Here is a 121,896-nt window from a genome sequence, read left to right as displayed (position 1 = left end):
GACACCCCATCTTTGGATGGAAATGGGCCCACTGCACTGGCATGTGCACACCCACACCCATGCAATTGGGGAAGCAGGGACGAGGCGTAAAGTCTGAGCGTCAGCCCTAGAAGACCTGTCCTGCAGGAGAAAGGGCTGCCCAGGAGGTCCTGTGAGCAGCAGTCTGGTGGCTTCTGGCCAGGGAAGCTGTGGAGGGATTTCTAGTTCATGCTCTGGCTTCTGGGGACCCTCCACCTCTGAGACTTTGCCCCTGTCTGCTGGCTCCTTCTTTCTTGGTGTCTATGGAGCTAGACTCTAAGCATCTCTGGCTTCCCCTAGTCCCAGGGCATAGGGGGTTAGGAGACCCAGCATAACCTTGGCCCCAGGCCTCGACAGGCACTTGGGTCATTCTCAAGTCCTGAGCTGGGGCCCGATGAACTCCATGTGATTTTGAGGGTTGAGGCTCGGGGGTCCAGAGCCCCAGATTGGACCTTGACACCTGAGGGTGTCCTTCCTTTGTCCTCCACAGCCCAGCTGTGTTCCCCTACTCGTCTCCCTGAGATGGGTGCAAGTGGGCCAGACGTATGTGGAGAGACTTCTGACCAAGCCCAGATCTTGTTCCAGGGAAGCTCCACCCAGATCCCAGGAACCACATCTGGGGCCAAGAGGAAGAGCTGAACTGAGCCAGGTCAGCGGGGCTGGGTAGAGAAGCTGGGGCCTGGGAACCTCAGGCCCTCTGTCGTGACCCCCATGGGAGAGGGTGGATTTAGAGAGCTACTGTGCAGCACCGGGCAGGCATAGAGGGACAGAAGCCAGGACTGTGACTCAGGACTGTGTCCCAGGACTGGGTCTGGGCTGAGTAGGGACAGGTGAGAGGAGAACAGGAAATAGGCCAGGCTCTGCGGGAGGGGTAGCTTTGACCTTTCCCTGGCCTCTGGGGTTTACCCCACTCTCCCCCAGCCAACCAGCAAATTTCTCAATCCTCCTGTCTGCCTTCCAAAGGGCCCCACCCAATGGGCTCATTCAGGGCAGAAGCAATAATGTGTCACTCTCTTCCCAGAGCCCAGCCTTCCTGCCAGGAAGGGGGAGTCGATGTAAAAACTCTGGGGAGGCCTTGGGCTTGGAGGTGAGGTCCCAACTCTCCCCACATCCCCTGGTCTGTAGACCCACTTCCTTAGCCAGACTCTGAAAGGTGACCTCACATGCCAGCTCCCATGGGCTGGGCACCCGCCAGGGAGGCCAGGCCTGGCAGCTCATTACCATGGGAGGGAGGGCAGTTTCTCTGCACTTCCCTCCTCCTCCCACTTCGTCTTCTTCCTTACCAGCTCCTCTCGGGGCCAGACTGTGGGGCTACGCTCTGGCTGATCTCAGCACACACCCACAGACCTCACAGATTCCAAGAGCCCAGGGGAGGCCTAGGAGCTGCCTGCAGCCATGTCAGCCCTCAGCCTGCTCATTCTGGGCCTGCTCTCCGCAGTGCCACCTGCCAGCTGTCAACAAGGTGAGCACAGGACTGGCCCGCGGTGGCTGTGGTGCGGAGGGCTGGGCTGGGTGCTGGTACCCAGGTGTGGATGAGGGGTGTCTTCTGGCCTCTGTCACCACCCTTGACACCTGCCGCTTGGGCAGGGGAGCAGAGACTGGAGTCGTGGAGGAACCTCCAAAGGCCGAGAACTTGGAGCCAGATTTCTGCCTGAGACTCTTTTCCATGAGTGAGAAGTGCAGGCAACAGGGGAAATGTCGGGTCTAGGATGGGGGAGAGGAGTTGAGACACAAGCTCTAGGAGCAGGAATGTCCCCAGAGATGGCTGGGTCCTGGGAGCAGGGTTTGGGCTGAGCCACTTGTGCCAGGGGAGGGGCCAAGCTGTCACTTGTGCCCATGGCTTTGGCATAAGCCCTCATTTTAGTTTCCTGGACTTTGGTAGGGGACAGTGCTCCAGTGTGGCCCCCACCACCTACCTGAGTTCTTTGTCCAGCTCTGCCTCTGTCTTGCTGTGTGGCCTTGAGCAAATCACTACCCCTCTCTGAGACTCAGCTTTCTCATCCATAATATGAGGACAATAAAGCCGCCCTGCCTACCTCCCACTGTGGCTGCCGTGTCAGGGGCGTGGAAGAGCTTGGCACCAGTGAGGTACCACACTCCAAGATCTGGTGTCTGCCCTGCACTGTGAGGCTACATCTGCAGCCTAAGTCTGGACTCTTCTCTCCTAACCCAGACTCTGCCCCTTGCTCTGCGTCTCACCCCAGAGCCATATGGTGTGTCTGGAGGGAGTTGGCTGCAGAGTTCAGAGGAAGCAAGGAGGGCCCCCCCAAAGGCTTGAGCCCTAACTCCCAATCCTTGAGCAACCACTAACCTGAGGAAACAATGTGTCTAAACCATTGCTTCTAGGGGAAACAAAGACTCCAAAACATTGCTTTGTGGCAAGTATGGAACTCAGGGTAACCACACTGTGAATCTTCTGTTACCCAAGAAGAGAAGCAAGATTTGTCCTGGCCATAGGCCAGAGTTCCAAAACTCCGCCTCCTTCCCAGTACCTGCCGGCTCAGAGGGAGCTGAGAAGAGGCAGGGCCTTCACTCCTGCAGGAGGCTTTAGGGTAGACTTAAGGAAGGACTTTCTAGTGAGAGTGAGTCAGAGTGAGCTTTCTGATGCCCGGCCTGGTGCCTCAAAATAGAGGATGGCACTAGGATGCTGGTGTTTTGGGCTGGAGGCAGGACCCCTCTGAAGCCTCCTGCTAGCCTCTGTCCCCTCCTGAGACCTCTCCCTGCTGATGTGTGCATGTCCTCTGTGGGGCCAGGCTCCTCAGGCTCACGGGGCACAGTGATGCCCAGGCAGTTAAGAGCCCTTTGGGGCTGCCAGTGGCTGAGGACAGAGACTTCTGAGAAATCCTGAGGGATAGAGGTGGTTTCAAGTGTTAAACATAACCCTTAAGGGTCAGAAGGCAGAGATGTGCATGGGCAGGGCCTCACCCCCTGAGCACGGAGCTGGAGGAGCTGAAAGGGGTCAGGTTCTGAAGCTTCCTTCCTGGCCCCGAAGACCCAGAGGAGAGCCCCTCTGTCTCGCGTTCTGTCCCACCCCCCACTCTCTCTGGGCACCTGGGCACCCATAGCTGAGCAGCAAGCCTGTCTCTCATTCCCATGCCCCACCCAGCACTAGGAACCCTCCTGCTACAGAACAGGATTTTCCAGATGCCAGCCCTGTCTGTCAGCGCTGGGCTGCCCAGCCTGCTGGGAGCCAGGGAGGAGGGTGGCCACCCCTGGGTGGCAGGCCTAAGCTGGCTGTCCAGGGGGCTGCCCTTTGGTCCCTGTGGCCCAGACACTCCCTATGGGGCCCTGCAGGTGACCCATGATGATGGGGCTCTGGGCCGCCTGGACCTCAGACACAGTGTTATGAGGCCTGTTCCCTCCTCAGTTCCTCATTCCTCCTTTGAACTCCTGTCTTCCTTCCTCCAAACCTTCATTTCTTTCTTCAGCTCAGTGGAGTGACAGATGGGTCCTCCTTCCCACCCCTGCCACCCAGAAGGTCTCCTCTGGCCCTGGCAGCTGGCTGATGACCTCTAGCACAGGCCCCAGCCCTTGGGGTGGGAGGCCCTTCCCCCTACTCTGTACTCACAGCCCCACTGTGGCCAGATCACTGTAGCACCCCCACTCCCCTCCTCCAGGCCTGGGGAACCTGCAGCCCTGGATGCAGGGCCTGATCGCCATGGCCGTGTTCCTGGTTCTTGTTGCAATCGCCTTTGCTGTCAACCACTTCTGGTGCCAAGAAGAGCCGTGAGTGCTTCCTGGGGACCCTGGGGACCCTGGGGGCTGGACCACCACGGGCAGGGTGGCCCCAGGACCATGGCTACTGCTCCAGTAGAAACCCAGGGTCCAGTCCTCTCATGGTGTAAAAGGGACACTGAGGCCCGACGTCTTGGGCTACAGCACCAGCTCACTGGCTCCCAGACCTGCCTGTGAGGCCCCACTGCTCGGTGCTCACTCACTGGGAGGGTGGGGAAATGGCTCCTCTTCTCAGAGTCTATCTGTATAGTTGATACAGCTGTCCAGCCCACGATGGGGGCTGTGAAACCTCTGGAAAGGAAGGCTCTGTCTTTCCCTGGGGTCAGCTGCCGTGCCACACGCGGGGGTACAGAGGGGCAGTGGGACAGGTACCCCTGTGCTCACAGGCTCTCCATTGGCAGGGGAGGCAGATCTGAAAGCAGCCTGCAGAAGTGCAAGTACTGCCCCTAAGGGGAGAGCAGAGTGCGGTGCAGGCCTGACCCATCTGGAGAGCAGGGGTGGTCCAAGAAGGCCTCCGCTGCACCTTTACCCCAAAGCCAGTCTCAGGATAGGGTGGCCTGGAATGGAGACTGGAGTCAGAGAAGAGTGCCCTGGGGTCCTGAGTTAAGGGCAGGGCACCGAGGTAGAGGGGCTGGGCTGAAACCTGGCCCACTCAGCATTTGCCAACCCCGGGGCAAGGCTGCAGCTGCCCCAGCTCTCACCCACATGGTCTGGGGCCGCAGTGCAAGGAGTAGCCCTGCACAGCCCACTGAGAAACACAACATCTCATGGGTGGAGAGAGGGATAGAGAGGTCCAAGATAGGCCAGTGATGAAGGCACGGCCCAGGCCAAGCAGACCCCTGCACAGCAATATGCGGAACCATGGGCTTCTCCCTAGTGTGGTGGGGATCTAGTGCAAGTTTGCAAGTGCAAGTTCTGGTTGCCCTCAGTGGGCATGTGCAAGGAGAGCAATTCGGAGGCTGGGCATGAGGTCAGGAGAGAGTCTGGATGATGGAGGTGACAAGGGAATGCAGAGAGGTGACATGTCTAGTCTGTCTGCTGCCTAGGAATCAGACCCCCTGGGATGGAGGGATGGAGACAGCAGCAGGCAAGAGGGAGGAAGGACAGGGAAACATTTAGCCTTCTGACAAGACCACTCCTGAGACACAGAACACAAAAGCAGAGCTGGGGCAACTGCTGAGTTTAATTTGGGACACAGTAAGTCTGAGCAGCCTGTGGAATGTCCAAGGCAAGATGAGCAGTAGTAAGGCTCCCTGGGGTCCTCAGGAAAGCAGTTTCCAGGGAGGTGGGACACAGACCACACTCAAGGGGTTTAATCCTATATAATAAAAGGCTAATATGCAAATCGACCAAATGGCGGAACGACCAGTTGCCATGATGCACACTGACCACCAGGGGGCAGGCATTCAATGCAGGAGCTACCCCTGGTGGTCAGTGCACTCCCACAGGGGGAGCACCGCTCAGCCAGAAGTTGGGCTTATGGCTGGTGAGTGCAGAGGCAGTGGCAGGAGACTCTCCCACCTCCGCGACAGCGCTAAGGATGTCCAACTGCTGGCTTAGGGGAGCAGACCTAAGCCATCAGTTGGACATCCCCCAGGGGCTCTCAGACTTCGAGAGGGCGCAGAACAGGCTGAGGGATCCCCCACCCCTGAGTGCATGAATTTTATGCACCAGGCCTCTAGTCTTAAATAAGGGGCCAGGAGCTTTGCCCTTTCTCCACTGATCCCAGCTCTGTCTTCAGTGGCTGGTGACCACGGTGCTCCTGCTGCCTGGGAAAGCCCTGTGGACATCTTGAGCAGACCCTGAGTCCTGCGGGGTCTGGTCTGGGGCTAAGCTGAGCCAGAAGAACAGCAAAGGGAGGCTGCCAGTCTTGGGCTGCGACCTGTGGCTCCCACCGTAGAGCAGGCAGAAAGGTGTGAGGGTCTATGGAGTGGGGCCAGAATCAGGTGCTGCCAGGGACCCCACAGGAGAGAGGGGCTTCTGCTAAGGGGCAGCAGCCTCTGCCCTTGGACTTGTGAGTACCAGAGCCCAGACAAGGCCTTACTGGACGTGGGGAGAAAGGGGTACAAGAAGGGAGGGGCTCCAGAGAGCTCTCCTGATGAATCCTGTCCCCAGGGAGCCCGTGAACATGGTCGTGACCGTTGGCAACAAGGAAGATGGGATCCTGGCAGGAACGGAAGGAAAGTACTCCTCGATGGCGGCCAGCTTCAGGTGAGGGGCTCCAGGGGCTGGGACATCAGGACCAGGTGCTTCTGCCGGAGCTGGAGGGGAGGATGGGACTCCTGCGGGGCAGGGCTCAGTGAGGAGAGAGGGTGCACGAGGGGACTGGTGAGCGCCGGGGGCTTGATGAGGACCGCAGGTCCATGGGGACAGGAAGCTTTAGTTTGGGGAGAGGAAGGGGATAGGGACTTGGTGTGGGAAGGGGCTCAGTGAGTGGATTGGGGCTCAGGAAGGATGCAGTGGGGAAAGGGACTCTAAAGAGAGGAGAGGGGGGGACTCTGTGGGAAGAGTGCTCAGTGGGGAGGTGGTCTCATTAGGGGGCTCAGTGGGGCCTGTGTGGAGGGGCTCAGTGGAGGGGTTCAGGGAGGTGGTAATGAGAGACCTCCAGTGTCAGGTGCACAAGACCAGATGTGGTCAGGGGAACCCCTTCTGGGACTCAAAAGTCTCCACTGAAAGATGCTGTTCTCACAAGTGCAGGATGGGGCAGGGAGAAGGCGATGGGAGGGAAGATGTAATGACCCCTGTCACCCTCTTTCAGGTCCAACGAGCATGAGAACGCCTATGAGAATGTCCGGGAGGAGGAGGGCAAGGTCCGGAGCACCCCCATGTGACCCCACTTGCCGGTGGCCCCCAGCGCTGATCCTGGGCGCCTGGAATCAATGTCATGCCTCTGAGCAGGAATCTACAGCAACAGGCCGACTTCTCCACCACACCCCACCCCACCCCACCCCACCCTCCTATGAATCCTCCTTCGGAACTCAGACTGTGCCTGGGATGGGGCTCCGCTGTGGCTCTGAGGTCTCCTGGGGGGGGTCTCCCACTCAATTCAATTCAGGAGACCCTTCTGAAGGAGACAGTCAGCTCAGCACCTCCCATCCTGCCTACATTTCCTCCCCTCACTGTGGAAATGGCCTTATTTCTGTGAATAAAATCTTTTTGTACTTCGGAGGCTCCCAGGGCTCAGAAACAGCCCCTCAGGCAGCCCCTACCTTGTGTTCTGAATCGAGACAATCAGTACCAACGCTGCTCTCCAGGAGGCATTGGAGGGTTACCCAGGAAGCCCTCTCTAGGAGGCCCCGTGGGTCCAGGGAGCTCACCACTCCACCCTTATTCCAGGCAGCACAACCCCCTCCCGCCATGCTGCCTGGCACTGTGGTGGGTTCACTTATATCTCACCCATTCAGCTCCACCCCCCTCCACAAGCTTCTCTGGGTGGGCTTCCTGCATGGGAAAGAGTCTTGGACTAGGGACTTAGGAAGCGCAGATTTGAGTGCCCGCTGCTCCACCAACTTGCTGTGTGACTTTGGGAAGAGTCACCATCCTCTCTGAACTCAGCTTCCCTTCTGTGGCTGGTTTGGCCAGTCTCACCACAGAACCAGTCCTGGGGTGGGGATGGGGGTGGGGTGGGGGTGGAGTCAAGCTCCCTGTGAGAGTGAAGCAGGAAGGAGAGAGAGGAGGCATGACTTAGCTGCTGGCTGACTTTGCAGGCCCCTCACTTCTGTGACTGTCATTCTTATGGGAACAGCCTCTGTCTCTCTGTCTGGGGTGACAACCAGAGTCAGACTCACCCCGGAGCACCCCCAGATGCAGAGGAGTGGGGCTGCAAGGTAGGAGGCAGACCACTTGTCCCCAGGATCTCCCTCTGCCGACTGTCCCAACCTGTCACAGCGTCTTCACGTCACCGTTTGTAGCCATGCCTCTGCTGTTCTAAGGCTTCACTCAGATGCCCTGGGCGACCCATCTGAAGTCCGGACTATCCCTTCTCTCCTCACTGGGGTTTGCAGCCTGCAGCAATGGGGAGACCCGGACAGAAGGGTGGTAGGGTCGTTGCCCCAGGCTTACCCTTTCTCTGCTGTGTGGACTTGGGCAAATCTCCTCTCCTCTCTGAGCTTCAGCTCAGTGAATTGTGGCGGTAGCTCTTGTGATCCCCCCTCTAGGCTTTTGCTCAAGTGATGATTAAGATGATTTTCAAGATCACTTCCCTCATGCTCAGAGTATCATGAGCAGAAATACTGCCTGGGAGTTGTACTTCAAGCAGCCACCCCCTGGGCCGATGCCTCCTCACCCACCTCTGCTAGTTTTCAACTCTGCATATTCCTTTTTTTCTTGGCCCAAACAAGGTTCCTCTTCCGTTAGGAAGTCTTCCTTGATTAGACCAGAGGGCAGAGCTGGGGGACTGAAGGATAGAGGGAACTTCCTAGCGGCAGATTACCTCTTCCTCCTCTCCAGCCTCAGGTCTGAGCTTTGGCTGCCTGGATCCGATTCTCCTTGCCACTGTGGGGTGGGTTTGAGTCCGCCCCGAGGCCTGCTAGGGCCCAGAGGCAGAACCATCCCCCCTCTGCAGCAAGTGAAGCCTGTGCCTCTCACCTGTTAGGTTCTACCAGGTGGGATGGGCTCGCAGGGGCCTGCCCAGGTTCCGGGGCCTCTTCAGCCCCGCCCCATGCTGGCAGGACCGGGATGGTGGGAACTCCGGGGGTCCTTGCAGGTGCTGGGCTGGCACTGACCTTTCTACTCCCCCCCTCCCCCCTTGTTCCTGCCCTGACAGGGGGCAGGGGGCAAGGGGCTGTGGGCCCCAGAACTGCTGGAGCCCCCAATCCTTATCGCTGGTTCCCACCTGTCCGACTGGCCAGATGAGGGAGGGAAAGGAGGCTGGGCTCGGGCCAGGGCGGCGCTTAATGACCCTCCGGGGGCCTAATCTCCGACAGGCAGCCGCTGAGCGGCTCAGGCTGGCTCCTGGAGGAGGCTGATAACGTACCAGCTGGGCCCCCCACCATCTATCCGGGCGGCACAGCCCGTCCCGAGGGGGCGGCGCTCACGGGTCTGGGGAGGGAGCCCGTGGGCTGGGGCGGAGGGGATTCCAAGCTCCGGGAGTGACAGATGAGGGGGCGGGCCCGAGCCGCGCGGGGCGGTGGGGTGGGCGCGCAGGAAACCCCACATGGCCGGTGCTGCTTTGCGCCTTCCCGCCTCCTTCCCACTCCTTTCTCCCGGTTTAGGACCTCTCCACCCCGACCGGCTCTCCCAGCCTTTATCGATCTCCGATCTCCATCACGGTTTGTCTCTTTCTGGGGGCGTCTCTTGGCCTTTGTTCTTATCTTCATCTCCTTGCCGCCGCCGGTCTCCCTTGCTCCCTCCACCTGAGCTCGGCGCTCACCGTCCCCTCTCCCATTGCATCCTTTCTCTATTTCCAGCTGGTTCTCCCTGTTGCTCCCCTCTACCCCCACCCTCCGCACAGGCCCAAGCTGCCCTGATGTGACCCGTGGAGGGGAAAGTCCCTCATGGAGTCTCCCTTCCTTGTGCCGCATCATCGCCCCCCACCCCGCCCCCCCTCCACTTGCTCTCCGGGCAGAACGCTCAAATTGCGCACATCCTGGCTCTAGGGCCAGCTGGGTCTCTCTCTCATTCTTGCTCCTCCTACTTCCTGGAATAGGATTTGCACCTTTCTTTTTCTTCCTCTACCTAACACGTGTGGATTTCACAGGGTTACAGAGTAGATTACGCCCAAATTCAGGCCCTGCAGGCTCCACCCAGGAACTGCAGATCTAAGGTAGATTGCAGCACAGCTTACTTCAATTAGACGTGAGGAGGAACTTCCAGCCTGGAGTTCTATCTTGAGTGTCCCCTGTTACATACAGGCCAGAGCGCCAGGCCATCGAGATGATTTCCAAGATTACTTCACTCATGCTCAGGGTATAATGAGCAGAAGTACTACTTGCGTATTGTGCTTCCAGGAGCCATCAGATCTGGACTACTGCTGGGTAGAGGTGAGGTGTGGGGTGCGGAGTGTCACTGGGAGGGGATGTGACCCAAGTCACACACACTCTGCCCTGTCCCCTTGGACCAACCCCACAGGTGAGTCAGATGGCTGGAGCTGTCAGACTTGCTCTGGGACCAGGGCAGGAAGCACCTGCCCCCCCCCCCCCCCTCACCCCCCTCCAGATCTGACCAGGGGCCTGGACCCCCTGCCCCCATCCCCACCCCCACCTCTCCTTCCAGTTTTCAGTCCCTGGAAGAACACACAGTGGCCAAGGCTTTGAGCGTGAGAGTCTTGCAGACTTGGGTTCAGATTCCAGCTGTGGTCTCACTGCTGGTGGGACCATTCAGGTGCTCCACCCACTTGCCAGCAAACTGGTTCTGTCAAGTCTTCCCTCAGGGCTGCTGAGGGAGGAAGGAGATAATGCATGTTACTGTGGCACCCAGGACTTGCCAGAAGACCATCTAGGCCAGCCGTGGGCAAACTATACGGCCCGAGGGCCGGATCCGGCCCGTTTGAAATGAATAAAACTAAAAAAAAAAGACTGTACCCTTTTATGTAATGATGTTTACTTTGAATTTATATTAGTTCACACAAACACTCCATCCATGCTTTTGTTCCGGCCCTCCGGTCCAGTTTAAGAACCCATTGTGGCCCTCGAGTCAAAAAGTTTGCCCACCCCTGATCTAGGCCCTGCTTAGATGTCACTCCTCTGGGAAGCTCCTCCCACCACCCCTGAGTTAGGTGCTTGCTCTGGACTCCCCCAGCCTCCCCGAAACTTGCTGTCTGTTTACTTGCCTTTGTCCAGCTCCAGCCTGATTGCTCTTCAAGGGCAAGAATGGGGTCACTTCCCTCTGTGTGTCACTAGCACCCAGGACAGGGTTGAACTCAGGGGAAGGGAAGCCCTGGGCTTGGTGAAGAGACTCAAAGGAAGGAAGGAACTAAACCGCAGCTATCTGTCCAGCTGTAAATCTGTCCATACCCCTCAATCCCACACAGGTGCATACAGACATGGGCACACCCACACACATGTTCTCTCTCTCTCTCTCTCTCTCTCTCTCTCTCTCTCTCTCGTTGAAGGTCCTGGGATCGGTGACAAGCTCTTCTGAACATCATTGTTCCTTCTGGCCTTCAGATTTTTGTTTGTTTGTTTTATTTTGTGTGTGTGTGTGTGGGGGGGGTGGTTTTGGTCTGCCTGTAACCTTGGCTGCCATCTGGTGGCTGCACACTTCACAGGAAGAGCAGATTCAGTGTAGCCTTTGAACTTGAGCTTCAGGTGGGGCTCTTCCCCCTTAGGCACTGGGACCAGAGACCCTCCCATGGCTTGTCCCTAGGAACCCCTACAGCAATGGTTCTCAACCTTCTGGCCCTTTAAATACAGTTCCTCATGTTGTGACCCCCAACCATAAAATTATTTTCATTGCTACTTCATAACTGTAATGTTGCTACTATTATGAATTGTAATGTAAATATCTGGTATGCAGGATGGTCTTAGGCGACCCCTGTGAAAGGGTCGTTCGGCCGCCAAAGGGGTCGCGACCCACAGGTTGAGAACCACTGCCCTACAGGTTGTGCCAGCTCCTTTCTCCATCTTCCCATGGACTTCAAGGGCAGCTAGGCCTCCAGGGCTCCTCTTGTGACCCTTCCAGAAATTGTCTGGATGCCCAGTGGCTTCTGCCCTGGGGGATTATTTCAGAGGACACCATGTTTGCTGCAGACCTTAGCCCCCTGGAGAGGCAGGAGAGAGAGAGAGAGTTATGTCAAAGGGGATGAGTCCCAGTACGGTCCTGAGCAAAGTGGAAGATGATAGAGCCGGGACACTGCTCTAGGTTGTGCAGCCTGTGCCTCCACTCCCCAGGCCTTGCAAGCTGGCTCGGGCCTGGGTCAGCCTGCAGGGGAGGGCGCCTTTTTCTGATTCTCACAAAGGCCCAATATAGGCTAGGGAATAGCACCCAGAATGGCAGGTGCCAGAGGACAAGCAGGAATGTGTGCGGGTGACTGCATTTATGGACACATGGCATTTAGGAGCGGTGTGGCATCTACAGGCGACGGAGGAGGACAATGGGTTCTCAGTTCAGGTCTGAAGCTCAGGTGAGCAGTTAGTAATTGAGCCAGGGATTTTGCCCTCAAGTGGGAGGTTTAGAGCCCAGGTCTGGGTCAGACAGCCCGATTCAGCCGCCTTGACACTTAGTATCTGTGACCTTGGGTAAGTCAACTCCACCCCAGAGCTCTGGCTTACTCATCTGTAAATTGGGGCAGTAAATGGGGGCTATCTAATAAGAGATGTCGTGACAATGAAAAGAAACTGCACATAAAATACATAGAATAGTGCACTGGCAGGGTGGCTCAGTTGGAGCTTTGTCCTGTACACCAAAAGGTTGTGGGTTTGATTCCTAGTTAGGGAACATACCTAGGTTGCAGGTTTGTTCCCTGGTTGGAGCACATATAGGAAGCAACCAATCTCTCTCTCACTCTCTCTCTCTGTCCCCCCCCCTAAAAACAACAACAACAACAAACAAAAAACAAACACACACACACAATAAAAAAACGTCCTTTGGTGAGGATTAAAAAAAATACATAGAATAGTGTCTAGCACAGTTATCGCACAATAAATATTAGTGATTTATTTCTATTTTTATTATTATTACATGGATGCAAGACCACAGTGTGTAAGAGCTAGCAAAATCCTTAAGCCCAGCCCATTTTGCACCATGGAACCTGAAGACTTGGATGGGATGGCACTTGCCCAATTCATGTAGCAAGTCAGGGTGAGAGGCAGGCTAGAGCAGGGGTGGGCAAACTTTTTGACTCGAGGGCCACAATGGGTTCTTAAACTGGACCGGAGGGCCGGAACAAAAGCATGGATGGAGTGTTTGTGTGAACTAATATAAATTCAAAGTAAACATCATTACATAAAAGGGTACGGTCTTTTTTTCTTTTAAAGTTTTATTCATTTCAAACGGGCCGGATTCGGCCCGCGGGCTGTACTTTGCCCACAGCTGGTCTAGAGGCTCTGCATGGCTGGAGGGTACAGAATATGCTGGGCCCAGCTGCTCTCTTGGACCTTTGGAGGCAACACCACAATGGGGCTGGTTGCACAGGCTCGTTCTGCACTGCTGAGGCCGGTACAGTCTGTACACGGACTTTGCAAATGAATAACTGGGCTGTAAACCAGTTCCAGCTGTAAACTTGGGGGTGTGGGATGAGGGTGGTGAAGACAGGTACTGGAAAAGTGGGGAAAGGGTCAGGGAGGAGAGGGAACTCCAGTGGGCAGAGAAAGCTGATGGAAGCCTCTTCCATGCCCTAAGAGCTAATGTCCCGAAACAAAGGACTTCCCCCACACCCGAGCACAGTGATGGTGATTTCCACACGAAGCTGAAGGCTTCCGTATGGCTTGTAGGATGCTTTTTGACCGAAGCCCCATTCTGATCCGATCAGGTTGTGTAACTGGACCCATTGTCTTGAGGAGAAAATAAGGGGAGAGAGAGAGAGAGAGAGAGAGAGAGAGAGAGAGAGAGAGAGAAAGAGAGAGAGAAATGGGAGCTGAAGAAGAAAACAGAATGCTTACCATCACAGCCCTTACAGTCCCCTTGGAAAGCTGCATCTGGGAAAGCGGAGAGAGGCCCCTTCAAGAGTCTAAGAGAAGTGGTGGGCATTTGCTGTTTCTGACTCCATCCTTCCCACTCACTCCATGTCTTTCACACCCAACACTCTGCAGAGACTGCTCTCACCACGGGCACTACTGGTATAGTCCCATCTTCTTGTTACAAGATACAATGTCTTATTTGATCCCCTGCTCCTAACACAATAGGCTAGGAGCCATTTTTCTTGAGGAGCTGCTCCTGACCACCTGCCCTCAGCCCCCCAGGCTCCCACGTTGGTCATGGCGCTGCTCTCTGGACAACACTGTGAACTCTGGATTCGGTGAGACACAGACCTCATCTGCCCTGTGTGTCCAGCACAAGCTGGAAAAAACAGGAGGTCCCCAGTCAATACTTGTTCAAAGAATGACCTGGGGACCTCATCCACTCCATTATTTATAGTACTTCCTTTGAAGTATCAACTTCCAAATTCTCGCCTTCAGCCCCATCCCCTCCAGGACACTGTTGCCTTGTTCTCAACTCCTCAAGCACCTCGGGTCCAAAATAGAATTCCTGGACTTTCACCAACCTAAGCCCTTGTTCCTGTTAGTGGCATCTGCACCCATCCACCCAGGCCAGGGATGGATTCACACTGAAGGTCCCTCCCTTACCCCTACCACCAGCTCCCCTGCTTCCGGTTTCCATCTTGCCGGGGTTATTTTGTTTTCACTCTTGTTGAACCCTCACACCACCCCCCATCCTTCCACTAGAGAGACCTTTCCCAAACACAGCCAACCAGGGTCAGCCCTTCACACCTCCAGGCCAGTGCAGCTTAGTGGCTGTGGACATGGGCCTGAAACCAGACTGTCCTGGGCAAATCGCACTCTGCCAATTTTTCAGTGCTTGAATATGAAAACAAAGGGTGAAATTATAGCAACCGTATAGGTTTGTGGTGACGAGTAAATGAGTTAAATACGTATAGAAAGCATTTGGTAAATGTTCAGTGAGGGTTAAAAACAGCCATCATTATCTTCCTTTCAGCTTTGCCTGCACTATCTAGAATAGCCACTAGATGGCCACACTGGAGGCTTTCTGTGACTCCGCACACTTTAATCTCCCACCCGCCCCGCCCCTCCAAGGCTGTTTCACATCTCAGTGTTCACGTTCAGGGCTCATGCTTTTTCCTTCTGCGTCCTCACCTCCTTCAGGATGATTCTCTGACACCTCTTTCCCTACCACACTCACAGGGTGGACTCTGCTCTGTCTGTGAGCTCCTGGAGGACAGGGCATCCCCAGGCATCTGGCATAGTCCCAGCATAAAACAAGTGCTTGGTGTTTTTGGATGAATTAATATGCATCAACCAATTAACCTCTCTGGGTCTCAGTTTTCTTTTCCTTAAGTGAACATTTAAAAGAGAATCTACTTCATATTTTCGGTGAGAGTCCAATGTAAAGACCTGGCATCCTGTAGACCCAGGGCCACCACGCACAGCCCCCTGTCTGCCAACCACAGCCCATTACCATTGCCCACCAGCTATTGCCTTCCCTAGGCGCACTCCTGCCACCTGGCCCAGCTGAGAATATCAAAAATGTTTACTTCTTCCCAAAGCTCCTTCTTTACCAAGTAAGGTCTGGAATTAGTGTGCAAGTCGGCCAGCTGCGCTGGGTGGTTGACAGATCAGCTGAGCCCAATGGGCTCCCATTTACCTGGAAAGCACAACCGCAGCCTCTTGCCCTGAAGCCCCACCATCTCCTGAATGACCGGTCCTCCTTTTCCCCATCCACCTCAGTTCCTGTCTGGGGTCGGGTTGAAGGGCTGATTCCTGGCCACTCCCCATGGATCTCTGTATTCCGACACTGCCTCTATCTGAATGGCCCCAGTTCCTGACCCTTTCCATTAAACCTCTCAAGTAATGGCTCTTCCTTAGGACAGACTCTCAGGAGTGTAATGTCTCCATCAAAGAAGATAAGCCTTTCTGAGGGTCATGTAATGTACATGCTCACTATTGGTTTCCTAAGGGTTGAATACTTTTACATTTACTCCGTTACACCACAGTGTAAGTAGCGAGGGGGGCAGTGGATTCCAATTTGCTTTAAGGCCAAACGCTTTCTAAAAGTTTGCTTACGAAATGTATGGCTCTATTTTTTTTTTTTTTTTTGCCACAAGTTTGTTCCTATTCTTTATCTCCGCCCCCGCCCCCTCCCCTCCCCTCCCCTCCCTATTGCTTGCAATATCTTGAATAGCAACCAGGTGGCAGAGTTTACACAGTCCCTGGGAAGATGGATGCTGGTCAGGCAACCTGCCTTTTCCTGTGCAGAGGGGGGATTCTGTCCAGGTTGGGGGTCTGAGTGGAGTGGCTATTGATGGAATCCCTGGGGAGGTGTGGGTGTGGCCTTAGTAGAGAGAGCCCTGGCTGGAAGTTAGTTTTTTTGGGATTCTAAAAGCCCTGCCCTGCATCACGTTTAACTTCCATTTACTTCTTGAGGATTTCCTGTATGCTACATATTATCCAACCACCACAGAGGAAGCCTCCATCACCAGGGTTTGTGTCTTAGGGAACCGGTCGGTTTATGGAGGTCTCAAGCAGCGCAAAGCCCAAGAAAAATCTGTGTGCTCATGGGCCACCGGACAATAGTTATTAAAATGGAAGTTCGGATGGCTGATTTGTAAACCAGGTCATTGTGATGCAGGAAAGTGTGTTGACCAAGGTGGATGAGTTTGGTCTTGTTAAATTTTGCCTCCAGGAGGGATCTGGAGATGTTGGAAGAGAAGAGGTGGAACAGCATGCTCATGGATGAAATAGCTCCTGGTGAATGAGTTTACTGTTTGTCTTTTAGTCACCTGAGCACTGCCCTGGTGACTGAAGACACACTTCATAATGGTGTCCAGAGTGATTAGGAAAGGTGTTTGAAGAATTTCAGTCGTACCATGAGTGGAAAAAATATTTGGGGGCATTTGATTCAATGACAACATAAACACATAAAATGGCTGGACTCTTAATTTTCCCCAAGGTAATTAATTATTTGATGAACATATTTTTCGTGTTCAGAGGAGGAGGGTAAGTTTGACCTGTCTTGGTAGCCCAGAGAAGTCTAACTTGTATTTTCACATTCTTATATTGAAGATTCAATGGGGGGCCCTCATAAACTCGAATCCAGAAATTCTACTTCTAAGATTTATCTTACAAAACATTAAGCAAGTTTACAAAGATATTTGTTAAAAATATTCATAGCAGCATCGAGTGTGGCATTATAACGTGGCTTGGTAATAGCTTCCCCAGCTCAGGGCTTTTTCATGGGTTTTCATTGCCTCCTGGGCCCTTCAGGACCTCCCATTCAATGTGTACAAAACAACTCACCATTAACCTCCCGCTTCCCAGTCCATTTCTCCCTCTTAGACGTGTGGCAGGGACACATGGCCTCACTCATGCTCTTTCAAAGTGCCATCATTTTGCTGCTAGGAGGCCCATGAGAAAAAGTAGGGGTAGCTTCCATGATCGTCTTTCAGGTTTCAACTTATATGTCACCTTCTTAAAGAGAATTTTCTAGATAAACCAATTCAAAGTAAGTTCCCCTTGATTACTGTGTAGCTCAGCCCACTCATTTCCTCAGGGCACTTAATATAATTTGTAACTATCTGTCATTCATCTTCCATTTCGGAATACCAGCTCCATGAGGGCAGGGACCGTGTCTATTAACCCATTGAATCTCTAATGCTTATCAAAAGATCTGATATGTAGTAAGCACTTAAACATCAAATGAGTGATGAATCTGAAAATCATTAAGAAATTGCTGCCGGCTGTGGTGGCTCAGTGGTTGAGCATAGACCTATGAACCAGGAGGTCATGGTTCAATTCCCAGTCAGGGTACATGCCGGTTGCAGGCTCAATCCCCAGTAGGGGGCATGTAGGAAGCAGCCAATCAATGATTCTCTCTCATCATTGATGTTTCTACCTCTCTCTCCTTCTCCCTTCCTCTCTGAAATCATACAAATATATTTTAAAAAGAAAAAGAAAAAAAAGAAATTCATGTTCAGGCTTCACAAGAGTTGTTAGCACCAGGAAAATATGTAAGGTTATCGTGACAATATTCCAAATGAAGGCTTTGTTAGCTAATACTCAAAGCCCAGAAACCATGCAGAAAAGTTTATGTTACTTCACGAAAATGTAGAAGTTCTATATGGTAACTGACAACATAAGTATTGTTTAAAAAGGAAAATGAGAAAAATTACAAAGAACAGTTACAATCAAGGATTATTATCCATAACATATGAAGAACTGATATGAATCAATAAGGAAAAGACAACTTCATAGAAAAAGAAACATAGAAGATGCACAAATCATAGAGAACAAAACAAAAATAAACACAAATGGTCAATAAGCATGTTTTTAAAACTACAAATAAGTTAAATATCTATTAATAGGAAAATAGTTAAATAAATAATGGTACATCATGAGCCAGGATTGGGAATGAGATGTATTTTTATTAAGTGATAAAAAGCAAGAACAATATGGATATGATCCCATCTATAAGAATACGTACATACAAATGTACATATGAAATGTATAAGAAAATGTTTGAAAGGATGCATACCAAACTATTCTGTTTTTAGAAAAAGCAGCAGGATTTGCCAGGGCAGGGAGGGGTTTGCTATGTGAAATGGATTTTTAGTTTTTATTCTACATGCTTTTTCTAGTGTTGGAAATCTCTTATAGTGAGAATACATTCACGTGTTACTATGTCATTCTGAAAGCTATTTTAAAAAACAACAGAACATGAATGGAAGTCTCTTATCAAACTTCTTGGTATATAGCATTAATAGTAGCCAAAATCAAACAGAAAAGATGGGAAAATCTCTCAAAATCATATAGAAACAGACCTAGGTGACACCCTATGTCTCCTAGGAATGTTTTTGGATAACATGCAGCTCCACAGAGACCTCTATCACACCTACCCATGACCTTCCCACCATACTTTGATTCCTTTCCATGTTCTTGAATCATTAGTAGCAATTTAATTTTATAATCATTCTAGCCTGGGCTCTAACATTAGGAAATTTTTTTCAAGAACAAGTAAAGCCCATTCTTGGGTTTGAGGAGAATCTTAGGTACAACGGTAAGTGGCCTGGTGGGGTCGGGCGTAATCTTGAAGCGGAGCAGAATCATGGCAATGGCCACCTTTAACTCAGTCATGGCGAAGTGCTGCCCGATGCAGTTCCTGCAGACACCGAGAGAAAAGCAGAGATACCCGAACAAACGTTTTTCCCTCCTGACTCTGCAATACAATACTAGAAGAGCAAGTCTGATGCTCCCAGTAAAGCAACATGTTCATTCTAAATGCCATACAAACTTTTGTACTTTGGGTTTACATGGTCTCCTGAGAGAATGTGAGCCGGGAGGCCCCAATGCAAGGGTCTCCCTAACCAAGGTGGCACTTGGCATTGCTCAGAGTTATTTCTGCTGTGAGGATCTGATGGAAAACATGGCGACTGTCGTTCATATCACTGCATTTTATAATTGTGATGGGCTAAGAATGTAAGTTACAATTACACAGTGGTGTGTATTTCACACACACACACACACACACACACACACACAGATAAATACATGAGGTGAAGGATGGGGAGGAATTTTTTCACAATGAAGATGTATATGAAATCATCATGATGTCCACTTTAAAGATCTTAGAATTTTATATGTCAGGCATACATCAATAAGGCTAAAATAAAAAAAACCTTTTTCTATTATTAGAAAAAAATAAATGCAGCCCATTTGCATTGGGGGTGGACTACATTGAGCCTCTGAGCAGCTGCTTGTCTCATGGGATAGCTTTCTGAGGCATGACTACCTAGGACAGTGATGGCGAACCTATGACATGCGTGTCAGAGGTGACATGTGAACTCATTTTTTTGGTTGAGTTTTCTTTGTTAAATGGCATTTAAATATATAAAATAAATATCAAAAATATAAGTCTTTGTTTTACTATGGTTGCAAATATAAAAAAATTTTCTATATGTGACACGGCACCAGAGTTAAGTTAGGGTTTTTCAAAATGCTGACACACCGAGCTCAAAAGGTTCGCCATCACTGACCTAGGATGTGATAGAGAGGGCATTGTCCTTTGTGAAACTAACTGGCCCTCTCAGAGGTTCAACTAGGCACCAAGCTGTCCTCATGGTCAGGTGAGAAGATAGGGCTCCATGGAAGAATTTACAGAGCTGAGGGACTAAAGGAAAAATGCTGTCTCCAAGTAAACATTTTTGTATATTTTCAACAGCTTCAACTTGTCCTCACCTTGGTCCAGTTGAGAATGGTAGGAAGGAGTGGCTGTGTCTCTTATCATAATTATCCGGAGAGAACCTCAAGGGGTCAAAGACCTGAAATGAGAGGTCACCCCCAACACTATTAACACATTCTTAAGCTACTACTTTAGTACTAGTCAACCAAAATATACTGTGAACCACATATATAATTTCAAATGTTCTAGTAGTCACATTTTTAAAGGATGAAATGAATTTTAATCATGGAATTTATTTAACAGAAAATATCATTCCAATATCTACCCAATATACATAGCTATTAAGGAAATAGCTCACATTTTTGGGTACATGTTCAAAATCCAGTGTGAATTTTTTCCAGCACATCAGTTTTGACCAACCACATTTCAAGTGCTCAATAGCCTCATGTGCTAATAGCTACCACGCTGGACAGTGCAACTCTAGACCTCTGACCATGTCTGACTTTCCAAATGACTAATCTGCTACCCAGACTAAGTAAGGGGAAAGCAGAAATGCTATGGCCAGTGGTATGGTTTTCACTTTGGAGGTAAGAGAGCACCTACTTAGAAGTCAAGTCAAAATGATTGCATGATCATTGTTACTGGGATATGCAGTCCAACTTCCCCTTACATGGAACCGATCTTTAACCCTAGCAGCTTTTGTAAAAGGAAGCATCAAACATGTGTTTAAAGTTTTGAGAATATGGAATGAAGGAACTCAGGTATGCTACACCTCTTTTTTTTTGCCTCTCTAGATCCTTTTTCCTCCCTGCTTCGGGCTCTAAGAAGCTGACCCACATGTTGTTCTGTTGGGTTTGGCCAAGAAAATATATTGATAGGAGGCCTGAGGGGTGGGAGGAGAGAGAGCATTCAGGGTATTTACTTCCTGGGCCCCTACCTGCCAGGTTGTCTAAGGTGGGCTGCATGCTTGACTGACAGCCACGGCTCCTGTCTGATGGCCTTTTCCAGAAGCTCTCTCTCTCCAGGTTCGTTACCCTCTCTCCCGTGTCTCACCAGGCCAGGAAGTGGTAAGCCCTTTGGCAGTTATTTGCTCCATTTTGCTTTTTTTAAACCCTAATCCATACCTTTATCAAAAGTTCCTTCATAAAACTCTTCTCAAATTGCCCAGCATGAAGGGATACTTGATTTCCTTCCAGAACCCTGATTGTGAAATCCAGGAAAAGGGGGCTTTAGTGACCTGTATTACTACTGACCATTGGCACTCGTGCAGATATCTAGGTAAGTGCGTGGCAGAGCTTGCGGAGTAAATGGCGGCAGCAATTAGAGCAGCCCGTGTGACGTTAGGCCAATTTGTTCATTCAAAACAAAGATAAGGTAGGAATAGAGGGAAAGGACCGTTTTCCTTTAGCGGGAAAGTTCGACATTTTTGGTTTTTATGTTTATTTTTGTTTGCTGTATCATTTTCCACTTCCATGCAGCGCTAACAGGAAGTGAATTGCATGGCATTGGTTCTCTGAAGTATTTATGTGGAAGACAGTCATACCTGGGGGTTTTCCCAGACGGCAGGGTTGTGGTGAAGAGCCCAAATATTGAGAGACACGGTCACTCCTGAGAAAGGGGAGAGATAACAGAGATTGCAGGAGAAAGACTAAGCAGTGGGCTACTCCTCTACCATCTTTAGTAAGACTTTTCTTCTACAAGGACAAGAGCTAGCTCCTGGCAGAGCTCTGGGCACTGCAGCTGATGCCAGGAGTGAAGGTCCTGTGGGAAGATGACGCTTGGTGGCACCTGAGTTTTCAAAGCAATGATCTACTTAACACATGACTCTATCTTAAAGAGCGATTGGTATCACATCAAAACATGCTTATGCTTTCTGCTGCCTCTGGAAATCACTTATGCAATGATCCCTCCTTCTCCATGGGGGCACGTTCTAAGACCCCAAGTGAAACCCTGAAACTGGGGATGGTACAAAACCCTATGATGAAGTTTAATTTATAAATTAAGCCCAGTAAGATATTAACAATAATTAATTATAAAATAAGACAATTATAATAATATACTGTAATCGAAGTTATGTGAATGCCATCTCTCTTTCAAAAATCTTATTGTACTGCACTCACACTTCTTGTGATGATGTGAGATGACAAAATGCTAAACCTATTCCTGAATCTGTGTAAACATCCCTTAGTGGCAGTAAATGGCTGGGTGTCACTCATTTTAGTGGACCCTTTGCTGAAGTCTTCTTAAAACTCAATGCTCTGGCGCAACACATTGCCATCAAGCAGGACATGATTTCTGTTCATGTCTTCCACCCACAAATTTAATGCCTTTTCTATCTTAACCAAGCACTCATCACACACTGTGGCCATAAGTTTTGCAGTTTGAGGTGCGACAACAAAACTAGCACATATTTCTTTTCCTTCTTTATAATTTCACAAATAGAAAGTTCGTTTTTATGGTAGGATCGTAGCAAACTCAGCTTACAAGAACTTTCACCTTTTCTCTTTAAAAAAGCACTTATAGCTGCTCCTTGGAATATCTGAGTTGCTGGCACCACTATTCTTGTGCTTTGGGGCCATTATTAAGTAAAATAAGGGTTTCAGACCCCAGACGACTATGGGTATCTGGACCAGGGGAAATGAAAGCATGGATAAGCAGGGACTACTGTACATCTATTAATGGACGATAAAGCACCAATTGGGGACAGTTTGAGGACATAAGAACAGAGCTGTAATTCTATCATGCAAATCCAATGTCAAGTTTCTGTTGGTGCTGTTCCTATACAGAGGGTGAAGAATTTTGACAAATACTCATGTAGTTTGGAAATTCTAAAAAAAGCCACACAGGAGAGAAAATTTAGGATTATTTGGTTACCAGAATTAATTCTTGATCTATCAACAATGTCACAGTAACTGATAGGTTGTTGGCTTGTTTCCAAGGGCAAGAATAAATAGAACAATGAAGCAGATACGTGAAGGATGCCTCATGTGAGCCCACAACCTCCCAGCCACCCTGCTCAGAAACCTGTGTTGTTCTGAAGAGCCCTGGGCTCTAGGCACTGGACAGTTGCATGAACTCTAGCTCTTCTGGCTGCACACTGGGGTCCCCCAGCGGGTTTTTGGTGACACCAAAAGTATTTGAAAGGGCTTTTAAACTGCAAAACACTATAGGATTGTTTGCTAAGATCATGTTCCAAGGGAAAAATGAGATAAAATGTTTGAAGGCTCTATGTAAAATATTAAGTGCTGATCACTTATTAGGGTGATATTGTGATGACGAAGAAGCTGAAAGCTTTCCTTGGGTCTTCTAGAGAAAGATAATGGTGTTCATTTCCCATGAAGTCTCGCCTGGGTCTCAAACTCAGCCAAACAAGGATTATCTCTAAAACAATGTTCCACAATGGAAGAAAGCCTGGGTTCGGATTCTGATGACACAGGTTCTGGGCATAGTTTTGCTGCAAATGGTTATGTGCCTTTGGGAAAATCGCTGAAACCCACATCTGACCAAGACAATTGCCGGGAGCTGGTCCATCCTTGCTGCTTGACACAGTCGCTGCAGAGAAGAAACATCTGCACAGCATATGTTTCAAGGGACCTGGCGTATATGGCATACTGTTCTTAATATGTTTGCTCCCCTTCTTGGCGCTATGTGTTTTAACCAAGGTCACCTCTCCGAGAAAGGTTGTTTCCCCAGGTAGGGATTTTTCCCTGAAGTTAAGGAGGGGATAAAACCTCTTAACTAAGTGCCAGGCGGGTAGTTAATCACTTGGTGATCAACTGAACGCTGACCCCGTGCCATTCCTTCTTCGCCGACCCCACAACTGGCGCCAATCCCAGCAGGTCCAGGGGTCCCCAAAGGTGTGGACGGAAGGTTCTCCCTCCAGGATCTCAAGCCAGGAACTCCAGCCGAGTTCTGGTCAGGATCTCCAGCAAAGTTCTGGTCTCCAGCGAAGTTCTGGTTAGGATCCAGCCAAGTTCTGGTCAGGATCTCCAGCCAGGTTCTGTAGCCATGTTCTCTTGCTAGGTTCTCAATCCAGCTTCTCCAGCCAGGCTCTCCAGCCAGGTTCTAGCCAGGTTCGGTCGCCATGTTCTGTCTAGGTTCTCCAGCCAAGATCTGTAGCCAGGTTCTGTCCAGGATCTTTTGCCATGTTCTCTCGCTAGGTTCTGTCTCTAGGTTCTGTCATGGATCTCCTGCCAAGTCCTATCTCTTGGTTCTCTCTCTAGGTTCTCTGTCTCTGGGTTCTGTGTCTTGTTGTCTTGTTACATCTGTATTTATACCAGTTGATTTTAATCCTGTCAATTTCTATTCCAAAGGTTAGGGCATTTCTTTTTTTTTTTTTTTTTTTTTTTTTTTTAAATCTTTATTGTTCAGATTATTACATTTGTTCCTCTTTTTTCCCCCCATAACTCCCCTCCTTCCAGCTCCCACCCCACCCTCCACCCTCACTCCCCACCCACTGTGTTCATCCATAGGTGCATGATTTTTGTCCAGTCACTTCCCGCATCTCCCACACCCCTTTTCCCCCCAAGAATAGTTAGTCCATTCCCTTTCTATGTCCCTGATTCTATTATAATCACCAGTTCATTCTGTACATCAGGTTATTTATTCACTTGATTCTTAGATTCATTTGTTGATAGATGCATATTTGTTGTTCATAATTTGTATCTTTACCTTTTTCTTCTTCTTCCTCTTCTTAAAGGATACCTTTCAGCATTTCATATAATACTGGTTTGGTGGTGGTGAACTCCTTTAGCTTTTCCTTATCTGTGAAGCTCTTTATCTGACCTTCAATTCTGAATGATAGCTTTGCTGGATAAAGTAATCTTGGTTGTAGGTTCTTGGTATTCAGCACTTTGAATATTTCTTGCCATTCCCTTCTGGCCTGCAAAGTTTCTGTTGAGAAATCAGCTGACAGTCGTATGGGTATTCCCTTGTAGGTAATTGAGCCTCTTTCTCTTGCTGCTTTTAAGATTTTCTCTTTGTCTTTTGCTCTTGGCATTTTAATGATGATGTGTCTTGGTGTGGTCCTCTTTGGATTCCTTTTGTTTGGGGTTCTCTGCGCTTCTTGAACCTGTAAGTCCATTTCTTTCTCCAGGTGGGGGAAGTTTTCTGCCATTATTTCTTGAAATAGGTTTTCAATATCTTGCTGTCTCTGATCTTCTGGCACTCCAATAATTCTGATATTAGACTGCTTAAAGCTGTCCCAGAGGCTCCTTACACTATCTTCACACTTTCGGATTCTTTTTTCATTTTGTTTTTCCAATTGGGTGTTTTTTGACGAATCTTTGGTTTGATTCTTGAGCTCCTCTGGTCTGCTATTGGGTATAATATTCTTTATTTCAGTCCGTGTATGCTTACTTTCTAATTTCTTTATCGTAGCATCGAGGGTCTCATTAGTTTTCGTGAGGCTCTGCACAAATTTATGGCAAGGGTTAGGGCATTTCTTATCTCCATTCCAGGGAGTAAAGATTATGTAGCTTAAGTGTGATTGTTTGTAGTTAACTAAGTGCCTGGCACTTAGTTAAGGGGTTGTATCCCCTCCCTAACCTCAGGGAAAAATCCCTACCTGGGGAAACAACCTTTCTCGGAGAGGTGACCTTGGTTAAAACACATAGCGCTAAAGGGAGCAAACATATTAAGAACAGTATGCCATATACGCCAGGTCCCTTGAAACATATGCTGTACAGATGTTTCTTCTCTGCAGCGACTGTGTCAAGCAGCAAGGATGGACCGCCCCCCCGCAGACAATGCCTCCTGTGCCCCACCTTAAGCCCAGTGTCTTTTAGGATTGTCTTTTGACTTCTCCAAGAGTTGAGAAACCTACTGGTCTTTTACTGTGATCCCTAGGATCCCACAATCTCTAGCTACTTAAGAAAAGAGTGCAAAGACCTGCAGGCAAGGAGCGTCCATCTGGGAAGGTAATGGGCTGGCTGAGTTGTCTGGCCAAGCTGAAGACTGTAGGGAACAATCGGAGAGACTCCTTGATACACATTGTAGTGTATGTCATCTCGCCTAGATGGTCCCTGTGAATACAAGGGAAGAAGGGAAAGGAACTCAGACTCCACATCCAGTTTGTAAATACGGATTTCTCTTCCTACTTGATGTTTGTTCCTGGTAAATATCATCCTCATGTTAAAGTTATTTTTCCAATTGTGTATGCAACAGAATTTTAAAATGGAACTCCTTCCCAGAGGATGAAGAACCAAACAGATGCCAAATATCCTCATTACAAAGTGAGGTGCTAAAGTCCTGGAAAAGGATTTGCTAAGTAGATTTCTGAAAACCAGTTTTACAAACCTTAGCTCATTATACAAATCCAGAATGTATAAGGAATGGCTAAGGATTGAAGAGAAGAGGCTTGAGAGTTTTGATAGAAAATAAAATGCTTTCAAGAGAAGTGTTGGAATGCTGGAGCACCATGGAGAAATGGGGAGGTTCCCTCCCATGTTAAGTCAAAGGGGCTTCAAGAGGATCGGTTAGGTGATCTGATGTGTGCTCCCTGGAGTTTGGGGAGCACAGGATGGATAGAAAAAGCCATGACTGAACAGACAGAGAGAGGCAATGGAGAGCTACAGGAACGAAGCAAGAATGCTCCCATGTGTCCTGTGGGCCAATGAACTGGTCAGAGGGAGAGCTCTGGAACCAGCTTGAGGGGAACTCTAAGGACAAGAATTCCCTTGCTCCACCCTTGCAAAGTCCCTGTGAGGGAATCTCCAAGAAACCCACAGGGGCAACTATTGAGAATAAAAGGAAGCATTCGAATATTCACCAAGCTCAGAGGGCAAGATCACAACAGTACCAGCAGCTTTCTCCTTACGCTCTCTCTCTCCTGGGCCCATTTCTGGAAGGGTCAGAAACAGCAGGGGGTGCCGAAACCGGTTTGGCTCAGTGGATAGAGCGTCAGCCTGCGGACTGAAAGGTCCCAGGTTCGATTCCGGTCAAGGGCATGTACCTGGGTTGCGGGCACATCCCCAGTGGGAGATGTGCAGGAGGCAGCTGATCGATGTTACTCACTCATCGATGTTTCTAACTCTCTATCTCTCTCCCTTCCTCTCTGTAAAAAATCAATAAAATATATTAAAAAAAAAAAAAAAAAAAGAAACAGCAGGGCAGGGGAAGAGCTGGTGAATAAGAGGAAGCCAACCTTATGCCCCTTACACACCACTGGCTCCCAGACCCAAAGAAGTACTGAGCTAGGTAGAGAGAGGGTGATGCTCCAAGTGGACAGGAAATTTAAGTTTTTAATATTCCACTGGATCAGACAGCTTAATTACTGGAATAAGACTGCTCTTTTGATTTAAATCAATCAGAATATGTGAGGTTCACTCCTGATTTCACACCGGAAGAACCTACCCCACCCAGCAAATTTGAAGTGTTGGCAGGAGAAGAACAAAGTTTTTGTTATTGTTATTTTGTTTTTTAAATATATTTTTTATTGATTTCAGAGAAGAAGGGAGAAGGGGGGAGAGAGAGAGAGAGAGAGAGAGAGAGAGAGAGAGAGAGAGAGAGAGAAACATCAATTGAGAAAGAATCATTGATTGGCTGCCTCCTGCATGCCCCCCACCAGGGATGGACCCTGCAACCTAGCATGTGCCCTGACCAGGAATTGAACCGTGACGTCGTGTTTCATAAGTCGACGCTCAACCACTTAGCCACGCTGGTCGGGCAAGAACAAAGTTTTTCATTTGCACCCTCGCTAGTCAGGTTGGCTTAATAAAATGATTGCATATAGTATTTAGTCTATTTGCTCTATTGTATTTCTATTTGCTTTTCTGATTACTTATTTTGAATGCAGGCTTCGATCATTCTGTAATGTGAAATCTAAATTTTGAACACTTTCTTCCTTGAGCCCAGAATAAAAAGATTCATGTGCTCAGTCTGGAACTTGGCATACTTAAGAAAACAATGCTGTCCATCATAGCCCTGGTGTAAAAAAGAAGAGAGAAATTTTAACCCAAAGCAGAAATGGGCTAAGAAGCCAGATAAAAACACTGAACACATTTTCAGCTTTCCAGAAACTTCTTTTTGTAGTATGATTTTATTATCTGTCTAAAGGAATTATCAATTCTCAGAATGCTATGTACAAATTTCATTAAGCATAACTATAAGGCCATATCTATGCTAATAAAAGGGTAATATGTTAATTAGACCAGGAGACCTTCCGGGAGACCTTCGGACGTCCTTCTGGACAAAGCCATGGTGGCGGGGCCGAGACAGAGGCAGTTAGGAGTGATCAGGCCAGGAGGGGAGAGCAGTTGGGGGTAATCAGGCTGGCAGGGAAGGGCAGTTGGGGGCGAGCAGGCTGGAAGGGGGGGTAGTTGGGGGAGAGCAGGCCGGCAGTGGGGGGCAGTGGAGGTGATCAGGCCAGTGGGGGGGGGGGCAGTTGGGGATGAGCAGGCCAGCAGGGGGGGCAGTTGGGGACGAGCAGGCCAGCAGGCAGAGTAGTTAAGGATAATCAGGCAGGCAGACAGGTGAGCAGTTAGGAGCCAGTGATCCCGGGTTGTGAGAGGGATATCCGACTGCCAGTTTAGGCTCGATCCCTGTGAAATTGGGCCTAAACCAGCAGTCAGACATCCCCCAAGGGGTCCCAGATTGGAGAGGGTGCAGGCCGAGCTAAGGGACACCCCCCCTCCCCGTGCATGAATTTCATGTACCGGGCCACTAGTTATAGAATAAAAACATATTTATTCCCTATACTATAATTGCCATTACTCTCATTAAAACAAATGATAGTAAAAAGATCCTCTGTACTTTGTTTTCTCACCTGGGAAATATTTTTTGTTGCTTTCACATTTTACATAAACCCAATGAGAACAAGAAAGATCACTAGTTGACTTGTATATATATCTACCATAATCAAGGTTAAAACATCTAATTACTGTTGGGAGATGGTATACAGTGTTTTCAATTTCAATGAATGAATAAAAATGGCTAATCAACACTGCATTTTGTGCTATATTGATTAGACCTTTAATTTACAGTAGGAAATGACTATTATTTTTTTTATAAAAAGTGAGATCACTACTATACCCATATACATGCAAATTTTCATTTACAAATGTTCTAGTTGAGGTGACCTTTGTATTTGAAATATGTTGATTTCCCTCTAACCATGGGGCCACATTACCCTTATCATTTCTGTTTTTCTGCCTCTCTGACCAGCAAAACAATGATATGTGAAATATCTAGCTAAAATGAAGAGAGTGTTTTTTGTAAACAGCATGTTTAAGGGGAAAATTCATAACCTGGGCTTCATTAACAGCAAGATATGCTCAAGGTCTAGCGAAATGAAGTTTCCACCTGACTAACTCCTGCCCATCCTATAAGAGGTACCTTAAGCATCAGATCTTCCAGGAAGTATCCTTGAGACCCCCATGCCAGCTTAGGCACCTGTCTTCTAAGTGGTTGCTAGCACATATCTCTCACCCTTATCATGCCATTCTGCAATTATCTGTATGGGGGGTGAGCTCATTGAGGGTAGGACCCACCCCAAATCTTGCATGTAGTTTTAGTGCCTCAGTATTTGAAATGTCCTCAGTCCATATTTGCTAAACTCAACTTCAGTGTGCATCATTTAGTACTATGTTCAAAGTCCAAAGCCAATCCTGAGGAGTAAACAAGGAGACAGGAGAGACTTAAATGACACAGATGCTCATTCAGGTCTCTCAGAAGAGGAGCCCCACTTGAGCCCCACCACTCAAGCTCTAAATGCAAGTTTACAGATCAACTCCGCATTTCCAATGCACCAGAAATTGGGTGAAAGAAAGAAATAAGATGTTTCACACACTATTGCTTAGAAAAACAATGAAACATGTAACTTATGGATACATGAACCTCTTTTGCAAAAGGCAAAGGGATAGCTTTGGGCCCTCTAGAGAAAGAGAAGAATGGTAGCCTCCCTCTTCGGTTTCTACATATACATCTTTTGAAGCATTAGTCACCAAGGCGCTAGAAGAAGAAAAAAGAAAGAAAAATCCCAGGGGGAAAACAGGATGAATTGTTTAGGGATGCAGAATCTTACCAGGTGATGGAAGACCCATCCCCCACGATGTCCATGATCTCCTCCCGGCATCTCTCCTGATGCTCAGGGTTCTGAGCCAGGAGGTGGAGGAGCCAGGCAAGGCTCCCTCCTACGGTGTCTTGCCCTGCAACCATGAACGTGTTCACTTCAGCATACAGGTCAGCATCTGAGAAGCTGTTGCCATGTTCATCCTAGAAAGTACAATAGAGGTATGCAATTTCAGTTTATAGATGCTTGGAGCTCCCATCAAAATAATGGATTTAAGGAAAAAATGATCATTTCCAATACAAGTTTCAATTTTATTTTATTTTTTAAAATTTCTTTATTGACTAAGTTGTTACATATCTGTCCTTATCCCCGCATTACCCTTCATCCTCCCCACTCATGCCCTCACCCCCCTGTTGTCTGTGTCCATTGGTTAGGCCTATATGCTTGCATATAAGTCCTTTGGTTGATCTCTCCCCTTACCCTCACCCTCCCCTACTTTCCCTCTGAGGTTTGACGGTCTAATCAACGCTTCAATTTTAACTCAGTTCAACAAATACATACTTCGAGTCACACTTTGCCTAGAGCATAAAGGAGGACCAAAGCTAGAAAAGGACAGTAGACCTTGCAAAGAGTTCTTCCAATCATCCTGTCAGACTTATCCAGCACCTCATCATCAACATTTTATCAGCTTATCTGTGACCCATTTCCTTGTTTTCCTGAACTATCAGGTATCTTTATGATAGTAACCAAATCCTGTCAGATCAGTAAAAAATGTAGTCCAACCCGACTTTCTCTAATGACAAAGCTGAAGAATTCTATCTTTACCTCAGATTGTATAAAGCCAGCCCATCAATTCAAAAATATTGTTAAATTTAGTTGATCAATTTTGCATTTGTCTCCTCTTCTCCCACTCATCCACCTACCCACACAGTTAATTAGATATATGAGCAGGCTCAGAAATTTGAAAGATTTACCTGGGCAGAAAGTAAAATATCCAGAAAATCCCGAAACTTCCTATTGCCAGTTTTGCCATGCTCCGTCTCGTCCTTGAGGGCTTTCCTTCTCTCCTGGATTATCTGGTCTGTGGTATAATAATTCCCCATTATCAAAGTGACAATAAAGTAAATAAAATAAAATAAATTTTAGAGCAAGCCATGGCCCATAAATAACTTCAAATCTTGCCCAATTTCCTGAGGTCAGAGTGGGTATATCTATTAAACAGATTTAATTTTGCAGATATTTATTTTCCTATCAAATGACAATTTTTTAAAAATATATTTTATTGATTTTTTACAGAGAAGAAAGGAGAGGGATAGAGAGTTAGAAACATCGATGAGAGATAAGCATTGATCAGCTGCCTCTTGCAAACCCCCTACTGGGTATGTGCCCACAACCACGGTATATGTCCTTGACCGGAATCAAACCTGGGACCCTTTGGTCTGCAGGCCGATGCTCTATCCACTGAGCCAAACCAGTTAGGGCTCGAATGACATTTTTTGATCAAAGCTCCAAAAACCGAGGCTTTGAGTCAAGATGGCAGAATAAGTAAATGTTGTGCTTGCCTCCTTCCATTGTTACCTCAAAATAGCAATTAGTTGTAGAAAAACCACCTTTGAGAACCACCTGAACATTAGCTGACTAGAACTCCTATAATCAAGCATATGAAGAAGAAGCCATGTTGAGACTGCTAAGAGGGGTGGAGATGCAAAACGAGCTTGTCCCATATCCACATGTTGTAGTTAACAATTGGGAGGGACATGAATGGGCCAACAGCACCAAAGACTCAATTACAACAGAAGGGCTCACATAACCCATACAAGAGAACATAGCTCTCAAGTACTTAGAACACAGGTCACAAGTACTTAGCTCTTGGAGCACCTAGCACAGGTGATCAGGAAGAGTGCACTACTGAGCCCCACAGACACCTACTACAAAAGATCACAATAACAAGGAGAATCGAAGATGGCGGCATAGGTAAACACCGGAGACTGCCGCCGTGGACAACCACTTCAAAAATACAACTAAAAGTCGGAGCGGACATCAACCAGAACCACGGGAAGGCTGGCTGAGGAGAGTCTCTTCAACTAGAAGCAAAAACAACAGCATTCCGACGCTCAGCCTCAGCGGAGGCGCAGTGTGGAAAATTTAAAGGTACGGCGGTGCGGTGGTGAGGGTGCGTGCGCAAAGCGGGCTGGCGGCTGAGGGCGCGATTGTCGTTTTCAATCAGGAGCGAGTCTCAGACTCTGGGCTACAGATCCGGGCGAGTCTCTAGGGACCCAGACTCAAACGGGAGAAGCGGGACTGTCTGGCTACGGCCCCTCCGAGGTTTGCAGCGATTGCTGGGACAGAGAGGCAGAGCCCCTGGGGACGGACTGAGAGCGGCCATAGCTGCTCCCTCCCCCCGCCCTGTTGAGCCCGCCCCGCCCAAACCCTGCGCACAGCCATTTGCCGATCGCCTCAGGCAAGGGCTGGACTAGCGCCTCCCCTGAGGACTGAAGTTTTCCCACAGCTGATTTCCACAGCCAGTCGGCCTGGTGGTCAAATCCCTCTAGTGTTAACTACAACAATTAAGGCTTGGCTAGAACAAGACTGCACACAGAGACCACAAGGGGGTGCACCAAGAAAGCATAAAAGATGCGGAGACAAAAAAACATGACAGAAATGGAGGATATGGAGCTAAGAATCGCAATTTTGAGGGCTTGCCATAAATTTGTGCAGAGCCTCACGAAAACTAATGAGACCCTCGATGCTACGATAAAGAAATTAGAAAGTAAGCATACACGGACTGAAATAAAGAATATTATACCCAATAGCAGACCAGAGGAGCACAAGAATCAAAACAAAGATTCGACAAAAAACACCCAATTGGAAAAGCAAAATGAAAAAAGAATCCGAAAGTGTGAAGATAGTGTAAGGAGCCTCTGGGACAGCTTTAAGCAGACTAATATCAGAGTCATTGGAGTGCCAGAAGATGAGAGACAGCAAGATATTGAAAACCTATTTCAAGAAATAATGGCAGAAAACTTCCCCCACCTGGAGAAAGAAATGGACTTACAGGTCCAAGAAGCGCAGAGAACCCCAAACAAAAGGAACCCAAAGAGGACCACACCAAGACACATCATCATTAAAATGCCAAGAGCAAAAGACAAAGAGAAAATCTTAAAAGCAGCAAGAGAAAGAGGCTCAATTACCTACAAGGGAATACCCATACGACTGTCAGCTGATTTCTCAACAGAAACTTTGCAGGCCAGAAGGGAATGGCAAGAAATATTCAAAGTGCTGAATACCAAGAACCTACAACCAAGATTACTTTATCCAGCAAAGCTATCATTCAGAATTGAAGGTCAGATAAAGAGCTTCACAGATAAGGAAAAACTAAAGGAGTTCATCACCGCCAAACCAGTATTATATGAAATGCTGAAAGGTATCCTTTAAGAAGAGGAAGAAGAAGAAAAAGGTAAAGATACAAATTATGAACAACAAATATGCATCTATCAACAAATGAATCTAAGAATCAAGTGAATAAATAACCTGATGTACAGAATGAACTGGTGACTATAATGAATCAGGGACATAGAAAGGGAATGGACTGACTATTCTTGGGGGAAAAGGGGTGTGGGAGATGCGGGAAGTGACTGGACAAAAATCATGCACCTATGGATGAACTCAGAGGGTGGAGGGTGGGGTGGGAGCTGGAAGGAGGGGAGTTATGGGGGGAAAAAAGAGGAACAAATGTAATAATCTGAACAATAAAGATTTAAAAAAAAAAAAAAGATCACAATAACAAGGTAGGGAGACTTAGCAGATCTACCTAATACACAGAGACAAACACATACAGGCAGACAAAATGGGGAGACAAACAAATGTACCCCAAATGAAAGAACAAAAGAAATCCCCAGAAAAACAACTAAGTGAAATGGAGGCAATTATGTTCAAAACAAAGGTTATAAGGATGCTTAAGGAATTTAGGAAGAACAAGGGAGGATCTTAGTGAGACCTTAAAGAGATAGTAAGCATTAAAAAGGACATTGAAACCATAAAAAATAACTAGTCAGAAATGAAGAATACAATATCTTAAATGAAGAATATACTAGAAGGAATCAACAGCAGGTTAGATGAAGCAGAGGATAATAGTGTCAACAATAAAAATGAAGTAAAAAAGAAAAACAACTCCGAGATTTAGAGGACAAGATAATATCTAAGCACAGCAATAAAGTGCTGGCCAGTAGATGAGTGAATAAAAAAGCTGTGGTACATTTACACAATGGAATACCAGTAGGCCATAAAATAAAAATTAAAAAAAAGGAAATTTTACCCTTTGCATCAGCATGGATGGACCTGGAGAACATTATGCTAAGTGGAATAAGCCAGTCAGAGAAAGATAAATACTATATGATTTCAGTCATATGTGGAATCTAATGAACAAAAGAAACTAACAAACAAAAAAGAGAAAGACTTATAAAGGGCAAGCTGACAGCTGTTGGGGGTGAGAGAGGGTTGAGTGAGGAAAGTGGGGAAAAAATTGAGAGAGAGAGACAGAGAGAGAGAGAGAGAGAGAGAGAGAGAAAGAGAAATCCCTTCATTGATACAGACAACAGTGTGGTGATTTCTGGGGACAGGATTGCTGGGGGTAGAGAAGGTGGGTGGAAGTGGAGGAGGGAATAGGGGTGGGGGATAAATGGTGGTGGAAAAAAAACATCTTCAAGAGAGTAGATAGAGAGAAACCAAGATGGTGGCATAGGTAAACACCGGAAATTGCTGCCTCACACAACCACTTCAAAAATACAACTACAAGACAAAACAGACATCATCCAGAACCATGGGAAGGCTGGCTGAGTGGAAATTCTACAACTAGAAAAAAAGAGAAAAGCACACTGAGACTCAGAGGAGGTGTGGAAGTAAAGTGCAGAGGTACGGAGGTGCTCGAGAAAAGGGCTGACAACTGAGGACACGGTTGTCTTTTTCAATTGGGAAGGAGTCATAAGCTCCTGACTGCTCTGAACTCCAGTTCCGGGCTAGTCTCTGGGGACCCAAACTCATACGGGGAGAAACTGGACTGTCTGGCATCGGGCAGAACTCAAAGGCAGCTTTCTCTCAGAGGTGTTTGCAGCAATTACTGAGGAACACTGAGACCTGGGGCCTCTTAGGGAAGGGCTGAGGATCAGCCATAGCTGTTTGCTCTGCCCTGTTGATTCACTGAGACCCCGCCACACCCAAGCTGTGTGCAGAGGCTTTTGCATGTGAATGACTTGGGCCTTTGCATCTAAAACTACCTAACAAACTGCAGCTGGGTCAGAGAGACCCAGAACATCCAAAAGAAGGCCCAAGGCCCCACAGCAGCTTGCATTGCTTCACAGCTGGGCCTCATCTAGGCACCTCCAAACCCCAAACAAAGAAGAGGAATCTGCAGATCTCTCCATAGCTCCTGCTGGGTAACCTCAGGCAGAGGCTAAATTAGCACCTCCTTAGAAATCCAAGAGCCAGTGTACCCAGTGGTCAGAGTGGGACCATCCAGATTACAACTCCTCAGATCCATAAGGGTCACACTCAGGGGGCAGTCTCAGTGAGCACCAAAGCCCCACTGAAGCACGTCTTGCCCCATAAGGGTGTCTCCAGCACAGAAGTTCTCCCACTGTAGACATAGCTGATTCTCACAGCCAATTGGCCTGGAGGTCAATTCCTCCCAGTGATACCTACAACAATCAAGGCGTATCAACAACAAGACTGTGCACACAGCCCTCAAAGGGGTGCACCAAGAGTGTCCACCTCAAGTAATTGGGGAGGCTGAGTCACTGGGTCCTATAGGACACCTAGCACAGAAAGCCACTCTATCAACACAGGGAAGCAGCCAAAATGAGGAGACAAAGAAACAGGTCACAAATGACAGAAATGAAGGAAAGCAAACTACTGGATATAGAGTTCAAAACCACGGTTATAAGGTTACTCAAGAATCTTCTAGAAACCACCAATAAATTTAGTGAGACTCCCCATAAATCTAGTGAGACCCTCGAGGATATGAAAAAGGACCAACTAGAAATTAAGCATACACTGACTGAAATAAAGAATATTATACAGAGATCCAACAGCAGACTAGAGGATCCCAAGAATCAAGTCAAAGATTTGAAATATGAAGAAGCAAAAAACAACCAACTGGAAAAACAAAAAGAAAAAGAATCCAAAAATATGAACATAGTGTAAGGAACCTCTGGGACAACTTCAAGCGTACCAACATCCAAATTATGGGGGTGCCAGAAAAAGAGAGAGAGCAAGATATTGAAAACCTATTTGAAGAAATAATGACAGAAAACTTCCCCTACCTGGTGAAAGAAATAGACTTCCAAGTCCAGGAAGCTCAGAGAACCCCAAATAAAAGGAATCCAAAGAGGACCACACCAAGACACATCATAATTAAAATGCCAAGAGCAAAAGACAAAGAGAGAATCTTAAAAGCAGCAAGAGAAAGAGACTCAATTACCTACAAGGGAATACCCATACGACTGTCAGCTGATTTCTCAACAGAAACTTTGCAGGCCAGAAGGGAATGGCAAGAAATATTCAAAGTGATGAACACCAAGAACCTACAACCAAGATTACTTTACCCAGCAAAGCTATCATTCAGAATTGAAGGTCAGATAAAGAGCTTCACAGATAAGAAAAAGCTAAAGGAGTTCATCACCACCAAATCAGTATTATATGAAATGCTGAAAGGTATCCTTTAAGAAGAGGAAGAAGAAGAAAAAGGTAAAGATACAAATTATGAACAACAAATACATATCTATCAACAAGTGAATCTAAAAATGAAGTGAATAAATAATCTGATGAACAGAATAAACTGGTGAATATAATAGAATCAGGGGCATAGAAAGAGAGTGGACTGACAATTCTGGGTGGAAAAGGGGTGTGGGGGGTGCGGGAAGAGACTGGACAAAAATTGTACACCTATGGATGAGGATAGTGAGGGCGGTGGGGGGGGCGGTAAGGGCAGAGGGTGGGGTGGGAACCAGGTGGAGGGGAGCTATGGGGGGAAAAAAAGAGGAACAACTGAAATAATCTGAACAATAAAGATTTAATTTTAAAAAAGAGAGTAGATAGATGATAAATAGATACATAGATAGATAAAGAGATAGATAGACAGCTCTATCCTTAAAAAATAAAGTTATAGGCCTCCACCCCAAGACACATTACAATTAAAATGACAAAGGCTAGAGACAAAGAGAATCTTAAGAGTGGCAAGAGAAAGATAGTTCCATACAAAGGAGCTCCCATAGGCTGTCAGCTGATATTTCAACAGAAACACTTCAGGCCAGAAGGAATTGGCATGAAATATTCAAAGTAATGAAAAGCAAGTACCTAAAACCAACACTACTCTATCCAGTAAGGCTATACAATTAAAGGCGAAATAAAGAGTTTCTCAGACAAGAAAAAGCTAAAGGAGTTCATTGCCACCAAACCAGTATTATAAGAAATATTAAAGGGTCTTCTTTAAGAAGAAGAAAAAAAGAGGAACATAGTTATAAAGACTAACAGGGCAATAAATATGTACCTATCAATCACTACTTTAAATGTAAATGGATTCAATGCTCCAATCGAAAGACATAGGGTAGTTGAATGGATAAGCAACAAGACCCATATATATGCTGCCTACAAGAGATGCACTTCAGATAGAAAGATATATACAGTCTGAAAGTAAAGGATGGAAAAAGATATTTCATGCAAATGAAAACAACAAAAAAAGCTGAGTTAGCAATACTTATATCAGACAAAATAGATTTCTTTTTAAAAATCCTCACCAGAGGATATGCTCAGAGACAGGAAGGGAGATAGATAGATAGATAGATAGATAGATAGATAGATAGATAGATAAACATTGATGTGAGAAAGAAACATTGATCGGTTGACTTCCATACATGTCCTAACCAGGGATTGAACCCACAACCCAGGTATGTGCCCAGACTTGGAATCAAACCAGAAACGTTTTGGTGTATAAGACAACACTCAACCAACTGAGCCACTCCAGCTGGGCCAGACAAAATAGACTTTAAAACAAAGGCTATAATAAGAGACAAAGAAGGACATTTCATAATAATAAAGGATCAATCAAACAAGAGTATATAACACTTGTAAACATTTGTGCACCCAACGCAGGATCAAGTAAATAGAAAGGTAATAATGACAGATATAAAGGGACAGATCAGTTATAGTAGGAGACTTTAACACCCATTGAAATCAATGGATAGATCATCCAGACAGAAAAACAGTGGCTGTAAATGGTACATTATACCAGATGGATTTAACTTAATATTTTCAGAACATTTCATACCAAAGCAGCAGAATGTACATGGAATATTTTCTAGGATAGACCACATGTTAGGCTACAAAACAAGTCCCAATGCATTTAAGAAGGTTGAAATCATATTGAACATTTTCTCTATGCAACTAGAGCACAGTGGTATGAAACTAGAAATCAATTACAAGAAGAAAAATAAAAAACACACAAACACATGGAGGCTAAATAACATGCTACTAAACAATGAATAGGTTAACAATGAGATCAAGGAAGAACTCAAAAGATACCTGAGATAAATGATAATGAAAACACAATGACCCCAAATCTATGGGACACAGCCAATGCAGTTCTAAGAAGGAAATTCATAGCAATATAGACTTTCCTCAAGAAACAAGCAAAATCTCAAATAAACAATCTACCTTATACTCAAAGGAACTAGGAAAAGAACAACAAACCCCAAAGTAAGTAGAAGGAACAAATTATAAAGGGCAGATTGGGAATAATGAAATAGAATCCAAGAAACAATATAAAGGATAAATGAAACCAAGAGCTGACTCCTTGAAAACACGAACAAAATTTATAAATATTTAAGCAGTCTTACCAATAAAAAGAAGAGAGAACCCAAATAAATAAAATCAGAAATGAAAGATGACAACTGACACCATAAAAATATAAAAGGTTATAAGAAAATACTATGAACAATTATATGCCAACAAATTGGACAACCTGAAGAAATGGATAACTTCCCAGAAACACAATCTTCCAAGACTGAAGCAAAAAGAAACTCTGACCAGATTGATTACAACTAATGAAATCAAAGCAGTAATCAAAAATCTCCCAACAAACATAAGTCCTGGACCAAATGGTTTCATGGGTGAATTTTACCAAATATTCAAAGAAGAACTAACACCTATTTTTCTCAAAGTATTTCAAAAAATTGAAGAGGAGGAGGGAAGACTCCCAAGCTCCTTTTATAAAGCCAGCATTACCCTGATTCAAAAACCAGACAAATACTTTACAAAAGAGGAAATTATAGACCAATATCCCTCATGACCATAGATAAAAAATTAACAAAATATTAGCAAACCGAATTCAGCAATACATTAAATAGATTATACACCATGATCAAGTGGGATTTATTCCTGGGATGCAAGGTCAATTCAGTATCCACAAATTAATTAATGTGATACACTATATAAACAAAATGAAGGATAAAAATCATATGATCATATTAATAGATGCAGAAGAAGCATTTGACAAAATCCAACATCCATTTATAATAACTCTCAGCAAAGTGGGAATAGAGGAAACATACTTTAACATAATAAAGGCTATATATGACAGACCCATAGCCAACATCATACTCAACAGTGAAAAGCTAAAAGTGTTTCCTTAAAATAAAGAACAAGACAAGGATGTCCACTTTCATCACTTCTATTCAACATAGTATTGGAAGGCCTAGCTACAGCAATCAGATAAGAAAAAGAAAGAAAAGGCATCCAAATTGGAAAGGAAAAAATAAAACTGTCATTATTTGCAGATGACATGATACCATACATAAAAAAATCCAAAAGAGTCCACAAAAATAATATTAGAACTGATAAATTAATTCAGTAAAGTAATAAGACAAAAATTAATATACAGAAATTGGTTGCATTTTTATATGTCAACAATGAACTATCAGAGAATTGAAGCAAACAATCCCATTTAAAATTGCATCAGAAAAAAGAAATAAAATACCTAGCGATAAATTTAACCAAGGAGATAAAATACCTGTAATCAGAAAATTAAAAATCTTAAAGAGCCAAAACTGGTTTGGCTCAGTGGATAGAGCGTCGGCCTGCGGACTGAAAGGTCCCAGGTTCGATTCCGGTCAAAGGCATGTACCTGGGTTGCGGGCACATCCCCAGTAGGAGATGTGCAGGAGGCAGCTGATCGATGTTTCTCTCTCATAGATGTTTCTAATCCTCTATCTCTCTCCCTTCCTCTCTGTAAAAAATCAATAAAATATATTTTAAAAAATCTTGAAGAAAGAAATTAAGAAGATACAAATAAATGCAAGTATACATTGTTCTCATGGAAGAATTAGCATTGTTAAAATGTCCATACTACCCAAAGCAATCTGTAGATTTAATGCAATCCCTATTAAAATACCAGTAGCATTTTTTTTTTGCAAAACCAGAATAAATAATCCAAAAATTTATATTGAATCACAAAAAAAGACCCCAAATAGTTACAGCAACTTAGCAAAAGGACAAAATTGGAGGTATCACATTACCTGATATCAAGTTATACTGCCAGGTTATAGTTATCTTACTGCCTTGGAGAAAACATAGGCAGTAAACTCTCTGACATTGTTCTTAGTAATATTTTTTTCTGATTATTCTCCTTAGGCAAAAGAAACAAAAGAGACCCCAACCAGCATAGCTCAGCGTTGACCTATGAACCAAGAAGTCATGGTTTGACTCCCAGTTGGGGCACATGCCCAGGTTTTGGGCTCAGCCCCTAGTGTGAGGTATGCAGGAGGCAGCTGATCAATGATTCTCTCTCATCATTGATGCATCTCTCTCTCTCTCTCTCCTCTCCCTTTCTTGTTATTTAATCCACCCATCTGCTGATGGGCACTTAGGCTGTTTCCAAATCTTAACTATTGTAAATTGTGCTGCTATGAACATAGTGGTGCATGTATCCCTTCTAGTTGGTGTTTTTGGTTTCTTGGGATATATTCCCAGAAGTGGGATTAGTGGGCCAAATGGGAGTTCCATTTTTAACTTTTTAGGAAACTCCATACTGTCTTCCACAGTGGCTGCACCAGTTTGCATTCCCACCAGCAGTGCATGACGGTTCCTTTTTCTCCACATTCTTGCCAGCACTTGTCATTTGTTGATTTATTGATGATAGCCATTCTGACAGGTGTGACGTGGTACCTCATTGTTATTTTGTTTTGCATCTCTTGGATGATTCATGATCTTGAGCATGTTTTCATATGTCTCTTGGACTTCTGTATGCCCTCTTTCAAAAAGTGTCTACTTAGGTCCTTTGCTCATTTTTTGATTAGATCATTTATCTTCCTTTTGTTAAGTTGTATGAATTCTCTGTAAATTTTGGAGATTAAATCCTTATCTAAAATAGCATTGGTAAATATGTTCTTCCATGCAGTGGGCTTTCTTGTTGTTTTGTTGATGGTTTCTTTTGCTGTGTAGACGCTTTTTATTTTGATATAGTCCCATTTGTTTATTTTCTCCTTAGTCTCCATTGTCCTAAAAGCTGTGTTGGTAAAGATATTGCTATGACATATGTCTGATATTTTGCTGCCTATGGAGTCTTGTAGGATTTTTATGGTTTCTCGTCTTATATTTAAGTCCTTTAGCCATTTTGAGTTTGTTTTGTGTATGTTATAAGTTGGTGATCCTGTTTCATTTTTTTTTTTTTTGCCTGTATCTGACCAAATTTCCCAGCACCATTTATTGAAGAGACTTTCTTGACTCCATTGTATGTTCTTGCCTCCTTTGTAAAATATTAATTGAGCATAATGGCTTGAGTCAATTTATGGGTTCTCTGATCTGTTCCATTGGTCTATATGTCTGTTCTTGTGCCCATACTAGGCAGTTTTGAGAACCATGACTTGGTAATATAGCTTGATATCTGATATTGTGATCCCTCCATCTTTGTTCTTCTGTCTCAGGATTGCTGTGGCTATTCAGGGTCTTTTTAAAATTCCAGATGAATTTTTGGAGAGTTTGTTCTAGATCTTTTAAATATGCCATTGGTATTTTAATGGGAATTGCATTGAATCTGTATATTGCTTTGGGTTGCATGGACATTTTAATGATGTTGATTCTACCAATCCATGAACATGGTATGTTCTTCCATTTGTTTATGTCCTCCTCTCTGACTTTTTTCAATGCCCTGTAGTTTTCTGAGTACAGGTCTTTTACCTCCTTAGTTAAGCTTATTCCTAGGTATTTTCATTTTTTTATTGCAATGGTAAATGGGATTTTTTTTAAAGTTTCTCTTTCTGTGAGCTCATTATTGGTGTATAAAAAGGCCATAGATTTCTGGGTGTTAATTTTATATACTTCTACATTGCTGAATTCATTTATTAGGTCTAGTTGTTTTTTGATGGAGTCTTGGGGGTTTTCTATGTATAGTATCATGTCATCTATGAATAAGGACAGTTTTACTTCTTCTTTTCCACTTTGGATGCCTTTTATTTCTTCTTCTTGTCTGATCGCTATGGCTAGCACTTCCAGTACTATATCGAACACGAGTGTTGAAAGTGGGCATCCTTGTCTTATTCCTGTTCTTAGGGGAAATGGATTTAGTTTTTTTCCCCATTGAGTATGATGTTGCCTGTAGGTTTGTTATAAAAGGCTTTTATTATGTTGAGGTATGATCCCTCTATTCCCACTTTGCTGAAAGTTTTTAATCAAGAAAGGGTGTTGGATTTTGTCAAATGCTTTTTCTGCATCGATTGATATGATTATGTGATTTTTGTCTCTCAATTTGTTTATGTGATGTATCACATTTATTGATTTGCAGATATTGTATACCATCCTTGCATCCCTGAAATAAATCCCATTTGGTCATGAAAGAGGTGAAGTAACAACCGATGGTCATGGTGTATGACCTTCCTAATGTAATGCTGGATCTGATTTGCTAGAATTTTGTTGAGGATTTTAGCATCTATGTTCATTAAGGATATTGGCCTGTACTCTTTTTTTGCAGTGTCTTTGTTTTTGATTTAGGTTAATGCTGGCTTCATAGAAAGAGCTTGGGAGTGTGCCTTCCTCCTAAATTTTTTGGAATAGTCTGAGGAGGATAGTTTTTCTTTGAATGCTTAGTAGAACTCTCCTGTAACACTGTCCAGACCAGGACTTTTGTTTGCTGGAAGATTTTTGATCACTGCTTCAATTTCTTCAGTAGTTATCAGCCTATTCAAATTTTTTTATTCTTCCTGATTGAGTTTTGGGAGCTTGTGTTTTTCTAAGAATATGTCCATTTCTTCTAGGTTGTCCATTTTGTTGGAATAGAGTTGTTCATAGTATTTTTTCATAATTGTTTGTATTTCTGTGGGATCGGTTGTTACTTCACCTCTTTCATTTCTGATTTTGTTTATTTGGGTCCTCTCTCTTTGCCTTGTGACGAGCCTGTTTATCAATCTTGTTTATCCTTTTCAAAGAACTAGCTCTTGGTTTTGTTGATTTTTTATACTGTTTTTTTTTCTCTATATCATTTATTTCCACTCTGATCTTTATTATTTCCTTCCTTCTGCTTAGCTGGGTTTTTCTTATTGTTCTCTTTCTAACTCTTTGAGTTGTAGGGTTAAATAATTTCTTATCTTTTTTTTTTCTTGTTTTTTGAGGTAGGCCTGTGGAGCTATGAACTTCCCTCTCAAGACTGCTTTCACTGTGTCCCATAGATTTTGGATTGTTCTATTTTCATTGTCGTTTGTTACCAGGATGCTTTTTATTTCTTCTTTGATCTCTTTGGTAACCCAATCGCTGTTTAATAGCATGCTATTTAGCCTCCAAGTGTTTGATTTTTTTCATTGTTTTTAATGTAGTTGATTTCTAATTTTATGCCATTATGATCTGAGAAGATGCTTGATATGATTTCTATCTTCTTGAATTTGAAGAGACTTTTCCTGTGTCCCAATATGTGGTCTATCTTTGAAAATGACCCGTGTGCACTTGAGAAGAATGTATATTCTGTGGCTTTGAGGTGAAATGTTCTGTAGATGTCAATTAATTCCATCTGATCTAGTGAGTCATTTAGGATAGATGTTTCTTTGCTGATTTTTTGTTTAGAGGATTTACCCAGTGGTGTTAGTAGGGTATTAAAGTCCCCTACTATGACTGTATAGCTGTTGACCTCTCCCTTGATATCTTCCAGAAGTTTTCTTATGTATTTGGGTGCTCCTGTATTGAGTACATATATGTTTATCAGAGTTATATCTTCTTGATAAATTGCTCCCTTTAGTATTATGAAGTGGCATTTCTTATCTCTTGTTATGGCATTTACTTTGAGGTCTAATTTGTCAGATATAAGTATTGATACCCCAGCTTTTTTTTCATTTCCATTCGCTTGAAAATTTCTTTTTCCATCCCTTCACTATCAGTTTGTGTGAGTGCTTTGTTCTGAGGTGGGTCTCCTGTACACAGCAGATATATGGGTCATGGTTTCTCATCCATTCAGCTACCCTATGTCTTTTGATTGGGGCATTTAATCCATTTCCATTTAAAGTTATTATCGATAGTTACTTGTTTGTCGCCATTTTTATTATTTATGCCTGTGTTCCTTCTTCCCTTCCTATTTCTTCTTTTTATAGCAGTCCCTTTAGCTTTTCTTGCATTGCTGGTAATAAACTCCCTTAGTCCTTTTTTGTCTGTGAAGCTCCTGATTTCACCTTCAATTTTGATTGATAGCCTTGCTGGTTATAGTATTCTTGGATTCAGACCCTTGCTTTGCATGACTTTGTATATTTCATTCCATTCCCTTCTGGCCTGATGTGTTTCTGTTGAGAAATCAGTCCCTAGTCTGATGGGAGAATCCCTTATAGGTCACTTTCTGCCTCTCTCTGGCAGCCTTTAAGATCCTTACTTTGTCGTTGGTGTTTGCCAATTTAATTATAATGTGTCTTGGTGTTGGTCTTTTTGGGTTCACCTTGTTTGGGACTCTGTGAGCTTCTTGGACTTGTGTCGGTGTTTTCTTCCCAATATTAGGGAAGTTTTCTGCCATTATTTCTTCAAACAGGTTTTCTATTCCTTGTTCAGTTTCCTCTCCTTTTGTCACCCCATTATGCAGATGTTGTTTTGTTTTGTGTTGTCCCAAAGCTCCCTTAGGCTCTCCTCCTGTTTTTTAAGTTTTTTTTTTTTCCAGTTGCTGCTCTGCTTGGGTATTTTTTCCTACCTGTCTTCTGGCTCACTGATGCAGTCTTCCACTTCTTCTAGTCTTCTATTGATGCGTTCTATTGTATTCTTTATTGCAGCGATGTCATTCTTCATTTCTTTTTGGTTCTTCATTTCCTCTTGGTTTCTTACGCATGCTGTTAAATTTGTCTTCCATCCTTTTCAGCGTCCTTATGACCATTGTTCTGAATTCTTTCTCTGAAATATTGCTTGCCTCCATTTTGTTTACTTCCTTTTCTGGTGATTCCTCCTTTTCTTTCATATGGAGGCTGTTTCTTTGTCTCTCCATTTTCGCTCCTCTCAGGGTGTCTAGTTATGAAGTTCACTCTCTACTGCGTTGACTTAAAGGCACAAAATACAACATGACAAGACACAAGACAGAGGGCACCAAACACGAATGTATTCACGATACCGATAACCTCAAATAAAGGTGACCACCAGAGAAAAGAGAATTAGGGGAGAGAAAAGAGTGCAAAGATGATAATGAGAAAAGGAAAAAAGGTAAGCGAGAAAAAAAAGAGAAGAAAAAAGAAGGGGAGGAAGTATATGTATATGGGGAGAAAACTCAAAAAACCCGACAGCTAATCCAAAAAATGCAAACAACAAATACCCCACAAAGAAGGAGGGAAGCAGAATCTGAAGAGGCAGAGCTTATTTCCAGCATGTAAGGTCAAGGAATTGAATGAATGGGGAAATAGCCACAGTTCAGTATAGAGGAGGTAGAAAGAGAGTGGATGTATAAGAAGAAAAGTAAAAACCAAAATACAAAAAATTGAAACATATATATGAATATATATAAAAGAAAATTTGTATATATGTGTATAATTTTTCCCCTTTCTTTAGTCTATCTATGTATTCATCTATTTTTGGAAAAAGATAATAGAGAGTAGATAGGCCTGAGTTGGTCATTGAAACTAACGAAGTTATTAGTAGAAGAAGAGAACAAGCAAGGGGAGGAAAAACAGAAGCATAAAAAAAACAGAAAAAAAAACAAACTAATAAACAATCAAACAAACAAACAACAACAAGACAGGAAGAAAGAAAAAAAGGAAAAAAATTTGGCTAGTGAAGAAAGAGAAAAGAGAAGTGCGCATGGACTTGGAGCAGGGGAGAGGAAATTAGATATATGAGTAAGATCAATTTTTAACAGGGAGTAAAAAGAAATGGTAGAGAAAAACTAAAGCAGGAACAGGGTAAGAGAAACAGGATGAAAAAGGGGAAAAGTGAGGAAAAAAGTGTTGGCATAACGGAAAAATCGAGATAGAGTAAAATAATGCTAAAATAAAAATAAAAATAGAATGTAGAACACCAATCCAATAAAATTAAAATAAAATAAAGAAAAAAAATAAAACTTTAGAAAATGGTGAAATAATAGTAATAATAATTAAAAATAACAATATAATAATAAAAATGTAAAATAAAGTGAGAAAAAATTTTAGTTTCTTAAGTAAAAAATAAAAAAGTGAAGTAGTGAAGTTCATTCGCTTCAGAGGAGCTTCAATGACCCATGGGTTTAAGATCCTTCTCTACTGTTCTGCCTGGTATATCTGTTTCCTGTCAGGTAGTCAGTACAGTGTTGAAGTTCCCAGCCATCCACTGCTCCTCTGTGTCATAAGCCACAGCCTTGATTTCAAGCAGGTGGACTCGCTCTGCTCACTTTGTTTCTCTGCCTGCCTTCAGTTGTATTTGCACAAGCATCTATTTCTAACACAGCCCCTAGGTGGCAGTGTTTATGTATTAGTTTCTGGGACCAAATGGTCCCTCAATCCAGTCCCCTAGGGCTCCCTGGGGGTGTTTAGGTTCTTCCTTTCCCTGCTGCACTCAAGACTGGATTGGAGGGATGGACTGTCCCAGAGCTGGTTTCCTGCTCATTTCTCCCTATTCTTCTCCCCAGTTTCCACAAAAACCACCTTCCTCTGCAGTCTTGGTGAGTGTTTTTAATTGGAAGATCCATGTACTGGATTTAGCAAACAAAAGCAAGGAAGTAAAAAGGACAAAGCAACTGTGCTGCCTCGCATCTTTCTCCCCCCGTCACTGCACAGCCAATATAGAACTTCAAGCTGCCTTTCTGGGCACAGTCTCCCATGGCTGTGAGCTTAGATCTAGCGTCCTCCACTTCCAGCAGTCCTGTGGACCCCCTTCCACATTTGAGGGCTACACTGACCCCAAGGGCCACAGATTTAGTGCAGCACAGTGCTCCCTCTGGGATTCTAGTCCCAGCTGCATGTGTTTCTCCCTCCAGCCTGGACCCAGATCCCACCTCTCTCCAGGCGATCTGATACAGAGAACATTTTGATGGTTGCCAGATGGGAGGGGGAGGGAAGCTGGATGAAAAAGGTGAAGGGATTAAGAATTACAAATTGAAAGTTACAAAATAGTCAAGGGGATGTAAACTACAGCATAGGGTATATCCTATATAATAAAAGGCTAATATGCAAATTGACCAAACAGTGGAATGATGTGTACTATGATGTGTACTGACCACCAGAAGGCAAACGCTCAATACAGGAGCTGTTTTCTGGTGATCAGTGTGCACCCACAGGGGGAGTGCCACTCAGCCAGAAGCTGGGCTCACGGCTGGCAAGCACAGCGGTGGTGGCGGGAGCCTCTCCCACTTCCGTGGCAGAAGTAAGGATGTCAGGGAGCGGCCTAGCCATCAGTCAGACATCCCCTGAGGGCTCTTTGACTGTGAGAGGGTGCAGGTTGGGCTGAAGGACGCCTCTCCCACCCCCGCGAGTGCACGAATTTCGTGCACCAGGCCTCTAGTCAATACTACTGTAATAGTATGTATGGTGTACTAGAGTTATTGGGGGAATTACTTTGAAAGTTATATAAGTGTATAACCACTATGCTGCATATTTGAAACTAATATAACATTGAATGTCAGTTGTAATTGAAAGAAATTTAAAATTTAACATTTAATTTTTTTCCTAATACTTTGCATTTTTAATCATAATTATTTAATATCAAGAAAATGTAAACATTTTTTTCACCAAGTCATATGTTGATGCCACAAAATCCACTCTTATTTATTCCAATGAGGCATATAAATATTAACATTTTCTGTGTGGGCCATGATGGGAACAGGTTTGAGAACTGCTATGCATAATGCCTATTTGTGTCTTAAATTGTTTCTAACCTGCTTATCTGAGTGTCCTTCTAACAATATCTATGTTCATGTGTTTATATGTGTGTGAGTGTGCATGTTTAGGTGTATCTTGCAAATTTCCTAGGACAAATATATATTACTAGAGGTCCAGTACATGAATTCATGCACAGATGGGGTCCCTTGGCCTGGCAGCTACTGGGGCTGATGTGGGGGGTGGCCCAGCTGGGGTAGGGATCGTGGGATGTTGGCTGGCTGCCCCCCCCCCCCCCCCCAGGGCTTATCGGGTGGGTTCTCGCATTGAGTGTCTGCCCCCCTTGTGGTCAGTGTGTGTCATAGCTACCAGTTGACCAGTCGTTCAGTTGCTTAGGCTTTTATATATATAGACTAGAGGCCCGGTGCGTGAAAATTCGTGCACTCAGAGGGGGTGCATCTCTCAGCCCAGCCTGCATGCTCTCACAATCCGGGACCCCTTAGGGAGGGACCAAAAGGCCAGTCTAATCGCAGCATGGCTCCGGCTCCCCAGAGCCTCTGGGCAAGGTGAGGGACCAAGATTCCCAGATTGCAGCATGGCTCTGGTTCCCCAGAGCCTGCGGGTGGAGGGGAGGGACCAAGAGGCCAGTTCGATGGCAGCATGGCTCCGTTCCCACAGCTCCCTCCTGCCGACACACTGTGGGCAGCCAGGACCCAGGACAGACTCCCACCATGGGCCGCTGGGACCCAGGACCAACTCCCACTGTGCTGCCGGGACCCAGGACTGACTTCTGCCATGCTGGCCAGAACCCAGGACTGACTCCCGCCATGCCGCAGGGGTCCAGGACCCAGGACCGACTTCCACCACAGGTCACCGGGACCCAGGACTGAGTTCTGCCATGCCAGCCGGGACCCTAGCCTGGTGTTCGGTCATCCATCCAGACGTTTCGGTCATGATGGACCCCGGCTCTTTATATATTAGGATATTTAACATTGATTCAATTCCAGGAAATGTTCAAAGTGCTTTACAAATATAAACATACTTCATCATCACCACAAACCTATGAGTTAAATCCTTTTTATCTCCATTTTATAGATGAAACTGAGACAAAGCAGTAACTTGCTCAAAGTCACACTGCTAGTAATTGGTGGAGCTAAAGGAGGATTAATTAACTGTTCAATAAGCATTTTCTATTGTTATGTTCATTAAAAAGTAATATTGAATTGTTTAGAAAGTTTAATCTAGTTCAACTTCTTTGTTTATGTTTTATTAAAACTATTTATTTTTGAAACAAGCTTTTAAAACTTTTTTTTTTTAATTCTGGTAATAATGCTTATCCGAGATTAACCCACTTAATGCATTTTAAGTGTACAATGCAGTATTGTTAACTGTAGGCACGATGTTGTAGAGCAGCTCTCTGGAACTTATTCGTCTTCCAGCACTAAAACTTCATACCAATTGGATAACTCCCCATTTCCCCCTTCTTTGATTGTATGTTCCTGTTTACTCTGTTTCCCTATTCATTCCTGTGTTGTATGAATATTTTTCGCTTGTCATTATTACTGCAAGCATGGTGCAAATAGCCAAATGCTATTTATGCTTTGAAATATTAAGTGCTCACTTGTTACATTTGTATTAATAAAAATTGTGCATAATAAAAATTATAGAATACATTGAAAACTTCTCTCTCATAAAACACTACTATGAATGTAGCAAACTTCTCTAAAGGACTTGCATTTAAAAGGTCCATTAAGAACAAGAATTCTTTCTCTTTTCACAACCAGATACCCAGTAAATGGCTGAATTATGTATCATTGGCCTATTCCTCTACACAGACACAATACAGTTATGACAATGTATGCACTCGGGCAACCCAAACCCAAGAAATACCTGTGTACTGATGCAAATTGTTGATTATCTTCTGTAAGCGGCGCTTCTCAGGGCTGAATTTGAAAATGATGTCATAGTGATATAAGAATCTGAACAGGCGGTTATAGACGATTCCACTGCCTTCACATATCCCTTTAGCATAATGATCATGGGAACTAGAGAGAAAATGGAGATAATATCTCAATAGGTGACTGATAATGGCAAACAAATGTGGGGGTTTTTTGCCCTCCTGTCACTAACCTGTTCATCTGGCAGTTGGTCTCCCGGCTGAAAGTGCATTTCATGAGTGTGTCCAGGCTCATCAAGCTGATGTCCTCAAAGACCTCCAAAACTGATTCCTGGGCACCGCAAACCTTCTCCCATTTATCCTGACACAGGAAGTCAAGATCACCATCACCATCCAAGTGCCTTTATGTGACCCTGCCCTTATGATGTAAGGGAGACAACCCTAACCTAGCCAAAATTCGTACAAGCAAATCAGCTACATGTTTACTTAGCATCAGGAAGGGGGGGAAATGCACCCAGCTGGGTGAGAAAGAGCATGGAGCCAACCAGATGCCCAGTAAATGGCTGAATTAAGTATCGTTGGCCTTTCAGTGATTACCATAACTCTGCCTTAAAACAAACAAGATCCTAGTGAAACAGATAATCTCTGATACAAGACCCATAATTACAAGGAGTCTGCCCAGGGCTTCCTCCACCTTCAGCCCCCAAACTGTTAGGTTCCCTCACCCCATCGCTACTTCCAACCACCATAATTGTACTTAGAATAAACTTGGAACATTAAAAGTAAAAATACTCATAAGTCTAAATGTTTAAGTTCAGATCAACTGACATTTATTGAGTGACAATACCTATAGCTAGGTGCTAAGGATTTGGAGGCCACACAAAAAAAAGGCAAAGAGATGTTTTTAAAGTTTTTACCTAAGTGTCAACTGTTTAGTCACTTGCTATCACCCTGAATGATGTAAGTTTTATCGAGTACAGAAGTGAGTTTAGAAGAAAGGAGGAGAACCAAGGGGAGGCTCAACGCTGGAGGCACTTTGGCACAATTCAGCAGAAGGAAGAGCTGTGAGAGGAATCTCAGGAAAATGTGGGACTGAGAAGTGAAGGAGACAGAAATGGTTGATTGAAATGATGATAAAATCAAAGGCCACCACTGGCTGGTATGAAATTGTGAGCCAAGCTGCATAGCACCAGAATCTGAAGAGCATGCCCCCTCTCACTCTAACCTGCGCCGCAAGTTCTCTGCCTCGACTGGTACTTACTTACTTTCACCACAGTCCCAGCAGACTGGAGGGAAAATCCGCTTCTCTGAGCTTAGCTGAGAACCAAGCCAATCAGTGGTTCTCTCGTGCAGAAAGGGATAGACTTGCAGATGAAGGTGGAAGAAAACTTTGGCTTTGTTTGTCGGGTTGGAAGTATTTCCGATGAAACTGTTTTAGTACATTACTAGTCTGATTTTTAAATAAGTACAATTTAAAAGTGTATCATTCACACCTGGAGTTTATGAACAGAAGTCATTTATAAACCAGGGACTGCCCATAGGAACAGTCCTCTGCATCCTTCTCATACCCCTTTGGAAGGGTGCAGATCAGCTCCTAATGATTCTCCATGAGGAAACTCACATCTGTAACTTTAATGTAGACACTTATCATTTGCCAGGTCATTTATGGCTATCAGATAAGTCCATTCCAACCTCCAAACATTTGTTCATACTAACCTAACTCACTCTGCCTAAGTTTCCTCATCCATATTATTCACATATTCAAGTCCAGCTCAGATTTCATGATAAATGTGAGTCTCCTCTGAATTTGAAGCAATTATAGCTACTCCAGATTTCCTTACCTGTCATCTACAGCATTTACCATTGGAATCTTACTACTTCGATTTACTGCCATAGGATCTCAAAATATATCTAAGACAGACAACCAGATCTTTCTCTTTTTTATCACCCCAAAAACATAGCAAAGTCTTACATAGACACCTATTGCTTAGAGGGTACTTGTGCATTGGGTGATTTCTAGAAATCATCCCCCTTTGATTTTCACTACCCACTACACATATGTCTAATCCATTTCCTGTTGGAAGTATTTTGCAACACATCAGAACACTTTTTTTTCTTTTGTATTGATTTTTTACAGAGAGGAAGGGAGAGGGATAGAGAGTTAGAAACATTGATGAGAGAGAAACATCCATTAGCTGCCTCCTGCACACCCACTACTGGGGATGTGCCCGCAACCAAGGTACATGCCCTTTACTGGAATTGAACCCGGGACCCTTCAGTCTGCAGGCCGATGCTCTAGTCACTGAGCCAAACTGGTCAGGGCCACATCAGAACACTTTTATCCCTTCACTTACCAGCATTACATTTACAGACTGGGCCATCACGCTGGTGTGGGATTTCAGGATGTTAAAATTGAATGCGGGAGTTATTAGGCGCCGGTGCTGGGACCACCTGATTCCCTGTAGACTCAGTAGTCCTTCTCCTTGAGACATAAGAGGCACAAAAGCATTTTATTAGAAGGAGAGGTGAGGAACAGACATCATGGAGTGACCATGATGTACAGTCATGACGTAATAGAATGTCAAAGTAGTGCTCATATATTAAGATCAAGGTGAATTTTGATGCTTACATCTGGGATGAATGTAGTTAGTATTGTCAGCAACTCCACTTTATGAAGCCTTATGAGAGTGTTCATACTGAAATCAGCAGTTACTACCTGTGTAATAATTAAGTCACTTAACCTTCCTAAGTCTTGATTTTCTCAATGACCAAGTGTGATAATAAATATCTACTTCACTGTGTTTCAATGAAGATGTATATATAAGGCACCTTGCCTGGTCTGTAGCTGCCAGTGGAGATACAGCAGATATTCATCTTCTCTCTCTCCAAACCAACCCATAAACTATACTGTGAACACAAAATTCACAAGGAACTGGACAAGAGTGTCTATTGTGTCCCCACATAGCTCCTCCTTGAGCCCTCGTCAGTGCTTCACATCCATGAATGATACAAACAGAAATCACTCATCAAGGCCAATGCCTCATAATCTTCTGTTACCAGGGGGGTCATTAAAGATTTGGCTTTAAAAGAAAAGTAAAATATATCCTATATAATAAAAGCCTAATATGCTAAGTGTCTGGTCGACCAGTCAGCCATTCAACCAATCAAAACGCAATATGCTAATGATATGCTAAGGCCACTCAACTGCTTGCTATGACGCACACCGACCATTGGTAGTTGACTTGTTGATCAGTCTCTATACCACCAGGGGGCAGATGCTCCAACTGGTAGGCTAGCTTGCTGCTGGGGCCTGGCTGATTTGGACTGAGTGAGACGGGCCGGACATGCCCTGGAGCCCGCTCACAGTCCCTCCCTGGCTGGCCAATCTCCCGCATCCCTCCCCAGCCCCTATCATACATTGGTGGGGTCCCTTGGCCTGGCCTGCACCCTCTTGCAATCCGGGACCCCTGAGGGGATGTCAGAGAGCCGTTTTTGGCCTGATCCTGCAGGCCAGGTCAAGGGACCCCACTGATGCGCGAATTCATGCACTGGGCCTCTAGTTAATATTTGATTGTCATCCTTCATTGAGGGCTTACAACATACCGGGCTTGTAATGCATGGTCGGGCACTGGTATGGAGGCAGCTATTACAATCAGTCCTGAAAATGTTACATTTAATCCTCACAACAGTCCAGAGATGTAACTCTCTTCCTCATCATCAAAGGTGAGGAAACAGAAGCTTGGCGAGATTAATTGACTTCCCCAAGACCAAACTCAACTAGTCAGTCGGGGGCTGTATTCCAATTCAAATAGTTCTAAATCCAAAACCTATGTTCTTTCACTTAATTCCTTTCTTGTCTAACATAAATACCAATTACGTAGCTAAAAGGCTTAATTTATCTGTTCATGGAATATTTCCAAGCTGTACTTTGGAGCAAAATTTTACTGATTTGCATACAGAAGTAGAGGAAGTCTAAAAAGAAAGGGAAGGAGCCACAAAAACAAGAGAAGAAAGAATAAAATAAAAAATACTGATGGCTAGGCTGCAATTTTAAAGACAGATGGTACAGATACACATATATGCTGCCTTGAGAATGAGATTTCAGGGACAGAACTGGACAAGGAGGATTCCTAGGAAGTTGTGCTGTTACCATAGCACTCCCTCCTGACCTTTCCCCTAGATTACTTGCAGTGTAGGTCTACCATACTCTTAATGCTTTTGAATTCCGACGTGAGTTTCTTTGAAATGCTCTACTATAGCAAGGGGGCTTCTAACAAGTGAGTGGGTCACATACATACCGAGTACTGAAACCAAGAACCTGTACAAGTACTGGGACTTGGGATCTGCAGAGTCAAGGAGAAGAAACAAAAGACAGCATTAGAGGAAAATTATCAAAGTTGGTGAAGGTTTTCTCATTTTCCCACATTAACCCCAAATAGTCAAAGGAAACCCAGGGCTCACTCTTGCAGCCCTTGGCAGGTGTAGGGGTTGGGGAATTGACAAAACTCTTGGTTCTGGAATCAGAGAACAGCAAATCCCTTGAGACAGATAGGTGCATGAACCCAGAATCTTTCCTCATTTACACTTCTTAGGACACAGAGATTACCCGCAGGTTACAAAGTGTCCAGAACAGGAGTTGGGACAACGTATTATATGGTTTTTTGGGGAGGGGGGTGAGAAGGGGGACGGGGAATGACAACAGGGGTTGGGGAAACACCAGAAAGCAAGTATAAGTGCCACTTGTGGTTCTCATGAACTCTAACGTGGTGTTTTACATCTCCTATTCTTTAAGAGTCAACCATGAAACCAACCTGGAGAACTGCTAAAAATACTGGAGATTTTGCTAAAAGTAATGGAGAGAATGGCACAGGGAAGAAAGATCTAAATATCACACCTTAATTTACAAAGTTGATGGAACAAAAACTGGACATTTAATTTTGTGCTATGAGATAAGGTACTGTGGAAGCCTTGAAAAAGAATTGGATGGAGGAGTCAGAGAACTTGTGCTCCAAAGGGAACACAGTTGAGAAATATGCAAAAAACAAAAACAAAATGTGGACCACAGGGGAGAGGTTAGCCTGAGTAAAGCACTGACCTGGCATTCAGGGCTATATACCGAATTGGCACAGGCAGAGCTACTTCTGAATCCCTCTGAACACTTACCCTCAAGAAAGGGGCCGGGCTGAGGAGTGTTGATGACACCGAAGTCACAAAACCAAGAGAGGAAAAGAAAGCCCGGGGTGATTTGGGGGTGCCAGCTGGGCTTTAATACAGTGACCTAAAAGGGCCCATGGAGGTCTGAACTAGAGAGGGACTGGGTTTGTGCGGGAAGGATTGGTGGGATGCCTCCCAACACTTCCTCCAGTTCCTCTTGAAGGCTTAATACCAATCTTTGCTTCAGAATTCCTTTAGAATCCTGGCTATGGGTTGTGCGTATCACTCCCAGGAGGATGAGGTTGCTGAGATTCATTCCTTGTCTTACCTGTTCTGCTCAGAAATGTCTTTGCATAGTCCGGGTCATAGATTTGGAAAAATACTTCAAAGGGCCCAATCCAGGCAGGAAAGCCACATGGGTATTTTTTCACAAACTCTTCAATTGCCTCAAAATCACCCTCCCGAAATAACTGCAGTGAAAAAAGTGAAGGAAATTAGAGGTGCCAACCAGTCTAGACTCATCCCCTCTTACAGAGCTGAGCTGAGTTCAGGGCCTGGGTAAGGTCACCAGGCAGAGGGACCTAACACTTTTTCTGGAAGTGGGTGAATATGCTTTTCTTGGGATTCCTAAGCTTGGGGTATAACATTCTAAACAAGGACAGCGTGTTTATTTTCTCAATATAAATACATGCTGTATTCCCAGATCAAGTCACTGTCAGATGTGAGCTGTTTTCCCAGTTGAGCGGGTGAAGGGAGTCCAGTCACATGCCCTGCCTCACCTGCCACAATCACATGCTTAGGTTAGGAGTGGCATCTGAAAGCTGAAAATAATTTTTTTTCCTGTGTGGAAAGCTAACTGTTAGTGTGTTGAACATGATGCATCCATCCAGCTCACCATTCCCTCTCCCTTTCCTCTAATTATTGATGAGTGTCTTTTTTGTAATAACTTAATAGTAAATACTTCTCTCTAAAAACCTGCCAACTCCATCTACAAAGAAAATCCAATTCTTTTTCGTATAACAGTAGAAGTTTCATTTATATAGGAGTGTGAAGCTTGACGCAAACTCAAATGCAAAATGCTCAGCCTACCACCACTTCTCATATACTCCACCTGCCCCTGTGCAGCCCTTATCCAAGCATCACCTCCTCACCGTAACTGAACTGCCAAGCCATGACCATTCTGCCCTGCCGACCAGCAGAAAGATAGGAAAGTAGGGTGTTTGAAACAACTCCATCATGGCCAATCTGATCTCTTCCCAATGCTGACAACTGACAACATTCTATTTAGCCAGTGATTCTTATCTACCTTTAAGTCAGTCCAAATGCCTCTGTGTGGAGTGAAAGACTCATCACGTGTGACCCAAGTCCACACTAGTAAAAGGTTTCAAAAAGAAGAAGTCAAATTACTGCCTAGATAAATTACAGGATTTCCTGTGGCTCGATGCATGTAATCTATCTTCTCACTCTAGTTCAGATAACTGTGTGCCAGCTGGGTGTAGACACGATGTAAGAGATAGATCTAAAATTTCCCCCCACTTTGGATATAAGCTCTTGCTTTGAACTGAATCTATTTATTTCCAATGTCTGCTAAAATTGCACCTAGGCCCTGCTGATGCCCAAGAATACAGAAGCAAATAATTGTAATTTATATTATAGATAAAACAATAAAAACAAACTCATATGCAAAACTAAAAAAAGAAAAAAGAAAAGAAAACCAAAAACCTCCTTTCACCCTCTAAGTTGGGAAAACAGCTCACAGTGTATGTCATCTGACAGTGACTTGGTCGGGGACTACAACATATAGTTATATGGAGAAGATAATTACACTGTCCTTGTTTAGAATGTTATACCCTAAGCTTAGGAATCCCAAGAAAATTTATAAATCAGAGTATAAATACTACCATTAGAAATGAACTTTTTGCCTGATACACAGACTGCTACTAATGGTTCATTTAAATAGTTCCATTAAGTCACTGACAATAGATTCGTTTATATTGGCTTCTTGTATAACATGGGGTGGGAGAGGTGAAGGGACCTATATGTGTGTCTTACAGGGAATTTCCCTTACACACACCTGCTCCTTCTGGAACCTAAAATGTTTTGCAATGCAAAATAGTTCCATCCTCTCCTTGCGGTTGAGTGATGAATCAAAAGGAATGTAGTCTGTCCGGTGTGCTCAGTGGTTGAGTGTCCTGTGAACTAGGACAGCGGTCAGCAAACTGCGGCCCCTTGAATGTGGCTCTTCCACAAAATACCACGTGCAGGCATGGATGTACAGTGCGATTTAAACTTTGTGGCCACACTCAAGGGGCCAAAGAGCCGCATGTGGCTCGCGAGCCGCAGTTTGCCGACCACTGAACTAGGAGATTGCGGTTCAATTCCTGGTCAGGGCATATGCCCAGTTTGTGGGCTTGATCTCCAGTGTGGAACTTGCAGGAGGTAGCCAATCAACAATTCTCTATCACCACTGATGTTTCTATCTCTCTCTCCCTTTCCCTTCCTCTCTAAAATCAGTTAAAATATTTAAAAAAATTAAGGAACATAAAGCGTTAAAAAAAGGTAAAGAGGTAGGGTTGGTAATATTAGCCAGCTTGATATATCAGCCAACTCCAATTTTCAAAACTCTGAGAGAGGCCTCTCTTAAACACAAAAAATAATTTAGTGACAGTCAAGAGGAATACTAGTATAGACTTTAAAATATCATGAAGGCAAAGACCAATCTGAATGAAAATAAAACCGTTCTATTTATGACTAGCAAATAGAAGAAAATATTCAGAAACAAATTTAAGAAAAAATGTGTAAAACATCTAGCCTGAAAACTAGAAAACCTTCTTGAAAGAAAATTTAAAAGACTTTAAATAGGTGGAAAGACACCCATGTTCATGGATCAGAAGACTTAATATTAAGATGGCAATATTTCTCAAATTGACCTACAGATCCAATGCAATCCGAATCAGAATTACAGCTGGCTTCTGGCTTCTGTGTAGATATTGGCAAACTGATGCTAAAATTTATATGGAAACCAGAAGCATTGAGAATAGCCTAAATGTCTTGAAAAAGAACAAAGTAGGAGAACTCATGCTTTCTGATTTCAGAACTAATCCAGAAGGCAACAGTAATTAAAACAGTGTGGTATTGGCATAAGGATAGGCATATAGATCAATTATATAGAATTGAGAATTCAGAAATAAAGTTCCATGTTTATAGTCAATTTATTTTTGAAAAAGGTGCTGTGAGATAATATATATATGTCTTCCCCCAGTTCCTGGCACAGAGTTCCTAGAACCCTTTTTTAAAAAATATATTTTATTGATTTTTTACAGAGAGGAAGGGAGAGGGATAGAGAGTTAGAAACATCGATGAGAGAGAAACATCGATCAGCTGCCTCCTGCACTCTCCCTACTGGGGGTGTGCACGCAACCAAGGTACATGCCCTTGACCAGAAACGAACCTGGGACCCTTGAGTCTGCAGGCCGACGCTCTATCCACTGAGCCAAACTGGCTAGGGCCCTAGAACCCTTTTGATGTCCTAAGTGACAAGAGTACTAGAAGCATCTTTTGTTCTAACATTCGATCTTTGAGCCTGGTTCCTGACACAGGGTTCTAACTCCTTGAATTTTCCTTGGTGATAGCAGTGTCTTGTTGGGCTCCTGGCGGGGAGCCGGGGGGCTGGTCATCAGAAAGACTAAGCCATAATTAGAAACTTAGAATTTTTGGCCCACCTCTCATTCTTCTGAGAGGGGAGAGGGGCTGAAAATGGTGTTAATGACCAATCATACACGATAAAGCCTTCATAAGCATCTGAAAAGTACAAAGTCTGGAGACCTTCCTAGTTGATGAACATGTGTAGGTGCTAAGAGAGTGGCACACCTGGAGAGGGCATGGAAGCTCTGTGCCCAGTCCCATATAGTTTGTCCAATGCATCTCTTCTATCTGATGTTCATCTGTAACCTTTATCATACCCTTTTATGATAAACCAGTTATCAGTAAGTAAAGTGTTTTTCTGATTTCTGTGATTTCTTCTAGCAAATTAAAAAAAAATATTTTTATTGGATTTAGAGAGGAAGGGAGAGGGGGAAAGAGAGAGAGAGAAACATCAATGATGAGAGAGAATCATTGGTCAGCTGTCTCCTGCATGCCCCACACTGGGGATCGAGCTTGCAACCCAGGCATGTGTCCTGACTTGGAATTGACCTGTGACCTCCAGGTTTACAGTTTGATGCTCAACCACTAAACCATCCTGGCTGAGTACCTTCTAGCAAACTAATCCAACCTGAGGAAGGGTCATGGGAAACTTCAATTTATAACTGGTTGGTCAGAAGCACAGGTAACAAAATGGACTTGCAATTGGCACCTGAAGTGGAGGTGAGGACTGAGCTCTTAATCTGTGGGATCTGATGCTATTTTCAGGTAGACAGTATCAGAATTGAGTTAAATTTTAAGACACCCAGTTAGTGTCACAGAATTGCTTGGTGTGGGGAAAACTGTAAAACATCTGGTGTCAGAAATGTTGTGGATGTAGTAGTGGTGTAAGAGTAAAGTAGATACACAGAAGGAGGACTTGGCTTTCCCTACCCAGGTGCCCAAACAATTTAATGGGGGAAAGAATAGTCTTTTCAATAAATGGTGTGGGATAACTGGATATCCACATGCCAAAGAATGAAGTTGAACCCCAACCTCACACAATATACAAAACTCAAAATGGATCAGAAATCTAAATGAAAGAGCTAAAACTATAAAACTCTCTGTAAGACACTTTAATTTAAAAGGTCACCTGGAGAAGAAGTGATAAGAATTTAACTTTGAATTTGGCAATTGTTTCTTAGGTATGACAACAAAAGTATAAAAAACAAAACAAAAGAAAAAGTAGATAACTTGAACTTCTTTGTTGTCTTAAGCTAGTAAGTTTTAGGATTTTAAAAATGCTTTATACTGCCTGGCTGGCGTGGCTCAGTGGATTGAGCATCATCCCATGGACCAAGAGGTCCCAGGTTCAATACCCAGTCAGGCCACATGCCCAGGTTTCGGGCTCGATCCCCAGTAGGCGGGGTGCAGGAGGCAGCCGATCAATGTGTCTCTCTCATCCATGTTTCTATCTCTCTCGCCTTCTCCCTTCCTCTCTATCTAAAAATCAATAAAAAATTAAAAAAATAAAAATGCATTATAAGGTAATTAATACAAGAATAAATGAAGAATAAGATAAACTCTTGGAAATTAAAATTATGATAGCCAAAAAAAAATTTTAATCCTCACCTGAGGATATTTTTTTCCATTCATTTCCAGGAGGAGTGGAAGGGAGGGAGGAATGGGAGAGAGAGAATGAGAAAGAGAAACATCAATGTGAGAGAGACACATCAATTGGCTGCCTCTGGCATGCGCCCCTACCTGGGCTGAGGAGCCTGTAACTGAGGTACATGCCTTTGACTGGGAACTGAACCCGCGACGACCCTTGGGTCCGAGGGTTGACACTCTAACCACTGAACCAAACCAGCCAAGGCATGATAACTAAATTTAAAAAATTGTAGAAAGATAAAATCAAGAAGCAGATTTTTGAATGTTTTTTTAAAATAGAGGCCAATCCAGGAGGTGCATATTCAACCAATAGGAGTTGCAGAAAGAGAGAAGAGAAAGTTTCAGAGGGTGATGGGAAGGCGGTATCAAAGAAATTGTACTATTCACCATTATTGTTCTGTTCCTAACTCTTCATCCTTACCACTTCGATGCATACCATAACCAGAACTTTTATTTATTAATGTAAGGGTTGCCCTTAGCCACTGGAGCCTGCTTTGTTGCCTACATAACAGTCTCGAAGTGCTGGAAATTTAACACTCCTTAGGACCAATCTTCTACCAATGACTGTCGGGAGTTAGTCTAAAAATGCCCCAGTTTCTCTCTACTCTTCAGGCAGGATAACTCTGAGTTATACATACTGGCTACCAGAGTTTGCCTGTGGGATTAAACTACAGTTGGCCACAGTGGTAACTTGTTTGAAAGCCAACCTTATGTTGACTGCTGTCTCATCTCTACCTCAACTGCCAAATCCTCTATCAAAGTTTCCTGGAATCATCTCCAAAATAAAATACTTGCTCTTGAATCCTTGTCTTAGGGTCTTATGCTGGGAAAACCTAAAGTAAGACAAAGATTTTCCATAAAAATTTCCCAGAACTGATTGATATGAGTTTCCAGATAGAAAAGATTGCTGACCAAAGCATCAGAGATAATAATTCAACAAACAAACCAACCTAAGTGCCACACCTAAGGGCATCATAATTAAATTTCAGAACACCAGAGGCAAAGTGAAGATTTTAGAGCTGTTAGAGAGAGGGAGATAAAAGGATTATATAATAAAGATTAATAATTAGATAGGGGAGAGAATTCTGGAAAGATGGCAGATTAGGAAGTACCAGTAACCTGCCTTCCCACCTAGACAGCCACTGCACTGGCAGAATTTGTCAAATGTACCTATTTTGTAACTTTGGAGTCTATTGAAGGCTTGCAGCTTCCAGGAGTAAGGTTTGGACTGTACATTGCAGTTAATTTTTGTCAGTTTCAGCTCTTCACACAGTAGCAGCTACCCATTCCCCACTCCCAGTCCCATAGCAAACAGTTACAGGTGTTCCGAAAGCAGCTTGGACACAGCGGGGTATGGAGGTGTACGTGAGGGAGAAGCACCCGGTTCTACAAATATTGGGAATTACTTCTTCTGATCACAGGGGCACACAAATAGGATAACGGTCATTTTTATTGTACCTCCTCCATTGTTGCAAGCCCCCTTGCTCTCACCAGCTGAAGTGACTTCTAGGAAATTTTAAAGGCCAGTGCCCTTTTCTTCTTGCCATTTTCCTCTTTTTTTTTTTCTTGTTTGTGAACTATACATTAAAAACTAGGACATTCAAAAGCAATTGTATATATAAGGAAATTAGAAAGTGGCCACACGTGTTTTAAGGAAAGGCACAGGCTCAGAAAAGATCTGAGAAGACATTAAATTTACACCTCATGATGATCCTTGTTACATGGAGAGCTTACAACAATTAAAGAAACAAAAAACTAAAGCAAAGTGCCCCCCCATCAAACCCTGGAAAAGGGAGAAAATCTGATTTCTTAAATAATCATATTATTATATTGAAATGCCTAACTTTCAACAAAAAATTACAAGGCATACAAAAAAAAAAACAACAAGAAAATATAACCCATCTAAATAAAAAATTTAATAAATAGAAATTGACCCTGAAAAAGACTCAAGGGCAGCACTATTAGATAAAGACTTCAAAACAACTGTGTTACAGACGCTAAAGAATGAAAGAAAGATGTGAAGAAAATTTTAAAAAGTGATGTATGAACAAAACACAAAAATCAACAAAAGGATAGAAAACCTAAAAAATGCTGGTGATTAAAAGTACAGTAATGGGAATGAAAAACTCACAGAGGGATCCAAAAGCAGATATAATCAGAAAGAAAAAGTATCAATGAACTTGATAAAAATGATGGAAATTATTGAGTCTGAGAAACAGAAAGGGAAATGATTGAAGGAAAGTGAACAGAGCTTAAGGGACCTATGGGATGGCATCAAGCTAACCAACATACAGTCTCAGGAGGAGAGAGAGAGAGAGGGATAAAGGGAACAGTTGAAGAAATAATGGCTGAAAACTCCCCAAATTTGATGAAATACATAAATATAGACATTTAAGAAGCTCAGTGAACTCCAAATAATCATACTTTTGAAATCCAAAGACAAAAAGAGAACCTTGAAAGCAGCAAGAGGGAAGTGACCCTTTACATACAAAGGATTCTCAATAAGATCAGCAGCAGATTTCCCATCAGAAACTTTGAAGGACAGAAGACAGCGGTTTGATATGTTAAAGTGCGGGGCAGGAACCAGGTGGAGGAGGGCAATGGGGGATAAAGGGACGACAACTGTAATATTTTAACAATACAGATTTTAAAAATAATCCTGAGAGGTACTCTTTCATTCCTGTTTCACAGATAAGGAAATCAAAGCATATACACTGAGTGGCCAGATTATTATGATCACCCCATCAGTACAATGAAGTGAATTAGTTATGCAAATAATAATAATAATAATAATAATAAAACCTTGAGAGTATTTGCTTAGGAAGTTTTCAATATTTAGTATTTTTGGAAGTGTCAATGAAGTCAATGAAGTACTGATGGGGTGGTCATAACAATCTGGCCGGTCATAATAATCTGGCCACTCAGTGTATAGGTGCACTGTGCAGTTCTAAGCCATTATTTACCAACATATATTCTGCAATAAAATAATCTCATGGTAAAAAACAAAAAACAAAACAAAAAAACCCACGAAGTGCAAGGCACAGGCACACCACACACACACACACACACACACACACACACACTCACATTCACACAACCTATGTCCAGCAAAACTGTCCTTCAAAATTGAGGCAGAAATGAAGACATTCCCAGATAGACAAAAGCTGAGGGAGGTTATTACCACTAGACCTGCCCTGTAAAAATGCTCAAAAGAAAAATGAAAGGACACAGGTAAGTAACCCAAAACCACATGAAGAAATAAAGATCTCAATAAAGGTAAATGCATGGACAATTATAAAAGCTAGTATTATTGTAATAGTGATTAGTAACCCAATTTTTGTTTTTATATGATTTTAGAAATTAATGCACTTAAAGGAATTAGTAGTCTATATTTTAATAAAACAAGGAATCAGGGGTAGGAGTGGATTTAGGTAACAGGAGAGTCTTCCTCTACCATACAAATTTAAGTCAGTCAATATTTTGTGAGTGAGTGGCTGGGGCTGTTCCCTGCTTCACAAGAACCTTAGGAAAAGAAAGTTAATTTTTTTCCAGTTGAAATAGCCTAATGTTGGCAACTATTGAGTCCAATTTTGCACATTTTCTGCAATTAATAACTATTATTTAGGCTAATACTTCCTAAAAATATTTTAACAATACGCGTGGAAGACTTTTTAAAATGCAGTACATAAATGCAAGAGATTGGTGAAGCAGACCTGAGTTACTCCATGCTTTCTTTTCCCAGATTCAGCTCCAGGGTGTTTCCCTTCCCCTGTAAGGCTGGGAGGGAGCAAAAAGGAAAGATGCAGAGAGCCACGAGCTGGGCCAGAGAGGTCTGTGCAGGATGGAAGGATGGGAGGAAGGGTGGGAGGAAGGAAAGGAAGCAGTCGCCTCTCTGCCCGCCGGCTTTCCAGCATCCTCCTTTGTCCCTCTCTTCCGTCTCACCTTCTGGTGGCCCGTTAACCAGTGGAGGGGGGGTGGCCCTGGGAAGGGGCGCAGATCTCGCAGTAGCTGCTGCCTCCGCAGGAAGAGTTTGATGGCCTGCAGCAGCACTACGGTCAGGAATGACACGAACACCAGGTAAAAGGGCCTTGTCCAGCGCATCTCCAGCCAGGAGGTCTCCATCACGCTGCTCTGCGGTTGCCGGCAGTTTCCAGGCACCCGGGAGCGGATGAGCTTTCCGAAGCCTGGCGCTTGGCGGTGATCACTCAGCCCCGGAAGGAGGAAGAGCGATGGGAGCGGCAGCTCAGGCTCGGCCAGAGGAGGTAGGCGCAAGTTGCAGGATTTCCAACCCTTTATCAAGGGATGCAAATCTTCATTCAGGACGACCTCCTACAGGATATCCTCCTGGAGTATCATATTTCAAGAGTGACTGTTTTCAATCAAGGGAAATTTGAAATAATGCCAAGCTTGAGGTCATCATTTTTCTTCATTGCCACACATAAATGGTAAACTGCGATACAAAAAGACCTTCTTTCCACTCTGAAATTGTATAAAAACCCATAGGGGTCTCTGGACTAGTGGTGGGCATGTATAATCATTATATTCATAGAGTGTGGCCTGACAAGTGGTGTGCTGGTAAATGTTTTACATGTGGTGCTCACTCTGATTTCTAGTGTTTGTGAATGTCCACCGTATTCTATTTCAAGCTGCCGGCAGAGTACCCTGAATGGTGAATTGGGAAGAGATGTTAAGTAGTTCCATCATATACATGCAATCAGGGACCTCAACATAATTTGTGGATCACAGGACAAAATGAAAACGTGTTAAAAATTTATTAATGAGCCGTAACCAGTTTGGCTCAATGGATAGAGCGTCAGCCTGCGGACTCAAAGGTCCCAGGTTCGATTCCGGTCAAGGGCATGTACCTTGGTTGCGGGCACATCCCCAGGAGGGAGTGTGCAGGAGGCAGCTGATTGATGTTTCCCTCTCATCGATGTTTCTAACTCTCTATCCCTCTCCCTTCCTCTCTGTAAAAAATCAATAAAATATATTTAAAAAGTTTATTAATGAGATGAAGACAGTTGAGCACTAAACCAAACACACACCCTTCTGAGTGCAAGGTCTGTGTGACTGCTCAGATTCCATGCCCATGAATCGAGCTCTGGACTCAGGAGACATAACTTCTTGAGCATACCTAATAGAAATGCAGTAAAGTAGTTAGAAAGGAATGAGATTTTTATTACTTAGTAGATGCTGAAGTAGGATCCAACAGACCCAGCTTCCCAAGTTGCTGTCCCCGACTCCCAGCCTTCTTTATAGGTATTTTCCACAATTCACTTAATCATTCGTGTATTATTGCTAAGATAGGCACCTGTTAAGTGTTGGATTTACAGCTGTAAACAATAAACACAATCTCTGTTATAACTTCTTATTCTCTTCCCAGTCACTGCCTCTCCTGTGCCCGCCCCCCCTGCGCCGCCCCCCGCCGCACCCCTCCCAATCACCAAGCACCTACACCACTCTTTGGAGCTAGATTTTATTTGGCAGGTTAATGGTTAAGACAGACTCCAATGGCAGTTACTTCATCTGGCCCCTCGATTGTTCCATTTTGTACCACAACTGTTTCAGCTCTCTCTTCCCTAGACCTTCCCACCTCTTGCCTACCTCCGTCCCTCGGCTAGAAGTTATTTGACAGTGTCTCAGAATAATATGGTTTCTAATTTATTTTTAAAATATGTTTTTATTGATTTTAGAGAGGAAGGGAGAGAGAGATAGAAACAATGATTAGCTGCCTTGTGCAGGGCCCCTACTGAGGATCAAACACAGGCATATGCCCTGACTAGGAATCCAGCCAGAGATCTGGAATGACAATCAACTGAGCCACACCCTCGGGGCAGAATTATATGGTTTATACAATTAATGTTGAGTACATTGGCAAGCAAGTTTTTGAAATATTGAGGAAGCAGTGAAATTTACATAGCAGGTTTCATGCAGAGGGCCAAGAATACATGGTTCCATCATTTTCTTCCCAAACAGCCTGGTGGTAAGAGAATGGAAATTTTCGGGAAGGAGGCATAGAGCTAATCCCACTCTTACTGTACATGAGCCAGTGCTGGCAATGCCAGGAAACAAGGATCAAAGGTAAGCCTTCCTAGGGACAGTTCACAGTCTGGTGGAGGGGACAGATAGGTAAGCAAAGACATACAGTAAAATGAATAAATGCTATAGTTGGAAGGATTCCTATGGATTATACAAGCAGACACTGAGACACTTGAAATATAAGATGAATGTTGAGTGCCCTGGAGACAGGCTCAAGTTTGAAATGTGTTCATTGGAAGCTGCTGTAACCATAGCTGTTGAAATGATTGATAGAGAAGCTTTAAAAAAGTAGCTTGAGAAGTGAATATGATGGCAATTAATTGAGACTGTGGAGAAAGTATTAAAAATTCTGAAAAGTTTGGCTATGTCAAAAAGGAGACTTCGGATGGTACCCAGTTGTGGATTTGAGAATAGAAGGAAGTTAAGACTTTCTTTCCCCCCTCTCGCTCCCAATTCTTGAAGAGTGAGAGAGCTTGGAATTGGTAGTTGATTTTCTTACAGATATATTCCGCCCCTTGCCCATCTCTACCCAGCCTGGCCCCCAACCACAGTACTGTGTGTGCCCATGGACTATGCATATATGTTCTTTAGCTAATCTCTTCACCTTCTTTTATCCAGTCCTCTGCACCTCCCTCTCTTGTGAGTTCTTCAGTCTGTTTCATGTATCTATGCCTCAGGTTCTATTTTGTTCATCAGTTTATTTTGTTTATTATATTCTACATGTGAGAGCATATGGTATCTGTCTTTCTCTGACTGGCTTGTTTTGCTTATCATAATAACATCCGGGTCCATCCATGCTGTCACAAAGGGTAAGAGTTCCTTCCTTTTACAGATGCATAACATTCCAGTGTGTAAATGTACCACAGCTTTTTTATCCATTCATCTACTGATGGGCACTTGAGCTGTTTCCAGATCTTGGCTATTATAAACAATGCTGCTATGAACATAGGGGCGCATATATTCTTTCTAATTGGTATTTCAGAATTCTTATGGTATATTCCTAGAAGTGAAATTGCTGGGTCCAAAGGCACTTCTATTTTACATTTTTTGAGGAAACTCCATACTGTTTTCCATAGTGGCTGCACCAGTCTGCATTCCCACCAACAGTGTATGAGGTTTCCCTTTTCTCTACATCCTCACCAGCACTTATTGTTTGTTGCTTTTTGGCGGTGTGAGGTGATAGCTCATTGTAGTTTTAATTTGCATCTCCCTGATGATTACTGATATTGAGCATTTTTCATATGTCTATTGACTATCTGCATGTCCTCTTTGGAAAAGTGTCTATTCAGGTCCTTTGCTCATTTTTAATTGGATTGTTTGTTGTCCTAGTGTTGAGTTATACAAGTTCTTTATATATTTTGGAAATTAACCCCTTATCAGATGTATCTTTGGCAAATATGTGCTCCCATGCAGTGGGTTCCCTTTTCATTTTGTTGATGGTTTATTTTGCTGTGCAGAATCTTTTTAGTTTGATGTAGTCCCATTTATTTATTTTTTCCTGTGTTTCCCTTGCCGTAGAAGATATAACAGCAAAAAACATTGCTATGTGAGGTGTCTGAGATTTTTACTGCCTTTTTATTCTAGAATTTATATGGTTTTGCAACTACATAATTTGAGCCAAATTATAAATGTGTTACTACTTCCATTTTTTTCAGTTGTTGAACTTCCATGGTTATTAGCACTAACTCTATTAATCATGGTTATCCCATTGTGCTACTTAAAAATTTTAATATGAAGAAATAAGGTCTACTATATCAACAAAGATTGGGATTATCAAAATAAAATTAGTGAAGAACCTATTTTGTAAAACTTGCATATATGTTGTATTTATTATAATGATCTCAGCAGAATTGCAGAAGTATTAATTTTTCAATTTTATTTTTACTGAATTTATTCAAAGACTTAATTGTATTGGTAATATTTCTGATAAGTCACTTGATTTTTTCTTTGCAACATTTATATTTTCTTATAATAGGTTTTTGTCCACTTGAAATAACTGGGTTGGAGGAAGAAATGCAAGTATTTCAGCATCTATAGTTTAGATTTTAAAGTATTATAATTGCTAAATAATCTCGCTGTCACCACATAACAAAAATGATGAATGATTATAACCCTTTTGCCTAAAAATCCTCACAGAGTTGGTAACATATCAATCTGCATATGCTCAGCCAGTGTGAGGATTGGCATTTCTGCCCTGTTCCTGCCCTACATTAAACCTGCCCAAGGCACGATATCACTGAGCCAATAAATGGGAGCAGGAAACTGGCATGTGTGGATTAATGTCTGCAAAAATTACCCTGCTTTGTTTCAGATCTACTTTCAAATCAAACTGCTGCCCAGCTTCCTGCAATGTGATGCCTCTGTAAATGGAACATTACTCCTGGATTCATGTGGTATTTAACTAAATGTCAACTTCTCTAAGCCTTAGTTCTCCCAATTGCAAAAGGGAATGACATTAGCACCTATCATTGACAGATATTGGGAGAATTATATGAGATGACAAATGAAGAACACTGAGTACTGTGTTGAAGCCGTGAGTGCACACATGAATTTCAGTATTGCAATTATTGGAGAATCAAGGGCTCTAGCCAGGGAGACCCAGGGAAGTGAAATAAGGTGCATATAGTTCATCCATTCAGTCATAAAAAAATCTACACTAAACAAAAAATAGGTATTCTAAACAAATATATTCCATCAATAAACAAATATGCAAAGGGCTAGAGACATTGTCATGTTGCTTACTAGCTACCACATATTTCCCACTTAGTGAATGTAAATTAAGTGAATGATTAAGCATGGTTTAGGTCTTCTCTTAAATGCCTTAATCCTTACATTTTCAAAAACTCGGAATGAACCAGCTACAACAGCCCACTATTGAGAAAGTGGTGTAGTGGCCTTTCCCCTAGAAATGAAGCTAAAAGCTGGAAATTATTGTATGTGCTGCTAAAGAACTAGAAAACATAGTCAAATCCATTTTAGCAGAAAGAAGGATGTTCAAATGCACAGAAATGAATTAGGTAACAAGATTAAATAAAAGACTTTAATACTTTTTAAAAAATTTAAATTCTTTATTGTTTAACTAGAGGCCTGGTGCACGAAACTCGTGCATGGGGTGCGGGGGTCCCTCATCCCGGCCTGTGCCCTCTCGCAGTCTGGGAGCCCTCGGGGGATGTCCGACTGATGCCTTAGTCCCACTCCCTGCAGGGAACAGACCTAAGCCGACAGTTGGACAACCTTAGCCCTGCCATGGAGGTGGGAGAGGCTCCCGCCATTGCGGTTGTGCTCGCTAGCCATGAGCAGGGCTTTTGGCTGAGCGGCACTTCCCCTGTGGGAGCACACTGACCACCATGGGGCAGCTCCTGCATTGTCTGCCCCCTGGTGGTCAGTGCATGTCATAGTGACCAGTCGTTCCACCATTTGGTCGATTTGCATATCAGCCTTTTATTATATAGGACTAGAGGCCTGGTGCACAAAAATTTGTGCACTCGGGGGGGGGGGGGGGGCGGGGGTGGTCCCCCAGCCCGGCCTGTGCCCTCTCACAGTCTGGGACCCCTCGGGAGATAACGACCTGCTGGCTTGGGCCTGCTCCCGGGTGGCAGAGGGCAGGCCCAATCCCTGGGTGCAGCCCCTGGTCAGGCTCAGAGCAGGGCCGATTGGGGACTTGGGGCGCAGCCCCGTCATGCACAGAGCAGGGCGGATCGGGAGGTTGTGATGCCACCCTCAGTCACGCTCAGGATAGACTGATTGGGGGGTTGGGGCACTGCCCCCTGTTACACTCAAGGCAGGGTCAATGGGGAGGTTGCGGTGCCACCCCCTGTCATGCACAGAGCAGGGCCGATCAGGGGGTTGGGGCGCTGCCCCCTGTCACTCACAGAGCAGGGCCCATCAGGGGGTTGAGGAGCTCCCCGCTGTCACTCACAGAGTAGGGCCGATAGGGGAGCTGGGACACCGCCCCGTCACACACAGAGCAGGGCGGATCAAGGGGTTGGGACGCTGCACCCTGTCACACTCAGGGCAGGGCCAATGGGGAGGTTATGGCTCTACCCTGTCACACACAGAGCAAGGCCCGTGGAGGGGGATTGGGGTGCCACCCTCTATCACCCACAGAACAGGGCCAATCAGGGGGTTGGGGCGCCACCACTGTCACACTCAGGGCAGGGCCGATGGAGAGGTTATGGTTCTACCCTGTCACACACAGAGCAGGACCCGTGGGGGCGGGGGGTTGGGGCGCCTCACCCTGTCACACACAGAGCAGGGCCAATCAGGGGGTTGTGCGCTGCACCCTGTCACACACAGAGCCGCACGGCAATCGGGGGATTGGGGAGCTCCCCCCCTATCAGGCACAGAGCAGGGCTGATCAGGAGGTTTGGGCACTGCCCCCTGTCACGCTGATCCCAGTGCCGGGAGCCTTGCTGCTCTGCTGATCCTGGTGCCGGGAGGCATATTACCCTTTTACTATATAGGATAGAGGCCTGGTGCACAGGTGGGGGCCGGCTGGTTTGCCCTGAAGGGTGTCCTGGATCAGGGTGGGGTTCCCCACTGGGGTGCCTGGCCAGGCTGGCTGAGGGGCTGAGGGCTGTTTTCCCGCTGGCAGTTGACTAAAAGCTCCCAACCGCTCCTTGTTTTCTTCTTTTTTTTTTTTTATTCTGGGCCAGCTTTAGCTCTGAGGCCTCACTGCTGAAAACATGGATACAATGTTGCGGTCCGGGGCTGACTGACAGCTGGCTTTGTTTAGCTTCTTATTTGCAACATAGTAATAGTTGCTTAGAGTTGCAGTTGAGAGTCGGGAACGTTGGAGTCTGCAGTCACGGGAGCAAGCAAGCCTCCCTGCTCCCTTCAGTGCATGGCCGCCGGCCGCCATCTTGGCTGACAGTTAATTTGCATAAGGATACGCTGATTAGCCAATGGGAAGGGTAGCGGTCGTACGCCAATTACCATGTTTCTCTTTTATTAGTGTAGATGGTCTTTGGTTACTTCCCACCCACCCACCCATGATCAGGGCAAGGGAGGGACAAGGGAGGTTGGCCAGCCAGGGAGGGACCGTGGGAGGGCTCCAGGGCATGTCTGGCCCTCCTCACTCAGTCCCAATTGGCCGGACCCCAGCAGCAAGCTAACCTACTGGTCAGAGCACCTGCCCCCTGGTGGTCAGTGCGCTTCATAGCGACTGGTTGACTGGCCGACTATCTGCCCCTTGATGGTCAGTACACATCATAGCAAGTGATTGAGCGGCCTTAACATATCATTAACATATTATGCTTTGATTGTTTGAACAGTCGACTGGACGACTGGACACTTAGCATATTAGGCTTTTATTATATAGGATGTATTACATAAATCTCCTTTTTCCCCCATTGACCTTTCCCCGGCTGCCTCCAACCCCCAGTACATGCCCTCACCCCCCTCCTCATCCCATCTGTGTCCATTGGTTATACTCATACACATGCATACAAGTCCTTTGGTTGATCTCTTACTCCCTCACCCCTGCCTTCCCTCATAGGTTGGACAGTCTATTCAATGCTTCTATGACTCTGTTTCTGTTTTTGTTCATCAGTTTATGTTGTTCATTATATTCCACTAATGACTGAGATCATGTGATATTTATCTTTCTCTTACTGGCTTATTTCGCTTAGCATAATGCTCTCCAGTTCCATCCATGCTGTTGCAAATGGTAAGAATTCCTTCTTTTTTACAGCAACATAGTATTCCATTGTATAGATGTACCATAGTTTTCTAATCCACTCATCTGCTGATGTACCACAGTTTTTTGTTTCTGACAAATTCACTTACTTTGGAGACAATCAGACTTTTAGACTCTTATTATTTTTCAAAAAAAATCCACACCTGCAGGCTTCCAGTCAAGGCAGTGGAGTAGGGCAATGCAGTACTCGCATTCTCTCATGCCACATCAAAATTACAACTAAACTACCAAACAATCATCATTCAGAACCACCTGAAGTCTAGCTGAACAGAAGTCCAATAACTAAGGATCTGTAGAAGAAGCCACATTGAGATGGTAAGAGGGGCATAGAGGCAGAATGAGCTGGTTGTATACCCATCTGTGTTGGTTAAAAATTGGGAGGTATACCTAGGCAGTGGAAGTGCCCCCTGAGGAGTGAGGGATCCCACCCCTACATCTGCCCCCCCTCCCAGGTTTACAATGCTGGGAAGAGAACCCCCATAACTTTTTACTTTCAAAATCAATAAGGATTGTAGCTGAGTGAGACAGAAGGCTGCTTCAGTCCCATGTGTTACTCTTAAAAGGCACACACACAGACTTACTTAGACTCACTTGCTCTGAGCTTCAGTTCAGGTACAGCCATCAAAAGGCTCCAGAGACATACTGGGAAGAACTGAAATATCTGGCTTCAGGGTTGCCAGAGGCTAAAACCAACAGTAGTTAACATTATTGGAAGGCCAATGGACTTTGATGTTCAGCAGGGCTGAAAATCAGCATAATATTGCCCTGCTTCCGGCTCAATGGCTCAAGGCAATTCCCTAACCTGATAATCCTTTTACTGTGTACCAAACTTTACCTTTGATTTGCTTGTATGCATTTCTAAAGGGTAAATGTGTATTCAAGTGAATAAAAGCTGACAAGACCAGGGTTTCAGTGAGCTTCTCCTCTAGAAAGAGGTTTCCACATGGTCCCCCATGCCTTCTAAATTCATATTTCTTGTCTAGTGTTTTCATTTGTGCACAGTCCCTTCTTCAGATCCTGAACCCTTGCTGCGAAAGGTTGCGGCAAGGGTGATGGCTTCAGGGGAAGTTTTCTCACAGACAGCAGTGCTGGCAAAGACCATTGTTCCTTTGCTGAGTCATCCCACTGACAGAATCAGCAGACAGGTGCCATACCTGTGTCTCCATCCACTTGGCTGACATTGTTTGCCCCTGTCTTATGATTTCCTGAGACCATGCCCCACCCAATTTGAACTTCCACTAGTACCTTTTTCACATAAACAGCTTTTTTTTTGGCTCATACTTCCTGAAATCTCTTAAAAATTCACAAATCCCAAACAAGCAGTATCTTGCCTCATAATGTCCTATACCTCTTGGTAAGTGGCCCCAGGACTCACATTAGTGGTAGCTGGCCTTAGTTTGAACCTTGGCCTCTCCTGGACACTTCCAAGCCCAGCACAAGTAGCAGCCATCTGTTAATTGCTCTGTAGCTCATGCTGGATGACCCTGAGCAGGGCACAGGCAGTGGATGACCTTGGCATGCTCCTCACAGGAGGCCCCGAGCCAGCACATAACAGTGAAAATCTTCAGGTGCCACCTGAGCACCACTAGCTACCTCCATAAGCAACACCCTCATGATGTGGACTCACTAGGCCCCAGAGCTGTGCTGAAGCAAGTCCTGCTCTATGGGGTCACGCTGTATAGCATATCTTCTACTGTACTTCCAGCTGATCAGCCTGGGCATATATCCTTTCCATTGATGTGCCAATAGCAATCAAGCTGAACTACAACAGGAGGGTGTGCACAGCCCACACAAAAAGCACATCGGAGTACCCAGCTTGGGTGACCCCTAAAACTGTGTCACTGGGTCCTATAGGACACTTACTACATAAGGCCACTCTACCAAAACTAGAATACAGAGAAGCTCAACCTGATAGATGGAAACAAACAAAGGGATACAGCCAAAATAAGGAGACAAAGAAATATGTCCCAAATGAAAGAACAGAATAAAATTTCAGAAAATGAACTAACAGAATGGAGACAAGCAATCTACCAGCTGTGGAGTTCAAAATACTTGTTATAAGGATCCTCTATGAATTTGGGGAAGAGTAGATGAACTCAGTGAGAATTTCAACAAAGAGGAAATATAAAAATGAAGATAGAATACATAAAAAAGAACCACTATGAAGAAATGAAGAATATACTAACTCAGTGGTTCTCAACCTGTGGGTTGTGACCCCTTTGGCGGTCGAATGACCCTTTCACAGGGGTCGCCTAAGACCATCCTGCATATCAGATATTTACATTACGATTCATAACAGTAGCAACATTACAGTTATGAAGCAGCAACGAAAATAATTTTATGGTTGGGTCACAACATGAGGAACTGTATTTAAAGGGCCAGAAGGTTGAGAACCACTGCACTAACTGAAATGAAGAATACATCACAGGGAATCAACAATAGAGTAGACAAAGCAGAGAGTCAACTCAGCTATTTGGAAGATAAGGAAGCAGAAAACACCCAATTCAAATAGCAAAAAGAAAAAAGAATTTTAAAAAATGAGGATAGTTTAAGGAGCCTCTGGGACAACTTCAAGCATAGCAACATTGGCATCATGGGGGTGACAGAAAGAGAACTGAGAGAGCAAGGCATGAACACCTATATGAAAACATAATGACAGAAAACTTTTCTAATCAAGTGAAGGAACTAGACATAGTTCAGGAAGTAGAGAGTCCCAAATAAAGTGAATTGAAAAGGGTCCACATAGATCAACCAAAGGACTTGTATGCATGCATATAAGCCTAACCAATGGACACAGACAACAAGGGGGTGAGGGCATGAGTGTGTGTGTGGGGGGTGGGGGGGGTGGGAGGGTAATGGGATGAGGACACATATGTAATACCTTAATCACTAAATAAATTTAAAAAAAAGAAAAGGGCCCACACCAAGATACATCATAATTAAAATGCCAAAGGTTAAAGACACAGAGAGGATCTTAAAAGTAAAAGAAAAGCAATTAGTTACCTACAAGGGAACTCCCTCAAGACTGTCAGCTGATTTCTCACCAGAAACGTTTCAGGCCAGAAGGGATTGGCACAAAATACTCAGAGTATTGCAAAGCAAAGATGTACAACCAAGATTACCCAGCAAGGCTATAATTTAGAATAGAAGGACAAAGAGCTGCCCAGATAAGAAATAGATAAAGGAGTTCATCACCACCAAATCAGAATTACATGAAACATTACAGGGCCCTTTTTAAGAAAAAGAAGAAAAAAAGATAAAACATGTAATAAAACAGCAATAAATATGTATCTATCAACAAATACTTTAATAAAAATGGATTAAATGCTCTAATTAAAAGACATATGGTGGCTGAAGGGATAACAAAGCAAGACCCATATATACACTGTCTACAAGAGACTCATCTTAGAATGAAAGATATACACAGATAGAAAGTAATAGGATGGGAAAATATATTTAATGAAAATGGGGGAAAAATCTGGGGTAGCAATACTTATAGTAGCAATACTTATAGTAGTCAAAATAGACTTTAGAACAAAAGCTATAACAAGAGATGAAGAAGGGCTCAGCAATTCCATTTCTGAGTATTTATCCAAAATTTAAAACACTAAATCAAAAAGCAACACACATCCATTTGTTCATTGCAGCAGTATTTACAATAGCCAAGATATGGAAGCAACCTAAGGGTCCATCAATAGATGAATGGATAAAGAAATGGTACCTATGGAATGTGACTCAGCCATAAAGAAGAATGAAATCTTGCCATCTGCAACAGTATGGATCATCCTGGAGGGTATTGTGCTGAGTGAAATAAGTAGTCAGAGAAAGACAAATGCTACATGATTTCAATCCTATATAGAATCCAAAAAAATAAACAAATAAATAAACAAGCAGAATAAAAATAGACTCTTAAGTATAGAGAACATTTTGATGGTTGCCAGATTGGAGGGGGTTTAGGGCTGGGTGAAAAAGGTGAAGGGATTAAGAAGTACAAATTGGTAGTTACAGAATGGCCATAGGGATGGAAAGTACAGCACAGGGAGTATAGTCAATAGTATTGTAATAACTAAATATGGTGTCATATTGGTACTAGATTTACAGGGTAATCACTTTGTAAGTTCTATGTCTAATCACTGGGTTACACACCAGAAACTAACATAATATTGTAAAAATTAAACATTAAAAAAATAATAAGCCACACCTGGAACACAAGGAAGTAGAAATAATAAGAGCTGACATAAACATATCATTTTCAGAAATAGTCTCTCACTTGGTCCTCTCCCAATCTTAGGGCAACTTAAGATTCATTTCACAGATAAGGACATGGAGCCAAAGAGAGTTCCCAGACTGAGCCAAATGTGAAAGTGAAGCTAAATACGTGTTCCAGTCCCAGCTTGGTCTGTTGGAAGTCATTGCAAAGGGACTGGCATATGCATTGTAAAAATTAACAAAAAGAAACCTCATTTAAAATGAAATCAGGAGGCCGGAAGGGGAACTCTATGTAGTACATGGGTCACTGAGCTCAACAAGAACTCTTTTTATAAAGGCTCTCCCAACATTCTGTTCTTCTCTATAACAGACTTTCCTTTCTTTTGTTTCTCAAGATTTGCATGTGGTTCATCACTAGACCTCATGTCCAAAATTGTGATTCTTCCCAAATAAACCCATTTTGCTGGAGAAATATCTGGCTTTCTGTTTGTTTAAGGTCAACAGTATGTTTTACATTTGTGCCAGATATTTTCTGGCCAGAATTCTCTCAGAACCGGTTGGAGGGCATGCAGGAACTGCCAAGGGAGGAGGATGTAGGGAAGGAGAGAGTGGAGATCAGATGACTAGCCAGTCTGAAATGGACTAGGCTGAGAAATCAGAAAAATTTAATGTCTGGGATAGGGTTAAGTTACATAAGTCAGAGAGACCCACCTGAGGAGGTACAAAAGGATACTAATATCTAGGCCCAGATGGATGTCATAGTCAAGGTATGGATCCAAATGCCTATCATTAGCCCATATTTTGAAATTCAGGGTGGAAGCCCCTAAGTCATTTCTCTTTATTTTAGGGGCTCAGAAAGTATTTGTTCTCCCCCTCCCAGCCCAGTACAGCTGCTTCCTATGTGTACTTGGGATTTTTGAGGAAACTTAGGCTCTACACAGGGTCTGACTCAGACTTTTTAATGAGCCGAGTGGTGCCCCATGGGGTTAACTGGCACTATGTACCCTGAGGGGTTACTGGTGACTTTTCTGAAGTGTTGACAGGTCCTTTCTTTTCCTGTTCTGACTAACAAACTCCTGGCTCTACCTTTGAAAACTATTTCCAATCTGATTCCTCCTCTCAAGTCATGCTGCTGCCAGGGTTATAGGTCAGACCTTCCAACTAGACACTCTGACAGCAAAATGCCTTTCACTCAATGGCCTGTGGGATAATGTCAATACCTTGCTTCAGAACCACCATGGGTATTAAGTAGGCACTGCCTATGTAATGTCCTCTTGCTCATTATGGAACGCATGGCTCATCAGACATTACGCCCCTTCCCTTACTTTCATCTTTGTCTCCCACTGCTCACCTGTCATTTTACTCTTCATCCACACTGAACCTGTCACCATTCCCTAAAACACCTTTGCCTTTGCTTTTCCTTCCCTCCTTAGACCAAGCCTTGGCAAGATAGCAGGAATCCAGATCAGAACCAGATTCATCAGAAACAGCTCCAAACCGTGGCCAACAGACCCTTCACCACCGCTCCAAGAGCTAGACCTAAAGAGAAAGGTTCTATTGATTTTCTTTCCCTTGTAGCTCCTGATCCAAAAGGAACAGGAGCTAGAACAGCTTCAGAAAAGGGTAGAGACATTCCTGTGTGCCTGTCCTAGCTGGCTATGGGGAGCAAGTTTAGATTGAGCCCTGACAACATGAAGGTGATCCTGGGAAGATTAGGTGAGAGCTGAATGGGAATCATGAATCCCAGGCAGGAGCAGCTCTTTTCTCTTAGGTACAGATTCTTGGGTTGTGAAATTCTAGAAGAGACAAAGTTCTGCCATCATTACCTAAACCCTGTAACAAACCACCCTCCCAGCCTAAGGTTAACAATCCTATATAATAAAAGGGTAATATGCAAATAGACTGAACAGCAGAACAACCGAACAACCAATCAAAGCGTAATATGCTAATGATGTGCTAACGATGCTCAACCGCTCGCTATCATGTGCACTGACCACCAGGGGACAGATGCTCCGACTGGTAGGTTAGCTTCCTGCTGGGGTGCAGCCAATTGGGACTGAACGAGATGGGCCGGACACACCCTGGAGCCCTCCTGATGTCCCTCCCCGGCCCGATCACTGTGGGGTCCCTCAACCTGGCCTGCACCCTCTCGCAATCCAGGACCCCTTAGGGGATGTTGGAGAGCCTGTTTCAGCCTGATCCCACAGGCCACTCCCCGGGTAGAGCACCAGATGCAGGGCTCACGGCTGGGGAGTGCTGCTGCAGCAGCAGGAGCCTCTCCTGATCGGGACTGATTGGGCGCAAGCTTGAGGCAGGCACAGCGGGGCTGGGATGAGTGGGAGCAGCAAATAAGAGCTGCAGGCGGTGTTGGACTTCGGGTTTCGGCCCAATCCCTGCAGGCCACCTGTGCACAAATTTGTGCACTGGGCCTCTAGTATTTACATAAAACTGAATGCTTAAACAGCTATGAGGGGTCAATTTCTTTTTTCTTTCTAACTTCTTTCTCTCCCTTCCTCTCTCCCTCCCTTCCTTCCTCCCTCTCTTTCTCCTAGTTTTCCTCCCCCCCCCATCTCTCTCTTTTAATCAGTTTGAGATGATCTGTTATTTAAATTTCCCCAGATCTAAAAGACAACTTTTTATCCACCATGGCTTGGGTTTGGCATCTCTAATTGTTGCCTATCCTGGTCATGGGATGACTAAGTCCCCAGACCACAGACTTCTGTGTTTTCTCTGCCACTGAGGATAGAGCCTATATTTCTGGCAGATTCACCATCCTACTCCTGTGGGTATTCTGCTGCTGGACACTTTTCTGTCTTTCTGAGCCCACAGTGGCTATTAGTGTTACCATAGTTAGCTAAATCTTATGAAAAGGGAAGAGAGCAAGGGAAGTCAGGCTTTGTTAAGCATGGTCTGCTGGGAACACTGAGCCTGTTTGCTTCACCAGGAAGCTACAGCTTCACACTCCCCACCCAGGGAACCACCAGTCCATTCCCTACAGATCACTGGGGGAATGGATAGAACACAGCAGGAGATAAGAACATGGGAAATAAAGTGAAAATGACACAGGAGAAATGTTTGTCCATAAGGCCTGTCAGTCTAACCTGGGAGCAAGGGAGGGAGGGAATCATTGGCTACAGCATGGAGCTAATGCAAACCTGTGTAAACTTTGGAAGTAGGTTGGTTATTTTGAAAAAAGCTCCTGGTTAAAACCCCAGGGAACAAAGAAACTCTCTCTCTTTTGATGGCCCACACTTGCCCAGTTCGTTCACGTTCTCTCTCACCAGGGAACACGTGACCATGCAGGCCTACCAGCAGTCTGGGCCATGGTAGACTGTGTGGCCCCAAAAGGACTAAGCTTTGATATGAAGCAGAAATCTGGACACTGGCTTTTGTCTTGGCCTTGCTGAAGACAGGATTGGACATTTCCCATGGCCAGTGGATGGAGATGGGACATTGGAAACCCAGAGGTCTATTTCCACCCTAAGAAATCACCTTACCACACCATAATCTCTGGTGTGTGGATCCTTTTAATTCTTTTCTTGTGATGCCATGGAAGAGCCTGATTTCAACCTACAACATTATGACAGAGAGACTTGGAGATGAGAGGCATGTGGGAGGTCACTTAAGACAAACTGCCAGCTGACAGTGACCAGGAAGGGCCAGTAGTCCAGGGTGTGGACCACAGTTTCCTCCTCAGGACTGCCTGCCTGTTTAGTCCCCTTCAAGTTCCTATAATGCACTTCCTTACCTTTGTGACCTGAAGTATTTTTTTTTCAATTCTCACAGAAGGATTTGCTTATTGGAGAGAGAGAGAGAGAGAGAGAGAGAGAGAGAGAGAGAGAGAGAGAACATTAATTGGTTGCCTTTGTATGTGCCCCAACTGGGGATCAAACTCAAAACCTAGGTATGTGCCCTGACTGGGAATCCAACTCACAGCCTTTCGGTATATGGGACACGACTCCAACCAACTGAGCCATACCTGGCAGGCTCAGGCCCAAAGTCTGATGATTTTTATTAAAAAGGAGAAAATTCTGAGATGCCCTAAATTAATAACTGCAGGCCAGAGGGGAAAGAATGACAAGAGAGGTTAATTCATTAACAACTGCAGGATAAAAGCAACAAAGACTAATTACATTCCTGAGTGTACATTGAAACTTAGAGTTAACTTCCAGGGGGCTATCTCTCCAATTACCTAAAGAGAACAGCTAGGTGCGATGGAGCCCAAGGAACCTATGCTTCTTGCTTAACCATGAACTTTCCACACCATCCAAACAAGCAAACATTTCTTCCTGATGAACTCTGCACCTATCCCAGAACTAGCTCCACTTCAGCTGCCCCCACCCCCTCTATCTGTAGCCAATGTAAACTCTTTCAAAACAACTCACATCTTTCTTTCCCTTCCCTGATGTATAAGAAAAACCTGTCAAGTCCTGGCTGGAATGGCTCAGTTGATTGAACCATCATCTCTTACACCAGAAGGTAACAGGTACCGGTTCAATTCTAGGTCAGGGGGCATACCCCAGTGCAGGGTTTGGGGATTGAGATGTCAGGGTGCAAGGGACTATGCTGGTGCTTGCATGTGCCACTACATTGGTGATGTCACCGTCTGTAAGCAGCATTCAAGCAGACCCTCCTCCGTGAGTGTGCTATAGAGGAGAGGCTTGACTTGCAATCAGATGGTGCTAGACCTCTCACCCCTTATGTGCCTCCTGATCCCCAGTCTGGCAAATGCTCTGGTGCATGGGGGAGGTGCCGGAGGTCTGACTGCTGTTTCTCTCTCTCTCTCTCTCTCTCTCTCTCAAAAAAAAGTCTTAAATTTTTTTTTAGAGTCTGTTAACTCCTATGACAAGCATGTTGCCTTCTCTATCTGGTGCTATTGCTAGTGGTTTAGACTTCATGCACCACGGCTTGATCCTTTTCTGGCTACCATAGAGCTCAATAAATCTTATTTTTTCAAGACTACTTTTCTTCTTGCAGGTATTTCTTTAAAAGATTCCCAAAAATGGATGGGACAGGAGGTATCCAGTCACTAGCTTGGATCCACTACTTTGGTCATTGCAAAGGGAAAGCATGGCCATGGTAGAAACAGGTCCTGCTCTCCTCCCATCTCCATTTTTAGAGCAATGGCCATTCCCCTGGACAACAGGACAAACTGCCAGCAGCTGACATGGGCAGTGACAACGTTAATGGCAGGACAGACATCCCAGGATGTCACTCAAGCAGGCTCTGGTTGGGGGCCCCGGGCTTCAGCATGAAATTGAGCAACTCCATGGAAGGAAATGGAGATTATATCTGCACTCACAGACCCGGATCCTGATTCTACAAGTTATGCTCAGATAACATTTGATGAAGGGAAGAAATTAAAATCCTTGATGTCCTCTCCTTAGGATCCCCAGTACTGACCACTTAAGTTACCTCTTGCCTTGACACATTTGCTACCTAGAGTTGGAGTGCACCTGTCCTTCAGGTCTAGCTCAACCACAGGAGAGAGATTTTCCCCTTTGTTTTCTGGCCTGGCAAAATGTAGTTACCATCATAATTTATTTCTCAAGTTCAAAATTAATTCAGACTATTGTGAGGGAACCTATATAATAATATAATTACAGTTTCTGAGAATACAGTTCTCACTTTACTAACATTTGCTGTACAATCTTAACATGTTATAATGCCTCTGTTCAGGACAGTGAGGTAACTGGAGAGGCAAGGCGAGAGCTAAGCTGGATCAGCAGAGGCCCTCTGGTGGAGTAGAGGAGGATCAATCACCCAGGACTCCCACCTGGAAATCTCTGAACATATCTCCTTGATGACTCATGAAGTGTGCCTTCAGCCAGCAGGGCAACATCTAGACACACAGGTCAGTGATAATCCTTCAGCTGCAGAGTTTTTGTTTTACCAACTGATAAGGACTTACTGGAGAGGCAGTTCAGGCAGTTTGGATGCTCACTAGCACAAAAAGCCAGAATCTGTCGAGAGCTCCTGACTATGGACAAATACTAGTCCAGACCAAAGCTTGACTCAGCCACAGATCCTTGATCCCTGGCACAGGGAGAAACCTGGTTGCTCATGTTACTTATAAAGGCTTGAGGGTCTCAAGGGCTATAGGATAGAAGCAATGAATGCCTCAGTGTCACCTGTCCCCACTGTTTGGGGAAACTCCCATCTAGAGCCCCACTTCACCTCCAGGTCAGAGGCCTCCCAATACCCTGTTTGTTCTGTATCTTCTCCTTCAGGAACTGCAAGGCCATCAGGATATGAAAAATCTTTTTTATTCTCGAGTGAGGAATTTCTTCTACCAGAACGACATCATCTACTGGCTGACTCCTGATGGCCTCTGGAGCCAATGGCCCTGCCAGCTCGCCCATCAACATACAGGTTGGACTCTACCTCCTGGACTGCTCTCCTCCTTCATCATGTACATCTCAAAGGGACTGGTTCTGTCCCTCAGGAAGAGTCTGACCCCTGCTGCCCTTTGGATACTGAGGACCATAATGTCAGCAGAGAACACACCCCACTGGATACTTACCTGGTGCAGGGCTTGGGAATTGAGATGTCAGGGTGCAATGGACTGTGCTGGTGTTCACATGTGTCACTGCATTGGTGATGTCACCCTCTCCAAGCAGCATTCAAGTAGAGCCTACTCCAAGGGTGTGCTATAGAGGGGAGGCCTGACTTACAATCTGACGGTGCTAGACCTCTCACCCATCATGTGCACATCTCTCCCACACTCATTCTGATTCACTGGTATCCATACTGCAGCAGGGTGGAGGGGGGGCAGATGGGGCCACCGTGGGTTGCTCTTTCTGGGTATCCAGAGCCCTTAGCTCTGCCCGGGAACCACTGTTCTGGAACAAACCGAGTGATCAAACTGGGAAAGGCGCATCTGCAGGGTGAGGAAGATCTTGAGGAGGTCAGGAAAAAGAGGAAGTTGGATTTCTGGACAGTCTTCTCTTTGCCAGAGTGAGTGTGTATAGGAGGGGCCTGAGGTTTTTCCCAGAAGTACAGAGGAAGAGGCAAGCCATGCACTCTCCCCAGCCTTTCCCAGTTGAAGAATGGGAACAGCTTGTTTGACAATGACGTTTGTACTGAAGTGGGAACATTCATCTTCAAGGGCCATGACACCACAGCCAGTGGTGTCTCCTGGACCCTCTATGCTCTGGTTGCTCACCCCTAGTATTAGCCGAGGTGCCACAAGGAGATCCAGAGCCTCCTGGGGGATGGTGCCTCCATCACCTGGTGAGTGCTCAGGAGATGGGAGATCCCTGCCCACCCAGCTAGACAAGAAGCCCTGGTCTGCCTGGGCCCTGTCTGCCCTCAGGTTGGGCTTCATTCATTCCAGGGATCACCTGGATCAGATGCCCTACACCACCATGTGCATCAAGGAGGCACTGCGACACTATCCACCTGTACCAAATGTCAGCAGAGAACTCAGCAAGCCCATCACCTTCCCTGATGGACGCTACTTACCCAGAGGTCTGAACTTCACCACAGTCACTAACCTAGGAATTCTGCAAGAACCCGTGGCAGATCAGATCCATGTGTCCTATAGCAGTTCTTTGGTCTTGTTCCTTCATCATAATTGGATGTTTACTTTGTAGTTTGGAGGAGGAATATAACATGCTTGGCATAGAACTTGAACATAGAAACAAATGGTAACCTTTGAATGTGGCCTTATCATTTAGTCCTAAGGTTCTGATCCCCTGAGATATGAGGGCTACAGAGACAATCAGAGAGGATAAGGGAGATGTGCTTTCTTTCTTGTGGAGTCTAGGCAAATGAGGGAGATCAGAAAATCCACTGTCATGGGTCTAATGGTCCTGTCTCTGAGAATCCCTCAGGTTGATGGCATACAGGAATTGATTACCAGATCTGGGACACCTACATGGTTGGAGGCCACCCTTTGGCTCACATTTGTTCTGAATTCCAGCCCTACCACATCCTAGCTATGTGATCATAGGTAAGTTACTCAGCCTTTCTGAAGCTCAGGTGCCTCATCTGAACAATGGGAATATGAGCACCCTCCTTGGAAGGTTGTTGTGAGGATGGAATGAGTTAATGCAAATCCCCAAGGGCTCATGGATGGCACTTGATAAACTGAGTTGTAACTTGAGTTGCTCCAAAATATGAGCCTCTAATTCTTTCTTGCTTCTCACCCTATATAGATTTTCTGAATCAATGATTCTTTAAATTCCTCTAATGGTGAATCAACTTTTACAGAAGAGGCTTTACACAAATTGTTCTTCTAGAAATTAGCTCCAGGATTTGATTTTTCCAGAATTGAGTTCTTCCTCATAGACCTTGGCTGCAAGTCACATGACTCCCACTAGAGGACAGAAGCATGCTAGACAGCTGAATCCTTAGGCAGAACTCATATTTAGTCTTAATTTATTCCATTTTGGTTTTTAAAAAAATTCAATTAACTTCAATCAAATATAAAATTATTAAGACTGTCTCTGTGTGCCAAATCCTGTGCTAGGAGGTGGGAACACAGAGATGAAAGATACTGTCCTTGAATTCAAGAGTTCACAGTCATGAAACAAATACCTTTACTGAAGACAAATATTCATTCACTCTTTCACTCACTATTCACACATTGAGCAGACTGTTGAATGTTCCATGTTCCTTTCACTGTCCTGGGCACTGGACGGTGATGTGTCCTGGAGTGAAACATGAATTGTGCCTTAGTGTCTGGGGAGGAAGAGGTATAGCTGACAGAGAGGAAGAGGCAGGAGCCTGGACCATTTCTTGGGAAGCAGATAGTATAATAGGTTGAGAGTGGCTAAACCAGCCATGGGCAAACTACGGCCCGCGGGCTGGATCCGGCCCGTTTGAAATGAATAAAACTAAAAAAAAAAAAGACCGTACCCTTTTATGTAATGATGTTTACTTTGAATTTATATTAGTTCACACAAACACTCCATCCATGCTTTTGTTCCGACCCTCCGGTCCAGTTTAAGAACCCATTGTGGCCCTCGAGTCAAAAAGTTTGCCCACCCCTGGGCTAAACTGTGGCCCCTCCAGGAAGCTTCCCTGTTGTCATTCTGCCTTCCTTATACAACCCCCTCTTGTCTTCTCTCTGAAGATTGAGGTCCCAGTGCATCCCCCTAATGAGGGCCTGAGAGTGTGGCCCACCCCACTCCACACTATGCCTCGACCTGACCTCCATATTGTGAAACCAGAAACTGCTTGTGAAAGGAGTGAACAAACTAATAATTAACTCTTTTTTTCTTTTTCTTTTTTGTTAATCCTCACCCAAGGATATCTTATTTGTTGTTGTTATTGTTATTATTGAGAGAGAGAGAGAGAGAGAGAGAGAGAGAGAATGGGAGGGATGGGGAGAGACAGAGAAAAACCTCGATGCAAGAGAGATACATTGAATGGTTGCCTCCCACATGCAACACCCACCTCCCCCCCCCCCCCCCCCGCCCCCAGGGCTGGGGATCTAGCATGCAACCAAGGTATGTGCCCTTGACCGCAGGCTGATGCTCCTGCCACTGAGCATTACCGACAAGGGCCTAATAATTAACTTTTTAATGACTCATTTGACTTGACTCAGTGGCTTAGGGCACTGACCTTTCCCCATCATGACTTCTGAGAACAGAAGTTAAAATTAGGAGCTATTTCTGGAAAAAAGATAGGCTTTGTTAAAGTTCAGGAGCAGAATATGAAGCAAGGCTAGTGGGGTAGAAATGTGCGTGACCTAAAAGGAAGGGGATCGAATTGACTCACATCAGATCCCCTTGCTCCTGCAAGGACCAATGCCTGCCAAACTCAAAACAGGGTTTAAGACCATTTCTCATGTCATTTCCTCTCCATGGCCCAGGAACTGCATCAGGAAGCAGTTTGCCATGAACAAGCTGGAAGTGGTCATGACCCTGAACCTGCTCTGCTTTGAGCGATGCTGGATCCCTCCAAAGTCCCCATATCCCTACAGGGAATTGGGTTGAAGTCCAAGAATGGGATCCATCTGTGTCTCAGAAAGCTTCTATAACCTTTGATGACACAAGGACAAACTCTGAGGACCTCTTGTTTATCATGCTGTCTTCCTGTCATCAGCTTCTGTCCCCTTCCTCCTGCTCATCAGACTGTCTACTCTTCTCTGTCTCTCTTTTCCAGACTTCCTACTTGTTTGCTGTTCCCTGTCTCTACCTAACTCTGACTTTCTACCTAACTCCTATTCACCTGCTGATCCTCCAGCCTGTCTTCCCTCTTCCTATCTTTTTACTTTCTATCCCTGTATTAGTATTCTTTTGATGTTATAGAAAATTACAACAAACTTAGTGACTTACAAATGTAAATATTTATGATCTTACAAGTTAAGAGATCAGAAATCTGAAATGTGTTTCACTGGGCCACAACCAAGGTGTTGCAGAAACCCTAAGGAAGAATATTTTTTCTTACTTTGTCTAGCTTCTATAACTGTGCTCTTAAGGGCTTTTAGTGAGTATATTAGGCATTCCTAGATTATCAAGGAAATATTCTTAAATGCAATTTATTATAGATGTTAACCACATCTACAAAATCTTCACAGCAACATCAGTCTTGTGTTTAATTGAACAATGAGGTACTACAGCCTATCTAAGTTGACATGTAAAACTAGATGTCACAGTCCACCCCTTATCTACTTGGCATTCACACATATTCCCTTAAACCATTCTTAATCTGTAAATAAAAACTATAATAAAGTTATACTTCTGCTGCTACCCTGTGTATCATGAAAAGGCATTAAAACCCTCCCCCCTACCCCACCAAAGACAATGCAATGTCATTGGATGCTGTTCACTGTTCTGTAACTTAAATGCTGTGATATAAAGTTGACTTATGTTAGATTTGAAGGGAAAAAGAGGAGGAAGAAAAACTATCAGATACACTCATGTACACACACACACACACACACACACACAAACATATTTATAACAAAATAAAAAAGAAGTAAAACAATTATAGTCCTTGTTCTTGCAATTGGTCACATGGCTGTAGCTAGCATTTATAACCACCTTCTTTCACAATTCCATATTCTCTTTGCCCTCAGCAAGCACCCCAGCTAGACATGGTTCTTTGTCTGGTGGGGTGACCCAAATCTTCATTCTTAAAAGATCCTGGTTATTAGTCCTGCTTGAATTGGGTTGTGGTATTTTTCTACTTAGTTTAATAACAGGGTATGGCAGTTCTAAGAGATCCTCTAGATATATCAGTATTACAGACATACCTCCATTGGTCATTTCACCTTGGTAATCAGAATCAATCCAGTACAGTAACTACCTTTGATTCAGAGGCATGAGGAACCCAAAATAGCCAGCTGGGCAGTTTTACTCACTAGTTTAATGTAATAATTATTATGTCTCCCAGTGGAAACATTTCTCCCTTTGGAACTAAGACTTCTAGGCCAACAGAGCATAAGATTGTAGGGACAAGAAGTAAAAAATGTGCGAATGGGATCACTAGGGGTAACAATGAGTGGTGCTACTCCCATTTCCATCCCTTGGTTCTTGAACTGGTAAATCATGGCAATGGAAGAAACTGCACCATTTATTAGACATTGATTTATAGCATATATGGCCTCCTGGAGAAACTTACCTCAGCCCTGCAAGTTATTGTCACCTAGCTGGTACTATATATCTAAACCTCTCCCGAGGTTTCTGGAATGCATAATTGGAATAGATATATACTCAGCATTTGCTATAGAAAACTCAACAGAATGTAGGATTTTGATGTTTCCAGCTTCATTGGGATTTTCCCATATGCCCCCCTTCCAATTTTCAGGCTCTCACTACTTCTCAATCAATGCTCCACTTTAGCAGAAGATAACTGCAAGATTGGAAATTTAATTTGTATTGTTATTCAAACACTGGCGAGATGAGATTCTGGATTTAGTTTTCAGAAATTTCAATCCTAGCTGAGACCTATGGCTACATAAAGGACATAAAGGTTTCTTTCAGGTCAGGCATGGAAGCTTTCAGGTTTTTTAAAAGCACTTTAGGCTGGGAAGTTGAATCCCCAACCTTATTCTTTTCTTTCTTCACCTTCTCCAGCACAACTAGAAGCAACCAGTCAATCTTTCTTTTTAAATTTTTTTATTGATTAAGTCATTACATATGTGTCCTTATCCCCACGTTACCCCCTATTCCCACCCCCCCAACCAGTCAATATTATTAGACTCCTTAGTTTAACTAAAATACTCTAAGGTATCAAAAATATGGTCACAAGACCCTTGTCTTATGTAGGTATTTGGTTAGTAGTATTCACTGGGGACAGTTTGTGTATCTCTATTGTTGCATAATGCCTGGACTACCATGTCCTTTTATTATTGACTAGTAGATGGTGCACAAAGTTCGTGCACATTAAAAGGGAATTAATTAGCGGAGATATTTTAATATTGCTATTTGCCCTTTCTCTATAATAGAAGCGTGAGAGATGAAAGGAAATTAGTAAAATGTATATGAAAATAATATATAAATTTATTAATAAATAAACAGTAACAAAAGGATATAACAACAACAGAGGCATGATATAAAAACGACAAAAACATGATATGAAAACAACAAAAACATGATATAAAAACAACAGTGATGCAAACAATGACTGATAAAGTGATTAAACTTATTCTAATATCTCCCTGTACACCACATTAAGAGTGAAAACACTTTCAGAGTGCTTGACTAATTTCCCTTGTGATGAAGTATTTAGAACTTTAACTGTAACATCACATGCTCCTCAAACTCAAGAGAAAGCAACATATAACTGACCATGTGTGAAAATGGGTTCAGGTAAGAATATGCTTACTCTGTCTAGAGTTTGTCCTTGTGATTTATTAATAGTCACCACAAATGCTGGTATCACGGGAAACCGTCATCAAATCAATTTAAATGGGAGGTCAGTGTCAGATGGGGACAAATTAATTCTTGGAATCAGAACAACCTCTCCCTCTGCAGATCCTGTTAATACTTCAGCCTCTATAATGTTAGGTCGTAATCTTTTGATAATAAATCTGGTACCATTACAAAGACCCCACTTACTATTGAGATTTCTCAATAGCATGATGATTGCACCCACTTTCAATTTTAATTTATGACATGGCATTCCCGAAGGAGTAATACTATTAAGAAATTCGATGGGAAAATTTTTTTTCAGCATCATCTGTGGAATCAATGGAATCATCACTCAAATATGTGTGAAAATCTCCATCGAATATATCCAAAATTTCTTCATTTAATTTTTGAACATGCTCATTTTTTGGACAAAGAATTGCACATGTAGATATATTTTTAATATTATCTATAGATATAGTATTTCCAAAGGTAGCTTCAATAATAGATCCATTACAAATCATTTCACAGGGGATTTCAATAATATCCATTCCTAAATGCAATCTGCTATCAAGTTTGCCATCTCCAAGTTTTACTAACCATCCACTATAAGCAGAATCCTCTGATCTCATATTTGTTGTAAGAGACAACATTCTGAAACATCCCCAAACATTGCAGTACTTTAAACTCGTTTGTACTATGGCTGATCACATAGCATGCAGTACAATACTGAGACATTGTCGAAAATCGACTCCAAGAAGGAGAACTTTCCCACCAAATACAACATTCAGACTCATAATTTCTCTTATCTGGCATTTATAGCATGACTGGATGCCATGGTGCATTCATCAATAATGAGAAGTTGAGCCTTTTTAATAGTTTTAGCAACTTCACTCTTTATATTGAGTCTAGAAATTGAAGTTTCATTTAATGGAATCGGTAATTATATTGGGAATGAAAGGTGCTTCCACTGAGAAGTAAATTTGCAGCAATTCCTGTAGACGCTGTGGGTAAAACAGTATCACCACGACCTCTAATATAATGTATTAAAACTTTATACAGATATGCAGGTGAATAGGATTCCTAGCTGGCAGACCCCTGACAGCAAGCTGGCCACTTGTCGATTCTGTGAGGAATGGGGCTCCCTCTTCCCTCCTGTCAGGGTCTGGGGTGCAGGTGAATGGGGTTCCTGGCTGGCAGGCCACTAACAGCAAGCTATCCAATAGCAGATTCTGTGAGGAATGGAGCTGCCTCCTCCCTAACTGTCAGGGTCTGTTTTGAAGGCTGGCCATGCCCCCTGTTGGGCCAGACCCAGAGTTCTACCAGAGTTCTGGCCTCTGCCTCAGCAACCCAGGACTGACTGCTGCTGCGCTCTCCTGGAGCTTCGAGTGTGGGTTCTTCCCTCATGCCTCGAGGGAAACAGCTCAGGGAGGGTGCAGCCATTTCCAAGACAACCCCTGCAGGACTGACTTCCTTCCGGTTGGTCAAGCTTCTGAACGTGATGTTACAACCAGGGTTTTTATATAAATAGATAATAGAGTCAATAGGGCCTTTCCAGCTCATCACATTAGAAAACCAATTCCAGAAAACCCAGAACAAATTCAGAAAACTCATCCTTAAAATTATTTTCCTCCACAACCAATCCTGGTACCAAAAGCTGTATCAGTCAGGGTTCTACCAGAAAAACCGAAGCAGTAGATATATGCTTGTGTAGGAAAAAAGTCACACCCAGAAAGAGGTGCTCATTGAGCCAGATGGGAGCTCTCCTGTCTCCCCCCCTAAATACCCCCTGAGCAGAACAGGGCAGAAAATGATTCCCAGCACCAAAGGTCTGGAATGGCAAGGGGGGGGGGGCAGGTGCTCACTCACCAATTTACTGGAGGAGAAAGTTATGAACATTTGGGGCCTTGAGATCCGCAGAAGAAAGAGGAGATCAGATTAAGCAGGGGACTGTGGGATTCCCAGAGGAGAAATTAATAAATAGGATGTAGACATCAGCTGCCCAGGAAACAAGCCAAGGACTCCTCCCCACATGGTGCCCTGAGCCCTTTGCTTTCAGGAAGTCCCACTCTCTCCCTAGAATGCTCACCCCCTTGGCTGTACTCAGCTTTGGCATAGTCAGGCTCATAGATGTCCAGGAAGCCAAGGAATTGTTTGAACCAGAGTGGGTGGGTGTAGGGGAACTGGTGGGCCCAGGATACCACCTTTTCCAGGCATCTCATCTGCTGTATTTGTAATGGTGACAGAAGGCCAACTTAAGGTCACCTGCCAGGCCATAAGCCCCTGAGGCTGCCCTCCTTCTGCACCCCTCTCCCAGCCTATCACCTAGTCTCCTTTCCAGCCCCAGTTCCAATGTTCTAAGTCTAAGCAACTCTCTTATTACACCATGGTTAGCTCAACAACCCCAAATTGGCCAACCTGCTTCCATCTGGTGCCTGCCACCATCCCTCTACTACACTATAGCCAGAAACATTTCTTTTCAGCATTAAAACTTTTCATTAGAAAGGTGATACTAGTTTGCTGTGCAATAAAAACACCCACCTAGATTCCAACTATGTTAAGTCATTCAACACATTCTTATTTAGGACCTACTAAGTGCGAGGCACTATCTAGACATCTCAAAGGAATGAGATAGATATGGTCCTGCCCTTTCATTCTATGGGGAAGACTGACAAGAAACAAGTAAACAGTTAAGTAGAATGATTCAGACAATAGTAAGTGCTAAGAAAGAAGCAAACACTGTGCTACAAGAGAGACTACCAGGGAGGACCTGTTTGGATAAGAGTGATCCAGATGGCCTCTTGTTGGAGATGACTTTTAAGGTGAAACCCAAAGGATGATAAGGAGCTGGCTGTGTGAAGAGTAAGGGAAGAGCATTCAAGGCTGGGGGAACAAGTACAGAGGCTCTGAGGTGGGAAAAAGTGTGTCTTCCAGGAACTGCCTCATGGTGGGACAGTGGCGTGGGATGAGGTTGGAGTCTCATAGTGCTAAGAATGAAAGTAGGTAACATATGAAAGCACTTGGCATCATGTCAGCAGATAGGAAATATTATACAAAGTAAATGATGTTAAGTTGCAGGAAATCTGGAGTCAGAAATTTGAGGTTATGGTCGTAACTCTAACACTTACTTGCTTTGTGACCTTGATAAAGTTAATTAACATCCCTGGGCCTTAGTTTTCTTGTCTGTAAAACAAGATTAATAATACCTGGTAAATTGAGGAGTAGTTGTGGTTGTGCTTGGGAAAGTATGAACATTAGGCAAGTATTGAGAAGACATTTTTGGAAGCTTGGCTGCATGCCAGCACTGTACATCATGCCAGCATGCAGGGTACTGAGTACTGTCTCAAAATTATCTGTATGTCTCCTTTCGGGTAGTAGGTGGTGCTACAGAATGTCCCAGGTTAAAAAAAACAAAAGACCATGATAGCTTTGTGTGTTCCCTTGGATGGAAAACACAAGCAAATATTTAGATTTAGAAGGCTTTTGCCTGGCAGCCTTTGTAAAGGAGCAAAAGTAAACAAGATATGATAAATTGCACTAGCATCAAGCCCAACTTTATCAAACCTAGAAAACAAGAAGTTCCTGGTGGCAGTTGACTCACATGAGTAATGCTTGAAGCTGCTGCCTCGCCTTTCTGTTCCTTATAAGCTGAAACAGAAAACATTTAGGAATAAAAATATTAATGTCCTTTTACAACATGGCACCCCAAACTGAATCTAGTCTGTTTAAGACGGTGGCCTAACCAGTCCAAGATTTTCCTTGTTCCCTCCTTCCTTTCTTTATTAAGTCAGTGTTTATCGGGCATCAGCAGCAGGCACAGTCTTCTGTTCCAGGCTATGAGCAGCAAAAAGACATAGAATGCCTAGTTACCACATTCATGGAGACCTTGTTTGGAGTGTCTAGATATCAGTGTCTCTAAAACATAGTACATGCTCACTAAATGTTAGCTATCATCAAGCATTATAAGCCCAAATATATAAAAGAAACTTTCTCAGGGAGAGAAAGAGTTAAAATCAAAATTCAAACCCAGGCTTTCTGACTCCAAAGTCCTCCACTACTGCCCCTCATGCTGATGGTGAAAAGCTGGTGCTGAGTCGATTAAGGGAGAGTCAGGGTCCAAGAGTCCCTGGGGTTGGAGCCAGAGGGATGGAAAATAACCAAAGAACTGGGGGAAGGTTGGGAGGAATGGGTGTAAAAGGTTACATGCTGAGGCCCTTGGGTTTGGACAGCAGCCCAGGATTTAAGGGAGAAAGAAAAGAACTCTGGTTGTGTGATGATCACTTGTCACATGGTAGGGCAATGGAGGAAGTTGTTGGGAGTAGAGTTTAGATGGATGAAGGAACAGGTCGGGAGGAAATGGAGCCCCTTGGAAGGCTGCCTGCCAAGGAATTTTCCTGAAATATATTGTGTTTTACTACCTGAATGATGGGCCTTGGATTTGATATTGGGGGAGAGAATCATGAAAACACTGAGGGTAAGAGATTAACTTGCCCCTATCCCTTACTCTTTTATATAAGATCTCTATGATTTCTCAGTGCTCATCCCTCTATCTAGCACTCTCCTCCTGATGAACTTGTATTCATCCTTTAAGACCCAATTCTCTTGGTTTAGTTTTCTCCTTTCCTGGATGGACCCAGCTCACTATTCATTCCTCCAGCAAAGGCCTTATAGTTTATTTTAATGTGGTTTTTTTTTTATATATATACTTTACCTACTAGATTGCGCACTCAAGAAACATTTGCTGAGTAAGTGAATGAATAAATGAATGAATGAGCATTCCTATGCCGTTCTTAGGAAAAAGATTACTATCCCACCTACAAAAGAAGAAACTGAGGCTAAGAGAGCATCAGTTGTTGACTTCATATGAGGTGGGCCAGACATGGGGCTGAACCTCCTGACCCTAAGGTCAGTACTCTATCCACCAGCACATTCCCCTTGGGTCACAACTAAATAGGGGACAGAGACAAGCCCTGGGGAAAACTTCAGAGGCAGGTAGGCAAGCAATTTTGGAGACAAGGGAGAAGGATTCTAACACCAACTCAAGCTGTCAATGGCTGTTTTCCGTTGGCCATTTTACCTATCTGTAACGAGCTTTTAACTCTGGAAATAATAATGAAATATCGTAACCACACCTACTGAACATTTGATGAGCTAAACTGTGATTTCTGGAACTTAGGGTTCATGTCTGTTTTGTTTGCAGCTGTGTCCTGGCACGTAGCATACTGGCTGACACATAACAGGTGCTCATTAAGTGTTTGTTAGGAAACTGAGAAGTGGAAGTTGAAATGTACACAACCATTGTCACTGTCAACTAAAAAAGCTTTTCTTCCTGGTCCCAAGATAGCTCCTCCACAGTTAATCAACTCTGGTGGCTCAGCTCTAAGCTCTGCCCTCACCCTTCACCCTCCCCACAGGTGGGTGGGACAAAACTTCCAGACTGGCCTGAGGTGGTCAGAGACAGTCAGAGGTCCAGATGCACTGCACCATGAGTGTCTCTGTGCTGAGCCCCACAAGACTCCTGGGCAGTATCTCTGGGCTCCTGCAGGTGGCTTCCCTGCTGGCTCTGGTTCTGCTGCTGCTCAAGGCAGCCCAGCTCTACCTGCTCAGGCAGTGGCTGCTCAAAGCTGTCCGGGAGTTCCCGTCCCCTCCTTCACACTGGCTGTTCGGGCACAACCAGGAGGTAAATGGGAACGGGACAGGGGAGAGGGAGGGCAAGGAGGGCAGAGGCTCTCTGAGCGAGGTCATGGTCAGCAAGTCTATAGGACAAAGCCTTGTTGTGAGTAGCACATGGCCATGGGGGCAAAACCCAGATTACCCCTCAGATCGTGGCTCCTCATCCCATGTGCTGGTGTTCTCAGTCTGTCAGATCCTCCTTCCTTAGGTAGGTCTACAAACTATTATGCCAGCCAGCCTTTGAGGACAATGGCTGCTCCTTTCTGAATCTCCCTGCTCCAGGCTCACAGGACAGAACTTCTCCATGCCCATGTCCACTCATTTCCATCCTGTCTGCTTGGCCCCGAGCTTGCCTGGGAACACAGGCATCGTCTCATGAATCCCTGCCTGTGGGGGTTCACAGCATGTGGGGACGATAGACAGGAATTTAGACAAGATATCAGGAACCAGGAAAAGGGATAAAATCGGGTGTAGGGGTCCAACAAGCTTGGTTGGCCTGAGACCATGGGGTTTTTCAGACTGGTGACTACAGTGCTATAACCCTGGCAAGTTACTGGCACATCTGAGCAAGAAAGCTTCCAGGATGGTCCCAGGGAAGGAGCACCGGCATCTGCGGCTCACCAATTATGAGAATCTCTTTACCTGCCAGCTCCTATTCTCCACGCCCCTGCCCTGTGAACTCCTTGAGGCTGAGGATATCATCCCCCTTTCTGTGCGCTCATCCCCAGCACAGAGCCTGACACAGAGGGAGCTTGATTCAGGTGTGCGGACTGACAGAAAGGAGCAGCTGGCAGGTTGGATGACAGACAGTGCTCCCCAGCCAGCTCTGTTAGCACTAGTCCCTGGGGGGAAGGGCACAGAGCAAGGTGAGGGGGCTGCATGGACAGGGGCTCATCTGGGTGGGTGTTTGGGTTGAACAAACCTTAGGAGGTGGGGTGCGGCAGAAACCTGAGAAGGTTTCAGAGAAGGAGGCCAAAGATTGTCAGCAGAGTGGAGCCCCAAATGGGAACTGCTCATACCAGCCACAGAGAGACAACCAAAGCCCAGTTGCTTCATGCAAATTTGCTACAAGGGACTTCCAGATGATTTGTTGATTTGGAGAAAGTGTGACTTATGTTGTTGCAGTTGTCACATTTTTAAGCAGAGATTTGACAGAAGGAACCACTCTAATCCTCCAGTGACTTTTCCATGCACTGATGGCATTAGATGGGATGTAGACTCAATAATTGGGTAATGCCATTTCCATAGCTTACATTTCATGGTGTGAATCATCTTTCTAATCCTGCTGGCCTAAGAGATACTGCAGTTACATTTTCCTTGCTTTTATAATACTGCCTGAGTTTTTCATTTATTTAATACCTCTGTAATTGACTAAGTCTGGAATTGATTGCCTCATGTTGAATCCAGATTGAAATAATCTTTCAGGCCAGATGACAAGGGACAAGGTGGGCAGTTGAGCATGTGGGGCTCCATTTTCAAGCTACTTGGGTTCATATTCCAGCTCTGCACATACTTTCATTTTATTTTATTTTATTTTATTTTATTTTATTTTATTTTATTTTATACTAGGAGCCCAGCCCACAAATTCGCATGGCGCCGCCCACCCTTGAGTTGCCTCAGGCTGGTCCCGCCTTCTCCCGCCTTCCCGCCTCCCGGTTGCTACCCCATCTCCTTGCTTCCCCACTCCTGCCTCCCCACTTCTGCCCCATCTCCAGAGCAACATCTGAGGCGCTCGCAGGCAGCCTCCTGATGATAGGAGCTAATGAAGAGATGATATGCTAATGGTCCGGTCATGACGTGTTATGGTGTCCTGACTAATTTGCATATTACCTCTTTATATGTATAGATTCCCCATCACCATTCATCTCCTCTTCCAATTCCACCCCCCCCCCAAAAAACTGTTGTTTTTTTCTACAAGTCCTTTCTCTCTTTTTTGCTCAATCCCTCCAACCCCCACTCCCCACCTCCAACAGAGCTGTTTGCCTGCTCTCTATCTAGGAGTCTGTCTCTATTTTGCTTGATAGTTCCGTTTGTTCCTTAAATTCCACATCTGCATGAAATCATAGGGTACTTGTCTTTCTCTGACTGGCTTATTTCACTTAGCATAATGCTCTGCAGGTCCATCCATTCTCTGCTACATTCTTTAAATGCCTGCTCTAAGATTCGATTTCCTCATCTGTAAGTTGGGGATGAAGATGATTATAGCACTCAAGTGAGTTCCTATAATGTTAGAATTGTGCCTGGCACAGACCAAGGCCACCATTACACTCACTCTAATTTGTATGAATTTATAGTAATGTTAATGCCTATAAAGGACAAGCATGTTAAAGGTACAAAATCACTGCATTAAGTAGTGATGGAATCTCACAAGGACTATGGAAAGGGGAACTAACATCTTTGGGATGCAAATAACCCAAACTGCCCCATTCCCACCCCCAACTCTCATGTCCTCTCTCCAAACCAGGTGTACCGGCCATGATAGCAGACCCCACATCTGAGGATGGCCTGTGTGGCCACAATATTACCTATCCACCTACTCCCTTTGTGGAAATTTCTTTGTAGGGCAATTACCAGGGTCAGCCAGGTGAGGACGACTCCAAGGCAGTATTGCCTGCATTGAGTGGCCAAAGCTTGGAGGGCACCTGGGCACTGGGTAATTGCCTACAAATCTGTTACCTCTGCCACTATGGGCATCATTCCCTCTATAAGAGTTCCTACTGGCTCTGGCCACACATGTTCAGGGACAGGTAGCATTCCCAGCGGGTTGACTGGAGAGCTGTCAGAGCAGTGGATGCCAAAATGGCCTAGATAGGAGAATGAAAATGCAGAATATAGTTTACCTCCTTTTGGTCCCCAAAGGGAAGCAATGACAGTGCCTAGCATCAGGAATTTCGGGAGGCTGACGGGCATGGACACCAAGCAATTAGAAAGAGGGCATGCTACTATGCTGAAATGGGGTCTCCCAGACCCTTGCTGTGCCAGTAGGAGGGGATCCTAGAGGATCAGGTGACATAGATGGGGTGGTAAGAGGCTCTCACAGTTCAGTCCCCATGTTGGATCAAAGGAGAAGGGCAGTCCCAATAATGTATGTGACCTGAGAGCATGAAGTATCCTCCTTAAGTCTTTTGAGTAGGACACTTCCCAGGTCACAGCAGGATTGTCTGCCCATCCTCACCCCCACTCGAACCCAAGCTCTATGGTAGCAGAGACTTGTGTTGTTCACTGCTGCATCTCCAGCAACTAGAATGGCAACTGACCCAAAGTAAGTGATCAATACATAGTTATCAAATAAATGAATGAGTGAATCACTGTCGTGAAAACATTTTGGGATGTCTTCCCAGCCCACAAGCTCTGAGAGCTCTTCCCCCACATGAGTGAGCCCATGGATGCCCTATTCAACCCCAGCCACAGTTGATAATGAACACTTTGGCCATATTACAATCAGATTCTGGAACAGGATTCACAGTGCCACTCAGACACAGTGTGGCAGTATTGCCTAGAAAATTGTCAGGTAAAACTCAGATAAACAGTTGGTAAGAAAATGAACGCATGCAATGGACACAGACACTGGTGCAGTGGGGGCTTGCCCGCGGTGGGAATGGTTGAGGGAGGGGTGGTCAATTGGGGGGAAAAGGAGACTTATGTAAAACTTTAGACAATAAAAAAAAGAAAATGAATGCATGTATGTACAGAAAGAAAGAATGAGAGACTCAGCCCTGGCAATTCTCCCGTCCCTGGATCTACCCCTTTTGCAACCTGCTGCCTCCGGCCCCTGGGCTCTATGAAACACCCCAGGGTCCTCAGCCTTCTCTTTATCCCTTTTCTCTTTCTTACATTACCTCATGATTATATCTTCCACTTGCAACAAGAATTTTAATTAAGATTCACTCTCCTGCACATGTGCTCATTCATTCTTTCTTGCACCTCTAGATTCTTTTAAAAATAAGGCGCAATTCCTAAGAGCCATGCTCTATGCAAGCTCTAAGAACACAGAGATTACAGATATTAAAGGTAAGTTTGCCAACATGGGGCCAAGAAATTAGAACACTGGGTTGAAATAAAATAATAGAGACTCCCAGGGAGCTGTGGGAACCCTGGGGTCAACAGGCTTGGGTGTAAACGCAGCTCACCTGGGCATATCGTGTATCAGTTTCCTCATTCTTCAGTGAAACAGGATAAAGTACTAATCCATCCCCAATCATAGGTTTGCCTTGAGCATTACACAATTGTCCTACTTTGTTAGGGTTGCTTAACAAACTGGGTGGCTGAAACAACAGAAATTGAGTGTCTCACAGTTCTGGAGACTAGAAGTCCAAATCAAGATGTTGGTAGGGTTGGCTGCTTCTGAAGGCTGTGAAGGCTTCTCTCTGCTCCAGGCCTCTCTCCTTGACTAGCTTCTCCATATGGCTCTTCATATCATCTTCCCTCTATGAGTGACTGTTTCTGTCTCCAAACTTACCACTTTTTCTAAGGATAATTATATTGGATTAGGGGCCCACTCTAATGAACTAATTTTAACTAAATTACTCCTATAAAGACCCCATCTTCGAATAAACTCACATTCTGAGGTTCTGGGGATTAAGTCTTCAAGATGTCAATTTGAAAGGGACATAGTTCAACCAATAATTCTAATATAAGTTTGTGAAAAATGCTTGTACATCACTCAGTCCATAACTGAACATTTATCGAACTTGTACTATGTGTAAGATTCTAAAGGCAGTTCTGAGTGAGGGTCCAACCAAAAGCCAGAATCTGACCTTAGAACAAGTCTTGATGAAGAGCGAGAATCCAGATCAGAAACTGGCTCATCAGATACAGTTCCAAGCTCCTAATAACTGCTGATGATCCTGAATTCTCCCTGTGGCCATTCTACCCTTCACCACCACTCCAAAATCCAGACCTAAAGAGAAAGGTTTTATTGATTTGTCTTTCCCTTGCTTATAGTTCCAAACGGACCAGGAGCTACAACAGTTTCAGAAATGGGTAGAGAAATTCCCATGTGCCTGTCCTCGCTGGCTATGGGGGAGCAGAGTCAGCCTCATGGTTTATGACCCTGACTATATGAAGGTGGTCCTGGGAAGATCAGGTGAGACAGAAACCTGCATTGTGGCTGGAGCAGCTCTTTCTTCTTGGGCACATGTTATTTGGGTTGTGGAATTCCAGAATAGTTTGCAGTTCTTCCCTCATTACCTGAACCCTCTACCAACTACCCTGCCAGCCCACAAGCCAGCTTAAGGCCAATAATATCTCTCAAAACTGAATGCTTAAACAACTATGTGAGGCCAATTTTTTCTTTTCTCTCTCTCTCTCTCTCTCTCTCCCTCCCTCCCTCCCTCTCCCTCTCTTAGATTGAGATGATCTGTTATGTAAATTTGACCAGATCTGAAAAACAATTTGTTTTCAGTCCTGACTTAGGTTGGGCACCTTTAAGTGTTGCCTTTTCTGAGGCATGGGACGACTAGGATTCCACAAATGGTAGGAAGACCACAGACTGATGTGTTTTCTCTGGCACTGAGGATAGAGCCTATATTTCTGGCACAGTCACCATTCTAGCCCTATTGGTGTTCTGCTGCTGGGATACTGAGTCTGCCTTCCTGAGCCCACAGTGACTGTTAGGGAATAGGAGGCATGTGGGAGGTCAGTTGAGACAAATTGTCAGCTGACAATGATTAGGAAGTGATGGCAGCCTGTGGTCTGGGCCACAGCCCTCCTGGGGACTGCCTGCCTTGTTTGGTTCCTTCCAGGTTCCTCCATTGTCCTACCTTTCCTTTCAGACCCAAAGAATCATGGTTCATACAGATTCCTGGCTCCCTGGATTGGTAAGTATGTGTAATCAGGACTGCTGTTCTCCTGCCAGGTAGACTTACCAAGAGCTATCTCTTTGGCTCACAGAGAACAACAAATAACCAGCACTATAACACCACCCTCATCTCTGAATTAAGCCTGATTTCTCTTCTGATAAAACCTTCACTCATCCTGGGTAGTGGCAAGAGCCCCCCTGAAACTCAGCTTTTTCCCGTGCTCTCCAATGTTTTCAGGGTAATATTCATTTACTAGTGGCCCAGTGCATAGAATTCATGCATGGGGGGCGGGGGGGGGAGGGTGTGCCTCAGTCTGGCCTGCACCCTCTCCAATCTGGGATCCCTCAGGGGATGTCCAACTGCCGGTTTAGGCCTGATCCCTGTCTAAACCAGCAGTCGGACATCCCTCTCACAAACCAGGACCGCTGGCTCCTAACCACTCTCCTGCCTGCCTGCCTGCCTGATTGCCCCTAACCACTCTGCCTGCTGGCCTGCTTGCCCCCATCTGCCCCCCATTGCCAGCCTGATTGCCCCCAACTCCCCCCCCTCACCAGCCTACTCACTCCTAACTGCCTCTGCCTTGGCCCCTCCACCATGGCTTTGTCCAGAAGGAGGTCTGGAAGGTCTCCTGGAAGGTATCCCAGTCTAATTAGCATATTACCCTTTTATTAGTATAGATGATCTTCTATGACCTGCCTACCCTACTTCAGCCTTTATCTCACAGCTGTCATGATGACCTCCTATTACCTGCCATTTTAGGAAATTCATCTTCCTGGAACTGGCCTTTCCTGCCTTTGCCCATCATTTGCTTTCTTCTGACACCCTTGGTTCTTCCCAAATTGTCCCGAATCATCCTTCTGATTCCATCCCCCCTCCCCACACACACCTTTCTGTGGTCCAGGATATGGTTTGCTCCTGCTGAATGGGCAGACCTGGTTCCAACACCGGCGGATGCTGACCCCAGCCTTCCACTATGACATCCTGAAGCCCTACGTAGGGCTCATGGCCGACTCTGTCCGAGTGATGCTGGTAAGTCCATCCCTCTCTCACCTGCTCACACCCACTTGCAGCACAGCTCATATAGTCCACTAGGATACGAGTGTCCTTCAGACATCCATCACACACAACCAGCTAGAATAACATGCTCATATCCCATAATGTGACAGAGCTTCCCAAAGTGGATGGGACAGGAGGTACCTGGGCACCAGTTTGGATCCACACTACTTTGGTCATTGCTAAGAGAAAGTAGAACCATGGTAGAAACAAGGTCTGCTCACCTCTCACCTCCATGTCTTCAGCACAGTGGGCTAAAACAATAGTCATTCCCCTGGACAACAAGACAAATGGCCACTCGCAGGCCTGGGCAGTGGCAGCTTCAGTGACAGGGTGGACATCCCAGGATGTCCTTCAGGAGAGCTATAGCCTGGGTGCCAGGGCTTCAGCATGAGATTGAGCAACTCCATTGAAGGAAATGGAGATTACATCTGCACTCACAGACCCGGGTCCTGATCCTACCAGCTATGCTCAGCTAACACTTGATGAAGGGAAGAAATTAAAGTCCCTGATGTCTCATCCTTAGGACCCCCAGTACTGACCACTTAGGTTGCCTCTTGCCTTGACATATTTGCTTCCTAGAGTTGGAGTGCACTTGTCCTTCAGGTCTAGCTCAATCTCAGGACAGAGAAGATTCACCCTATGTCCTCTGAGTAACAACGTTTTCTGGTCTGGTAAAAGGTAGTTATCGTCATAATTTATTCTGCAAATGAAAACGAATTCAGACTATTATGAGGGAACCTGTTTAATTAATAATCAAACTTTATGTGAATATAGTCCTCACTTTACTAACATTTGCTTTAAATCTTTTTGTTTGGTTGGTTGTTGTTAATCTGCACCCAAGTGTATTTTTTCCATTGAGTTTTAGAGAGAGTGGAAGGGAGGGCAGGAGAGAGAGAAAGGAGAGAGAAACATCGATTTGAGAGACACATTGATAGGTTGCCTCCCCCATGGAACCCAACTAGAGCCTGGGATGGAACCTGCAGCCCAGGTACATGCCCTTCACCAGGAATCGATCCTATGACCCTTCAGTGCATGGGTCGATGTTCTAACCACTGAGATTACTGGCCATGGCACTTTACAGTCTTAATATACTACAATGCCTCTGTTCTGGAAAGTAAGGTATCTGGAGAGACCAGAGAGCAGAGATGCCCTGGGGGAGTAGAATAGGTTTAATGTCCACCTCCAACCACAGGACAAATGGGAGGAGCTCATCAGCCAGGACTCTCACCTGGAGATCTCTGAACACATCTCCTTGATGACCCTGGACACCATCATGAAGTGCGCCTTCAGCCAGAAGGGCAGCGTCCAGACAGACAGGTCAGTGATAATCCTTCAGCTACAGGGTTTTTATTTTTATGAAAAAGCAAGAGTTTGTTAAGAGCTCCTGACCACGGACAAATTCCAGTCCAGATCAAAGCTTGACTCAGCCACAGATCTCTAATACCTGGCACAGTTTGCTCACAACAATTATACAGGACTGTGAGTCTCAAGGGCTGTAAGACAGAGCAATGAATGCCTCAGTGCCACCTGTATCCACTGTTGGGGGAAACTCCCACCTAGAGCCCCACTTCACCTCCAGGTCAGAGAGGCCTCCTAGTACCCTAGTCTGTTCTGTATCTCCTCTCTGCAGCAAATCCCAATCCTACATCCAGGCCATTAGGGATGTGAAAACTCTCTTTATTTCTCGAGTGAGGAATTTCTTCTACCAGAACGACATCATCTACTGGCTGACTCCTGATGGCCGCTGGAACCAGCAGGCCTGCCAGCTCGCCCACCAACACACAGGTTGGACTCCATCTCCTGGGCTTCTCCCCTCCTTCATCATGCACATCTCAAAGGCACTGACCCTCAGGAAGAGTCTGATCCCTGCTGACCTTAGGGACCAAGATGTCAGGGTGTGAGAGTTTGTATGTCTCACCACATTGGTGATGTCACCCCCTCCAAGCAGCATTCAAGCAGAGCCTACTCCATGGGTGTGCTATTAAAGGGAAGCCTGACTTGGAATCAGAATGTGCTAGATTTCACACCCCTCATGTGCACACTCACTCCCATACTCATCCTGATTCACTAGCACCTCTATTGGAGCAAGGTGGGGAGCAGATGGGGTCACTGTGGGTTTCTCTTTCTGGGCATTCTGCTCTCAACTCTTCCTTGGAACCACTGTTCTGGGACAGACAGAGTGATCAAGCTGAGGAAGGCACACCTACAGGAGGAGGAAGAGCTGGAGAAGGTCAGGAGAAAGAGGAACTTGGATTTCCTGGACATCCTCCTCTTTGCCAGAGTGAGTGTCTGTAGAAGGGACCTGAGGCTTTGCCCAGAAGCAAAGAGGACGTGGGCAAGCTGTGCACTCTTGTCTGCCTTTCCCAGATGAAGAATGAGAGTAGCTTGTCTGACAAGGACCTCCGTGCTGAAGTGGACACATTCATGTTTGAGGGACATGACACCACAGCCAGTGGCATCTCCTGGATCCTCTATGCTCTGGCTACTCACCCTGAGCATCAACAGAGGTGCCGCAAGGAGATCCAGAGCCTCCTGGGGGATGGTGCCTCCATCACCTGGTGAGTGCTCAGGAGATGGGAGCGCCCTGCCCACCCAGCTAGACAAGTAGCCCTGGTCTGCCTGGGCTCTGCCTGCCTTCAGATTGGGCTTCATTCATTCCAGGGATCACCTGGATCAGATGCCCTACACCACCATGTGCATCAAGGAGGCACTGCGACTCTATCCACCTGTACCAGCTGTTGGCAGAGAACTCAGCAAGCCCATCACCTTCCCTGATGGACGCTCCTTACCCAGAGGTCTGGACTTCACCACACTCACTAACCTAGGAATTCTGCCATAACCCGTGGCAGATCAGACCCACATATCCTAGAGCAGTTCTGAACCTCTCTGGTCTAGTTTCTTCATCATTAATTGGATGCTTACTATATAGTTTAGATGAAGAATGTAAAGTGCTTGGCACTGAGTTGGACCATAGCAAAAGTTCAATAAGTTAGTTCTTCTTCCAACTCAGAGAGAATAAATCATTTCAGTACATTCACCAAAATAGACATCTCACATGAATAGAATCCTAAGCTTCTATCATTCTCCAGGACTAACAGTCCATCACATGTAGAATCCATGGTTTTATCCTGCTACAGTAATTCCATTTGATGGCACCGATGCTCTATGATTCTAACACTCCATGTTCCCATCCCAATGCCAGATTACAAGACTCTAGGGGCAATTCTGTCTGCATGGTCACATCTATTTTAAAATCCTCCATATCTGAGGTAATGTATGCATAACCCCTCTTTGACAAATGCAAAAAAACTGTATAAATGGCAGCTAATATAATACTGACTCGGTCCATGGAATCTTCCTCACCAGGAAATGTTGGACTCTGTTGTGGCTTTCGGAAATTCACTCTAATCTAATTCTCTCAGGGGTAGGTGTAGATGTGGTTTCTTTCTTATGGGATCTAGGCAAATGAGGGAGATCAGAAAATCCACTGTCATAAGGCCTATGGTGCAGTCCCTAAGGAGCCCTCAGGTTGATATCAGAGAGCAGCTGATGACCAGATCTGAGAACACTGCCATGGTTGGAGGCCACTCTTTAGCTCACCTTTGGTGGTCTGTATCCCAACCCTGCTACGTCCTAGCTCTGTGATCATAGGCAGGTTGCTCGGCCTCTCAGAAGCTCAGGTGTCTCATCTGAACCACAGAAATATATATTAGCATCTTCCTTGGAGGGTTATGGTGAGGATAAATGAGTTAAAGCATAATCCCCAAGGGACTTATGGATGGCACTTGATAAATGTGAGCTTTACCTTGAGTTGCTCCAAAAGTAGGCCTTCACTTCTTTCTTCCTCCTCACTCCTGGGTCATGGTTATAGACTCCTAATGTGTGCACATGTGCTTTGCCATGTTCACCCACCTCTATTGCAATAGGATCAATCTACTCGGAGTGACTCTCATTGTGGCTCCCAAGTTTTTGTGCATGCACCTGCCCCCTGCTGGCATGTGTATAATCAGTCTTCTCTCCTCTCCCTGCCCAACAGGAATCCATGTCTCACTTAACTTTTATGCACTTCACCATAATCCGAAGGTGTGGCCTAACCCAGAGGTATGGTGGCTGTGGGAGGGAGGATGGGCTGAGGGAGGGAGGATGAGCTGATCTCTCTAGACAAGACCTCTTCCTGTGCCCTCATGGATTGGAAGGAGGGCCTTGACCCTACCTGTCCTGGCCCTACTGCTCTCTCTGCAGGTGTTTGACCCTTCCCGTTTTGCACCGGGTTCTGATTCACACAGCCATGCTTTCCTGCCCTTCTCAGGAGGATCAAGGTGAGGCATCCTGTACTTGGGTGGTGAGCATCACCGGGGGCATACCTTGATGACTGTGACCTACATTTATGTGGTGTCTGATGTTATGTCCTTGTATATTGTTGTGTTGAGAAGGAGGCGTTTTTCTATATGTACAAAAGAAAGGTGGCATTTCAGGGCAGGGCACAAACACTTGATCCACTGATTTTCTCTGAAAAGCAATTGATTGTCATGTTTTTTTTGCTTTTTGCCAACGTTGGACTGTGTAGACAGTATAACTATGGTATATAAATCCCACTTTATATATAGAATTTTGCCTAATATAAATGTCATGGTTATGTGAATGTTAATATGAAGTCCAACTTTTGTGGGGAGACTGCAAAAATAGAGAGGCACATATTGCTCCAAAACTTCTCAAATGACTACTTTCCCAGTGGCCTACCACAATTCAGTGTCAGTCATTATTTTAAAGTTCAGTGATTCTAGCGATTTTCTCACTTCAGGAATATGACTTCTCAGAGTTAAAGTTTTTTTATACAAATTAAACTTCAGATTGCTTTTCTCAATTATCAGTAATATTAAAAAGAGGTACGTTTTTTCTCTTCCCACAGTCCAGTCCAGGAACTGCCTTTTCTGCTTCATTGATCTGTCACTCACTGTATCTGTGACATTTGCATGTGTTTGGATTTCTACCACCTTCCTTGTCCTAACTGCTCAAACCCTAATCATGAAAGGCCTACTAGCCATTTGAAGAGAGTTTCACTCCAATGTGTGACTCTCCAATTTTGCAGACTATCCTACAAAAGCTTGAGTTTACATTGATATTCATGTACCAGGTAAATGTGACTAATATATTGATATTCACATCAGCATGGCTTGTATATTAATATGCACAAAAGCATGAATACTTTTCCAGGAGACAAAATTCTTTATATAAAGTGGGTTTTATATAGCAAAGTTCCAAAGTTTACACAGTCCAACCTTGGCAAAAATCTTAAAAAGAAGGACAATCACTGCTTTGAGAGAAAACCCACTACTTTGCATATGACACACAGCATTTGAAAGGCTCCTGGTGTGTAAAATATAAGGCATACCTGAAACAACTGAAATCAAGTTGGACGAGTATACTCCAGAACGCCTGCTGTTTGAAAACCTGCAAAGGCTACAGAAGCCCCCCTGTAAAATAGTCACTTCCACAAACTTTGTAATTGATTACTAAAAATAAGCTTTTTCTGCCCTAGCTGCTTTGGCTCAGTAGTTAGAACATTGGCCCAGGGACTGAAGGGTCACAGCTTTGATTCCGGTCAAGGGCACATACCTTGGGTGCAGGCAATCCACGGCTACAATTGGGGTGCGTAAGGGAGGCAACCAGTCATTGTGTCTCTCTCACATCAATGTTTCTCTCTGTGTGTCTCTCCCATTCCCTTCCCTTCCACTCTTTCAGAAAAAAATCAATGGGGAAAAAACACTCGGGTGAGATTTAACAAAACCAAAAAAAGGGTGGGGGGAAGAAACAAGCTTTTTCTGAATCCTTAAGTCTATGAATTCTTCAGATGGGAATCAACTTTCACAGAACACAATTTTTACAAAGTTTTCTTCCATAGATTGATTGGCTGTACCATTTGGTTTCTCCCAGGAGTGAGTCCTTCCTCATAGACCTTGGTTTGAAGTCATGTGCCTGCCACTAGAGGGCAGGAGAGCACTAGGCAGCTCAATCCGTAGCTCAGAACTCAGGTTTACTTTTTTTTCTTTCTTTTTTTTCTTTTTTTTAATTTTTTTATTGCTTAAAGTATTACAAAGGGTATTACATATGTGTCCTTTTTTACCCTGCCCTTGACAATCCCCTGGCCTCCCCTACTCCCCAGTGTCTTATGTCCATTGGTTATGCTTATATGCATGCATACAAGTCCTTCAGTTGATCTCTTACCCCCCTCCCTCCTGCCCCCCAACCCTCCCCGGCCTTCCCGCTGCAGTTTGACAATCTGTTTGAGGCAGTTCTGCCTCTGTATCTATTATTGTTCAAAAGTTTGTAATGGTCTTTATTATCCATGAATGAGTGAGCTCATGTGGTATTTTTCCTTCATTGACTGGCTTATTTCACTTAGCATAATGCTCTCCAGTTCCATCCATGCCGTTGCAAATCGTAAGAGTTCCTTCTTTTTTACAGCAGCATAGTATTCCATCTTGTAGATGTACCACAGTTTTCGAATCCATTCATCTACTGATGGGCACTTAGGCTGTTTCCAGATCTTAGCTATGGTGAATTGTGCTGCTATGAACATAGGGGTGCATATATCCTTTCTGATTGGTGTTTCTGGTTTCTTGGGATATATTCCTAGAAGTGGGATCACAGGGTCAAATGGGAGTTCCATTTTTTGTTTTTTGAGGAAACTCCATACTGTCTTCCAGAGTGGCTGCACCAGTTTGCATTCCCACCAGCAGTGCACGAGTGTTCCTTTTTCTCCACATCCTCTCCAGCACTTGTCGTTTGTTGATTTGTTGATGATAGCCATTCTGACAGGTGTAAGATGGTACCTCATTGTTGTTTTGATTTGCATCTCTCGGATGATTAGTGACTTTGAGCATGTTTTCATATGTCTCTTGGCTTTTTGAATGTCCTCTTTTGAAAGGTGTCTATTTAGGTCCTTTGCCCATTTTTTGATTGGATTGTTTATCTTCCTTTTGTTAAGTTGTATGAGTTCCCTATAAATTTTGGAGATTAGGCCCTTATCAGATATGACGTTGGCAAATATGTTTTCCCATGCAGTGGGTTTTCTCATTGTTTTGTTGATGGTTTCTTTTGCTGTGCAGAAGCTTTTTATTTTGATGTAGTCCCATTTGTTCAATTTCTCTTTAGTTTCAAGTGCCCTAGGAGCTGTATCAGTGAAGAAGTTGCTTTGGCATATGTCTGAGATTTTGTTGCCTTTGAATTCTTCTAGAATTTTTATGGTTTCCTGTCGTACATTTAAGTCCTTTATCCATTTTGAGTTTATTTTTGTGTATGGTGTAAGTTGGTGGTCTAGTTTCATTTTCTTGCATATATCTGTCCAATTTTCCCAACAGCACTTATTGAAGAGACTATCTTGGATCCATTGAATGTTCTTTCCTCCTTTGTCAAATATTAATTGAGCATATTGGTTCGGGCCGATTTCTGGGTTCTCTATCCTATTCCATTGATCTATATGCCTGTTCTTGTGCCAGTACCAGGCAGTTTTGAGAACAGTGGCTTTGTAATACATCTTGATATCTGGTATTGAGATCCCACCTACTTTCTTCTTTCTCAGGATTGCTGCAGCTATTCAGGGTCTTTTTTTATTCCAGATGAATTTTTGGAGAGTTCGTTCTAGATCTGTGAAGTATGCCGTTGGTATTTTAATAGGAAGTGCATTGAATTTATAGATTGCTTTGGGTAGTATGGACATTTTAATGATGTTGATTCTACCAATCCATGAACACGGTATGTTCTTCCATCTGTTTATGTCTTCCTCTATCTCTTTTTTCAACGTCCTGTAGTTTTCTGAGTAGAGGTCTTTTACCTCTTTAGTTAAGTTTATTCCTAGGTATCTTAATTTTTTTGGTGCGATGGTACATGGGATTGTTTTTATAATCTCTCTTTCTGAAAGTTCACTATTGGTGTACAGAAATGCCTCAGATTTCTTGGGGTTAATTTTGTATCCTGCTACATTGCCAAATTCATGTATTAAGTCTAGTAGCTTTTTGATGGAGTCTTTAGGGTTTTTTATGTATAATATCATGTCGTCTGCAAATAAGGACAGTTTTACTTCCTCTTTTCCAATTTGGATGCCTTTCATTTCTTCTTCTTGCCTAATTGCAATGGCTAATATTTCCAGTACTATGTTGAACAGGAGTGGTGAGAGTGGGCATCCCTGTCTTGTTCCTGTTCTTAGGGGAAATGGTGTTAGTTTCTGTCCATTGAGTATGATGTTGGCTGTGGGCCTGTCATATATGGCTTTTATTATGTTGAGGTATGATCCTTCTACTCCCACCTTGCTGAGAGTTTTTATCAAAAATGGGTGTTGGATTTTGTCAAATGCTTTTTCTGCATCAATTGATATGACCATGTGATTTTTTTCTTTCAATTTGTTTAAGTGATGTATCACGTTTATTGATTTGCGGATATTGTACCATCCTTGCATCCCTGGGATAAATCCTACTTGGTCATGGTGTATAATCTTTCTGATGTACTGCTGGATCCGATTTGCTAAGATTTTGTTGAGGATTTTGGCATCTATGTTCATGAGGGATATTGGCCTGTAATTCTCTTTCATTGTGTTGTCTTTATCTGGTTTTGGTATTAGGGTGATGCTGGCTTCATAGAATGAGCTTGGAAGTGTTCCTTCCTCTTGAATTTTTTGTAGTAGTCTGAGGAGGGTAGGTTTTAGTTCTTCCTTGAATGTTTGGTAAAACTCCCCTGTGAAGCCATCTGGTCCTGGGCTTTTGTTTGCTGGAAGCTTTTTGATGACTGCTTCAATTTCTTCCATAGTTATTGGCCTATTGAGATTTTTAGATTCTTCCTGATTGAGTTTTGGAATGTTGTATTTTTCTAGGAATTTGTCCATTTCTTCGAGGTTGTCTAGTTTGTTGGAGTAGAGCTGTCCATAGTATTTTTTAACAATCATTTGTATTTCTGTGGGGTCTGTTGTTACTTAGCCTCTATCGTTTCTGATTTTGTTTATTTGGGTCCTCTCTCTTTGCTTCTTGGTGAGCCTGGCTAGAGGTTTGTCAATCTTGTTTATCCTTTCAAAGAACCAGCTCTTGGTTTCATTGATTTTCTGTATTTTTTTTTTTTTTGGTCTCTATGTCATTTATTTCTGCTCTAATCTTTATTATCTCCTTCCTTCTGCTCACTCTGGGGTTTTCTTGTTGCTCTCTTTCTAATTCTTTGAGTTGTAGAGTTAGATGATTTGCTACCATTTTTTCTTGTTTTTTGAGATAGGCCTGTAGAGCTATAAACTTCCCTCTCAGGACTGCTTTCATTGTGTCCCAAGGTTTTGGATTGTTGTGTTTTCATTGTCATTAGTGTCCAGGATGCTTTTAATTTCTTCTTTGATCTCATTGGTAACCCAATCAATATTTAATAACATGCTATTCAGCTTCCAAGATTTGAGTATTTTGGGTTGTTTTTATTGTAGTTTATTTCTAATATTATGCCATCGTGGTCTGAGAAAATGCTTTTCATGATTTCAATCTTCTTGAATTTGGGAAGACTTTGCTTGTGACCCAATATGTGGTCTATTTTTGAATATGTCCCATGAGCACTTGAGTAGAATGTATATTCCGCGGCTTTGGGGTGAAGTGTTCTGAAGATGTCTATTAAGTCCATCTGATCTAGTGAGTCGTTTAGGAGTGCTGTTTCTTTGCTGATTGTTTGTCTAGAGGATTTATCCAGTGATGTCAGTGGTGTATTAAAGTCCCCTACAATGATTGTATTGTTGTCGATCTCTCCTTTGATATCTTCCAGGAGTTTTTTTATGTATTTGGGTGCTCCTGCATTGGGTGCATATATGTTTACCAGGGTTATATCTTCTTGTTGTATTGATCCCTTTAGTATTATGAAGTGGCCTTCCTTATCTCTTGTTATGGCCTTCACTTTGAGGTCTATTTTGTCCGATATAAGTATTGCTACCCCAGCTTTCTTTTCCTTTCCATTTGCCTAAAAGATATTTTTCCATCCCTTCACTTTCAGTCTGTGTGAGTCCCTTCTAATGAGGTGGGTCTCTTGTAGACAGCAGATGTATGGGTCATGTTTTTTTATCCATTCAGCCACTCGATGTCTTTTGGTTGGAGCATTTAGTCCGTTTACGTTTAAAGTTATTATTGAAAGGTACTTGTTTGTAGCCATTTCTTTTTTTGTGTGGCTGTTTTCTTTCTGTGCTTTTTATTTCTTTTACACCAGTCCCTTTAGCATTTCTTGCATTGCTGGCTTGGTGGTGATAAACTCCCTTAGCCTTTTTTTGTCTATGAAGCTTCTTATTTCCCCTTCAATTTTGAATGATAGCCTTGCTGGATAGAGTATTCTTGGATTCAGTCCTTTGCTTTGCATCACTTTGTAAATTTCTGTCCATTCTTTTCTGGCCTGATGTGTTTCTGTTGAGAAATCATTTGATAATCTAATGGGAGATCCCTTGTATGTAACTTTCCATCTCTCTCTTGCAGCCTGTAAGATTCTCTCTTTGTCCTGAACATTTGCCATGGTAATTATGATGTGTCTTGGTGTGGGTCTTTTCGGGTTCACCTTGTTTGGGACTCTCTGTGCTTGTGTGACTTTTTTCTTCCCCACCTGAGGGAAGTTTTCTGATATTATTTCTTCAAGTAGGTTTTCTAACCCTTGTTCCTCTTTCTGTTGTTCTGGCACCCCTATTATTCGTATGTTGTTTCGTTTCATGTTGTCCCAAAGCTCCCTTAGGCTCTCCTCCTGTCTTTTAATTTTTTTCTCCAATTGCAGTACAGTTTGGGTGTGTTTTGCTTCTTTGTCTTCTAATTCACTAATTCGGTCCTCCGCTTCTCCTAGTCTACTGTTGATGCTTTCAATGGTGTTTTTTATTGCAGCTATATCGCTCTTCATTTCTTCTTGGGTCTTGCATAAGTAGTTGATTTTTTCATCTGTTTCTTCTTGCTTCTTGCATAAGTAGTTGATTTTTTCCTCCATCCGGTTTATGCACGCTAGGACCCTTATTCTGAATTCTTTTTCTATCATGTTGCATGCCTCTGTCTGACTTAGCTGCTTTTCTGGCGAGTCCTCCTTTTCTTTCCTTTGGGGGTTTCTTTGCCTACCCATGTTTGATCTCACTGACATATCTAGATGTTGAGTCGTTCAGTGGCTGCTCCCTGGGTGGCAGTGGCTCCTTGGGCTGTGGTTGCTCCTTGAGCAGTTGTGGTAGCAGCTGCTCCTCAGTTGGCAGCAGCTCCTCTGGTGGGTGCTGTTCACAGCTGTGGTGGCTTTTCTGGCTGGTGAGGGGAGGCTTCACGTACAGCTTCTGCTCCTCAGACAGAGGGTGTGGTGATCAGGAGGCTGCTGTTGCTTGGATCTGCTGCGTTGATTTAAAGGCACAAAATACAACACAACAAGGCACAACGTACCAGACACTGAACACAAATATATTCACGATATTAATAACCCCAAATAATGGTGACCACCCGAATTAAGAGAATTAGGGGATAAGGAGAAAAGAAGAGAAAAAGATAAAAGAGAAAAAGGAAAAGAAAAGAAAAATAAGAAAAACAAAAAACAAAAAAAGAAGTGCAAAAATGAAATTGGGAAAAAAAGAGGGGGGAAAAAAAAGAGCGAAAAGAGAGAATGAAGTAGAGGAGGGGAAGAGACTATTTGTATGAGGAGAAAACTCCAATAGAACTGCCACTAATCTCAACAAATTCCAGAACAGATCCCTGGAGATGAATGCAAACTATAAACAACCAATGATATCAAGAAAGGCAAGGGAAAACAGAAGCACAAAAATAGCTTGGGGTGGGGGAGGGGAGGGAGGGGAAAAAACAGCAGAAAAAAATAAAAAGAAAAAGCAAAACAACCTCACAACCAGTTCTAAAAAAGAAAAAAAAAAACAAGCAAAAAAAAACCCGCCCAAAAAACAGACAAACAAAAAAACACACAATATATTCAACAATCAAGCAAACAGCAAGAAAACAATAGAAAGATAAGAGAAAAAATGTTTGGATAGTAAGGAAGGATAAGGGATAGGTGTATAAGGATTTAGAGCAGTGGATTGGAAATAGGATATATAAGTAGTGTGAAATTAGACAGGGGGTAAAAAGACGGAATAGGGAAAATCTAAAGCAGGAATAGGGTAAGGGAAACAGGACACCAAATGGGGAAAAGTGAGGAAGAGGGTTTTAGCATAGAGGTAGGATTGAGGTAAGGAAAATTGATGCTAAAGGAACGATGAAAATAGAATGGAGAATACTACTCGCAAAATAAAAAAAAGAGAAAATAAAATGGCACTTTAAAAAATGGTAAAGTGGTAGCAGTAATAATACTGGTTAAAAATAAAAATGTAGTAATTAAAAGGGTAAAATCAGGTGATCGAAAAAGAAGAAAAAGAAAAAAAATTGGTTTCTTAGTAAAAAGGTGAAAAAAGAAAAAAAAAATTGCAGTAGTGAAGGTCTTTCGGTTCTTCTACTCTTCAGCCTGGGTCGCCTTAGTCTTGCCAGGTATTCAGGAGAGTGTTGAATTTCCCTGCAATACACTGTTCCTCCGTGTTGTAAATCACAGTCCTGATTTTAAAGCAGGCCGTATTTGTGATCCAGACTGCCTTAATTTGTATTCACGTAAGAGTCAGTTTGTGGCTCAGCCTCTGGGTGGCAGTCTACTTTTTTTTCTTTTTCCAATGTTTACTTTTTCAATTCAATTGACTTCATTCCAATATAAACGTATATCTTAAGCCTGTGTCTGTGTGCCAAGTCCTGTGCTAGGAGATGGGAAAGATACTGTCCCAGCCTCCAGTTCACAGTCAAGAAACAAATACCTCTACTCATGACACAATATTCATTCATCCTTTCACTTGCTCATTCTGAGCACACTGTTGAATGTTCCATGTTCCTTGCACTGTACAGGGCACTGGATGGTGAGGTATTCTTAAATAAAACACTAATGCTGCTTTGGGGGTCCTGGGAGGAAGGGGTACTGCTAGCAGGGGGGGTGAGGATGGCATGTCATGGGAATCATACGTGAACATGTGGCAGGCAGAGGTGCAGGGCGGGCATTCTCTGTGATCTCAACAGCATGAGCTGAGTTAGGAAGTGGAGCTGGACAGGTAAGAGGTGAGTGAGGCAACAACCCATGGAGGGCTTTGATGCCAGCTGAGGCATTGGACATGTCCTACCTGTGATTGGGGGCCTAGAAGGAGTTGAGTTGGGCAATAGCTTCAGTGAATAGTTAGAGGAGGCAGAGAGACAGAAAAGTCCAGGTGAGGAGACTGATGGATGCCAAGGAAAGACATTTCTGCAGTAGAATAGGAAGGCTAAAGAAGCTGGTTGACTGAGGGGATGAGGGAGAGGCAGGAGTCTGGACTATTCATTTGGAGGCAGGTGGTGCAACTGGGTGAAGCTCACTAATCCCTGATTGTTCCAGGAAACTCCCCTGTTGCATTTCTGATTTCTTTACAGTGATCACATATCTCCTTCTCTTTAAGGATCAATGTCCCAGTGTGTGCCCCTAGAAAGTGGGGAACTAAGTGTGGTGACCACCTTACTCCATGTCATGCCTTGACCTGGCCTCAACATTGTGAAACCAGAAACTGCTTGTGGAAGGAGTGACCAAATTAATAATTAACTTTGTAGTGATTCACTTGACTTGACTTGGTTGCTTAAGGTGCTGACCATCCCCTAACAGGATTTCATGCCTGCTGAGAACAGAAGTAGGAGTTAGGAGCTACTTCTGGAAGAGAGATCGGCTTTGTCAAAGTTCAGGGGCAGAATGTGAAGCAAGGCTTGTGGAGTAGAAGTGCATGACCTAAAAGGAAGGGGATTGGATTGACTTACATCAGAACACCCTGTTCCTGGCAAGGGCTCAGTGACAAATGCCTGCCCAGCTGAAAACAGGATTTGATACCGTTTTTCATGTTGTTTTCCTCATATTGTCATCTTGGCCCAGGAACTGCATTGGGAAGCATTTCGCCATGAAGGAGCTGAAGGTGGCCGTAGCCTTGACCCTGCTTCGCTTTGAGCTGGCGGCAGATCCTCTCCAAGCTCCCATCCCCCTCCCAAATATCGTCTTGGAATCCAAGAATGGGATCCACCTGAAGCTCAGAAAGCTCCTCTAGTCCTTGTTGGGACAAGGGCAAGCTCTGAGGAACTCCTTCCTGCCCTTCCCTGTCTATCTCCCCAATTCCTGCTTTCCACCTGCACACCTGCCCTTCCACCTGATGTCCTCCTCTCCGTCCCTGCCTGTCTGCCCCTTTCTCTGTACTTTTCACTTTCTGCCTGCTTGTGCTTCTCTGGATTCATCTCCTTTAGCTGCTATAATAATTTACCACAGCCTCAGTGACTTAGAACACCACAAATTTCTTCTCTTAGGCTTCTGGAGTCAGAAGTCTGTCATGGGTTTCACTGGACCACAACCCAGGTGTGGGCAAGGCCACCCAACCTCCAGGGCTCTAGGAGAGATGCTCTGTCTTTGTCTTTCCAGCATCTAGAGCTGCATTATTACTTCTTTGGCTCCTGGAGCCATCTTGCATATTCAAATCCAGCAGCATCTTCAAATGTCTCCTTGCTTCTGTCTTCACATTGCCTTCTCTTTTGTGAGGACATGTGTGATTACATGGGCCACACAGATGAAACAGGATATAGTCACACCTGGCAGGGAATAGACTGTGGACATCTTGGGAGCCATTCTTGAGCCTAATTGGTCCCCATGTGACTACCATCAGTTTGTGTTCCTTGTGGCCTTCTATGTGTTTCCTACCCATTTGTCATCTCCACACCCTCTCCTTCTTTCTTCCTCTCTGGAAAAAATTTTACAATGTCAACAAGAAGTGTCTGTCTTTTCTTTATCTCCTTTGTCTTCCCCTTCCTGCCACATTTGGTGACTACATGGTTGATGGTCCCCTGACTCTGGGCTCTCTATTCCCTTTTTTATTCCTCCATCAGCCTCTCAACCCAAGCCTGTTCTCTTGCTGGTTCTGAACATAAGTCCTCCTCCTATCCAACCCCATGCCATTCCTAAGTCAGGGTCCTGAATGCCATAGACCAGCAGTTCTCAACCTGTGGGTAGCGACCCCTTTGGGGGACAAATGACCCTTTCACAGGGGTCGCCTAAAACCACCAGAAAATACATATATAATTACATATTGTTTTTGTGATTAATCACTATGCTTTAATTATGTTCAATTTGTAACAATGAAATTGGGGGTCATCACAACATGAGGAAATGTATTAAAGGGTTGCAGCATTAGGAAGGTTGAGAACCACTGCCATAGACAGACTTCCCGGCACATCTCCTATTGCAGTAGGATGCCTAATTCTGCCTCCCTGAAGGCCTTCTCCTCCAACAAGGCTCTCCCTCCCAGTCCCATGGCCTCCCAGGTCTCTGCTCTAACAAGGGGCAGAGTGGACAAACAGTGTTTGACTGAGATATAGAGCAGGGAAGTGAGCTGAGAGCATCCTGTACAGGACTTTTGGCAGGTCCCTGGAAATCAGGTGGTGCAGAAGGATTTAGTGGCCATGCTAAGAGTGCACAGGACAATAGGAACTTGTAATTCTGGGTGGTCAGCCATGTCAAATGCTCTAACCACAGAATTTCACAGGAGTCAGGGGAGGGACCAAGAATGATCCTCCTGCTTCAGACAATGGGACAAACCCAGGCTGAGTTCATGCTCTCATGCACATCTGCATGATACATACATAGAGACACACCTGTGCATCCACACCCATGTGTGCCCCTCACACACCACACTCTATCTACACACTCATGCCACAAGTACCTGGGATCAGAGAGGGAGCAGGGTGTGTTAGAGAGCTGGAAGGATGGAGTGGAATTCATCCTGGTGCTTTCCAGTCCTCAACCTCTGTCCTCCCCTCACACTTGGAGTCTCTGCTTTCCCTCTGGCTCCAGAACTCTCAGCTCTATATATCACCAACACATGTCCTCAGAGAGAGTCAACACTACCTATGGTGCCTTGGTCAAAGAATCCAGAAACTGAAGGCTCAGCTCACACGCCTCCCTGATGAGCATCTTGGCAGGGTCCTTCCCTTAATATTGAAGTAGGATAATGGCCTCCTCCTTCCTGCCTCACAGGCCTCCTGACTGTCCACAGATAAGAAAAGGAGACAAGTCTTAAAATTGGGCGCCACCCATGGGCCAAGGTTGATTATGACCACTGTTCAACTCCCAGGTAACAGCTTTGAAACTATCTTCACTTGTGCAGAGAAAGGTCTATCTAGGGCCAGGACAGAGAGAGATGTTGATGGCATGGTGAACACTCTGGCTAGGTCTCTGCATCCCAACTTTAGGTGGGCAAGAAGGTCTAGGTCTTAACAGGGCTTTGCAGGAATGAGCAGGTGCCCATGGCCAACCGTCCAGGGCTGTGGCCTTCTATAGCAGGAAGGATGTTTCTCAAGATGTTCCATCCCCGGGGCAACATAGAAACATCCTCACATCCCAGGGCTATAATTCTCCTCTTTTGACCATCCCACTGCATCAGGTGCCCTCCCTTCTATAAATGTCTAATTTTTGGACTGGAGCTCACTAATGGCCTTAGACCTTGAACCCTAGAGGTATATGTAGCCATCAGGCAGCTGCTGCAGGGATGACGGGGTAAGATCTCTGATTTTTCATGTGGCCCCAGCCTGAGGTGATCCCCAAAATTCCTTCTTTGCACCTCGTACCTCACCCAGCCTCAAGGCCTGATTTAAGCACCAAATCTTCCAGAAAGCTCTCCTCTATCATTCTGCCACCTTTCCCAGCTAAAGCCCATACACCCAGAGCACCAGGTGTCTGTGACACAGACGTTGACAATCGCACGAGTGCCACAGAGATCCATCTCAGGAGGGCAGAAGACATACCTGTGAAATCATACTCCATATTCATTGACCTTGGCAATGGTTACCTGGGGGCTTGCTTTAGAAATTTACTGCTTTTTATTATTATTTTTGCTTTAGGCAAATTCTCCTTATCCAATTTTCCAAAAACACATCCATATAGTTAAACAAAGACACCCAGCAAAGTGCTTTTGGTCATCATCACAACTACTTCCTGTACCGCCAGCACTGGGCACAACACATGACACAGATACGCATAGAATGGAATTAAAAAGGACTGAACCCACCCCAGCACAAGCAGGACAGACAAAGACTCTTACATTCTTTCGCTTTTGAATCACTGACTCTCAAGGCAAGTTATTCATAACATTATGCTAAAGTACTCATTGCTACCAGTCATTGGATGCATACCATGGGCCAGATACAGAGTTGAACACTCTACAAAGCCCCCAAATATGGTTGTACAGGTCGGCCCTGCATAGCATCACAGTCTATGTGAATGGTGCCTCCTGAAGTTGTTCAGGGCACTACCTGCATAGTGGCCCATGACAGCCCTGATGATTTAATCCAGATAACAATCCTGTAAGGAAGGTACTCTCCTCACAGCCATTTCACAGAAGAAGAAAAAGAGCCTTAGAGGTGGAGAAATTTACTCCTGTTATAGAGCCAGGATTGGACCCAGGCCAAACACAAAGCATGAGTTCTCCACTATTGGTGCAAAGAGTGAACCAAACGCATAGCGAGTGTCAGAGAAGCATCCTCAGGAACTCTCATTTGAGCCCCAAATCCATGCCATCATACCTGCAGGTAGTGAGTGGATATCCACAAAGCTGACAGGCTTGCTCAGCTGGCAGTACACCTGGGGCACTGGCGGGTAAAAGTGGGGGTTCTCCTTGGTGCACATGGTCAAGTAGGTCGTCTTGCCCAGATCATCTCTGCTAGCAACACAACCAGTCTTTTCTGGAGATGGGAAGCCACAGGGCTCTCTGGGAAGGGAGGCTCCAGCCCCAACTGCCCCCCTCCACAACCATCACAACCCCAGGACTCAGAGGAACACAAGTGCACCAAGTGGTCGGGCCACACTGGACATGGGGTGGCCACTCAGACCCGGGGTTCTGACTCCACGTTTCTCTATCCCTCGCTCATCTTCACTGCTTGGAGGGGAAAGCCCAGGACCCTAGAGGTGTGTGTGCACCCAGCCATCAAAGACAAGGTCACTCCTGTGTCTCTCAGAGCCCCACAGAAGCCCCTCAAGAGATAGATGTTTGGGTTCTGCTTGTATTCCCCTCTGGAGCTGGAATGGAAAGGAACAGAAGCTAATATCCATTGGTTGAATGAAGTAATAAATGCATTAACAATGACAAGCTCAGATATATATATATATTTCCCCTTTTCCTTTTGTCACTAAGAAGCTCAGACCCAATTGTGAAGTCTAAATATAACTACTATGCAACACCTTATTAAAGAGCCACTAGGTTCCCCTCACACTTCCCCAGTCCTCATTTTTCATTTGTGTTTTACTATTTTATTGAATAAGTATCTTTGAGTTGCTTCCAGATAAAATGAAAGAAAAATTTAAAAAAATTTCAATTCCCTGCCTCCAGGCTGTCTTCATGTTGTTATTCAACTTAAAATGCCCAGTTCTCTTTCCCTTTGTCAGAGTTTCACCCCTCCTAAGAAAGCCAACTTAGGCTCCACTCCTGCTTTCTCTGCCTGCAACATGGGGTCACTCATTCTTTGGTTTCTCTTGCTTTTTAGCTATGTGAGTTAGTCTCTCTAAAAATGTCCAAAAACAGCAAAGTGGATCCTCTTCCTCCTCTTTCCACATACACCCTTGACAGCACCTAACATGTGGCTGGACACCCTGGAGGATTTCCAACATCCAACCAATAAAAATAACTAAGGGAGATTTCATCCCCCAAATATTAGGCCCTGCAGTTGTGTGTGTCTCTTGTAAATGAATATAAACTTCCTTCCATCAGCTGAGAATTTTTTGCACCCCTGCCCAATGCCTAGCCCAAGAGGGGAGAAGACAGGGAGAGAGGAATGTGGGGGCAGAGGTGTGAGAGCTTTCCAGAGAGCCTGCTGCAGAGAAAGGTCAGCATCAATGGTATTGTGTTCATGAGTTCAACTGGAATCAGGAGACAGAATAATTCAAAGTCTCTGACTCATGGAGTTTGGAAAACAACATTTTCTTGAGAAACTTCACCAGAAGAGACCATCTCAAGGCAGGTGGGAAGGGGTCAGCTCCCTTGGCTTGCACAACTCTATTCATCTTCAATTTGCACCTCTTTCTCTCCCAGCATTCCCCGTTCTCTCCAGGAACCCAAAGGGGTGGTCATTCTATCATCAGAGTCAACACTCAAGAAATGGGCCTCCTATTGACAACTTTCTCTACATTACTCACACTGGAAAAGACTCTAGTTGGAGAAGGGGCTCAAGGGAGCATCCTTGCACTGCAGGTAACAAGACAGCTGCTGCTGCCTTCACCTGGTTTCCAGGATGGCCCTGTGTCATCTGCGATGACACCAGACAGCACAGACACAGCCTGCAGCTGAGCAGGACAGACTGAGCTCCCTCGCAGACTCACTCACCACTGGAAAGAGTCCCTGTCCCCGAGGATCTCACAAACCTCCTCCCTACAGTGATGCTGGTGTTGGGTTTAGGGCCATGTAGTAGAGAAACCAGGAGATGCCACTGGTGACAGTGTCACTGTTTTCACTGTCCCCCACTGACTAAACTCTGCTTCCTCTGGGCCTCTCCAGCACTGTTAGTCCCTTACCCATGGTCTGCTTTGTCTTATAATTGCTTGCATCTATGACAAAAAATATTAACAATATTATAATTGGCCATCATTGAGCATTTAATATGGTTGCACGCTGCACTAATTCTGCTCTACAAATTCTTTCATTTAATCCTCAGAAAATTCTACAAGATAGACACTGTCATAATTCCCACTTTATAGATGAGGAAAGGAAGCTTGATCACATGGCAAGTTAGCAATGGAACTGGGGTTCACATCCAAGACCCCTGACTCTACTCTGGCTGTGAGTTTCCCATGTGCAGAGGTACATCCGCAGGTGACATCTCCAGGTCACCAAGGGCCTCACCACAGGGCCTTGGAAATAGTGTGTACTTGATAAAGTGCACTTTGCATGAATTGAGTGCATAAAGGAAATGAAGAAGAAGGAAGACAGGAAAGGAGGGGAGAGAGCACAGCAAGCATTTAGCCAATGTATACACTGGCCAGAGTCAGCCAAGCGCCTAAGGAACCAGCCCAAAGTCTTGCTCAATGAAGGCAGGCAGTTTGGCAAACAGCATTGCAGATTTTTATTTGTTTTTCCCAGCCAGTCCTAAGCTAATGTCCAGATTTGCTGCTTATTTCTGCATTCTATGTCTTGACATAGGAAATGGAAGGGGACAGAAATGTATTGAGTAAATCCTATATATCAGGTATTATGTGAGAGAATTTATAGATTGCCTCATGTAGAATGGCTAATTACTCCCATTTTACAGATGAGAAAACTGAGATGCAGAGATGTGAACTGTCTTGTCCATTGCTTGTAGGTTAGTGCTGCTCTAACTCAGGCGAGAGCCCCCACATTCTCTTCTGCACGTTGAAGTCTGTTAGAGT

At 44.3% G+C, this 121,896-nt stretch overlaps 3 protein-coding genes and 1 pseudogene across 3 annotated transcripts; 3 read left to right on the top strand and 1 right to left on the bottom strand.

Annotated features, from left to right (window-relative positions):
• The first annotated feature begins 652 nt into the window (after positions 1 to 652).
• On the top strand, positions 653 to 6,919 carry PDZK1IP1 (PDZK1 interacting protein 1). Its single transcript, XM_070403315.1, has 5 exons — positions 653 to 667; positions 1,305 to 1,480; positions 3,636 to 3,744; positions 5,869 to 5,964; positions 6,512 to 6,919. The coding sequence occupies exons 2-5, from the start codon at positions 1,414 to 1,416 to the stop codon at positions 6,582 to 6,584; spliced, it is 345 nt and encodes a 114-aa protein (XP_070259416.1). The 5' UTR covers positions 653 to 667; positions 1,305 to 1,413; the 3' UTR covers positions 6,585 to 6,919.
• A 10,855-nt stretch (positions 6,920 to 17,774) lies between these two features.
• On the bottom strand, positions 17,775 to 64,428 carry CYP4X1 (cytochrome P450 family 4 subfamily X member 1). Its single transcript, XM_070405062.1, has 12 exons — positions 64,115 to 64,428; positions 55,209 to 55,350; positions 54,025 to 54,069; positions 52,081 to 52,208; positions 49,960 to 50,087; positions 49,720 to 49,874; positions 30,526 to 30,632; positions 29,564 to 29,754; positions 25,432 to 25,565; positions 21,086 to 21,150; positions 19,599 to 19,681; positions 17,775 to 18,522 (listed from the first exon to the last, which is right to left on the bottom strand). The coding sequence occupies exons 1-12, from the start codon at positions 64,292 to 64,294 to the stop codon at positions 18,354 to 18,356; spliced, it is 1,527 nt and encodes a 508-aa protein (XP_070261163.1). The 5' UTR covers positions 64,295 to 64,428; the 3' UTR covers positions 17,775 to 18,353.
• Positions 64,429 to 81,895: 17,467 nt separating this feature from the next.
• LOC139002389 (taurochenodeoxycholic 6 alpha-hydroxylase-like) lies at positions 81,896 to 86,062 on the top strand (annotated as a pseudogene).
• An 8,261-nt stretch (positions 86,063 to 94,323) lies between these two features.
• LOC139003336 (cytochrome P450 4A11-like) lies at positions 94,324 to 116,257 on the top strand. Its single transcript, XM_070405061.1, has 12 exons — positions 94,324 to 94,601; positions 99,539 to 99,680; positions 100,369 to 100,413; positions 101,297 to 101,424; positions 102,644 to 102,768; positions 103,082 to 103,236; positions 103,626 to 103,732; positions 103,819 to 104,009; positions 104,113 to 104,246; positions 105,488 to 105,552; positions 105,694 to 105,770; positions 115,378 to 116,257. The coding sequence occupies exons 1-12, from the start codon at positions 94,395 to 94,397 to the stop codon at positions 115,544 to 115,546; spliced, it is 1,545 nt and encodes a 514-aa protein (XP_070261162.1). The 5' UTR covers positions 94,324 to 94,394; the 3' UTR covers positions 115,547 to 116,257.
• Positions 116,258 to 121,896: the final 5,639 nt, after the last annotated feature.

This window comes from Myotis yumanensis, unplaced genomic scaffold, assembly GCF_028538775.1.
Source record: "Myotis yumanensis isolate MYYU_CA2020_CCGP unplaced genomic scaffold, mMyoYum1.0.hap1 SCAF_2, whole genome shotgun sequence".
NCBI classification, from domain to species: domain Eukaryota; kingdom Metazoa; phylum Chordata; class Mammalia; order Chiroptera; family Vespertilionidae; genus Myotis; species Myotis yumanensis.
Note: the sequence above shows the minus strand (reverse complement) of the source record. Positions and strands in the feature narration are given on the sequence as shown.

Bases quoted from the DNA above. Each gene is read 5' to 3' on its own strand.
- PDZK1IP1 (XM_070403315.1), top strand. From the start codon at position 1,414: ATGTCAGCCCTCAGCCTGCTCATTCTGGGCCTGCTCTCCGCAGTGCCA. The intron at 1,481-3,635 runs GTGAGCACAGGA...CCCCTCCTCCAG, and splicing joins ACCTGCCAGCTGTCAACAAG to GCCTGGGGAACCTGCAGCCC. The intron at 3,745-5,868 runs GTGAGTGCTTCC...TCCTGTCCCCAG, and splicing joins TTCTGGTGCCAAGAAGAGCC to GGAGCCCGTGAACATGGTCG.
- CYP4X1 (XM_070405062.1), bottom strand. From the start codon at position 64,294: ATGGAGACCTCCTGGCTGGAGATGCGCTGGACAAGGCCCTTTTACCTG. The intron at 54,070-55,208 runs GTAAGACAAGGA...TTGACTCTGCAG, and splicing joins GACATTTCTGAGCAGAACAG to ATCCCAAGTCCCAGTACTTG. The intron at 21,151-25,431 runs GTCTTTGCACTC...CCCCTTTCTCAG, and splicing joins TGGACGCTCCTTGCCTGCAG to GAGTGACCGTGTCTCTCAAT.
- LOC139003336 (XM_070405061.1), top strand. From the start codon at position 94,395: ATGCACTGCACCATGAGTGTCTCTGTGCTGAGCCCCACAAGACTCCTG. The intron at 94,602-99,538 runs GTAAATGGGAAC...CCTTGCTTATAG, and splicing joins TGTTCGGGCACAACCAGGAG to TTCCAAACGGACCAGGAGCT. The intron at 104,247-105,487 runs GTCTGGACTTCA...CCTGCCCAACAG, and splicing joins TGGACGCTCCTTACCCAGAG to GAATCCATGTCTCACTTAAC.